This window comes from Capra hircus, assembly GCF_001704415.2.
Source record: "Capra hircus breed San Clemente chromosome X unlocalized genomic scaffold, ASM170441v1, whole genome shotgun sequence".
NCBI classification, from domain to species: domain Eukaryota; kingdom Metazoa; phylum Chordata; class Mammalia; order Artiodactyla; family Bovidae; genus Capra; species Capra hircus.
This window is the reverse complement of record NW_017189516.1, coordinates 54,434,994-54,579,172: the sequence shown is the minus strand read 5'-3', so window position 1 is coordinate 54,579,172 and position 144,179 is coordinate 54,434,994. Positions and strand designations below refer to the sequence as shown.

General features: G+C 39.9%; 3 protein-coding genes across 9 annotated transcripts; 2 read left to right on the top strand and 1 right to left on the bottom strand.

Moving 5' to 3' along the window:
• The first annotated feature begins 46,917 nt into the window (after positions 1–46,917).
• Positions 46,918–77,783, top strand: CA5B (carbonic anhydrase 5B). Its single transcript, XM_005701067.3, has 8 exons — positions 46,918–47,007; positions 55,822–56,016; positions 66,951–67,148; positions 69,802–69,920; positions 70,969–71,064; positions 71,597–71,659; positions 72,703–72,858; positions 75,473–77,783. Exons 2-8 carry the CDS (start codon positions 55,875–55,877, stop codon positions 75,650–75,652), a joined length of 954 nt encoding a protein of 317 aa, XP_005701124.1. The 5' UTR covers positions 46,918–47,007; positions 55,822–55,874; the 3' UTR covers positions 75,653–77,783.
• Positions 77,784–82,150: 4,367 nt separating this feature from the next.
• On the top strand, positions 82,151–105,202 carry ZRSR2 (zinc finger CCCH-type, RNA binding motif and serine/arginine rich 2). Its single transcript, XM_005701066.3, has 11 exons — positions 82,151–82,226; positions 82,616–82,695; positions 86,093–86,183; positions 91,254–91,362; positions 91,713–91,799; positions 94,594–94,632; positions 95,226–95,344; positions 99,918–100,131; positions 100,978–101,033; positions 101,949–102,058; positions 104,084–105,202. The coding sequence occupies exons 1-11, from the start codon at positions 82,186–82,188 to the stop codon at positions 104,554–104,556; spliced, it is 1,419 nt and encodes a 472-aa protein (XP_005701123.3). The 5' UTR covers positions 82,151–82,185; the 3' UTR covers positions 104,557–105,202.
• A 1,274-nt stretch (positions 105,203–106,476) lies between these two features.
• On the bottom strand, positions 106,477–133,607 carry AP1S2 (adaptor related protein complex 1 sigma 2 subunit). Of its 7 annotated transcripts, XR_001917571.1 has the most exons (7): positions 133,290–133,607; positions 130,979–131,157; positions 125,040–125,148; positions 124,278–124,415; positions 120,228–120,322; positions 109,426–109,434; positions 107,966–108,040 (listed from the first exon to the last, which is right to left on the bottom strand). XR_001917571.1 is itself a non-coding variant. In XM_018043900.1 (6 exons), exons 2-6 carry the CDS (start codon positions 131,155–131,157, stop codon positions 107,993–107,995), a joined length of 483 nt encoding a protein of 160 aa, XP_017899389.1. In that variant the 5' UTR covers positions 133,290–133,604; the 3' UTR covers positions 106,477–107,992. The 7 variants fall into 7 exon arrangements, 4 of the variants coding, with proteins under 4 accessions (XP_017899389.1, XP_017899390.1, XP_017899391.1 ...); XM_018043900.1 differs by lacking the exon at positions 120,228–120,322 and having other exon boundaries at positions 106,477–108,040; positions 133,290–133,604; XR_001917570.1 differs by lacking the exon at positions 109,426–109,434 and having other exon boundaries at positions 107,955–108,040.
• Between the last annotated feature and the right edge of the window lie 10,572 nt (positions 133,608–144,179).

Here is a 144,179-nt window from a genome sequence, read left to right as displayed (position 1 = left end):
AATTTTCTGTAGTTTTCAAGACCTGGTACAGATTATGTCTTTGTTGCCTAAACTTGGTCTCTGTTCAACAGTGCCGAACAGAAACACAGAGAGACTGTTGGGTGAAGTATAAAAGAGTAGCTTTTACTGCTTTGCCAGGCAAAGGGGACCACAGTGGGCTAATGCCCTTAAGATTGTGTGACCCACTCTGGAGGGGGTAGTGAGGAGTTTTATAGTTTTCAAGGAGCAGGGTATGATCACCTCGTGAACAATTCTTGGATTGGTGGCATCAAGGTGAAGTTTCAAGCATCATTAGTTTTCAATTTCAACCAGTCTAGGATCTGCGTTCTTGTGGTCAGCAGTATTCTTCAACTGGAGGGAGTTGTGCTCTTGCCAGGTCAGTCATTCAGTCATGTCTGACTCTGGGATCCCATGGACTGCAGTCCATCATGCTCCTCTGTCCATGGGATTTCCCAGGCAAGAATGCTGGAGTGGTTTGCCATTCCCTTCTGCAGGGGACCTTCCCAATGCAGTGATGGAACCTGGGTTTCCCGCATCTCCTACATTGGCAGGCAGAGTTGTTTTGTTTTGTTTTGTTTTGTTTTACCACTGAGACCCTTAGGAAGCCTTGAGGGGTGGGGGGTCAGCCTCCTAGAAAAACAATTTAGGAATGTGTTTCAGGCCTTTATCTTTGTCTTTCAGGGAACTGGGAGTCAAGTGATTCTGCTATATGGCCGAATTACAGTCTAAACTATTATCAGTTCCCTAGCCCCAAAGCTATTCTTTGTTTCTATATCTTCACATTGCCCAGTCATTATCTTTTCAGTCACTGTTTTACTTCAAAAGACAAGAATACAAAAACTTGTACACTGTTTCATTTTTGTCCCTTCAAATATAAAGCACAAAGATTTCAGGCACTCCTAGGCTGATCTGCCCAGAGCCAAGATCCAGAGCCTGCAGTGGACCCTTGGAGGAACCACTCTGCTCAGAGGGCAGGGGCAGCCGCTGAGGTCCTGCGTCCGGGAGCACAATTCTAGTGTGGGCAGGACCCCGAGCCCAGAGGACCCCGAGGTGCCAGCGCCACACACGCCAGCCTGTAGCCCGACGCCAACGGTTGCCTGAGCCTCTTGCGCTTCACGTCTGCTGACCTCGGACTCCTAGAAGCCAAAGCAGCTCGAAGATCCGACCCCGCCGCTCGGCCAGCATGGGCAGCTTCCTGAGCAGGTACCTGGGCTGGTGGCTGGGCACAGACAAGGCCACGCAGCCTGGGTTCCCAGGGCCCTCTCGCCTCCCGCTGGGCCGGGGCCCAGGCCAAGTCCTGTTGGTCCGCCGTGCGCCCCGGGGCCGCAGCAGCCGGCTCCGGGGCAACTCGCCCACCTTGTACCGTAGTCCGACTTGCAGGGCCTTGGTGTACCAGGCCTGGAGGCCCTTTCCCAGCTGGCTGCTCCTCCACCACTTCAAGGGGCTGCGCTTTTCCCGCCATCGCAAGACTTCCAGGAAGACTCGCCTGCGGAACCGCCGGAACCGCCGCCACCGCCGCAGCAGACGGAGCCTGGTGACCGTCCAGATCACCCTCCCTGAGCGCACGGGCAGCGTCTACACGTGTCTGCCCAGCCCGGTGTCTGCCCAGCCTGGAGCAACCGGACCTCTGTGCCAGTGAGACCAGACTGAGACCAATCACTCGAAAGGAGCTTTGATGAGCCTCGCTTGTTTTTGACTGTTCTGAGACCAAGAGAAGGAGGCAGAGCTTGGAGTCCAGGCTGTCGGCTGATGGAGTAGTCCCTGCCTTTGTGCCCAAGCCGGGTCCTCTGAGAAGCAGCTTCTGCTCCGGGTGCATCAGCGTCTGAGAACCAGACTTCTGGCCCTGCCTGAGCCTTCCCTGCCTGCAGCCCACCCTGCTCCAAGGCCAGCACCCCTACTCCCCTACTCCCCCCATCTGCCACCCCCAACCCCCAGGGCAGAGTCACAGAGCCTCCCTGCAGAGATGGGAGCAGACCAGCACTCTGTCCTGGGCCTCCTGCAGCCTGATGTCCCCCTCTGTCCAGACAGCCAGGGACCAGACACCACCTCCCCATGAAACTCCCACCCACAGTTCTTTTTACCCAGCTGAGCCCTGCCCTACCCCTGCCTGAGTCACATATACCACCAAGCCACCTCCCTCCACCCCAGCCAGCACACCAGCCCAACCCCCGAGCCACCCTGCCACCCTGCAGAGCCCACACTGAGGGGGCACCGCTAATTCCCAAGCCTTCACTCCTTCCTGCCTTTTCCCCCAAGAAGACCCTTCTCAGGAAGGTGAGCTTTTCCCTCTATAACCTTTATAGAGCTTAAAGGTTGTTCTTCTTTTACATAATAATAAAAAGTTTCATTATTACTATGGGGATTGTCATTGTCTTCCTTTCAAAGATTCAAATATTAGGATTTTATCCACAGTATGTTTTCTCCACCTTGGCTCTGTTGGGCCAGACAATTCTCTGTGGGGTGCAGACCTCGGCATCACAGGGTTTTAGCAGAAACCCTGGTTTCTCCCCTCTGGGTATTCCTGGTGGCTCAGTTGGTAAAGAATCTGCCTGCAATGTGGGAGACCTGGGTTCGATTCCTGAGTTCAAAAGATCCGCTGGAGAAAGGAACAGCTACCCACTCCAGTATTCTGGCCTGGAGAATTTCATGGACAGAGGAGCCTGGCAGGCTACAGTCCATGCGGTCGCGAGGAGTCGGACACGACTGAGCGACTTTCACTCACTCTCTGGTACCTCTCCTCTAGCTGACAGCACATAACCTCCTTTGAAAATCACACCTGTCTCCAGTCACTGCCAGATGTTGCCAGGGGAGGAGGGGAGGGGGGTCGGTGCAGAATGACACTGGTGGAGAATCACTGAGGGACAGTGACCTCTGCTGGCAGGAACTGTCAAGCCTGGTCTCCCAACACATGCCATTTTCAAAAACACAGAGATGAACCAAATGAAATGGCGTGTGCTGGACAATAACATATCCCCCAACTTGTAGAATACTTGGCGTGCGAATGACTCATGTATTGGGCCTTATTAACAGGAGACCCCGGTTCGTTTCCTGGGTTGGGAAGATCCCCAGGAGAAGGGAGGAGCTACCCACTCCAGTATTCCTGGTTGCTTAGAAGGTAAAGAATCCGCCTGCAATGCACGGGACCTGGGTTCAATGCCTGAATTGGGAAGATCCCCTGGAGGAAGGCATGGCAACCCACTCCAGATTTCTTGCCTGGAGATTCCCATGGACAGAGGAGGCTGGCGGGCTACAGTCCACGGGGTCCCAGAGAATTGGACATGACTGAGCGACTTTCACTTACCCTCTGGTCCCTCTCCTCTAGGTGACAGCACATAACCTACTTTGAAAGTCTCCAGTCACTGCCAGATATTGCCGGTGGGGTGGGGGGTCGGTGCAGAATGACACTGGTGGAGAATCACTGAGGGACAGTGACCTCTGCTGGCAGGAACTGTCAATCCTGGTCTCCCAACACATGCCATTTTCAAAGACACAGAGCTGAACAAAATGAAATGGTTATGTGCTGGCCAATAACATATCCCCCAATTTGTAGAATGCTTGCGATGCAAATGACTCATGTATTGGGCCTTATTAACAGGAGACCCCGGTTCGATTCCTGGGTCGGCAGGATGCTCTGGAGAAGGGATAGGCTACCCACTCCAGTATTCTTTAGCTTCTCTGGTGGCTCAGACAGTAAAGCAACCACTTGCAATGCAGGGGACCTGGGTTCAATCCCTGGATTGGGAAGATCCCCTGGAGGAAGACATGGCAACCCAGTCTAGATTTCTTGCCTGAGAATCCCCATGGACAGAGGAGCCTGGCGGGTGACAGTCCATGCAGCGGCAAAGAGTCGGACACGACTAAGCACACAGCACATAACAATCAGACAATGCAATTTTTAAAAAGGAGCTACTCATTTATCATCTTCAGGTTGGCAAACTCAAAAAGGTGACTAATATCAAATGCTGGGCAGGATGCAGAGAATTGGAATCTCAAGCAGTGCTGTGGGTATCAATGAGTCCAGCCCTTCTGAAACAGCATTTGGAAGTTTTTCCTTGAACACAGTAGGGCCACCAGAAACACTCTTCCACCCACTCACATCCCCCCCACAGACACACACAGATGGTGAGGTGGTTCTTGCCAGCCCCCTTAGTCAGCTGAGAGAACTGAAAGAACCTAAACGTCCAATAAAGAGGAAGGGATAAAGTCAATATGGTATTGCTACCAAGGGACGACTATTCCACAGATTTAAGGCAGGAAAGAGCCCAGGGTTTCCTCCACGGCTGGGTTTGGGCCAGATAATTTTGTGCTGTGCACGCCCTGTGGGTTGCAGGACGTTTAGCAGCAAAGGCCTCTATGGCCTAGGTATCAGCAGGACATCCTCCAGTAATAGCAATCAAACATGTCTCCAGACATTGCCAAACATTCCCTGAAGGACAGAAATGACCCCTAGTTGAAAACTACTGAGCTAGAGTTACATTTTTTTTTTTAAAGCAAAAGAACTCAAAAATATCCTGTCCAATGAAAAAGGTGGGAGTGGCATATTATGGGTGGCACAGCCATTCCTATCCATTAAGTAAAAACAAAGTAACAAGCTGGCATAATAGAGAAGGCCAGAACCAAGCAAGGGGTCATTTGGACACTTGGCCTGGATTGTTCCATCTGAAGCATCTTTAAATCTGTTCAAACATGAATTTCAAACTATTCCCCTTCAGAGAGTTGGAAGACAGCTATAAAGAGCAAAGTCCCTTCTCCCTCCCATTGAGTCAGACAGAAGGTAAGCACATAAATAAACGCGCACACTGGCAGGCGAGGAGGCATGCTATGAGAAGCAGCAAGGCAGGAGAAGGGGTGCACATGACTCCACCCACACCCTGGGGCCACGGACACCGCCTCTGTCCCCATCACCAGGAGACTCCACTGTCCCTTCCCGTGCATTCCAATTCTTCACTCAGAGTTTTCACCAGACGCAACTCAGGCTGTTACACAGCACCTCAACAAATACAAGGAAAAGCTGTTACCTACTTAGAGATAAAGATTTCCGGATCATTAAAATTGTTCCTATACTTGTTAAAGCCAACATTTTCAATGGTGACAGTTACTGTTACACAGCAAATGTCTTGGGCTGAAACTCAACAAATCAAGCTTTTATTTTGAAGTTTACTACCTGCCCTTTGCTAGACTTGAGACAAGGCATTTCACTCTGCATCACCTACTAGAAAGGGACTGGGCCCTTTGTGCATCAGTGAGGGTGTTGTTGACATTTTGAGGGGCAAATTCCTCCTGATGTGCGGCTCTCCTGAGCTCAGCACCGCGTTGGTTATCTCTCCTCTCTCCACCGGCTCAATGCCAGGGCACCTCCAGATCAGCACGCCCCCAGGACATACCGCATTTCCATGCACCACCTGGAGGTGCTATCTGGATGTAGTGTGTACCATGTGCAGGTGAGAGACACTAAGAAATCGCTTCTAAAGTGCCAAGGTCATGAAAAACAAAGCAAGTTGCAGATGGTGTCCTAGAATGGATCAGACTAAAAAGGGGTGCTCTCGGAACAGAAAAAAAAGGACACAGGTTTTCAAAAAGGGAAATTTAAAAATTCCATAGTTTAATAATATTGAATTCACGTTAATTTCTTAATTTTCATATATCTGTCATGGTGATTTAACCCATTAGGAAACGGGTCTAGGGCAGAGTTTCTTTCTCATCCTCAGTACTGTTAACATTTTAAGCTAAATAACTCTTGCCAGTAGCATATCAAACTGTGAAAACCAAAATGCTCCAGACATTTCCACATATCCTTGGGAGCAATGGAAGGATGAAGTCCCCCCAGGTGGAGGGCCCCTGGTACACAGGAGTTTGGTATTATTTTTCAACTCTTTTCTAAGTATATATATAGATAGAGATATCTTTGTCAAATTTACACTAACACATACACATATTCAGAGAAACAGAGGAAAAATTTACACATATTCAGAGAAACAGAGGAGCAAAGCAGTGATTTTTAAAGTTACCTGGGCATACTAAAATGATCTCTAAGCATAAAAGGCGGCAATGGAAAAGTAACAGTTCTTACTGGCTTCATTGATAACCACATAACCGATACAAATGTACTTTGAAAATAAGCTGAATTCAACTGAAAGATATTCAGTTCATCCATATGAGAGTGGCTGTAATAATTACACAAAAAATTTTAAGTAGTTTCTTTATATACTCAAATTGACCAAGTATTCATTAGGATATCTCCCATTCTACTATGTCTTTTTTTTTTAATTTTTTATTTTTTTTTAATTTTAAAATCTTTAATTCTTACATGCGTTCCCAAACATGAACCCCCCTCCCACCTCCCTCCCCACAACATCTCTCTGGGTCATCCCCATGCACCAGCCCCAAGCAAGCTGCACCCTATGTCAGACATGGACTGGCGATTCAATTCTTACATGACAGTATACATGTTAGAATTCCCATTCTCCCAAATCATCCCACCCTCTCCCTCTCCCTCTGAGTCCAAAAGTCTGGTATACACATCTGTGTCTTTTTTCCTGTCTTGCATACAGGGTCGTCATTGCCATCTTCCTAAATTCCATATATATGTGTTAGTATACTGTATTGGTGTTTTTCTTTCTGGCTTACTTCACTCTGTATAATTGGCTCCAGTTTCATCCATCTCATCAGAACTGATTCAAATGAATTCTTTTTAACGGCTGAGTAATACTCCATTGTGTATATGTACCACAGCTTTCTTATCCATTCATCTGCTGATGGACATCTAGGTTGTTTCCATGTCCTGGCTATTGTAAACAGTGCTGCGATGAACATTGGGGTACATGTGTCTCTTTCAATTCTGGTTTCCTCGGTGTGTATGCCCAGAAGTGGGATTGCTGGGTCATAAGGTAGTTCTATTTGCAATTTTTTAAGGAATCTCCACACTGTTCTCCATAGTGGCTGTACTAGTTTGCATTCCCACCAACAGTGTAGGAGGGTTCCCTTTTCTCCACACCCTCTCCAGCATTTATTGCTTGCAGATTTTTGGATCGCAGCCATTCTGACTGGTGTGAAGTGGTACCTCATTGTGGTTTTGATTTGCATTTCTCTAATAATGAGTGATGTTGAGCATCTTTTCATGTGTTTGTTAGCCATCCGTATGTCTTCTTTGGAGAAATGTCTACTTAGTTCTTTGGCCCATTTTTTGATTGGGTCGTTTATTTTTCTGGAATTGAGCTGCAGAAGTTGCTTGTATATTTTTGAGATTAGTTGTTTGTCAGTTATTTCAGTTGCTATTATTTTCTCCCATTCAGAAGGCTGTCTTTTCACCTTGCTTATATTTTCCTTTGTTGTACAGAAGCTTTTAATTTTAATTAGATCCCATTTGTTTATTTTTGCTTTTATTTCCAGAATTCTGGGAGGTGGATCATAGAGGATCCTGCTGTGATTTATGTCTGAGAGTGTTTTGCCTATGTTCTCCTCTAGGAGTTTTATAGTTTCTGATCTTACATTTAGATCTTTAATCCATTTTGAGTTTATTTTGTGTACGGTGATAGAAAGTGATCTAGTTTCATTCTTTTACAAGTGGTTGACCAGTTTTCCCAGCACCACTTGTTAAAGAGATTGTCTTTACTCCATTGTATATTCTTGCCTCCTTTGTCAAAGATAAGTTGTCCATATGTGTGTGGATTTATCTCTGGGCTTTCTATTTTGTTCCATTGATCTATATGTCTGTCTTTGTGCCAGTACCATACTGTCTTGATGACTGTGGCTTTGTAGTAGAGCCTGAAGTCAGGCAAGCTGATTCTTCCAGTTCCATTCTTCTTTCTCAAGATTGCTTTGGCTATTCGAGGTTTTTTGTATTTCCATACAAATCTTGAAATTATTTGTTCTAGTTCTGTGAAAAATGTGGCTGGTAGCTTGATAGGGATTGCATTGAATTTGTAAATTGCTTTGGGTAGTATACTCATTTTCACTATATTGATTCTTCCGATCCATGAACATGGTATATTAGCCAGACTCATCAAGAAGCAAAGAGAGAAAAATCAAATCAATAAAATTAGAAATGAAAATGGAGAGATCACAACAGACAACACAGAAATACAAAGGATCATAAGAGACTACTATCAGCAGTTGTATGCCAATAAAATGGACAGCGTGGAAGAAATGGACAAATTCTTAGAAAAGTACAATTTTCCAAAACTGAACCAGGAAGAAATAGAAAATCTTAACAGACCCATCACAAGCACAGAAATTGAAATGGTAATCAGAAATCTTCCAGCAAACAAAAGCCCAGGTCCAGACGGCTTCACAGCTGAATTCTACCAAAAATTTCGAGAAGAGCTAACACCTATCCTCCTCAAACTCTTCCAGAAAATTGCAGAGGAAGGTAAACTTCCAAACTCATTCTATGAGGCCACCATCACCCTAATACCAAAACCTGACAAAGATGTCACAAAAAAGGAAAACTACAGGCCAATATCACTGATGAACATAGATGCAAAAATCCTCAACAAAATTCTAGCAATCAGAATCCAACAACACATTAAAAAGATCATACACCATGACCAAGTGGGCTTTATCCCAGGGATGCAAGGATTCTTCAATATCCACAAATCAATCAATGTAATTCACCACATTAACAAATTGAAAAATAAAAACCATATGATTATCTCAATAGATGCAGAGAAGGCCTTTGACAAAATTCAACATCCATTTATGATAAAAGCTCTCCAGAAAGCAGGAATAGAAGGAACATACCTCAACATAATAAAAGCTATATATGACAAACCCACAGCAAACATTATCCTCAATGGTGAAAAATTGAAAGCATTTCCCCTAAAGTCAGGAACAAGACAAGGGTGTCCACTTTCACCACTACTATTCAACATAGTTCTGGAAGTTTTGGCCACAGCAATCAGAGCAGAAAAAGAAATCAAAGGAATCCAAATTGGAAAAGAAGAAGTAAAACTCTCACTGTTTGCAGATGACATGATCCTCTACATGGAAAACCCTAAAGACTCCACCAGAAAATTACTAGAGCTAATCAATGAATATAGTAAAGTTGCAGGATATAAAATCAACACACAGAAATCCCTTGCATTCCTATACACGAATAATGAGAAAGTAGAAAAAGAAATTAAGGAAACAATTCCATTCACCATTGTAACGAAAAGAATAAAATACTTAGGAATATATCTACCTAAAGAAACTAAAGACCTATATATAGAAAACTATAAAACACTGATGAAAGAAATCAAAGAGGACACTAATAGATGGAGAAATATACCATGTTCATGGATCGGAAGAATCAATATAGTGAAAATGAGTATACTACTATGTCTTAAGAAGCATCATTTCTCGAAAGTTGATATGACCAAAAAGGTGATTAGTTTAACTACTTTGGGTCTTCCTCAATAGAATAGTAAGTATCCCTCCTCCATGATGGTTTGGCCAAAAAAACTAAGCCTAAGGTTTTAAGCAAACACACCAGTAAGCTTGTGCTCTACAAATTACAACTGCAGAAATAGACAGAATTGCAGAGATGTGTTTCCATTTTCTTCTGACTGAAGCAGTTGACCTGGGATGGAGTAAGCCTACTTGTTGTGGAGAAAGGACCAGGGGAAAGCACACCCCTGCTTCTGGAGGCAGCTGCAAAGCAGAAGCTGCACGTGAAGATGGAGATGCCCCAGTGGGCTGGGGTTGCCTCCTGGTTTGGAAGATCCTTTGAGAAATTAACCACTGTCTTGGTTCCCACAGGGGTAAGACACTGAAGTCCAACACGAGCTAAACCACAGGCAGGGAGACCTCCTTCTATTGTGACCATCCCCACTACATTCCCCAGGGAGTATCCACCCAAGCAGTCAGGTGCAACGAGAGGGAGAAATGGGGGGTCAGACACCATCTTCTCATGTTCACTGTAGCCCAGGAGGCCCCTGGGTTAACAGCCAAGATGTTAAGCATGCTTCATTCACTCACAGATGCTCACTAAGAGCTAACAATGACTGGCCACTATGGTTAGCGGGGGTTGGGAGAAGACTTCAACTGCAAGGGCATTTAGTGCTATTAAGACTCTTGGAGAGGGTGAGATGTATGCAGAGAATAACATGGAAACTTATATTACCATATGTAAGATAGGTCAATTCAGTTCACTTCAGTCGCTCGGTCCTGTCTGAGTCTGTGACACCCCATGGACTGCAGCCTGCCAGGCTTCCCTGTCCATCACCAACTCCCGGAGCTTCCTCAAACTCAGTCCATTGAGTCACTGATGCCATCCAACTATCTCTCGTCCTCTGTTCTCCCCTTCTCCTCCTGCCTTCAATCATTCCAAGCATCAGGGTCTTTTCCAATGAGTCAGCTCTTCTCATCAGGTGGCCAAAGTATTGGGATTTGGCTTCAACATCAGTCCATTGGACGGACTGATTTCCTTTACAACTGACTAGCTTGATCTCCTTGCAGTCCAAGGGACTCTCAAGAGTCTTCTCCAACACCACAGTTCAAAAGCATCAATTCTTTGGCGCTCAGCTTTCTTCACAGTCCAACTCTCACATCCGTACATGACTATTGGAAAAACCATAGCTTTGACTAGATGGACTTTGTTGGCAAAGTAATGTCTCTGCTTTTTACTATTCTGTCTTGGTTGGTCATAGCTTTTCTTCCAAGGAACAAACGTCTTTTAATTTCATGGCTACGGTCACCATCTCCAGTGATTCTGGAGCCCAAGAAAATAGTCTGTCACTGTTTCCATTGTTTCTCCATCTATTTGGCATGGAGGGATGGGACTGGATGCCATGATCTTAGTTTTCTGAATACTGAGTTTTAAGCCAGTTTTAAGCCAGTAAAATAGGTAGCCAATGGGAATTTGCTGTATGATTCGGGGGAATTATGAACTCAGACAGGAGCTCAGTATCAACCTAGATGGGTGGGGTGGGGAGGAGGATGGAGGGAGGTTCCAGTGGGAGGTGGCATGTGTATACTTATGCCTGATTCACGTTGAGGTTTGACAGAAAACAACTAAGTTCTGTAAAGCAATTATCCTTCAATTTAAAAATACATAAATTAAAAAAAAAACTCTCTTGAAGATCAAGTTCACAGTGTGAGCCTAACAAAAGATTAAATCCAACATGGAAGCCAAAACTCCCAAGTTGCCAGAATCTGCCCACAAGCTCCATGCTCCATCTGAGAATTGACCCAGGATTGTGGGGAGAACAGGACTTCTGAATTCCATGTTGCTTGTTGACAGCCTTTGTCGGGAGGGGTTCTAACTGTTACCCACAGGAGAATTTCATAGACTAAGCTTTGAACACCATTTTCAATTTTATCAGCTGACATCCCCTGGGAGCCTATCAAGCACCCTGTCCATCAGCAACACAAGACTTCTCCGGGCCTGGGGCCTGAGGCCAAGTCTGTATTCCCAAAGAGCCGTCCATGTGGACACTCAGGGACTGTGAAATGAATGGATGGATGGATGAACTAACAGAATGGAGAAATGAGCTCCATCGTTTTTATTCACTGTTTCTACAATATCCCAAAAAGAGAGGAACAGAGAAACTAAGTTGGGGGTAGCATAGCAATAATAGAAAAGGAATCAAGGAAAGGAGGGAGATTTCTTTCCCAAACCTTTGTTCCCCAGTCACAAATATTCAGACAGCATAACACAGAGGACTCCCTAGTATACGAAGACTCCTGAATATCATGCAGACAGAAATAGCCAAGAGGAAGTGTACATGTAAAGAAAGTTGGTGCTAAAGTAAGTAACATGAAGACTGATTTACAGATTTCAATAGATAATTTACTTAGCGACCAAAAGATGCAAATTCCTTCCATTTATACATCATACATCCAACCAGCATGACTTCTTCCACAGCCTTTCTTCCCAAAGTGACCAGAGTGAATGTCCTCTAGGGTTTGCATGAAATGAAAAATCAGCCAACAGCACTTACTGAACTAAATACGTCTTTCAAAGCATGTTTTGATGTAATAAACTGAAATGCCTAAGTTTTTAAAAGGTCTCATCACGACAAATCTTATTACAATACATGGTGACAGATGTTATTCACACTTATTGTGGTGATCATTTCACAATACACACAAATATCAAGTCATTATGTTTTACACTTGCAGCTCACATAATGGGCTCTATTACAGTTCAATAAAAATAAACACAGAGCGAAACTGCACTAGCACAGCTACATGGAAAACACACATTTTTAAGATTTGTAAATATACATGGGTCTGATGGAATCCTTTGTATTCACTTGAATAATAATTTTGTCAAACTGTGTCAGAAACAGCAATACTTAGACATAAACAATTGCTTCTGTCAGCAAACCACTAAAAAGATAGAACTGTCCACTCCCTTTCCTAAAGCGTGGGGAGCCCTGCACTGAAGGGAACTGTCTAAGAAGTGGCTCCACTGCCACTTCTCATCAGTGGCACCAGACAGGGCCAACTGGGCTGAGAAGAATCAGGCTCTTGTTTCTTGAAATCAAAGGACTAAATAGGAGCTGGGCTGCTCTTTTACAAGCACAAGACCGTTAATCCCCTTACCATGGATACAAGAGTATGTTGTTCCTTCTTAGATCACAAGGCTTATTCCTGAATAATTAGACAGAGGGAGAAATTCATTCTGTGCCCCTACATCATTTTACTCAGAAAGAGAACACCGTGCTTGAGTTACACTTCTTCTCTGCTAAAAATGATAAATCATCTGATAAAAACAGTATTTGAGTAAAGGAGGCAGATAAATTTCTCAGTTGACCTGGAAAATGGAATAAAATTTCGTCATAATTTCCTGAGATAATACTTTCAACATTTAAAACTTCCTGTGAAAATCTTTTCAAAAATCTGGACTAAACTTTACAACAAAACCTTGAAAACACTTGTTTACTATTTTCAAAGTCCCAAGAAAACTGAATATAACCTGATCCAATAAAAGCAGAACTTTCTTCCACTTAGTCTTTTACTTGAATCATCCCCCCTACTTTTAAGAAAACTCGTGGAAGAGCAAGAAAAGCACCTGATATCAAGATCTGCCAGTAATGACTTCAAAAGAATTGGTTCTGTCGCATTCATTCATCTTCCATGTGTGCCTGGGCCAGCTTCTCACGAATGTCCTCTGTGGGACCTGGATTTACCCATCACTGAGGTCTCAGGGCTTATATGGCAGCCTACACAGCAGGCTTCCGATAGTGGCTACCCGTTTCTCTGGCTCCCACCCAGCAGTGCGGCACATGCAGCCTCAGGAGAGCCCAGTGAAGAAGTCTTCTGCTTCTCACACCATTGCCTTGGGTGCTCTGTCAGCGCTCTCTCTCCTTCACTCCTGCAGCATCTGGAGGGACTGATGGAGCTGGCGTGGCATTTCTGGCTGTTTAAGAGCTCAGGCCAGTCTCATCAAAACCTAGATCAACTGTCTTCGCGCCTCTAACACCCAGTTTCCCTCCCCACTGGGCTGGCCTGTGCAGGATGCATTCTGCCCTCCAGGCTCCACTCCTCCTGCCCATAGCCCCTGACCTCCCCCGACTCCTGCTCACTGAGGGATGGAAAAGGGACAGGGGAGGGGGCGGGGATCTGCAGGAGAGGACGAGGCCAGCTTCGGTTCCCCAGGTGGGCTCCCCCTGTGCCCCTGCCTGCTGGTGGCCTCATCATGGCGGGCCCTCCTGTCCCTCCAGGGTGTGCTTGGGGCCTTCGGAGAAGGTGTGGTGATCTCTGCACTGGCCCTTCCCCTGGCACAGACAATGGCTTCCACCTCACCCTGCCTGCCCACTCTCCGCCTTCCCTGGGCCCTGCACTTGGATCCTGGGCCCCACAGGCCCGTCCAGCTCCCTTCAGTGGCCTCCACTTGGCCCCAGCAGCCATCCGAAGGCAGACTGCTGGCAAAGCCATTCTTGCTCATGCAGGCTCGAGTTGCCTTTGCCTTCAGCTTTCTCCAGCTGAGAGGCAGGTGCCAGTCTCTATTCCACCCGCAGGATGGTCTCAGTGCCTGGACACACTCTCATGGTGTCCGGAGCTCTAGGCGCTGCTACTGTGGTGCTACTCCTCGGCACGTGTGCAAATTGGGGAACGACGTGCCCATCTCTCCTCTCACCGATGACTCCTCTCTCTACTGGCGGCTCTGTGTGACCTGGGGTGGGCAGGGGAGCAGGCAAGTTTGGCACCAGTGTGGCCTGGACACCAGCTCCTCACATGGGCTCAGCTGTCAGCTCCCTGTGGGCTGCAAGTGCAGACTGCTGCCACCCAGCCCACCAGTCCTCCGGGGAGGGTGGTGGAGGTGCCCCGCCCCCTCTCTGTAGGCCCACACCTCTGCCTTTGGGACCCCTGACCTTCTCTTCCACTGCCTGCGTGGGGTCATGCTGACTGGACGTAAGTCCCACATGGAGGCAGCCAGGACCTCACTCTAGAAGGAACACCCTCCTGCAGAGTCCAGCCAGGTTCTACTGGGTCAAGGGTAGGCCGCTCATAGGTTCCCAAATATGCAGAGGAGACACTAACCCTGTGTCATGGAGGTGATCATGCTTGATAGAAGAGATACTCTAATTAGGACTGGGTAAAAGCTGGGATGAAATTGAGAGCCTTCATTGCTCTGTTTATTACTTTACTATCTTTAGTGAATTATTCATTGCATTTTCCATCCAGCACACCTCAGCATCTCTCAATTTTCTGTGGTATCCATACAATAAGCATTGAGGCAAAAATCCACATCAATCAACAGCAAATGTCCAAGATCTGGATCCCTGAAGCTATCCTGGAAAGGAATATTGGTTACTTTTTTCTTGTTAGGGTTGCTGTAACAAATATTGGAAACTGGGTGGCTTCAATAGAATTGTATTTTCTCTCACTTCTGAAGGCTAGAAGTCCAAGATTAGCCTGTGGACAGGACTGATTTCTTAAGGCCTCCTTCTTTGACCTGTGGATGGCTATCTTCTCCTTCTGTTTTCACCTGGTCTTTCCTCTGTGCAAGTCTTTGTTCTAATCTCTTTTTATAAGGACACCATTCATATTGGTGTCCTATAGTACCTTACATTGATTACCTCTGTAAAGACCATGTCTCTAAATACAGTTACATTATGAGGTACTGGGCATTAGGAAGTTCATCATATGAATTTTGATGAGACACAATTCATCCCATAACAGCTACCCTCCAGAATTCATTCTGTTCCACATTGATACCAAAAGACCACTGAAAGGCAGAAGACTTAAAACCGAAACCACTTGCCAAACTACTGGTGTCTTCCATTCACCTACCGCATCACGTGGTCCCCTTTCCCAAAGGGGACACCTGCTCATGTAAAGATGCAGCCACTTTTAGGGCAGCGCACGTAGAATCGGGCCCAGCACCTGTACTGCATCTTAAACACAACCCCATTCATTAGGCAGCCCTCATCACTCAGCCTTCTGACAGCAGTATTGCGGGGACTCAAGATGCCTGGTAAATTGGGAAAACTCAGCAGTGGCCACAGGACTGGAAAAGTCAGTTTTCATTTCAATTCCAAAGAAAGGCAATGCCAAAGAATGCTCAAACTACTGCACAATTGCACTCATCTCACATGCTAGTAAAGTAATGCTCAAAATTCTCAAAGCCAGCCTTCAGCAATACATGAACTGTGAACTTCCTGATGTCCAAGCTGGTTTTAGAAAAGGCAGAGGAACCAGAGATCAAATTGCCAACAACCGCTGGACCATGGAAGAAGCAAGAGAGTTCCAGAAAAACATCTATTTCTGCTTTATTGACTATGCCAAAGCCTTTGACTGTGTGGATCACAATCAACTGTGGAAAATTCTGAAAGACACGGGAATACCAGACCACCTGACCTGCCTCCTGAGAAACCTGTATGCAGATCAGGAAGCAACAGTTAGAACTGGACATGGAACAACAGACTGGTTCCAAATAGGAAAAGGAGTACGTCAAGGCTGTATATTGTCACCCTGCTTATTTAACTTCTATGCAGAGTACATCATGAGAAACGCTGTACTGGAAGAAACACAAGCTGGAATCAAGATTGCCGGGAGAAATATCAATAACCTTAGATATGCAGATGACACCACCCTTATGGCAGAAAGTGAAGAGGAACTAAAAAGCCTCCTGATGAAAGTGAAAGTGGAGAGTGAAAAAGTTGGCCTAAAGCTCAACATTCAGAAAACGAAGATCATGGCATCTGGTCCCATCACTTCATGGGAAATGGATGGGGAAACAGTGTCAGACTTTATTTTTTTGGGCTCTAAAATCACTGCAGATGGTGACTGCAGCCATGAAATTAAAAGACGCTTACTCCTTGGAAGAAAAGTTATGACCAACCTAGATAGTATGTTCAAAAGCAGAGACATTGCCGACAAAGGTCCGTCTAGTCAAGGCTATGGTTTTTCCTGTGGTCATGTATGGATGTGAGAGTTGGACTGTGAAGAAGGCTGAGCGCCGAAGAATTGATGCTTTTGAACTGTGGTGTTGGAGAAGACTCTTGAGAGTCCCTTGGACTGTAAGGAGATCCAACCTGGGATTTCTTTGGAAGGAATGATGCTAAAGCTGAAACTCCAGTACTTTGGCCACCTCATGTGAAGAGTTGACTCATTGGAAAAGACTCTGATGCTGAGCGGGATTGGGGGCAGGAGGAGAAGGGGACGACAGAGGATGAGATGGCTGGATGGCATCACTGACTCAATGGACATGAGTCTGAGTGAACTCCAGGAGTTGGTGATGGACAGGGAGGCCTGGCATGCTGCAATTCATGGGGTCGCAGAGAGTTGGACACGACTGAGTGACTGAACTGAACTGAAGCTGCCTGGCGGCAAGTGCAGCCCATCTCTCCATCCAGGGTGTCCTGCCAAGGGCTATTTCCTCCTGCCTAGAACATTTTTCCGCTTGCATGTTCCTTTTTGTTAGTCCAGTCTTAGCTTAAATGGCATCTCTTCAGGGAGTCCTTCTCCTGATTACTCCTTAAATGGCATCTCTTCAGGGAGTCCTTCTCCTGATTACTCAACATAAGGAAGTCCTCACCCTGTCTGATTGTTATCAAGGTAGTCAGTTCTTTTACTTCAGAATACATGTTTAACCACCAGTCTCTCTGTTGGTCTACAGACAGCATGAAGAGCATTTCCTAAGGACGCTCAGTAGATAACCATGTTACCCAATTTGGTTTGGGCAATTTGGGATATCTTAGGCCTAGCAACAGCTTTCAGAAATGTCACTTGTGACCTGCAACTTATTGCTGTTTTTTCATGTAATTTTACACAAGTACTGATACTGAAGCTGAAACTACAATACTTTGGCCACCTAATGCGAAGAGCTGACTCATTTGAAAAGACCCTGATGCTGGGAAAGATTGAAGGCAGGAGGAGAAGGGGACGACAGAGGATGAGATGGTTGGATGGCATCACCAACTCGATGGACATGAGTTTGAGTAAACTCCAGGAGTTGGTGATGGACAGGGAAGCCTGGTATGCTGCAGTCCATGCGGTCTCAGAGAGTCAGACATGACTAAGCAACTGAACTGAACTGAAAGGTATAAGTATGTAAACAGTAGTTGCTCCAGGGAATGATCTAAGGGGACTTTAAAGTGAAAGTGAAGTCGCTCAGTTGTGTCCTACTCTTTGTGACCCCATGGACCGTAGCCTATCAGGCTCCTCTGTCCATGGAATTTTCCAGGCAACAGTGCTGGAGTGGATTGCCATTTCCTTCTCTAGGGGATCTTCCCAACCCAGGAATCAAACCCGGGTCTCCCGCATTGCATGCAGACACTTTACCATCTGAGCCACCAGGGAAGCCCAAAATTGTTTACAGATTGACTGAAAGTGAAAAGCGAAGTCGCTCAATCGTGTCTGACTCTTTGCGACCCCGGACTGTAGCCCACCAGGTTCCTCTGTCCATGGGATTTCCCAGGCAAGAATACTGGAGTGGGTTGCCATTTCCTTCTTCAGAGGATTTTCCTGACCCAGGGATCGAACCCAGGTCTCTGGCATTGTGGGCAGACGCTTTACTGTCTGAGACTTTAGCCTATGATAATTTCCATCAGTACCTCTCTCACAGCCACTCTATATAAACATAAGGTCTCAGTGCAAGGGGAGCTCACTGTCAAAATGCAATTTCAACACAAGTCCCTTATAGCCTCCCTACCCATCAGCAGACAAACTGTTAAGCCATCACTGGGTCTGAGGTATTCTTATTGACTGAAAACCAGAGGGAACACCTTGGATGTCAGTAACGGCTCTTTTGCTCAAAGTCTGGGTTTTTTAAACTAATGTACATTGCAGTTAGACAACTCTCTGAGCATGATGAAGGAAGAATTGGCTTTGGATAGGCTTCCTTGTATATCCATGATAACTTTACACAACAAAAGAATGAGGTGTTGAAATAAAAATAAAATCTAAATCTTCATGACAGAAAATTCAAGTCAAACACAGAATGAAGTCAGCAGGAAGAGATAGCATGAGGGACCAGGGAGCTTCTTCACTTGGTTTACTGATCATTCTGATGCAAATGCAGGTGAGTTAGGAGAGGTCATCAAAGATGATATTTTACCAAATCCATTACTTGATTCCTGTCATGGATGATGGGGAAGGGGAAGGAGAAGAAGAAGATGATGATGATCAAGAGGAAAAGGATTGGAAGATATTGATGAAGAAGAGTATGAGGATGAAGTGATGAAGATGATAATGAGAGGGAGGAAGGAGAAGAAGATGAAGGAAAAGATGACTAATGTAACACTGATGAATGCCAACCTTCCTTTTTTTAATTTTCTCCAGTCCCAGGGGGCAAGTTGCAGTCTTTTTTTTCCCTCTCCCCTTGTGCTCAGTTTCCCGTTTTAGAGCTCTCTTTTGTCCTTTAAGGCCTTCCCTGGTGGCTCAGACAGTAAAGAATTCACCTCCAATGCGGGAGACCTGGGTTTGATCCCTAGGTCAGGAAGATCCCCTGGAGAAGGGAATGGCAACCCACTCCAGTATGCTTGCCTTGAGAATCCCATGGACAGAAGAACCTGGCAGGCTACAGTCCCAGGGGGTCACAAAGAGTTGGACATGACTGAGTGACTAACACTTTCATTTCACTTTCTCCTTTATACCATTCAGTTCAGTTGCTCAGTCATGTCCAACTCTTTGTGACTCCATGAATTGCAGCACGCCAGGCCTCCCTGTCCATCACCAACTCCTGGAGTTCACTCAAACTCATGTCCATTGAGTCAGTGATGCCATCCAGCCATTTCATCTTCGGTTGTCCCCTTCTCCTCCTGCCTCCAATCCCTCCCAGCATCAGAGTCTTTTCCAATGAGTCAACTCTTCACATGAGCTGGCCAAAGTATTGGAGTTTCAGCTTTAGCATCAGTCCTTCCAATGAACACCCAGGACTGATCTCCTTAGGATGGACTGGTTGGATCTCCTTGCAGTCAAGGGACTCTCAAGAGTCTTCTCCAACATCACAGTTCAAAAGCATCAATTCTTCAGTGCTCAGCTTTCTTCACAGTCCTACTGGAAAACCCATAGCCTTGACTAGATGGACCTTTGTTGGAAAGTAATGTCTCCGCTTTATAATATGCTATCTAGGTTGGTCATAACTTTCCTTCCAAGGAGTAAGCATCTTTTAATTTCTTGGCTGCAATCACCATCTGCAGTGATTTTGGAGCCCAAAATAATAAAGTCTGACACTGCTTCCACTGTTTCCCCATCTACTTCCCATGAAGTGATTGGACCAGATGATATGATCTTAGTTTTCTGAATGTTGAGCTTTAAGCCAACTTTTTCACTCTTCTCTTTCACTTTCATCAAAAGGCTCTTCAGCTCTTCAGCTCTTCAGTTTCTGCCATAGGGTGGTGTCATCTGCATATCTGAGGTTATTGATATTTCTCCCGGCAATCTTGATTCCAGCTTGTGCTTCTTCCAGCCCAGTGTTTCTCATGATGTACTCTGCATATAAGTTAAATAAGCAGGGTGACAATATACAGCCTTGATGTACTCCTTTTCCTATTTGGAACCAGTCTGTTGTTCCATGTCCAATTCTAACTGTTGCTTCCTGACCTGTATATAGGTTTTTCAAGAGGCAGGTCAGGTGGTCTGGTATTCCCATCTCTTTCAGAGTTTTCCACAGTTGATTGTGATCCACACAGTCAAAGGCTTTGGCAGTCAATAAAGCAGAAATAGATGTTTTTCTGGAACTCTCTTGCTTTTTCCATGATTCAGTGGATGTTGGCAATTTGATCTCTGGTTCCTGATTTTCTAAATCCAGCTTGAACATCAGGAAGTTCACGGTTCACGTATTGCTGAAGCCTGGCTTGGAGAATTTTGAGCATTCCTTTACTAGCGTGTGAGATGAGTGAAATTGTGCGGTAGTTTGAGCATTCTTTGGCATTTCCTTTCTTTGGGATTGGAATGAAAACTGACCTTTTCCAGTCCTGTGGCCACTGCTGAGTTTTCCAAACTTGCTGGCATATTGAGTGCAGCACTTTCACAGCATCATCTTTCAAGATTTGAAATAGCTCAACTGGAATTCCATCACCTTTGTTCGTAGTGATGCTTTCTAAGGCCCACTTGACGTCACATTCCAGGATGTCTGGCTCTAAGTGAGTGATCACACCATCATGATTATCTGGGTCGTGAAGATCTTTTTTGTACAGTTCTTCTGTGTATTCTTGCCACCTCTTCTTAATATCTTCTGCTTCTGTTAGGTCCATACCATTTCTGTCCTTTATCGAGCCCATCTTTGCATGAAATGTTCCCTTGGTATCTCTAATTTTCTTGAACAGATCTCTAGTCTTTCCCATTCTGTTGTTTTCCTCTATTTCTTTGCATTGATCACTGAGGAAGGCTTTCTTATCCCTCCTTGCTATTCTTTGGAACTCTGCATTCAGATTCTTATATCTTTCCCTTTCTCCTTTGCTTTTCACTTCTCTTCTTTTCACAGCTATTTGTAAGGCCTCCTCAGACAGCCATTTTACTTTTATGCATTTTTTTTCCCATGGGGATGGTCTTGATCCCTGTCTCCTGTACAATGTCACGAACCTCTGTCCATAGTTCATCATGCACTCTGTCTATCAGATCTAGTCCCTTAAATCTATTTCTCACTTCCACTGTATAATCATAAGGGATTTGATTTAGGTCATACCTGAATGGTCTAGCGGTTTTCCCTACTTTCTTCAATTTAAGTCTGAATTTGGCAATAAGGAGTTCATGATCTGAGCCACAGTCAGCTCCTGGTCTTGTTTTTGCTGACTGTATAGAGCTTCTCCATCTTTGGCTGCAAAGAATATAATCAATCTGATTTTGGTGTTGACCATCTGGTGATGTCCATGTGTAGAGTCTTCTCTTGTGTTGTTGGAAGAGGGTGTTTGCTACGACTGGTGCTTTCTCTTGGCAAAACTCTATTAGCCTTTGCCCTGCTTCATTCCGTACTCCAAGGCCAAATTTGCCTGTTACTCCACGAATGGCTGTGATGGACCATGCAGAAGTGCACGGGCTGGGACGGACCGTGCAGAAGTGTGGCCAAGAGGAGTTCCCCCTCACCCAAGTTCAGGGGCAGCAGCTGAGAGGAGCTTCCCCACGCCCGAGGTCAGGGGCAATGGCCGAGAGGATTAACCCCACGCCTGAGGTCAGGGGTGGTGGATGAGAGGAGCAACCCCACGTTCAAGGTCAGGAGGGGCGGCTATGAGGAGATACCCCTTGTCCAAGGTAAGGAACAGTGGCTGCACTTTGCTGGAGTAGACGTGAAGAGATACCCCACATCCAAGGTAAGAGAAACTCAAATAAGATGGGAGGTGTTGTGAGAGGGCATCAGAGGACAGACACACTGAAACCATACTCACAGAAAACTAGTCAATCTGATCACATGGACCACAGCCTTGTCTAACTCAATGAAACTAAGCCATGCCCTGTGGAGCCACCCAAGACGGACAGGTCATGGTGGAGAGGTCTGACAGAATGTGGTCCACTGGAGAAGGGAATGGCAAACCACTTCAGTATTCTTGCCTTGAGAACCCCATGAACAGTATGAAAAGGCAAAAAGATACGATACTGAAAGAGGAACTCCCCAGGTCAGTAGGTGCCCAATATGCTACTGGAGATCAGTGGAGAAATAACTCCAGAAAGAATCAAGGGATGGAACCAAAGCAAAAACAACACCCAGTTGTGGATGTGACTGGTGATAGAAGCAAGGTCCGATGCTGTAAAGAGCAGTATTGCATAGGAACCTGGAATGTTAGGTCCATGAATCAAGGCAAATTGGAAGTGGTCAAACAAGAGATGGCAAGAGTGAATGTCGACATTCTAGGAATCAGCAAACTAAAATGGACTGGAATGGGTGAATTTAACTCAGATGACCACTGTATCTATTACTGTGGGCAGGAATCCCTTAGAAGAAATGGAGTAGCCATCATGGTCAACAAAAGAGTCCAAAATGCAGTACTTGGATACAATCTTAAAAATGACAGAATGATCTCTGTTTGTTTCCAAGGCAAACCATTCAATATCACGGTAATCCAAGTCTATGCCCAACCAGTAATGCTGAAGAAGCTGAAGTTGAATGGTTTTATGAAGTCCTACAAGACCTTTTAGAACTAACACCCAAAAAAAGATGTCTTTTTCATTATACGGGACTGGAATGCAAAAGTAGGAAGTCAAGAAACTCCTTTATGCCATGGTTCATAACTTATTTTGGTGGAAAGACTTTGAGCAGAACTCAGTGGGAAAGAATCTCTACTCCTTTCTGTTCCAATTCATTTTTATCCCTTCCTGTCCCAACAAAAACTTTACGGAATCAACACTACCACTCTCTTTGGGGAAAAATAGAAAACCTTCTGCTCCCTTAGCTCTGATGGAAGCTGGAGGCTGCTGGACCCCAGTGTAGTAGTATACAGTATCCCAGCTTTTTCCCTCCTTTCTCTGTATATTGGGTTCAGAGGTTGCATTGTGTCTCTACGTGAATATGAACAGTTACCATTTACCAACATGTATCTGTCTACTTTCTCTTGTTTAAAAAAAAGAAAAAGAAACTTTAAAAAAAATGGGGGTATAGCGGCTCAGCAAAGGGTGGATTCGAGATGTCCGGGTGGATTAAATGGGCATTTTGACAACATAGCTTCACCTTTGGGATGTTTAATTGGGATGTTTAATACACATCCTTGCAGTTTAAGATAAACCTCATAATGAATTAAATAAATCAATATCTTCATTTCAGTGAATAATTTTAAGATCCTCTTTCCTCAAAATGACTTTCATAAATATTAGGGAAAATGAGCTAGAGTTTCATTTTCCCTGCTTAAAGAGGTAAAGTGTAGAAAGATTTCATGCCTAGAAGTTTAAAAATCGAGAAAGACCATTATTGATCAGGGATCAACACAAACACTGTTCAGACAAGGAAGACCTGTTGACAGAATGAGATGGTGATCAGTTTGCCCAAGTTCAAATGTGGATGGTAAGCTCGGTGTAGCAGATGAAACTGAAGATGCTAGCCAGCTCTCCTCAGAGCGTGAATCTAAGTTTTTTTTCAGGTGTTGGGTATAATTTGACCTGATCTCCTATCCTTTTGCTGTTTCCTCTTAACGCAAGAGCATGAGCTGGCTGGTGATGAGTTGAGTTTTTGGTCAGAAAACAAAGCCTCAAGCTATTTAGATCTGAACAGGATTGATGTAGTTCTAGATTAAGTATCTTGCCAATGGAACTGTTGCAAGAAACAGGACCCCTTCCAGGGCCCAAAACGGGGCTCTTGTCTAACACTTGGAAATGAATTGTCCGAGGAGACACACAAGCTGACAAAGCAAGAGACTTTACTAGGAAAGGGTGTCCAGGCTGAGAGAAGTAGGTAAAGGAAACCCAGGAGGACTGCTCTGCCACATAGCTGAAAGTCTCTGCTTTTATGGTGATAGAGTCAGTTTCGGATTTTCTTTGGCCATTCTGATTCAGAGTCCTTTCTAGTGGCACACACATTGCTCATCCAACATGGATGCCAGTGAGAAGGATTCTGGGAGGCGGTATGACACGTGGTACATCCTTTTGACCTTTCCCAAACTCTTCCAGTTGGTGGTTCCTTATTAGTTTCGTGTTCCTTACCAGGACTTCCTATTGCAAAATAATTCACGCAAATGGTTACTATGGTGCCTAGCCAGGGTGGGCAGTTTCAGTGTGCTTCCAGCAACTGAACCACTTGTCTTGGGTAAGTGTTAAAGGACTGAAAGCTTGTGTGTTGGATGTAACACATTTCTACTAGGGCATTCAAAACATTTCAAAGAGATAGGCTTCATGCATAAAAGGAATCAAAATGTACAACTTAACAGAGGACAGTAAGGAAAAGGTTGCTAAAGCTAACCATAGGTATATGCTATGACCTGCAATTTCTCTCTGGGGTAAATAGTCAGGAAAAAGAAAACATATGGAAAATACATGGACAAGAATTTTCCTGGCAGTTTAGCTGCCTGTTGTGCATGTACCTGAATCAGTCCTGAATATTCACTAGAAGGACTGATGCTGAAGCTGAAACTCCAATACTTTGGCCATCTGATGTGAAGATCTGACTCATTGGAAAAGACCCTGATGCTGGGAAAGATTGAAAACATGAGGAGAAGGGGACAACAGAGGATGAGATGATTGGATGGCATCACTGACTTGATAGACATGAGTTTGAGCAAGCTCCAGGAGTTGGCAATGGACAGGGAAGCCTGGTGTGCTGCAGTCCAAGGGGTCGCAAAGAGTCAGACATGACTGAGCGACTGAACTGAACTGCCCATGTACCTGACATATAATAGGTGTTCAATAAATGGGTGAAAGTGAATTGAACCCATCTTCATCTCTCATATGTGACTTAACAGATCAAGTGACACACACTTGTTGCATGTATTTATCCATTGGTTTGAATTTTTAGCCTATATGATAAATACTACATGCAAAATGGTTTTATTAACAGTTTCCATTTGAATCCATTATTCCTTTAACAAAACAAGAGACTGAGGTCTTTGGGATAATTTACTCAAGCTTAAGGTAACTCTGCAGAAGGGCCCATTACTAAAGAAGGCACAGAGTCAGTAGAGAATAAAGTTTGAGAATGAACATGCAGATGCTCCACTGATGGCTATATCTCCCAAGCTGACCTCATACTAAAACTAATTTCATTTTAAAAGCATTTTCTTGCAAAGAGAATGGCTTTGGCCAGCCCTGAGGTCTGGTAGTTGTGTAACATTAAAGTTAATGCTCTAGAAGTGTGTTGTTGAGCACCATTCACTTTCTGCAGTGATGCAAATGTTCTGTACCTGTGCTGTCCTATAAGCAGTCACTAGATGTAAGTGGCTGCTGAGCACTTGAAAGAGCAGCATATGATGACAAAAAGTGCCAAACAGGGCCTGATAAGTCCTAATACTTAATGCCACTAGCATGACCTGAAAACAGACATACAAATATTCGACTCCAAATATTCCCAAAAGTTTAGCCTCAGTCATCATATGGCTTAATAGTTTTTTCCCAAACTCATTTAGGGATTCACCTTTCAAGCCTTGATACATCTGCAAAACCAGAAAAATACTGAGTTCTTTACATCAAAGACTTGTCAATTGGACAACAGTAAATTTTATCTATGTTTAATTTCCAAGGTAACATACCTGATTCGGAAAGGAGGCCACAACATAGTTTCAGAATGGAAAATTACAAACAAACAGAAAAAGCAGGGGAGGGAAAAAAGAAGAAAAACTCCACCTTCCACTTAAAGCTGCCTTAGCCATTCTGTGACCCGGATTAGAATATGAGACAAAGAAGCAAGTCACCACCTAAAAGGTTTAATGATTAACCCCGATCATTTGGGTTAATACTTTGATAGAAGCAGCCCATCTCCTGTCAGTTATTTATGAAATCTGTTTGGAAAACAGATTAGCTGTCCTTCCCAAACTCTACCTCCAAAGAATGTTTTCTCTGCTGACTCAGAAGTTGGAATCCTCCCCGGCCCTTTCTTCTGTTGTCTGGTTAAATGCACAGTGGAAAGAATTAGTCCTTTCTGGAGGTTTACAATGTGAACTCTCTGCCTTTTCAGGGCTGAAATATCTGGCTTACAGATAGACTATCTTAATTTAGGAAACAAACATCACTCCTTTCTATCTCTGGTGAACAAAGGACACCCTTCCAAGACTGGCTTCATCTGACTGTCACCTCCACAGGTAAACATTCAGGAGAGCTTCCAAATCAAAGAGAATGCTTTTGGTCAGCCCTAAGGTCTGGTAGTTGTGTAAAATTAATGACATAGAGCAGTGCTATCCAATGGAACATTCTGTGATGATGGAAATGTTCTATATCTGCAATAATATAGTATGTATACAGCACATATAACGTACTAGCCACTGTGGCTGTTGAGCACCTGAAATGGGGCTACTGCTGCTGAGAAACTGAATTTGTATTAATTTAATGTAAAAATATGTGGCTAGTGACTATGATGGTCAGTGCAGTTATACAACAGTAATTAGGAACTACCTACCATGAGCTAGGGCTTCCCTGATAGCTTGGTCGCTAAAGAATCAGGAAATCCTGGTTTGATCCCTGGGTTGGGGAGATCCCCTGGAGAAGGGAAAGGCTACCCACTCCAGTATTCTGGCCTGGAGAATTCCATGGACTATATAGTCCTTGGGGTTGCAAAGAGTTGGACACGACTAAGCAACTTTCACTTTCACCATGAACTAGCTTCGCTGGACTATTCCTCTAATCCTCAAAACAGCACCCCACATTGCTGTGTTATAATCAACTTACATACGAGAAAACTGAGGATTCAGTGTTTAAGGCATTGGTGGCAACAGGAGGAGTGGAATGGGTGTTGCTTTACCAGCCTGGATGACTTACACCTGAACCCTATCTCCACCATGCTGAACCAGACTGTGTTTTGGGTCATCACTGGTCAAAACGGACATTGTAACAAAATCTCAGAGATGCTCTGAGGACTATGGCAGTGAGTAGAGAAGAACCGTCCCCTCATGGGCATTCTACAGATGCCAATCAAGCCCCCAGCAGGCTTTCCTCTCTACCACGCCACCTCTGCATGAGTTCAGTCCCCAAATTCTACCTTGTTGCTTAAAAACCGTGAATAGAAAAATCAGATTGGATGACTTCACTGTTAAATATAAAATTTGGATTTTTAAAGAAACAACAAGAAAAATATCAGCAACTGTATTTCTCATTTCCCCTTCCTGGTTAGGGTCATAGTTTCTTATAGATGACACACTGCTGTCAGCTAACTCCACTTAAGGAGCTTTTCTTCATCCCCTTCACCTTGGTTGCCAGGGCACAGAGTCGGGAAAAGTTGTACCAGAGAGAGACGTGGCCAAAAGTTAACCCAGTCATTCCAGAAATTTCACTATTAGGGGATATTTCCTAGAGTGAATGGCCTGCATAACTAACCCCTGAAAACAAAGTCAGACTAGATGAGCTTATTGTGTCCGACTCTGTGCGACCCCACAGATGGCAGCCCACTAGGCTCCTCTGTCTCTGGGATTCTCCAGGCAAGAATACTAGAGTGGGTTGCCATTTTCTTCTCCAACGCATGAAAGTGAAAAGCGAAAGTGAAGTTGCTCAGTTGTGCCCAACTCTCAGCTTATCTTAGTTATGCCTTATAAAAGCATCATGGCAGGTGGGGGTGGGGGAGACAATAAATAGAGATTATAACAAAGTTAATTATTTGCATCAAGGAACAAAGCTGAGTTAAAAGATAAAGATCTGATTCAGCTTTCTTTTAGCCTTAAAACTTTATAAAAGTATCAAATGTCTCTCTTTGCTTTTACTTAGCCACTTATGTGATGAAGATTAAAGACAGTAAAATGCTGAGGTTTTGTCAGTGTTAAGACACTCATTTGAAAAGAAAAGAAAATCTCTTCTCTTTTGAATTATGATTTCCCTATCCTCATTGTATCATTTTTTTAAAGATAGAAAAAAGAGCAATACAAGTTCTCTATAGAAAATAATAGAGAAGTCAAAAGAGAAAAGTAGAAGTCACCTGTAATTCTACCAGCATCAATGACCATTGGTAATGTTTTCTAAATATTTGGAACATATCTTTCTTAGTTTGGGGTCTTACTGTGTATGGGCGTGTGTGTGTAAATATAGATTCATTTCTTCCTAGAAACAAAACTGGGAGTAGAATGGCAGTTACCAGGAGGTGGGGGAATTAAGGAGATATTGAAGGGTACAAAGCGGCAACTAGGAGATAAATAAGTTCTGGAGATCTAATGTACAGCATAGTGATTATAGTCAACAATACTGCCTTATAAAATTCAAAGCTGCTAAGATATTAGATCTTAATTATTCTCAGCACATAATGACAGAGAGGTATTAGCTAATGCTATAGTGGTAATCATATTGTAGCATAAAATTGTATCAGATCAACCTTAAATTAAACTATTTATGAGCTATGTCTCAAAAAACCTGGGATTGTACTATTATTAGGCTTTGTCACCTTGTTTCTTGAACTGAACAGTTTATTTTGAATGTACGTCCACATCATTGATGCTACGCTGATGCTAAGTCGCTTCAGTCGTGTCCGACTCTGTGCAACCCCATAGACGGCAGCCCATCAGGCTCCCCTGTCCCTGGGATTCTCCAGGCAAGAACACTGGAGTGGGTTGCCATTTCCTTCTCCAATACATGAAAGTGAAAGTGAAAGTGAAGTCGCTCAGTCGTGTCCGACTCTTAGCGACCCCATGGACTGCAGCCCACCGGGCTCCTCCGTCCATGGGATTTTCCAGGCAAGAGTACTGGAGTGGGGTGCCATTGCCTTCTCCATCCACATCATTAAGTCTTCTTTATTAACATAGTTGTTAATGATGGTTTAATATTGCATTCATTTTATAGACATGTCATATGCTTTTCAATGTAATTTCTTCTTTTCTTTTTTACTATAATATAAAACACTGTAATAAATATTCTGTAAGGTAACAATTTTTGCTCATTTGTAATAATATCTTTGGTATAAATTATTAAAATTTAAATTTTGAAGTTAAACATTATATAAAAACAAACTAATATAATACTGTAAATAAACTATACTGCAATTAAAAAATTTATAAACTAATATGTGTAAAATATATAAGCAACAAAGATATATTGTATAGTACAGGTAATTATAGCCATTATCTTATAATAACTTTAATGGAGTATAATAATGAAATACTGAATACAGTCACTATACTGTATACCTAGACTAATAAAATATTGTAAATCAACTATACTTCAATTTTTAAAAAGTTATGCAAAAATGTAATGTTTTTATACATGCTAATTTCCTTTCAAAAGTATATGTCAGTGTATATATTTTTTTGCAGTATTTACATGTTCATTTTCTAGTATCCTGAACCAGATATTACAGTGCTCAAAACTCTTGGCAAAACAAATGCTACAGCAGTACATAAATACTGCTTTGATTTGCAATTCTTTGTTTCATAGTAAAGTTTAAGTTTTATACGTTGAATGGCCATTTGTAGTTCTTTTTTTAATAAATTGCTTATTTGATCCTTTGCCGCTTTTACTGGCAGTCTTCTCTTTTCTCAAATTTTTTTGGCGTGAATTTATGTGTACACAGACACTGTCAGTTGTTAGTTCCCCCCTTTCTCTTGTATTTTCCAGGAAGCAATCCTATATTTCATGTCATCTAAACATGATTTGGAGAAGGCAGTGGCAACCCACTCCAGTACTCTTGCCTGGAAAATCCCATGGATGGAAGAGCCTGGTAGGCTGCAGTCCATGGGGTCGCATAGAGTCAGACACACTGAAGCGACTTAGCAGCAAACATGATTTAAAATTCTTCTCTTACTTTTCAATAGTAATACTTAGCTGTTGATCCTGTTTTGCCATAGAGATAAAAGTATCTTTTTTATTCCTAGTTTACTGAAAATTCCTTTTAATCATAATTGTTGAATTTTATCAACTGTCTTTTCAGCATCTATTATCGGGGTTTTACCACTTGGTGCATTATACTAGTAAATTTCTTTACATTAATCCAATCCTTAGATAAACTCAGTTGATTATATTTAACAAGGTACTGAACTTACTTTAGTAAGTAAGGAAGCATCAGTAACTAAGGGCCTTAGGAAGCATCACTACAAACAAAGCTAGTGGAGGTGATGGAATTCCAGTTGAGCTATTTCAAATCCTGAAAGATGATGCTGTGAAAGTGCTGCACTCAATATGCCAGCAAATTTGGAAAACTCAGCAGTAGCCACAGGACTGGAAAAGGTCAGTTTTCATTCCAATCCCAAAGAAGGGCAATGCCAAAGAATGTTCAAACTACCACATAATTGCACTCATCTCACACGCTAGCAAAGTAATAGTCAAAATTCTCCAAGCCAGGCTTCAACAGTACGTGAACCGTGAACTTCCAGATGTTGAAGCTGGATTTCGAAAAGGCAGAGGAACCAGAGATCAAATTGACAATATCCATTGGATCACAGAAAAAGCAAGAGAATTCCAGAAAAACATCTACTTCTGCTTTATTGATTACGCCAAAGCCTTCATGTAGATCAGAAAAAACCGTGAAAAATTTTTCAAGAGATGGGAATAACAGACCACCTGACCTGCCTCCTGAGGAATCTGTATGCAGGTCAAGAAGTGACGGTTAGAACTAGACATGGAACAACAGACTGGTTCCAAATTGGGAAAGGAGTACGTCAAGGCTGTATATTGTCACCCTGCTTATTTAACTTATATGCAGAGTATATCATGTGAAATGCCAGGCTGGAGGAAGCACAAGCTGGAATCAAGATTGCTGGGAGAAATATCAATGACCTCAGATATACAGATGACACAACCCTTATGGCAGAAAGCAAAGAGGAACTAAAGAGCCTCTTGATAAAAGTGAAAGAGAGGGAAAAAGTTGGCTTAAAGCTCAACATTCAGAAAACTAAGATCATGGCATCTGGTCCCATCACTTCATGGCAAATAGATGGGGGAACAATGGAAACAGTGACAAACTTTATTTTCTTGGGCTCCAAAATCACTGCAGATGGTGACTGCAGCCATGAAATTAAAAGACACTTGCAAGAAAAGCTATGACCAACCTAGACAACATATTAAAAAGCAGAGACATTACATTGCTGACAAAGGTCCATCTAGTCAAAGCTGTGGTTTTTCCAGTAATCATGTATGGATGTGAGAGTTGGACTATAAAGAAAGCTGAGTGCTGAAGAATTGATGCTTTTGAACTGTGGTGTTGGAGAAGACTCTTGAGAGTCTCTTGGACTGCAAGGAGATCCAATCAGTCCATTCTAAAGATAATCAGTCCTGAATATTCATTGGAAGGACTGATGCTAAAGCTGAAACTCCAATACCTTGGCCTCCTGATGTGAAGAACTGACTCATCGGAAAAGACCCTGATTCTGGGAAAGATTGAAGGCGGGAGGAGAAGGGGTCGACAGAGGATGAGATGGTTGGACGGCATCACTGACTCAATGGACATGAGTTTGAGCAAGCTCCAGGAGTTTGTGATGGACAGGGAAGCCTGGTGTCCTGCAGTCCATGGGGTCGCAAAGAGTCAGACATGACTGAGTGACTGAACTGAACTGAACTGACCTGACTTTGCTTCTTTTCTCCTTGGATTTTTAGACTTACTTTTATAAGAAGAAAAGCATGTGAGTTCCTTTTCTGGTGATCATTCTCGAAGAGTCTATTTTGGTCATTATATTGCCACCTTGAAAAACACAGAAATATTTCCAACATTTTCTATGTATAGAAATACTTTGAAAGTATAAGAAATTAAAATGTTACAGGTAAATAATCTGGACCATACATACATATTTGGCACAAGGAGTTCTCTGAAAACTTTCAATTTCTTCCATTGTTATTTAAGATTTCATACTTTTTTCTGAATCAATTTAGGTTCCTTACAATTTCTAAGAAAAGAAATTCATTCTTTCAGATTTTCTATAACTCTCTTGAGCTTTATAGAAAATTTCTCATAAAATATCTATATGTTACTATGTTTCCTACATATTTAATAGAGAATACATTAATGTTAATTTCATTCTTTCAGATTTTCTAGTAACTCTCTAGAGCTTTATAGAAAATTTCCCATAAAATATCTATATTTGTTACTATGTTTCCTACATATTTAATACAGAATACATTAATTTTCTTCTCATTTTTCCATTAGACTTATCAGAAGTTTTATTATCTTTTTCAAAGATCATGTTCTTAATTTTTGTTTGTCTTCTTCCTGTTTTCTGACTGATCCATCTTATTTACATTTATTAAGTCCTTCTTTGTTATACTTGCTTTGCTGTTCTTTTTATAACTCTTGAATTGACTAAGAAGCTCATTTTTTAATTTTTTTAGTATAAATTTATTTATTTTAATTGGATGTTAATTACTTTACAATACTGTATTGGTTTTGCCATAGATCAACATGAATCTGTCACAGGTATACACGTGTTCCCCATCCTGAACCCCCCCTCCCTCCTCCCTCCCCGTACCATCCCTCTGGGTCTTCTCAGTGCACCAGCCCCATTTTTATTCTTAGTTGACAATGAAAACATCTATGGCTATGACTTTTACTCTGAGTACTGCTCTGGCCACATGACATAAGAAGTGTAGATGTACAGTGGCCTCATTATGATTAATTCTCAAAATAGTTATAATCATGAAAAATGAAAGGGTGAAAGTGAAAGTCGCTCAGTCATGTCCGACTCTTTGCAACCCCACGTACTATACAGTCTATGGAATTCCCTAGGCCAGAATACTGGAGTGGGTAGCTTCTCCCTTCTCCAGGGGATCTTCCCAACTGAGGGATCAAACCCAGGTCTCCCACATTGCAGGTGGACTCTTTACCAGCTGAGCCACCAGGGAAGCACAAGAATACTGGAGTGGCTGCTGCTAAGTCGCTTCAGTCGTGTCCGATTCTGTGCAACTCCAGAGACAGCAGCCCACCAGGCTCCCCTGTCTCTGGGATTCTCCAGGCAAGAACACTGGAGTGGGTTGCCATTTCCTTCTCCAATGCATGAAAGTAAAAAGTGAAAGTGAAATCGCTCAGTTGTGTCCGACTCTTAGCGACCCCATGGACTGCAGCCTACCAGGCTCCTCTGTCCATGGGATTTTCCAGGCAAGCGTACTAGCCTATCCCTTCTCCAGGGGATCTTCCCAACCCAGGAATCAAAGCAGGGTCTCCTGCATTGCAGGCAGATTCTTTACCAGCTGAGCTTCCAGGGAAGTTATAATCATAGTTTCATTTATTCTATAACAGTAATTATTTTGAGAAGTGTTTTCTAAATTTCTAAGTCTTTCTCAGATTTAACTATAAGTATCTATGTATATGCTATATTTTAAATAGTATTCTTGTTAATCTTAAGTACATTAACTCTTTTTTAATCTTAGGATTTATAAAAGAAAGTCTTAAAATTGATCCATTAGTAGCCAAGGATATTTCATTAATAACTTCAAATGAGCATCTAACAATATTCTTTTTAAAGGAATTGTGAGAACACTGTGCTGAGTAAATTTCCCTTTTTACAATAAAGGTATCATAGGTAACTATTTCATATTGTTTTAAAGCAAACATATTAAAATATTAAAATGCTATGAAAAGGGAAATTTCTTAAGGTAGGAAGATTTTTATATCAGGATCAAGCAAATTCCTGACTATGAGCTGATGTGCTCATATGTTTGGATTTGTTTGATATTAGCAAAAGGAATCAGTAGATGTGTGGCCCCAAATGACATGACTAAAAATAAATGGACTTTTATAGATCCTGTCAGGTGAATTGAAAGACAAAAGCTCAAGTAACAATTATGAGACACTGTCAATAATTCCACTCCAAATCCAAAGATACCACAAGTTACATACACATCACATCAGTTCAGTTCAGTTCAGTTGCTCAGTCGTGTCTGATTGTTTGTGACCCCATGAACAGAAAGTACTAAAAATAAATTATTAAATAGTTTGATGAAGATTTCAATGAAACAGACAGAAAACAGAATTAAATACTAGAATTTTTCTTCTCAGCATACTGTCTTTACTTTCTTACACTTCTCAAAATCTTACACAAAGTTTGGGTTTGTTTTGATGTGCAAATTTTAAGTAATGAACTTCCAGAGGATTCATTTTTATGTAACTTGCTTCATACAGTGCTCATTTCAGCTCATTTCCACATATAGCAGCCTAATAACTTTATAGTAACAGTGGTAATGATGACAAAGCACTTTCAAACATTCAGAATATGGTCCTATTACTGCCAGTGTTTAGAGTTTCAAGAATGCAGATAAAAAGTTGAGACTACTATTGCCATGAGCAATACAAAAGGCACTGAGTCTCCTGAGACAGGAAAGAGAAATTGATTTCTCCGTGCTTTTTCATACTCCACACCACTACTGGAAAGCATTTTCTCGGCATGTAACTACTGATCTGGAGAATGAATTAAATATGAGATCAGACGAAAAGAAAACACATGAGTTGGTCTTTTGACTCACATAAGATGCCTTTTAAAGTTCATCAGAGCTGTAAATGCATGTGGCGGATATATGCTCCATTTACCTGCGATAAAACAAGATGTAGTAGGGGGCCAATATCCCTTTTGAATTTTGACCCTGATTATTCTGCTTCATTGTCACAAATTTACTAAACCTAGAGTACCTAAATCTACTACAGCAAACTGTAAAACCATTTAAAATACATTACTTTATACATTTTTAATGGTTTTTGCATAATGTATCTGGCTATGCCACATTTAAAAGAAACCAAATGAAACCTTTAATCATGGATTATGGAAATCTTTTGTAAGAAAAAACTTTACACTTTAACAATTAGCATCTCAAATTAAAAAAAATAAAAAATAAAAGTTAGCATCTCAATTACGTTTAGAGTCACCCACTTTCTAGAATAGAAGTTGTACATTTTTAATCAAATGTGATCCTTCATAGTTAAATTAGAGTGAAATTGATATATCTATATAATAAACAATTTCAAGAAGTTTCTAATAATTACAAAATATTTTCAGAATAATGAGAAAGGTGACAAAAAAAGCTATCATTAGGTTAAGATACATATGGAGGTAAGAGATGTTTCCCTCTGTGCAAATCTATTATCTTTTACCCAGTGGTTCTCAATCAGGGGTGATTTTTCCCCCAGAGAACATTCAGAAATATCTGGAGGCATTTTCAGGTGTTACAAATGTGGGGGGCAGGGATAGAGAGTTCTATGGCATTGAATGGGTAAGTAGAGACCAGGGATGCTGCTAAACATCTTGCAATGCACAGGACAGCCTTCTCCCTGCTCCACCCAACTCCATAACAAAGAGTTATCTGGCCCCAAATGTTAATAACGCAAGGCTGAGGAACCCTGTTTTAACCTAATGATGCCACTTTCATGTGCAGATGCTTTTGGGTAATGGACCATGCATTCCTTCCTACCGTATCAGAAACAGCCACTTTGGGCTCTAGTATATTGGAGACAATATTTGGCACTGACACCTTGGTAACTGGCATCATTGCTTTTACTGCTTACTGTACAAATAAATAAGTTATATGTCATATTCTGAGGAAAACCTCCTAGCTGTATATGTAGTTTGTTTTCTCATTATCTGCTTAGATATGCGATCGGGTTCAATGACTGGGTTCAGCCTTGACTGCTCTGTAGAAGCTGCTTCTTAGGACTGCACGGTCTACTTTAAAGAGCTCTCAACTTGGACACGTCAGTCTTATGTGGAAAAGAATGCAGAATTTGAATTAACTTTTTACATTGCTTGTGCAGATGAGCTTTTACTTAGACTTGAATCTTTCCTCTTTTAAAACTCTGTTTTCCTCTGTGGTGACTGTAGCATTTTGGTATATTCTAATGAAGCCTCCCCCCGACTTCATATTATCATTAGCCTGACTTATCAATTTTACTAACTCCCATATTTTATATTTGGGGTTATTCTATTAACATAACTAATAAGTAGGAAAAAAGAACCAGTTAAAGACCTAAATAATATTTCTCTAAAGATTATCATTTCATAAACTTATGGGATACTGGTATCTTATTTTATATAACATATAATATGTATTATAATATATAATTATATACCTCTCATTTTATATAATATATATTATATAATTTTTTCATCATATGTACTATAAGCTTATAATTTATCACTTGCTCTATATTCTGAATTTACTATTTCAATAAGCTCATTTATCTTGTTAAGATGGCTAATGAGAATGTAGAAGAGTAAAACCTATGATCTTTATTTCTAATTAAACCTGTTAATATCACTGTTACTATAACTGATTAATTTTACCTTACCTCACCTACTTTATCTGACTTGCCTAATTAAAATTTCATTTTATTTTTCTGTTTAAGGCTTATGGGGAAAAATCATGCTTCAATTTTTAGTATGTATTTTGTGGCTAGATTTTGTTCCTTTTAAATATCCCTTCCTTGAATAAACATTTAACTGTTAATATTAAGTAACAAGATTGAAAATGCTTTATAAGAAGAGACCACATGCTGGCAGCATCTTCCTCTAGAGACCAATGAGCTGATTCCAACAAATGGTGTCTGAGGAGGAAGCCACCTCGCCCCTCCTTGTGTCCCCATTGGGGTCCTGCAGGCCCTCACTTTCCTCAACATCCTCCAGTTTATTACCTTGGAACTTGGTCAAAAACACCTTTAACTAAAACTCATGATCACTGCCAGTATCACTGTGCATTTCACGTACCATCTTGTGCTCATACCTAATGCTCGGCCCATGAATTTAATAATTACTCAAAGGTTGGTTAAACTACAGATTTTTGATGGAAAGTTGGAGTCTGTGTATAGCTTTGGATGTACTGAATGGTTCTATAAGATCTAGCTGGGAAATAAGAATAATGAATAATGGAATTTTAAAACTTAGTAGTAATAAATGAGTTGAGGTCTTCCTAATCACCTTTTAAGCAAGATACAAGCAATGACAACACTTGTTAAATGTATTAAAGGCTGGGTGACATATAATTTAAATTTAAGGAATGGACTTGCCATGCAAGAGCCATCAGGATAACCTCGTGAGTTAGTGGCATCTGGGCATAGGGCTCCTCATTTTGGCCTCATCCAAGTCAGCTTATATGCAGAGTACATCATGAGAAACGCTAGGCTGGATGAACCACAAGCTGGAATCAAGACTGCCGGGAGAAATATCAATAACCTCAGATATGCAGATAACACCACCCTTACGGCAGAAAGTGAGAACTAAAGAGCCTCTTGATGAAAGTGAAAGAGTTCGCTTAAAGCTCAACATTCAGAAAACTAAGACCATGGCATCCGGTTCCATCACTTCATGGCAAATAGATGGGGAAACAGTGGAAACAGTGGCTGACTTTATTTTTGGGGGCTCCAAAATCACTGCAGATGGTGACTGCAGCCATGAAATAAAAGACACTTACTCCTTGGAAGAAAAGTTATGACCAACCTAGACAGCATATTAAAAAGCAGAGACATTACTTTGCCAACAAAGGTCGGTCTTGTCAAGGCTATGGTTTTTCCAGTGGTCATGTATGGATGTGAGAGTTGGACTATAAAGAAAGCTGAGAGCCAAAGAATTGATGCTTTCGAACTGTGGTGTTGGACAAGACTCTTGAGAGTCCCTTAGACTACAAAGTGCTCAAACCAGTCCATCCTAAAGGAAATCAATCCTGAATATTCATTGGAAAGAGTGATGTTGAAGCTGAAACTCCAATACTTTGGCCACCTGATGAGAAGAGCTTCTCATTTGAAAAGACCCTGATGCTGGGAAAGATTGAGGGCGGGAGGAGAAGGGGCCAACAGAGGATGAGATGGTTGGATGGCATCACCAACTCAATGGGCATGAGTTTGAGTAAACTCTGGGAGTTGGTGATGGACAGGGAGGCCTGGCATGCTGTAGTCCATGGGGTAGCAAAGAGTCAGACATGACTGATCAACTGAACTGAACTGAAGTGAAGTAAGCTAAGGACTAGCCCTCTTTGCAAATTTCACTTAGTTACTTAACAGTATTTATCTCATAAGCCCTTGTGAGTGTCAAATAAGATGTATATGCTTTATGCAAACAATTCCTGGCATGTAGTAGTCATCAATCAATGCTAACTATACTACTATTAATAATAAATTATATAACATGTTCATATTTTGAGGGGAAAATGGGGCAAATGTTGGTGAGGGGTAGATATAAAAGACAAACTCGGCAAGTGAATATTTCCAATTGGCATTTAAAATATGAAGGTACATGAATCTGGGCTAATGATGTGGATACACACAAGGAAACTAGTCCAGGGTATGACCCCCGAACAGCAGACTCCTGTTATACCACCACAGATATTATACTGCTGCTAGAACCCAAACAAACAGGCAGCCCTCTTTTCTGAAATAGTAATCTTGGGACCAAGATATAGGTTAGTCTTTCCCCTTCTTTCCAGCTGCTTCAATTTTGGCCTCTTCACTAAAGGCGATATTCATAATGCAAGAACTACTTTTCAACATGTGGGGAAAAATGTCCACAGTTACAAACTAAGTACAGCAAACAGAATTAGGCTTCTCCTTTCGTAAACCGTCATGATGAAGCCTGACTGATTCATCATATCCTTAAGCCTTTACTGCTTTATGATTCACTGAACTCTTGCTGAACTTCCATTATTAACTCTGACATGGTGTCTGGCACTTGCTAGGAATTTTACACAAGTGAACTGGATTTGATCTTAACCAAATATTCATTGAGCATCAGCTATATGGTCAGCAGTACTGCAGTCAGAGATGGCGAATGTCTTTGAGAAGCATAAAGTATAGAACTAACAAGTAAAGAAGGATAATACTAGTTTTTTACTTTTTAAAAATTTGTAAATGGACAAAGGAACACACAAAAATGCAGTGCTACAATGATTTTTGGAGATTTGGTGAAAGTTTCTGGAGGACACGATGTTCAGGCTAAGCCTTGTACAATAGATCAGCATCAGAGAGGAGAAAGAACCCAGAGAGAGAAGGTCCTGTGTGGAGACACAGGGCAGAATGTCTGTATGTGCATGGGATGGTGTGGATGGGTTGTGGGAAGCTGGAGGGAAGGGTTGGGACCAGGTAATAAGTGCTTTTACAGACTCTACCAAGGAGTGTGGACTTTATCTGGTGGCCACCGAAAAGCAAGTTAATGTGCTTAGGTTAGTAGAGACATGCTAAGATCTGCCTATAGGACCAGTATGGTGCATAGTGTGGGAGAGACCAGAGCCAAGATGTCAGCCATAAGCCAGCTGTAACAAGTCAGGGAGGAAGTGGTGGTGCATCAGTGATGACAGTGCCAATTGGTGTGGAGACATGGGGACAGATGCAAGAGACCTTTAGGAGGCAGAAGCTACAGGGCCTCACAGTCACTGATTATGACTGATTATGGAGAGTGCAGATGTGAAGGCAGTCAAGAACCACAGGGATGTCTAGCCTGGGAAAACTGAGTAGAAGGAAACAGTGCTCCTCTGCTCGCAGATCAGAAGGGGCCAGAAGGAAGGAGAGTGAGGTCAGTAGGAGGCGCATTAAGGTTGAGAGACCTACAACGGGGAGCAAGGAGACAGCTGATGTGCTCACCTCTTCTGCTCCTTGTGTTCTTGGAATTCACTCATCTGTTCTAAGTCAAAACTTGTTCCCAAAGTCCCCTGGATTAAGACCATGTGGATCTGATCCTCCACCAGGGCAACCACCTCCTCCTCACTTCCATCCTGAGAAAGCTTTCTTTTTCTGGGCTTTTCTGGTCACATCACTTAGCTCAGGAACTGGTTTTTCAGATTACATAGCACCTACCTCAACCCCACAGAACACTGCAGAATTAGTAAACCTGAGTGAAAACTGAAATATCCTTCAGTCCAGGGTGTCACCTTACAAGTGGAAACAATAACTTAGGTCCAGAAAGGGTGGCATAAAGTCAATGTCACCTATTATGCTCAAACTCCCCTTCTCCTGCTTCCACTTTTCATTCATTTGTTCTAATTCTTGTCCTTTTTTCCCTCCCTATAGAGCCTCACTGGCGCCCCCTGGGTGTTAGAGGGACTATGAGCTGCCACACTAAAAATTCAGTCATGAGTCCTGTTCTACCTTCCTTGCTCTCCTTGTCGTTTATGTTGAGGTCATCTGGCTTCCCTGGTGGCTCAATGGTAAAGAATCCGCCTGCCAATGCAGGAGACACGGGTTTGATCCCTGGGTAGGGAAGATCCCCTGGAGAAGGAAATGGCAACCCACTCCAGTATTCTCGCCTGGGGAATCCCATGAACAGGGGAGCCTGGTGGGTTATAGTTCATGGGGTCGTAAAGAGTCCAACATGACTGAGCGAGTAAACAACAACAACGTTTCCACATCGAAATCTTCATTAGCACCAGGGCCTGTGACAGAGAATCCGAACTCTCTGGCCTCTGAGGTCTGAACCCAGTGGTCAGATGCACCTACACTATTGCCCCCATCTGAGCCATTCTACCAGCCAGCACCAGCTACCTTTGTTCTTTGCATATTTATACTATAGTTTTATTTGAATGCTATGAAATTTTTCTTTTTTTTTTTAACCTTTAAATGTCTTAGCCATAATTCCAGGTCTACCTCTACTATCACTTTCTTTGAGAAACCTTTCTTATCCTTTTTTGGGTAAAGTTTTATAATAGTCCAATCCAACTTTTTATCCTTTCCTCCTGTATTCTCATAGTATTTTTTCACATTCATACATGCAGCTATAGCCAACATGATTTACTTTTGTATCCTACAAAATTAAAACTTCCTAGAGGGCAAGAACTATATTTGGTTCTTTTTGTTTTTTGCATTTCTCATGGTCCATGAATATTTGACTGCTGAATTGACTAATTCTTATCATAAACTGGATTTCTAAGCTTCAAACTGTTGGAAATGAAGTGTCTTGGGTGCATTATAATTTTTTTTCTCATTTCTAGATAGAAGAAAAAACTTCCTAGATGGGTAAAAAGAAAACCAACTTTATGATAGCATTTGTCATAAACTAGACTTTAAAATTATTTTTGTCTTTATCCTTATATTCTATGCTCTACTTTACGATGAGAAAATCTCATGATATTCAATCCTAGGATATTCAAAAGACTCATCAAATTTTACAGGTTAACAGTCACAACCATTATAAATTTTGACTTATTTTTCACAGTCTAACATTATTTTATTTCAGTGAAAGTTAATCACTACTGCTGGGAAATGAAAACTAAACAAACTGAGTAACTGCAATTTTGCCCAAGTTGTATTCCTAAAGTGGGGATCTAAAGAACATTTTCTTGAAAGGGGTGCATGTGTACCTGTGTGTCTATGAATTAAGACAAATAAATTATATTAAGTCCCATGCAGTAAAAGCAAGGATGGACTAAGTCTTCTGATATTTTCTCTTAGATGTTCAATTATCTACACTGTTTCTTGGATGTTATATTGAAATATTTTTCATGTTCTTGGCCTATAATGCTTGTTTTTCCAGGCCAAAATTCTTTTTTTTTTTTTTTTTTGGCCATGCCTAGTGGCATGTGGGGTTTCCTTGGTAGCTCAGCTGGTAAAGAATCCACCTGCAATGCAAGAGACCCCAGTTCGATTCCTGGGTCAGGAAGATCCCCTGGAAAAGGGATAGGCTACCTACTCCAGTGTTCTTGGGCTTCCCTGGTGGCTCAGATGGTAAAGAATCCACCTGCACTCCGGGATACCTGGGTTTGATCCCTGGGTTGGGAAGATCCCCTGGAGGAGGGCATGGCAACCCACTCCAATATTCTTGTCTGGAGAACCCCCATGGATAGAGGAGCCTGGTGGACTACAGTCCATGGGGTCACAAAGAGTCAGACATGACTGGGTGACTGAACTGACTGATACTTTACTCAGAGTCCACTGATGTTAATGTTAATATCATCCCTCCACAACTCACCTTCACAGAAGCATCCAGAATAATGTTTGAGTGACACTGAGCACTGTAGCCCAACAAAGTGACACATAAACTTAACTATTACACCTTGTCACCCCAAATTTCTTGTCTCTCCCACAGTTCTCTGTTCTTGTCCACAATCTTTCACTCCCTCCCAGAGTCCTTTCTTTCATCATTCTTTTCTATCAAATAATTATTTTTCTCCCACAATTCTTCCTTTACTTACAAAATTCCCCCATTGTCTCCCACACTTCTCCATTCTCTTCTATAATTATCCCTTTCTCTCACAATTTTCTGTTCTGTTCCACAATTCCCCATTTTCTCCTAAATTGGGCAATTCTTTCTCCTAAAAAAGTGTTCATTCTCTCTCACAAGTCTCTGTTCTCTCATACAATTGTTTATTGTAGCAAGTAACTAAAAATCTTCTAACTCTATCTTTAAATGTGTATTTCTACCTGCCTATAAATTCTCTGAAGATGGAAAATCATACATTTCATATAATAGACTACATATTTCTCTCCTCTATATCAGCACTACTCAAAATGTGTCCTACCACCAGGTGCCAATTCTGACAGTTACCAGGATGAGAAGAGGAACTTGCCCCAGAAGGGAAAACAACTCATTCATTGCTTGCTTCATCAGTAAAGTCTTGCTATGAAGAAAAGAAAATGTTATCCTAACTAAACATTGTCCTTAGTGACAGATCAGATTTACATTCTAGTTCAAGTTTCTTATCTCAGTTTGGACCAGTAACTAACAGTTCACTTACTGGTACCTGAGAAGCACTGCCTTTTTTCCACTTATAATCTAGTTCCTGGTATGTAAATAAACAGTCACTCAATAGTTGATACATGGGCACTGAAGAGATAAAGAAATCAGTGAATCTTGAATAACATCGTTCATCCAGCAACATTGAAAGAGCATCCACAGATGTGCCAGGTACTGTGTTAAGTGTTGGGGATACAAAGTTGAATCAATTTGTCAAAGTCCCTGCTCTCATGGAATTTACATTTAATAAACAATCAACAAACAATCCAATATACAAACATATATATATATATATATAATTTCAAATAGTGAGATATAACATGAAGAAAATGAAACAAATAATGTGACAGAGAGGGAGAAGTTAGGCTGCTATTTAAAGTGTCTTTTGTAAACATCTCCTGGGAGACTCCTTGAAAGGCAGAACTTCAGTGCACATCCCGGAACCACTGAGAGTCTCCACTTTAATAAGATCTCCAGGTGAATCATACACCCAGTACAGACTGAGAGGCTCTGGATATGACATCAGATATGGATGTTAAGAGAGACATCTCTAAAGAGATGGCATTTTAGCTGAACCCTGAAAGATGAGAAAAAGCCAGCCATGTAAATCTAGGCAAAGAATAGTCCAAACAATGGGAAAGGTGAAGGAAAATGTTCTGAGATAGGAGTGGACAGGGGAAGACCAGTGTGGATGGGACAGAGTTTGAGAGAGGGACCTTGAACTCTCTACTGTCAGGTATTTATCAAAAGCCCTAGAGAACTGTGGGTTTCCCTGGTGGCTCAGGCGGAAAAGAATCTGCCTGTGATGAAGGAGACCAGGGTTCAATCCCTGGTTCAGGAAGATCTCTTGAAGAAGGGAATGGCTACCCACTCCAGTATTCTTGCCTGGAGAATCCTATGGACAGAGGAGCCTGGCAGGCTACAGTCCATGGGGTTGCAAAGAGTCAGACCTGACTAAGCGACTAACACTACGTCTAGAGAACTGTAGATTTGGAGTGACTATACAAAAGCCCTGTTTCCACTGTTTCCCCATCTATTTGCCGTGAAGTGATAGGACTTTATTTTTTGGGGCTCCAAAATCACTGCAGATGGTGACTGCAGCCATGAAATTAAAAGATGCTTACTCCTTGGAAGGAAAGTTATGACCAAACTAGACAGCATATTAAAAAGCAGAGACATTACTTTACCAACAAAGGTCCATCTAGTCAAGGCAATGGTTTTTCCAGTAGTCATGTATGGATGTGAGAGTTGGACTATAAAGAAAGCTGAGAGCCAAAGAATTGATGCTTTCAAACTGTGGTGTTGGACAAGACTCTTGAGAGTCCCTTGGACAGCAAAGAGATCCAACCAGTCCATCCTAAAGGGAATCAGTCCTGGGTGTTCATTGGAAGGACTGATGTTGAAGCTGAAACTCCAATACTTTGACCATCTGATGTGAAGAGCTTCTCATTTGAAAAGACCCTGATGCTGGGAAAGATTGAGGGTGGGAGGAGAAGGGGCCGATAGAAGATGAGATGGCTGGATGGCATCACCAACTCAATGGGCATGAGTTTGGGTAAACTCCAGGAGTTGGTGATGGACAGGGAGGACTGGCATGCTGTGGTGCATGGGGTCAAAAGGAGTCAGACACGACTGAGTGACTGAACTGAACTGAACTGATACAAAAGCCCTGGATCAAGACCTCCTTTCTACAAATCAGGGACACCAGATAGGGTTTTGCATGCAGCCACTCACCCATTCTGCACCCATGATAGACATTGCTAATCAGTCACAGAACTTCTTCCTTCTGAGCCTAGACAAAGCCACAAAAGTCAACACAGTTATCAAAGCAGCCACTACAAATGACTCCAAGTTGACATATGAGTTGAAACATATTTGCCATCCTGGGGAGAAATTATCAAACTGCTATCCTGAATTAAGTCAGACCATTAAGGGTCTGTATATTTGGATGAACAGAAAAGTTTTGATGGTTCATAGGATTGATTAATGCACTGTGCTTAGTGATTGTACCAACAGTTTACATTGAGGGGACCTGTGCTTAATTCTGTATTTCCCACTTAGGTCACTACATCATCTACACAGAGAAATGGGATTTCTTCCAGGACTAAAATTCAAGAAACACTGCATTTCTAAAAGAACAAAAGGTTGATTTTTATCTTATGAACATTGGAAGACCTTTAAATGATAGCTATTTCCTTGTTTCTATTGCCATTCATAAGCCTGGGGGGCAAATCTCTGATTGATTTTAAACAGCTATTTTGGATTTGATGGCCTATTCACTTAAAAGCTAATTTTATCATCAGCTGCATTATTCTCCTTCCATTAAGTTCCACTTTCCCTGGTTCCTTCAACTATTTCATTTATCCAGTAATACCTATATTTTAGTAAACTACTTCAAATCATTTGTGGAAGGAAGTGAAGTATGACTAACTGTACAAAAATTGACTCGTTAATTTGTACAGCTTGTATTTGGACCAGTTTCTGTGAGTTCATTTTTAGGGCAAAAAATGACTGATAGTTGAAATATTTTATAAATGAGACAGAGTTTTCAGGGTCAGGGTGAGCTTAATGAAAGCGTTCAGTTGAAAAGTGTTCTTTTCTTTGTGTTCCTTCTAGCACAATACTGTGAACATTCCCACTATCTTCAAGCCAGAAATGCAGTGGAGGGTGGGAAGAGAACAAAAAGTAACCAAATATGCTATCATAAAATCTTTATTTGTTGGCATTTGAAGATATAGTGAAAGTCGCTCAGTCGTATCTGACTCTTTGTGACCCCATGGACTATACAGTCCATGGAATTCTCCAGGCCAGAATACGGGAGTGGGTAGCCTTTCCCTTCTCCAGGGGATCTTCCCAGCCCAGGGATCGAACCTAGGTCTCCCACATTGCAGGTGGATTCTTTACCAGTTGAGCCACAAGGGAAGCCCTTGCATACTTGAAGATATAGAAGTAGCAAATTTTACTGGTTAGAAGGGGAAATGTTATCTTTCTACACAAAAGGGTTTCAGTGAAGATTTACTGAGAATTTATCGTGTAAAGAAGTGTACTAAGTCCTATAAAAGTTTGCTTCTATATTTGCTCCCCCAAAATATTTCTATTAATCAAATCAGGAAGACCTGTGATTACCAAATCCTTTTCTACATATCAATTTATTGCCACATCTTTTTCTCATCATTTCTTGTCATGTCCCAATCCAAGTTGGAACTACTTCATTCTGCAACTCCTTGAGGCTTGTCAGGGGAGCATGTTCTCAATAAATATGATTTGAATGAATGAATCAAACATTTCTGTATAGGGGTGGGAAAGCTTGTTATCACCTCTACATACTTTCCTTGTGGACCCAGAGTTGTAAATGGAGAGAATGAGGCTGGCAGAACAATCTCAACGCACTCAGAGTGGCAACCTGAGTTTCAGTCTAAATGTGATAATGTTTTGACAGGCCCTAGACAGCAAGAGCTCACTGGAGCCAGAGACACCAGGAAATACATGAGTTCTGCTTACTCCATTGATCTCCTAGCCTTTAAGGTCCCATGAGGGACTAGAAGGGGCTTCCCATGTGGCGCTAGTGGTAAAGAACCTGTCTGCCAATGCAGGAGACATAAGAGATGCGGGTTCCATCCCTGGGTTAGGAAGATCTCCTGAAGAGGCCATGGCAACCCACTCCAGTATTCTTGCGTGGAGAATCACATGGACAGAGGAGCCTAGTGGGTTACGGTCCACAGGGTCACAAAGAGTCGGATACTACTGATGCGACTTAGCAAGCATGCACAAGGGACTAGAAAGAACGTGGGTGACAGTTCTGGTTTAAAGAACGTGAAAACTGACTTCCAGTCTGGAGGACATGAAAACTGGGTCAAAGAAACTGGGGTAAAGTGGAAATGCAAACTAGAGGAAAGAATCACGGTTGCAAGATCTGTCCAGTGTTTGCGTTTCCCCGAATCACCTGTTCTCAGTATATCTAGTCTTGATGTTTGGAAATGAGAGAAACTTGAGAAAAGCAATTTTTTAGACGAGGCACTTAGGCCCGCCATCTGACTTCATGCGACAAAACTTTGCCAGAACCCAAGAGGGCTTCTCTAGACTCAAGGTGAGGGCCGCCCACACGACCGCGAATTCCCGCAACAAAGTCCTGCTCCAAGGCGGGAGCTTGAGCCGCTAAGCAGGGCTTGAGGGGCGGGACCAGAGCGGAATGCAGGGGCGTTACCAAGGTGGAGGGGGTGGGCCCAGGCGGAACTCAAGGTGGGGTCCTAAAGAAAAGGGAGTGGCTTTGGAGCGAGGAACATGGCCAGGCCAACCGGCAGGGACAGGATCGGCCTGGAGGGGCGCGGCTATCCCATATGGGGCGTGACCTAGAGGGGTACGCGCTTGGTCAGGGCTGTGGGCGAGATGGAGGCGTGGCTACGATGGCCAAGCGCTCCTGCTGCGGGGACTAGAGCGAGCCGCACGGTTCGTTCTCTGGGGAAAGGCTCAGGTAAGGATGGGTAGCCACGTAGATTGGGGACTGTACTGGAGGCAGGCCGGGTCTCAGAGCCCGGACAGCTGTTGGTCCTGCGAATAGTTGCCCGGGGACTGCGGAGGCCCGTAGGGCATCGCCCCCGCCCGTTCTCCTTGCCCCGGGACCTCTTCTACTGTGGGAGTCACCAACCAGATGGCTGCACCTCTTTTAGGATTATTTGCAGTCGACGGGTAAACAGCTGTCTCAGGGAACTTGTCGGGGCATAAGGGTAGTTACTTGGGAGGGAGTTTTGCTAGGGGTGGTTGGATGTGAATAACTCAAAAAGTCCAACCTGCTGTGAAATAGCTTGAAATTGGAATAAGGACTACAAATCTGAGATTGCAGTTCCGAAAACCGAGGCGCAGCAAACTAGGAATGACTTGGGTCTTCCCTGCATTCCCCCCCGCCCCACCAATATGTCCGGGTCTGAGAACGGAGTCATAGCCACCCCCAGGGCAGGGTATCTGCCTCACAGCTGTGTCACGTGGACAAATCTGAGCGTTCTCCGTTCCACAATTCCCTTTTGCCTTTTTGTTTCGTGCCCCGCCCCAGAACTGGAGGAGAACCTCCGCAGTACAAACATTGTTGATGTCTGTTTTGAGTCTTTGTGGCATTCAGTGTTAAAATTCAGTGTTAAATGCTACTGCCCTGAGGCTGGTGCGAACTTGTTATTATAAGTGCCCTCCCCTCTGGCGTATTTTCACTGGGAAACTGAGATATTTGAGAAGTTAATGTCTACACCTTAATGTGGACAGAACTTGTTCTCACCCAGCCACTGAAAACCACATTGCTTTCTGCTTCCCCTTCTTCCCCCTTTACTACTCATCTGGCCATCTTCACTCTGCTATTAAAAACCTTGCTGGAATATGCAAGGGAATAGCTAGATTTCTCTGAGGGAAGCTGTCCCAGACCCTACCCCTCTCCTCCCTTGCACATCCTACAGAAGGATCACTGTTTTTGCACATTTGGAGGAATGGAAAACCTTTCAGCTATCTGGAGCTTTCTTCCTTTACTCAGACAATTTTTACATAGTAGCAGGACTAAAATTCACCAAAAGGTCAAGAGCAGCAGGATACCATTCTCTCTGTACACTCCTGCCTTGTTGTCCTAGGAGCAAGGCAAAAGGCTGTGACTGCTCACAGTCAGAACTCAATAAAGACTGAGGAAAGATGAGTATTTTGGAAATCTGATGGAAGGAGGGAAATGCATTTCATCTCATTGGCCACACTGGGGAAGTTAATTGCAGCACGCAAAACAGCTACTAGAAATGTATTCTGAAACCTTTGGCAATCCCAGTTTGGGATCCTGCTATCAGAGAAGTGGGTGAGAAGAAATTCAGCTTTTTCAGTCAAGACATGGCAACATAACCCCTAATTTCCATGTCAGGGAACTGCAAAAGGCTTGCTTCCTTTGGAAATGAGGAGGTGAGAAACGGAAAAGTGAATCTGATGAGAATCAGGAATTTTTTTCAATGTAATTGTAACCTTTAGTCACAGTACCTTTTTCTTGCTGTTTTGCATGTATTATAAATTGCTTAATCAGGCAGAGTTCAAATTACTGTCGTTTAATACATGATTTACGAATAATTTTTTAAAGGCTTTCAGAATCTTTTTTTTCCCTCACACATTTCCAAATCTGCAAAACAGATAAGGGATGTATCAGTAAGATCCAGGGACATACGTAAATAATTAGCAATAACAAAGGCTCTTCTGGGGCCCCTTCATCCCATGGTCCCATCTTTAAGGACACACATAAGTAAGGACAGATTTTCTGTGACACCCAGTAATGTCTGCTAGTAGTTTACTGTTACATATTATGGTTGATAATTAAACATTTGTGGTTTCACTAGCTTGGGCTTTATAAGACCCATGGGTAAATTTAAATAACCACCTCACCTCTCAATAAATTCTACCTTTTTAATGTAACAGAGGGGATTGGCCTTTGGCTTTAGCATAAATAATCTCATGTATTGTTACAGGTATTGTAACTGAGCATTAGCTAAGTTTTCTTTGTATTCGGATTTCCCTGGAACCCTCCTTGCCCCTGACCTTTCATGCTCCCTTCCTTCCTTGATTGCATTTGACTTCCCTTTCTCTAGGCCTCCCTAATCACTCCATTTTGTTAGTCTCCCTCTAGACACCTGTTAGCCCTGGGGGAGGGGATTTTGTTTCTCTTTCTAGCCTCACGTCTCCTGAGCAGCAGCACTGCATTGCCAACTCTCCCTAGACCTTTGCTCTCGCCTGCCCCCGCCCCAGCACCTCAAATCCAGTAGGGTTAGCAATAAGAGCACCATCTTTCCCTCGCCCGCTGTGCCAGGTTCTGTTTCTCTGTTCAGGGATTCATCCTCGTTCTACCATGAGTTAGACTATTCTACCATATTCTCTCAGTTGAATTACTGGAATTTCATTTCAAACTCCACATACCCAAATCTGATCTATGGATTTCCCACCCAAACCCTTTTCCACACACAGCCTTCCCATCTCAGTTCATGGCAACTCCATCCTTGCAGTTGTTTAGGCCAAGAATCTGCCAGTCTCCCTTGACTGCTTTCTTTCACATCTTACAGGCTGTGTCCCCAAGATACGGCCAGTGCCCAACCACTTCCCACCACGTTCACTGCAGCATCCTTAGTTGCAGCCCTTGGATTATCCTGAATGGGGTCCCCGCTTCTTTCTTCCATTCTGGTCATTTTCCATTTTCCTGAATGACATTTTTAAAATGTATATCAGATTAAATTCCTCCTCTACTCCAAAAACTCTATTGTGTTCCCACAGTGGGGAACCTTTACAATGGCCTAGAAATCTGCTTAGCATTCATTACCTCTGGACCTCATCTCCTACTGCCTTACCTCTGCTTTGCTGCACTCCCGTCATATTGGCCTCCTCACTGTCCCCTGAATGTGCCAGACAAGCTCCCACCTCAGGGTTTTTGCACAGGCATTTTCCTCTGCCTGGAATAACCCTCCTCCTGAAAGCCGTATAACTAATTCTTTCACCTCCTTCTCAATAAGGTCTCTCCTGAGCAATTTCACCTTCTCAATAAGGTCTTTGCTCAAATTTCACCTTCTCAATAAGGTTTCTCCTGAGCAATTTATTTAAAACCCAACACCCCCTCCCCTGTGGCACTACAAATTCACCTTAGCCTGCTCTACTTTTCACTGAACATATTTTAGTTTAATTGTCCACAACATTGCTATTTATCATATTTGATTGATGTCCTCGTGAATGACAGAATAAGAGTGATGGATTGAATGGCTTTCCTGGCTCCCCTCTTTGCCCAGTCCCATCCATCCTGTGCCGAGCTGACAGAGTCATCAGAAACCATCAGTGCTTCATCCTGTACACAGGGAATAACATCTGAAAGTCACCTTGTCTCTTGGAAATTAATATTCCCTTAAGTAATCTCAAATCTCTATCCAGCTCTACCTTCCACTGTGTTCCCTGAGTATCTGCTTAGCCAACACCTTGAAAAATATTCATAGAAGACTTGGGAGGATGGGAAGTTCTGATACACTTGGCTCTGTTACCAAAAAAAGGATTTGGGTTTTGTATTTGTCTAAAAACACAAAAGGTAATCTTCAGAGTCAGTGTTCTTCAGTGAGATCAGCAGCATTCTTAGGGGACAGAGGTTCAGCTCTCCAGACTACTACATGCATTCCCCCCCCACACCGAGTGGGCCCTGGGGAGACTACTGTGAGTGAGGGTGATGTTAGATAGTCTGGAGCTCGTTTCCCCCCAGCCCTAGACAGCCAGTCTCGAAGTGGACAGGAGACACTTCCTCTGGGCCATGTGTCATTAGCCTCAATGCTGTTCACAGAGAGCACGACTGTAGCATGCAGGGCAGTCCCCCAATGGCCATGGCCCCAGCAGTCAGCCCCAGCCTATGATGTCAGCTCACCCTGGCCTCGTGCTTTCCTGATTACTCTCTGTGGAGCTAGACCAAGGATCAGTTACCCAGACTTCTCCAGGTGCCATGCCAACAGGCCTCAGATTCCCCACCCAGCTCCACAGGCAGGGCCAAGTGTGTGCCCATTTTTCTGTACAATTCCCTCAGTCATCAGGCATGTCTGTGGCCTTGTCTTATCACGACCTTCCCTTTGAAGGACAAACCAGTATCTTACACTTGGCACTGTCTTCCTGGGCATTACCATCCAGATTGTAAGCAAGAAAGGAGTCCTTTTTCACATGTTTGCCCACCTCTTTTGACACTGAGATTGATTACTGAAGAAACCCAAAGCTTTTCCCATTTCAACTCAACCCCAGTCGTCCTCTCTGGCCTCGGCTCTTAAGCAGTCCGTTCATCGCCTAAATGTCCTTATCTTTCCTCCCCGGCCATCTCTCTGCCTTTGCCCCACCTGTTAAAACTGTCCCCTCTGACCCATGGTTCCAGATGATACCTGTTCCTGAAAGTTAAAGCCTCTACTCTCTATGTTCTCATTGAGTTAAGTCAGGGCTGTCATCAGATCTGACTCTGATTAAGAAGTATTTAATTATGCTAAGTGAAATAAGCCAGACTCAAGGAAAAAAATATTCTATGAGTCCACTGTGGAGTAGGCAAATACATAGAGACAGAAAGAATAGAGGTTCCTAGGGGCTATGACATGGGAAGGAATGGGGAGCTATTGTTTAATGGGTACAGAGCTTGTTTTTGAGGATGATGAAAAAGTTTTGGTGGTGATGGTTACACAACATTGTGAATGTATTTAATGCCACTGAACTGTATACTTTAAAAAGGTGAAAACAATAAATATGTATATTTTACTACAATGAAAAAGTAACTTAAAAAGAGAAGTTATTTGTTTAAATAGTTTTTCTTTGTAGATGGCAAGCTTGTGAGAATAAGGAGAAAACATAACTTTATTATCTTAACCCAACACAGTGCTTTGCATGAGATAATCACTCATTATTGCTTCAATACAGGAATGGAAGTCAATGGAAAGAAGCACAGAATTAAGGCAAGATTTCCCCATATCTCTTAGCAATTTTGAAAGTTTACAAATTGATTTTATCAGAGAGAATCCTATTTAGTCGGAATTACTTCATGATACTGTCTTAAAAAGAAAATAATGACATTAAAAATCATCTAAAGCTGCTTTCTAGTTTCTTTATTTTTGTACTTATATCATGGGTAGCATTTTAGCAAATTCAATTTGAGTAATAATAATTTTCATTTATGTAATACTTAACAGGATTTTCTGGGCTTTTCTCAGACCTTACACTATTTGAAGTCACAGAAACTCTACTTCTTGTGCAGCGTTACTGAATGACTGTTTTTCCTGCTCCTCTGGTTCTGGATTCTTTCTTGCATAAATTGAAGGACGTACATTAAATCTTAATCTTTTTTGTTTCTTTTCTTTTTGGCTGTGCCGTGCAGCATGCAAGATCTTAGTTACCTGATCAGGGATTGAACCCATTCCCCCTGCATTGGGAGCCTTAACCACTGGACTGCCAGGGAACTCCCTTCAGTCTTAATCTTAAACATTTCCGTTCATATACTCCTTTGACCCTGCTGACCCGTGATTATAGATTATGCTGTTTCATGCTGCTGCTGCTATTGCTGCTAAGTCGCTTCAGTCGTGTCCAACTCTGTGCGACCCCAAAGATGAGAGCTCACCACGCTCCGCCATGCCTGGGATTCTCCAGGCAAGAATACTGGAGTGGGTTGCCATTTCCTTCTCCAATGCAGGAAAGTGAAAAGTGAAAGTGAAGTTGCTCAGTCGTATCTGACTCTTAGTGACCCCATGGACTGCAGCCTACCAGGCTCCTCCGTCCATGGGATTTTCCAGGCAAGAGTACTGGAGTGGGGTGCCATTGCCTTCTCCAGCTGTTTCATGCTAGACATAGTCTTATAAATTAGAAGCATAAAGTTCTGAACCTGAGTGCTAATCCAAGATTAGAGTGGAGATATCAAGAGAGAAATGAAGTGTTTACTTTAAGGGATAGGTAGGCACTGAGAAGGTATCTGGTTACTGTGCTTTTGTGCTGTTTTTAAGTTTGAAAAGTTGACAGTTTTCATATTCTGCCAATAAACTATTGCCAAGGGCTATTTCATATAGATTATTTTCATGGAGAACAAACTATGAATTTGGAGGATATTTTCCCTGGCTTCCCTGATAGCTCAGTTGGTAAAGAATCCACCTGCAATGCAGGAAACCTGGGTTCGATCCCTGGGTTGGGAAGATCCCCTGGAGAAGGGAAAGGCTACCCACTCCAGTATTCTGGCCTGGAGAATTCCATGGACAGTCTATGGGGTCACAAGAGTTGGACACAACTGAGTGACTTTCACTTTCACTTTCATGTGGAAAATAAAATCATGGATAAGTTTCTAAGATTTCTTGGATTTGTTTCAAATAATTCAGAGAGGGGAAGTGGTGGGTTGGGCACAAATAAAACTTGCTTAGCCACCAAGAGATAATTGTTGAAATGCAGTAGCAAGTACATAGGTAGTTTTATTACAGTATTTTCACTATTTCTATAAGTTTGAAGTTTTCCAAAATAAAAAAATTTTAAAAAGCAGAAATAGATTCTGAATTGATGTGGCAAATCGTCCACTCTTTAACCTTGCTCAGTTAATTCGGTTAATGATATTTCAAATATTGAGATTTTTGAAAACAAGGTACTCGTTTGACTCAAGGCACTATCAAGATAATATCTTGAAATTTCATTATCAGTCTCTATTTGAAATCGTGTCAGACTTTGCATATCTTAAATAAGGTATATTTTTACATACCCACACCCTTAAAATGTATATATGCAAACATACACATAAAACTATGAACAAAAGTGATTTTAACTTGGTTTGAGAATATCAAATACCTTTGGCAACGCAGACACACTTTAGGTGTCACTGGCCCAAAGACCCTAGGTAGGGAGTTAGGCTTGCAGGAGAGGAGCCTCCCTGGGAGTCACGAGCTCCCTATCGGTCCCCTTTAATGTGGTGACCATGCACCTCCACTCCTTTAGTTCAGTGTGTTCACTGGCAAAGTGATGTGTACAACAGAGGGCATGGCCCCGGGCTGAAAGGCTGGCTTGTCACCATGCTGTGCTTCATGTTACAATACGGGTGTGGGCACATGGTTTGTGGGGAGCCAGTTATAGAGATCTGTCTGGAGCCCTCACTTGTGCTTTGCAGGGCAGTGACAGGAAGTTCTCTGTTCTCTGTGTCTTGCGCTCACTGGACACACCTTAGGTGTGATTTTCTCTCCTTTCCCTTGGGTGCAGCCTTGTCTCCTCCAGCTCGGAGCTAGCAGTGACAAGGGCAGCAGTACAGGCAGAAGGACTAGTTCATGGCTAATTAATTGCAGTGAAGTATACGAACAGAGGGAGGACGAAATGAGAATGTGTCCCTCCTTGCTCAGCATCGCTTGTGGTCATGTGCTTTTTCTGTATCTAACGCTCTTCTTGGGGAAACATGGTATGAATGAATAAAGTGCAGGTCAGTAAGTGACGTGTCTTCTTGTCCCCTCAGTTTCCCTTTTGGTGCCTTTGCACCCCAGTCAAGGCCAAATTGCTGAGACGCCTCCTTTGTCAGGAGAAAGCAGACTCAGGAGGTACCAATACCTGCTGAGAACTGGTTTGGTATGTGTTTTCCTTCCCATATGATGTGCATTATTTTATTGAGGCAAAATTCACATAACATAAGATTAGGTATTTTATCTTTAATATTTTGGCCACAGTGCATGGCCTGTGGGATCCCAGTTCCTGACCAGGGATTGAATCCAGGTCCCCTGCAGTGGAGTGAGGAGTCTTAATCAGTGGATCACCAGGGAATTCCCCAAATTAGCCACTTTAAAATGTACAATTCAGAGGCATTTAGTACAGTCCCAATGTTATGTAACAACTACCTCTATCTAGTTCTAAAATAATTATATCACCCAAAAGAAAACCCCATACCGATTCATCAGTTATTCCCTGTTTCCCCCTCTGCTCAACCTGTTTTCTGTCTCTGTAGATTTCCCTATTCTGAGTATTTCATACGAATGAAATCATACCATATGTGACCTTTTGTGTCTGGCTTCTTTCACTTAGCACGCTGTTTTCGAGGTTCAGCACATTATAGCATGTACAAGAACTTCATTTTTTTTATGACCTGCTTCATCTTTACTACCTCCCAGCACCCAACAGAGTGTTTAAGAGCAAAAAAATTTTGAAACAAAAATGTTTACTGGCAGAATTCCCAAGCTGTGAGGTTAGGTTAGGTTCACATATTCAGGAAGGTTTCTCTTTTAGATCAGGCAGAACTTTGGGAGTCCTTCAGGTCTTACATGTAGGGATATGAGACCTACTTCTTTAAAAGGACACACTAGCATTTAAAAGTGTTTCAAAAACTACCCATGAGTATTTTGGGGGGATATATCTTTTTTTTTTTTTAAGCAGTCCAGATGCAGATTGATTTCTTTTTTTTTTTTTTAATTCAGGCTGCCTGGGGGAAACTTTAATCTTTGGTTTCTCCTAAATATCAGTACCATGCTGGACTATTAATCTGGATTTCAAGGAGTAAAATTTTGTTTTTAATTTAAGAAGCTGTATTGTTAACACTCTTTCATTTTGTGGATTAAGAGAGTCCTTTCTCTGAACCGCTAATATTTAGTAACCATAAGGTAAAGGCAAGGCGCCTGAGTCAGTCATCTGGACCTGCCAATGAGGTGAACAATGTGTTTGAGAATAAGAGTGGATAAATGACTGACTCTCATTTGGCCTCCCCTCTTATGTACTTATAATCTGAATGATGTTTTCCACATGATCGGGACCTCTGTTGTTTATGGCTTTGCCTCTTCTGTCCTGCCTCTAGGTTATTAGGTTTCTGCAAGCTACTGGAGAGCTGATCAAGATTTTAAGCTAAAGATGGTGGTGATGAGTTACCTGAGGGTCATTCTTCAAGCCTCTCCATGCAAGACACTGTGGAGAAGGTTTCAGATTCCGAGGTCCACCCCTGCAAGGCCTTGCAGCCTCTACACCTGCACTTACAAATCCCGGAACCGAGTCTGTGAGTACACGGCTGCCTGGACAGAGCGGAAGCCTGGTTGTCTCCTAAGAGTCACGTGTGTTGAGTGTGTGCAGCTCTGATGTCAGTGGCATTCCAGACTGGGATTAGATGCCTTGAGGAGAATACCCCATTATTTCTCTGTTTGTGAAAATATGGGAAGTTTTTCCCCTAACTTTATTGAGCTACAGCTGACCTAAGTCTGAGGTACACATCATGATGATGTAGTCTGGAGCGTTCCATCTCTCATCAGAAATTGCAGAAGAGTTCCTTGTAGCTGACCACCTGGCCCATGTGTGCTTCGCTGTGACCCCGCAGATCAGGGGAGGTGGCAGATGGTCTTCCCTGACTCCACAGCACTGCTGCCGTGGGGGTGGCTCATTCCGTGCTGTCGGGGCTGGACTGTGCGCTGCAGATGTTGCATGGCATCCCTCACTGTCTCAAGACCTCCCTAAAGGTCCCCTGGAGGCAAAGGGACACTGGCACAGAACCCCTGGGATGATAGGAGAGGATAATGGGTGTGATGGTGGAGACATGAGTTTAATGCACTGGTTAAGTGTATCTGCCAAATAGTTATTTTCTATATTTTCCACCATTCACAGTGAATTCACACAGTTTTCCAATGTTGGTTTGCTTCCAGATTGTAGGTTTCTCAACTTTTCTTCCTTGGGTTTACTCTCTCTGACCTTATTTGCACATTAAAAAAGGAATTTATGAGAATGCCAGTCTAGCTAAATCCATTGCCTTGAAACTGCTTCATATATATTTTTTTATTCTAAGTTTATTTTGTTTCTTCCATCACTAACTGTGTTCTCATTAAACTGAACTGGCTTGAGTCATAATAAATTGCTGGTTGCTGGGTGTGGCTTCCTACCAGCAAGCCCACATCCTCCCCAGAATGGCTTCTTCTCAACACTGGTACTTTGCAGTCTAAGGCTAAAAATGGAAAAAAATTAGTCATATTTATCTAGTTACTAACAGAAAGGTTTTTTTTTTTTAACAGAAACTTGAAAGTTAAGGGTCTAATATTCAATATGCTCATGTCTTTAGAATACTTTGCTCCTAAGGAATTCCCTGGTAGTCAAGCAGTTAGGACTCCACACTTTCACTGATAAGGGCCCTGGTTTGATCCCTAGTTGGGGAAGCAAGATACCACAAGCCGAGTGGTGGGGCCAAAAAAAAAAAACACCCCATAAAACAGTTTGCTCCTTTTGGTAACGACAAAAACAAAAAGTGGTAATGATGTAGGGATGAGGGGCTACCCTTGATTAATTTCCCATATCACATGTTCTTGTTTGTAGCTTACTAAGACAGACTGATGACAGTCATAATTTGGTTTTGCTTTAGATGTTTATACTGTCCCTTCTTGTTTCACCCAGAATAATATTTGGTCTTTGCTGCCCTGAGCCACTGAGCATGTCCTGGTCCCTTATCTGCTTAGCTGTAAGGACAATACTCATTATTCCTAGAAACACAGTACCTCAGCATAAGGCCCAGTGACCAAGAATGATCCAAAATCGTTGAGGGTTAGAAAAGATAATGTTCAAAGTCCTTAGCAAGCGTGTCCCACACAGTGAGAACTCAGTGCTGGCAGCTACCTCCAGTACCACAGTTGTTATGTCATCACTACCATCATCATGTCATATGCTCAGCAGTCCCCTCAGATGTCTGACCATTTTTAGGATCTGGGGAGCACAGCGAGGACTGACTGAGGAGGAGGGTGATGGCAGATTGAGAAGCAGCATTTCACTGGGGCCTGTGCCCCATGCTTTACCTTCATTCCCCATCAGCCCCAGGGAATCACTGGTGTCAACTCAAACTGCTATTTGCTGTGCTCTCAAGTTACAGACAGTAAATGTTGACAGTCCTAACCCTGCGGACTGGTAATATGATAAAATAAAGATAAAAGCCTGCACCAATTACCCAAAATGAAAAAAATTAATTTCACTTCATGTATCACCTACTGAAATTGAGCCTAAATGCCTAGTCATGAGGAGCTGTCGTCACCATGAAGGCTATTAGTGCTTTTCTACATGAGGAGATACAAGAACTGGGCTCATAAAATCGGCTCCTGAAAATATCTATCTGACGACCTGTACTGCCATGTTTTCCCTGAGCACAGAGGGCCACACTTCTGCTCTCAATCCTAATCTCCTTTCAGGCGGTGTTGAAAATCAGCAGCTGTAGCAATACATAATTTAATTCTCGCAGAGATGGATGGCAAGTGCCCATGGCAAATGCCAATCTGTAGCTGACAATAGCCGCAAGTGCCTAGCACTTACCGTATCAGCCATTTTCATCATCAGAGAAAGTTCTAGTTTACAGTACTTATCTATTAATAACTGAACAGTGTTAGAATACGGTTCTATTAGTGCTCCAATTAATTTTAAAGAACACCAATAAAGCCTGGAGAACAACAGTACTCAAAAGTTTGTTTTGCAATGTCTTCACAGAAATTTCTGTATTTCCCAGATACAGAGGCTGGGATATCCAGAATGTGTTGTCTTCATTAACTTTCAAATAATCTTGAGAAACAACTAACCTATTAAGAGCCCTTTGGAATTACAGTAACAGCCTCAGGGGTCTCTGCAGCCATTGATAGTCACTAAGTCATGTCCCACTCTTTGCAACCCCATGGACTGCAGCCTGCCAGACTCCTCTGTGCTCCACTATCTCCCAGAGTTTGTTCAAAGTCATGTCCACTAACTTGGTGATGCCATCCAACAATCTCATCCTCTGTTGTCCCCTTCTCCTCCCACCTTCAATCTTTCCCAGCATCAGGGTCTTTTCCAATGAGTCAGCTCTCCGCATCAGGTGGCCAAAATATTGGAGCTTCAGTTTCAGCATCAGTCCTTCCAATGAATATTCAGGGTTGATTTCCTTTAGGATGGACTGGTCGGATCTCCTTGCAGTCCATGGGACTTTCAAGAGTCTTCTCCAGCACCACAACTCGAAAGCATCAATTGTTTGGTGCTCAGCTTTCTTTATGGTCCAACTCTCACATCCATACATGACTACTGGAAAAACCATAGCTTTGACTAGATGGACCTTTGTCAGCAAAGTGATGTCTCTCCTTTTGAATATGCTGTCTAGGTTTTTTCATAGCTTTTCTTCCAAGGAGCAAGTGTCTTTTAATTTCTTGGCAACAGTCACCGTCTGCAGTGATTATGGAGTCCAGGAAAATAAAATCTGTCACTGTTTCCACTGTTTCCCCATCTATATGCCATGAAGTGGTGGGACCAGATGCCATGATTTTAGTTTTTTGAATATTGAGTTTTAAGCCAGCTTTTTCACTCTCCTCTCTCACCCTCATCAAGAGACTCTTTAGTTTCTCTGCACTTTCTGCCATAAGAGTGGTATTAGCTGCATATCTGAGGTTGCTGTTGTTTCTCCCAGCAATCTGGATTCCAGCTTGTGATTCCTCCAGCCTGGCATATCACATAATGTACTCTGCATAGAAGTTAAATAAGCATGGTGACAATATACAGCCTTGACTTACCCTTTTCCAATTTTGAACCAGTCGATTGTTCCATGTCTGGTTCTAACTGTTGCTTCTTGATCCACATACAAGTTTCTCAGGAGACAGGTAAGATATTCTGGTACTCCCATCTGTTTAAGAATTTTTCACAGTTTGTTGTGATCCACACAGTCAAAGGCTTTAGCATAGTCAACAAAGCAGAATTATATGTTTTTTCTGGAATTCCCTTGCTTTCTCCGTGATCCAACCAATGTTGGCAATTTGATCTCTGGTTCCTCTGCCTTTTCTAAATCCAGCTTGTACATCTGGTAGTTCTTGGTTCACATGCTGCTGAAACCTAGCTTGAAGGATTTTAAGCATGACCTTGCTAGCATATGAAATGACCACAATTGTATGGTAGTTTGAACATTCTTTGGCATTGCCCTTCTTTGGGATTGGAGAAAAACTGACCTCATCCAGTCCTGTGGCCACTGCTGATTTTTCCAAATTTGCTAACATATTGAGTGCAGCACTTTAACAGTATCATCTTTTAGAATTTTAAATAGCTCAGCTGGAATTCCATCACCTCCACTAGCATTGTTTGTAGTAATGCTTCCTAAGGCCCATTTGACTTCACCTCCAGGATGTCTGGCTGTAGGTGAGTGACCACACCATCATGGTTATCCAGGTCATTATGACCTTTCTTGTATAGTTCTGTGTATTCTTGCCATCTCTTCTTAATCTCTTCTGCTTCTGTTAGGTCTGTTCCGTTTCTGTCCTTTATCATGCCCATCCTTGCATGAAATGTTCCCTTGATATCTTCAGTTTTCTTGAAGAGATCTGTAGTCTTTCCCATTCTATTGTTTTCCTCTATGTCTTTGCATTGTTCATTTAAAAAGGCATTCTTATCTGTCCTTGCTATTCCCTGGAACTCTGCATTCAGTTGGATTTATCTTTCCCTTTCTCCCTTTTTGCTTTTTGCTTCTCTTCTTTTTTCCGCTATTTGTAAAGCCTCCTCAGACAACCACTTTGCCTTTTTGAATTTCTTTTTCTTTGCAGTGTTTTTGGTCACTGCCTCCTGTACAATGTTACAAACTTCTGTCCATAGTTCTTCAGGCACGCTGTCTGTCACATCTAATCCCTTGAATCTATTTGTCACCTCCACTGCATAATCATGAGGGATTTGATTTAGGTCCTACCTGAATGGCCCAGTGGTTTTCCCCCACTTTCTTCAATTTAAGACTGAATTTTGCAATAAGGAGCTGATGATCTGAGCCACAGTTAGCTCCAGGTCTTGTTTTTGCTGACTGTATAGAGCTTCTCCATCTTCAGCTACAAAGAATATAATCAATTTGATTTTGGTATTGACTATTCAGTCATGCCCATATAGAGTCGTCTTGTGTGTTGTTGGAAAAGAGTGCTTGCTATGACCAGCATGTTCTCTTGACAAAACTCTGTTAGCCTGTGTCCTGCTTCATTTTGTACTCCAGGGCCAAACTTGCCTGTCATTCCAGGTATCTCTTGACTTCCTCCTTTTGTGTTCCAACCCCCTATGATGAAAAGGACATCTTTTTATGGTGTTAGTTCTAGAGAGTTTTGTAGGTCTTCATAGAACCAACCAACTTCAGCTTCTTTGCATTAGTGGTTGGGGCACAGACTTGGATTACTATGATGTTGAATGGTTTGCCTTGGACACGAACTGAGATGATTCTGCTGTTTTTGAGATTGCACCAAGTACTGCATTTCAGCTTCTTTTGTTGACTATAAGGGCTACTCCATTTCTTCTAAGGGATTCTTGCCTACTGTAGTAGATATAATGGTCATCTGAATTAAATTCGTGGATCCCTTTCATGGATCACAGCCTTGTCATGGCAAAGGGGCTTGCATAATTCAATGAAGCTATGAGCCATGCCATGCAAGGCCACTTAAGATGGATGGGTCATAGTGAAGAGTTCTGACAAAAGTAGTCCACTAGACGAGGAAATGGCAACCACTCCAATCTCTTGCCTAGAAAATCCCATGTACAGAATGAAAAGGCAAAAAATGTGACATTGGAGGGTGAGCTCCCCCAGGTCAGAAGGTATCCAGTATCTATTGGGGAAGAGCAGAGGGCAATTACTAATAGGTTCAGAAGGAATGAAGCAGCTGGGCCAAAGTGCAAATGATGCTCAGTTGTGAATGTGTCTTGTGGTGAAAGTCAAGACCAAAGCTGTAAAGAACAATATTGCATAGGAGCCTGGAATGTTAGGTCCATGAATCAAGGTAAATTGGAAGTGGTTAAGCAGGAGATGGCAAGAGTGAACATCGACACCTTAGGATTCAGTCAACTAAAATGGTTGGGAATGGGTGAATTTAATCTGCAGCTACAGCGCACTAACAAATAGCCCTAAACTGACCACCAGGAAGTGTGGGCCTTAGTCTGCTGTGGTGGTAATTGCGTGTGATGCTGTGGTTACCTGGACTCAGCATCAAAGTGCCTCTTACAGCCCTGATGCTCTGACAAGGCAGTTTGTGATTCTGTGACCATCCTCAACAAAGTCACATGGAGGGTCCCTATGTATCCTCTTACTGCAGTATCCCTAGGCCTGCTAGGATGGTGTTCAATTTGATGAGTAAACAGCACATCTCAAGAAAAAGGACAGTACAGGGCAAGGCACAGGAGAAAAGGTTAATGATGGTATAGAACAGTAATGTCCAGTAAATAAATGGAATATGAGCCACAAATATGAGCCATATAGACAATTCTATATTTTCCAATAACCACATTTTAAAAAGAACAAGTAGTATGTCAGTTACATCTCAATAAAACTGGGGGAAAAAAGAAAAATTTTATTCATTTGTGAAATTAATTATAATATATCAAATATATAGGTGAGATATAGTACAGAGGGGAAATTAATTTTACTAATATATTTTATTTAACCCAATATATCCAAAATATATCTTGTCTCTTTAAAATGAATATAAGAATTATAAATGAACTATTTTACATTCTTTGTTTTGTACTAAGTCTTCAAAGTCCCTAGGTGTTTTACAGCACATCTCAATTTAAACAAGTCATATGGGGTGAGTGGCTACCATATTAGACAGTGCAGGTTAAGAGAGCAACAGCAGGTGAAGGGATGCTTAATATAGTGTGGGTTTGTTAGGGAATGGGCTTTGACTGACCTTGAGAGCCTCGTAGGATTTTAAGAAATGAGAGAGAAACTGGCAGATGTGATCATCTGAACACAAGGGTTCTGGGGGTAAACCTGCTTGCTTGGTTGGAGAGACTGTGAGGTAAGGGTAGAGAGACTTGGCATAACCTTGTCTGGTTTTCTCTATTCGTAACATAAGCATTCAGTGCCTCCTTTGTGCATGGCACCAACTTTGACCCTGGGCTGTATAAAAAGTGGAGGACACAGGCCCTTTGAGCAGATAAAGCAAATACACTTTATATGTGAAATGGTTGGTGCTAAATGGTGTGAGAATGAATGCAATATGAGTTCCGAAGAAGGAAAGATTAAAGTGACTGGAGAAGATGTCAAGACCAGTTTGGGAAGATGGAGTAGAGAGGGGTGAGACAGGAGGAGAAACAACTAAGCAGTGTGGTGTGAAGTGTGGGGCTGAGAGGCCTAAACTAGGCTGGTGGCCATGTCACGGGCAAGGCAAGAAGAGACAAACCTGAAGGAAGATTAAAGAAAAAATAGTGTGATGATCAGCAGGGTAATAGGAAACAAAGATAAAAAGGGAATGAGCCCTTCCCAATGGTGGCCTTTGTCTGCAGCTTGGTCCTGGACTGCAGAACACTGAGGGGGAGAACTCATTTTCCCTCTAGCCTTCTAGGGTCCTGGCTGAGGCCTCTGTAATAAGGCAGATTAACAGGAAGAAAACAAACAAAAAGGGTTTAATAACATGCATACCTCCTCGTTAGCATGGGAGAGACCCAGGAAAGCAGGAATTCCTCCAGGTGGCCCTAGACCACCTCAATACCCGCTCTAGCTACAGACAAAAGAGGCTGCTGAGACAGGGGTGTTATTGGAGATGACCAGGAAAAGCACGTTCAACAAGGGTAAGGCTGCTCTACAGATCTAAGTCCTGCATTCTCGACTGATGAGTTTTTGGTGACTTAGTCATCCTCCTCTTCCTGATACTGAGAGGGAGACACCCTTTCAAATGGAGCTTTCTGCTGGAAATGTAAATTTCCTTTACAAATTGGTAACTTCCACTCTGTTTCCAGAGCTTCTCCTATGTCTGCTGTTTCTCAAAATAATCCTTATACCAAAGAGATACATTTGGGGGTTGCATATTCGGTTCCCTTCCACTACCCCAAAATATGCCTCTTTGACATATGGATTATTTTGAGCTGATTATTTTGAGACACTGCAGACAAAGAAGCTCTGGAAACACAGTATAAATTACCAGGCTTTTTTGCAAAATCCATTTACATTAGAAAGGGGGCCTGTACCTGGAAGACAACTATTACTGGAGATTACTTTTTCACCTTTCTATAAACTTTGTTTAGGATGTATTTCCTCTTCTCACCTTCCTGTGAAATTCATTCCTCCCCTTTGAAGTCCCAGATTGGTCCCAGCCCTTAGCTCATAATAGTATTTAAGCCACAATTTTCCAGATGCCTTTTCAGTTTTATATCCTTGTGGGGATTCCAGTAAGTAAGTAGGTAATTAATTTTTTTTTTGTCCCTATAATCTGTCTTTTTATTATGGTGGGGGTGTGGGGGTCTCAGCCAAGGACCTAAAAGGCTGAGGGAAAGTTATTTTTACTCCCCTACAGTAGCATATTGTGCTACCCTTCATATGTATATAATTATGACTATGCCTATGTAATAAACGTGAGGGAAAAAGATCAGAGTGCTGTGATTAAAAAATAAGAGGGGATCATATTATATAGGAGAGTAGTGAGAGAAGATTTTACTGAGGAAGTGACAAGCCCAATATCTAAATGTAACAGAAGCCAGCCATAAACTCAATGAGAGGAAATTAACTTCTGAGGAGCAGGAAGAGCAGGAACTGAGGGGCTAAGGCAAGAATAAGCTTCTCAAGGGCTAAAAGTGATGCCCCTCCCCCATCCCAGCCCAGGCTGGGGCCATAGGTGGTATAAGCACAAAGGAAAATCAAAGCCAGGACCAATCATATAAACAAGAACTAAAGCCAAGCCAAGCACATGAGATCTAAGGGCTTTCATTAATGACACCTAATAGTGTGGTGTAGCCCCTTAAACCACGGTTGATAGAATCACTCTTGCTATTCATTTCATTTTCCCCACACAAGAAACTGGAAACACAGGCTCCGTTGTCAGAGCATGTAATCATCTTCCTGCTTTGAGGCAAATTCTGAGCAACCATCAAGAAATCATTTTAATCTGTACTTTGTTAGAATGGAGGAAGAGGAAGAGAGAAGAGAACAAAAATGTGACTTTATCATTGGCAAAACAAGCCTGGGCAAAAGCTGGCTTCTCTAAGGGGACAGTGACCAAGGCCTCCCTAATGAGGGGTGGAGGTGGGTGGAGGGGGTTGGGTTCCAAAAGGAGGAGGTGAGTGGGGGAAAGCTTGGAAGCTAAATTGTGAATTGAAGGGCGTGAATTGATAGGAGTGTTATGACCATACCTGCATGCTTTGCGACCCCATGACTGTAGCCCGCCAGGCTCCTCCATCCATGGAATTCTCCAGGCAAGATAACTGGAGTGGGTTACCATTTCCTACGCCAGGGGATCCTCCCAACCCAGGGATCAAACTGAGTCTCTCGTGTCTCCTGCATTGGCAGGTGGATTCTTTACTACTGTGCCACCTGGGAAGCCCGTTATGACCATAAAAGAGCCACTGAAGGAACAGGCCTGGTTTCCTCAGGCTACTGTTTCTGTGGGTGAGGGAGAAGATTTTAGGCATTTCCTGAACAAAGTGGGGGCCAATTAAAGGTGAAACAGGGCATCGTCTTAGGCATCTGCTCATCATTCCTGTCTTCCCTAGTCTCCATGGGAGACAGACCCTCACCAGCTGGTTTTGAAGGGTGTGAATGCTCAAAGCCTCAGCCTCCCTCTGGGCATCTCAGGGGACATGTTGTCAGGTCTCTGCTGGCGGTCAGCTTTAAGACTGACTCAGGCCTGTTCTGGGGGTTTCTGAAAGCTTTAAAATACCAAACTAAACACTAATAAAATGTAGCTTTTTAACCTAACAATAGCATTTGGATAATCCATGCTCAGAAAAGGGCATTTATCAAATTAGGAGCTACAGGGCACAATAAAGGGGGAGGAAGACATGGCTCCTGCCTGCAAAGAATCTGCATTCCAGTCCAATAATAATATGATTATATGGTGCCAGTTCCCCCCAGTTTTCACTTTAGATTTCTGAAACAGAAAGTTCTCCTGCTCTCAAGTAAGTTCTTGTTCTTCAGAAGTTACTTTATACCGAGGGAGAAAACCCAAAACGTTGGGTTCAGACCTCTCTGGAGAAGAGATGATCTGCAGTATGTGAAAAGCTGAGCAGAAAAAAGGGAATACCCTGAGTTTGCCTATTGCTTTTGGCTCTAGACCAGGCTTTCTCAACTTTGGCATTACTGATATTTGGGGGCATGTAATTCTTGTGAAAGCCAGTCCTGCTACTATGGAGGATGTTTAGCTGCATCTCTGGCCTCTACCCACTAGATGTCATTAGCACCCTCCTCCAGTTGGACAACTGAAAAGTGTCTCCAGACATTGCCAAATGTCCCCTGGGGTCCCCATAGCTCCCTCCTGTGAGAACCACTGGTCTAGAAACTGCCTTGGCACACTCTTTGTCTATACTGTGGGCCACTTGTAGGATCCCGCTTGGGGCAGCTATCTCAGGAAGAGAATCATCTCCCGTGTAAGAGGAAACCGGAGGCAAGCTTGTTTTTTTCTGACAAGTGGAGTACCAGTGACCCTGCCATGCACAGAGGGGTTTGACTGGGCAGCAGCTGCCTTGTCACTTTCTCAAATCCTCAGGTTCGTTCTCAGCGGTCGGATGAGGTACAGAGGGGCATTGGTCATGATTTATCTCAATTCATATTTTGTCTGGTTTTCCTGTTGGTCTTGGTTCTGCCCATCCATGCTGCTTCTAAAGGGCAGAGACCTGGATAACCTGAGTTATACACATGGAGTCTGTCTATCACATGTGCATAGCTCTCTTTATTATAAGAAATTTGTTGAGATTTATCAGAGACTTGCCACAAAGACCTGGCGCTTGAGTCTGGTAGAAAAATCAGCACCGGTGATGCCGTGTGAGACAGAGTGTGCGTGTACCCCTGAACTTACAGTGTCATAGCTATGCATGTGACAGACAGAACTCCAGGGACCTTAGCAATGGTAACGTCTGGCCAGGCTTTGCAGGATGTCTGCCTAATCCTCACAGCTGGCTCCTATAAGAGGTGAACTCAGAGGACACGCCTTTGTGGGCCCATATGATCCCCACAGTGAGGATCCCAGCTAGTGGGCCTCTCGATGACAGCCCCGATGTGCTTTCTCCTAGTGCACCCCCTCTGGGAGAAAGTGGACCTGGCCCCGGCGGGTGAGCGCCAGTCGCCCATCAACATCCGGTGGAGGGACAGTGTCTACGATCCTGGCTTACAGCCGCTCACCATCTCTTATGACCCGACCACCTGCCTCCACGTCTGGAATAATGGGTACTCTTTCCTCGTGGAATTTGAAGACTCTGCAGATAAATCAGGTGAGAGCCAGACCCGTGGTCTCATCTGGAGTTAAAGGGACAACTTCATGTCAGCACAGGCCACATCACACAGCCCCGGGAAGTCTCTTGGTAGCAGTGGTATGGGACTCATTGGACTTACTTTCATAATGTATGGAAGAAGCCCCTTCTCTTTTTTATGAACATTTTCCTCTAGTATCGGTAGTGTTTTTCATTAGTGAACAAATATCTCTATAGAGAGAATTTGTAAGTGATAAAAAGATAGGCTTTGAAATAAACCCTTGCTAGAAATTTCTTTTGCATATGTGTATTGCATATGTACAAATTTTCTCTGCTTGCTGACTTTATAAGACATTTTTATTTAGATTGTAATATTATTTAAATAGATCTAACTGATGAGACTACAATACCATTGAAATGGGGCATAAAGCATATTCATGTGTGCATGAGGTTACAGTCTAAAGTAGTTAAGAGACCAATGGTATGTAAGAAAAATGGAAACTCATGTTCTGTTAATTTTGTTAAACAATATTACCTAGTGTAAATGAAGCACAATTTAAAAGAGATTTTAAAATTCAAATATTATATTGCTTTTAAATCTACTTTTTTTCAGCCTACCCAGATATAAACTAATCCAATGACTTCAAAGTTTACCTGAAACTTTTAGTGTCTATTGAAAACCATGTGATTAATTCTATGCAGGATTCTTTTTTTAAACTGAATTTGATAGTATCAAATAATCTTAATTTGTCTGAAATAATTGTTACTTGAAATAATGTATCTTAAGCAATGATTGATCCATGGCTCAGCAGGTAAAGAATCTGCCTGCAATGCAGGAGACACAGGCTTGATCCCTGGGTCAGGAAGATACCCTTGAGGAGGAAATGGCAACCCACTCCAGTCTTCCTGGCTGGAGGATCCCATGGAGAGAGGACCCTGCCAGGCTACAGTCTGTGGGGTCGCAAAGAGTCAGACATGACTGAGCAACTAAGCACATGATCCATCTTAAGGAATGGTTCTCAGCCACTGGCAATTTTGCTGCCCCTCCCTCCCCAGGGACTAGGGACGCGGCAACAGCTATAGGCATTTTGGTTGTCACATTGGGAGGAGTGTACTGTCGGCATCTCGTGGGTCGAGGCCACAATCACCAGCATTTATGAAGAGTTATCCAGCTTCAAATATCAATAGATGCACTCACTAGAGTGCATTTGTTTCTTTCTATTACCAATACTGATACAGTAATTAAATTTGATTTTTATTAGGCCTAAATCATTCTTTACTGCAAAAGAAAATCAATAGAGCTAAGATTGAGAAGCTTTGATTTTCTCTCATGAAGGTGAAATGCATCCATGAAAGTGTTAATGAATAAAGTTAAAAGTATATCTCAGAACTTCCCTGGTGGTCCAGTCATTAAGAATCTGTCTGCTAGTGCAGGGTACATGGGTTTAATCCTTGGTCTGAGAAGATTCCACATGTGGCCGGGCAGGATTTCAATTTCACCCAACAGATTAGACTGAACATTTGCCAAACTCATGCTCACAATATGGAGCTGACATAGAAAAATCAGAATTTTTTAGAAGACAATTTTATGTCTATTTCACTACACTTTAGTATCATACTCTTACTAATTTAGTGAATCATGTGGTATTATTCTCTGCACTTCCCCTAGCCCTCAAAGAAAAGTAGTCATTAGTGTCTTTGCTCACCCTTACAAAACTCCTTTTTTTAAAAACTCTTTCTTTTTCCAAAAAAGGAAATTATGTAAAACATTTATGAAAGCCAGTAAGATAAACAGTAGACCATTACATGACATAGCCAATGTATTTGGACCTCTGGATGACTGTACTCAGTCATTTGCATACATAAAATTCAACTAATGAGGCAATAAACTCTAAAATAATTAATATGGATGAGATGGAAGGTTTGGTTTTCCTGTTGTTGTATGGTTTAACCATGAACAGACATCGCCAGGGTCTGCTCAGATGCCAGAAATGAGGAACTAACAGCTTCAGCAGATTCAAGCAAAACAAACAAACAAACAAAAAAAAACTGCACAACCCAAAGCCTGAGGAAGGATGACTTTTAAAACTCATATCTGAACATTTCCCCTATAATGTACTGATTTCAGTAGTTCCAGAAAGTAAAGTATGTGGATGACTCACATTGTTCACTCTGTCCAAAGGGAGATAGGTGATAGTTTTTGATTTGCAAATTTCCTTTTCCATTTCAATGTAAGGAAAAGAAACACTGTTATCTTCAAATATTGAAAAGCAAAGTGCTGGCGCATAAAAAAGAAAGTATCTTTTGTACCCATATTTCAGTTTTATAAGACTATGTTAGATAAATATGCTGAGAGAAATCTGCATTTTATTGTGCATAAAAAACACTGGGCATAGTAAATATAGACCATAAAACTAAGGCAAGAATTAGCCTTTAATAATTGTGTGCGGCTTGGAGTATAGTTAAATCCTGGTGTCATTCCGAGTGCAGGTCTTGCCCTTATGCATATATTAACTGCATGGAAATCAAGTTTGTAAACACTGGTATATAATACAGTGTGCTCCATTTAAGACAGTTCATGAGAAGGTCCACCCACAGAGTCTAATTTTCCCCTGCATTTCTCCACGACATCAAAAACTTCAAATCCCCTGAATTGTTGGATGTGCCATTTCAGTGATCGAGGGAGGACCCCTGGAACACAACTACCGATTAAAGCAGTTCCATTTTCACTGGGGGGCCATTGATGCCTGGGGCTCTGAGCATACCGTGGACAGCAAATGTTACCCGGCAGAGGTAAGTTGAGAAGTTTGGGAACAGTGACAACAGTGGAGAAGAAGGAATAGTTCTGAGTTTCCAGTTCTAAGAAATTATCAAGAAGAATCAGGTAATTCCTATAAATGCTAACTCTCTCAGGGGCATATTTGATGATTCCCAGTTCAAACATGTAAAAATAATAACTGCCCTCATTTCAAATAATATGACAGAAATCAACCTTAAGGTCCTGAAACAGAATTCTTATAGAATTCTAAGCTAGGCTCACACGATAGCCTAAATTAATAACGCAGGCACAGTGCAGGGTCACCAGGTCAAGTTAACCCAAGTGAGAGATGCTGGGAGCCTAAATGAAAGTGGTGGCAATAGAAATAGAGAAAAAGAGGACGACTTAACAAGCACTTTTGAAATTAAAGCAAAATGACTTGGAGGCAGGGTCCTCTTCAGGAAAGGAGAGGAAAAAGTTAAACATGACCTTGAGAGTGTCACTTGGGAGGCAGGGTGAGGATTCATGAATGATGGACAAGGAATGATTTGTAGGGAAATAAAGGGGGCCAAAATACATAGAATTTCTTCTTAACAACTTTCCACCTAATTTAGTTTTAAATGGTACCTTAAAAAGAAACACATTTTAAGTGGTTATGCCTCGAACAAATTTGTCCTAAACTCCTAGTCCACATAGGGAGAATCTATTTCTCTCAACATAAACATCTCTCCTTTAGATGCAAATGGATTTTGTATATGAGTGTTTCATGCAAATCAGGATAGGAATAGACAAATGTTGCTCCCTCACTGAAATGTTATTCACTTGGAGATAGATATATACACATATGTGTATACAAAATTTTCACCCCAAATAAAGCCTATTCCAAAGTAGTATTAATTACTGCCCCTGTATATATTTCTTCCTGTTCTTTAATTCTGTCTTATTTTGCACCAGATTGTCATATGCTTTTCTCAGTGGCTTTATTTTGGGTGAGGAAGCACAGTAAATATCATATGTGAATAAGGCTGTTTTTGAGCAATCCTACATGATCATATGTGAAACCATCTTTTAATGGTGTTTCAGCTGCACTTGGTGCATTGGAATGCAGTCAAGTTTGAACACTTTGAGGATGCAGCACTGGAAGAAAATGGTTTGGCTGTGATAGGAGTATTTTTAAAGGTAAAAAAAAAATCCTACTAGCTTTAAATGATATAGTGTATCCTAGGATGAAAAGATACAACATTGCAATTTTAAGTTCTAAAAATATTGAGATAAAAATGTTTAAAAGACAAGGTTGTTATGAATATATTTCAAGTGGTATAGCAATGCACAGTCCAGTACGGTAGTCACAAGCCACCTGTGGCAACTGAGCACTGGAAATGTGACCACTTTAAAAAAAAAAGAAATGTGGCTAATTTGTGGAACAATTTTTAATTTTAATTAAAGAAATGATGCTTAAATGGAGCAGGGCACCTTCGCCTATAGGCACGTTGACCCTGTCAGCAAACAGCCTACTCAGTTTTCTGTGTCTAATTGAATTCTGTGATGTTTAAAACATTCTAAATTACCAGTTTAAATGTAGCTTAAGTAGTATGGTTGGTTTGTTTTTATATAATCACCAGGTGGTTAATTTTAATTTACATTTTGTTGCAGTTTCAAAAGTGAGATTTCTATTGTTTTTTTTTTTAGTATTTTCTCATTGTTTCTTTAGCTAGGCAAGCATCACAAAGAGCTACAGAAACTGGTGAATATTTTGCCATCAATTAAGCACAAGGTAATTTTTCCCCTCTAAATCACTTGCGATATGCTTTATGTTTCAATCTCTGAGTGGAGACAATAATAGGGCACTTTGAGTTGGGAAATGTAACTCACCTCAGTGCAACTGAGGTTCTCTTTGAAAGTCTCCCCTTCAGACAACTTGCCATTTATGACGCTTCTGTTGAGAGAGCCCCTGGCCCTGGGACACTCTGCAGGGGACAGAAGGGCTCTGCTTTGGCTGCCATGCCACTGAGCACTCAGGGACTCGGGAACAGAACGAGTCCCCTTCTCAGCCCCAACCCCTGCTCCTTCTCAGTCCTTGTGCAAACCCTCAGGGCAGCCTTCTGGAGTCTAGCTACCCTCCCACAGGCGGGGAGCAAAGTTTGATAGAAACTTGGTTTGTCCAGTCTTACAGAACAATTGCCACATCCTTCAGGGTGGATATTTCTGTGTGCCCCAAAGAGTAATTGTTCAATATTCAGAATCCCAGATGGGGCTACTCTCTGAAAGTCTGTTCTCTTTCTGTTCCCTCCCCTTCTCTGCCTCTGTCTCTCTCCCCTACCTCCTTCCCATTCCTTCCTTCTCCATCTCCCTCTTTTTCCTCTTCCTCTCTCTCTCTCACTCTTCTGCCCCCCTTCCCATGTCCCTATCCCTCCCTCTCCCCTTCCCAATCCAGGATCCTGTCTCCTCCTAATGCACTTCATTTTAGAAAGGTGAATTCTTTTAGTCTCTCTTGAAAATGAAAAGCCTCCATGTTTATGCACCAGCTACTACCTAATGCCTCTCAAAGAGTTCAGGGAAGCCAGCCTACGCTAACCTCACTAGAACTGAGGGAGAAAATGGCTTTTGCTCTGTTCCCACTGAGGACTATCAGAAATACATGGTTAATTGTAAGAACAAAGCGAGAGTGTGATTTTGTCCTAAGGTGACCAGAGGTACCTGGAGCCCATCTGGACCACTGCAGGTCCTCAGACTCCCCTAGAATCATCACCACATCATATGATTCCCGAGTTGTTTTCACCATGAAATGATGACTCAATGACTCCTTCTCTTGGCTAGGACACACTCGCAGAATTTGGGTCATTCGACCCTTCCTGTCTGATGCCTACTTGCCCAGATTACTGGACCTACTCGGGGTCCCTGACTACACCGCCACTCTCTGAGTCTGTCACTTGGATCATTAAGAAGCAGCCTGTAGAGGTTGATCATGATCAGGTATGTTCTTTCCACATTTCTATATAAAGAAATTCTAGTCTGTGCCTTTAAAACAAGGCTGAGCTCAAACATTGGCATCAGTTTTTACTATCTTATAATACTTATATATTTTTATTAAAATGTGCTAACATCTTGTGTTATTTTGGATATAAATTAGGGAATGCTTCAAATTGGCTAGAGAGAAGAGGTAAAACTTAGGAAACATAAGCTTTTTACTTCCATATTTGACAATTAAATGTGTTTTATGTATTATATATTTTATATGTAAATATGAATCTTTATGTAAACAAGACCCTTTTAAAGGGAATAAGGAAGGCTGAAAGTGGATGTGCTCAAAACTCTTCAAAAGCTTTAAGGGAATTTTGCTATGGAACCTCAGGATAAAAACAGAAGCCAACAGCATGTGTCCAGAAATTTTAAGTCAGTTGTTTTGACCCTGGAGTTTATTTTTCCCTAGAAACTAAATAGGTGTTAATTACTATGTTGACACACAAATCCTATTTAATTCATAATATAAGTGAACTGCAGTAGTATTTGCTTATGCTTGCTTTATGGGATTTTAATTCATCACAAAGCATTTTCACAAGAACAAAAGTTCCAAAACCTTTTTTATGAAGCCAGGATAACTGACACCAACATCCACCAAAGATACGACCAAAAAAAATTTTTTTTACAGACTGATCTCTCTGAAGAATATATTTTTTAAAAAGCTAAAATAGGGACTTCCTTGGTGGTTCAGTGGTTAAGACTCCACACCCTCAATGCAAGGGACTCAGGTCTGATCCCTAGTCAGGGAACTAGGATCCTGCACATCACATAGAGGTTGTGGTTAAAAAAAAAAAAACACACAAAAACTAAAATAGTATTTCAGAAACAGAATCCAGCAGTGTGCTAAAAGAAATATATATTATACTCTGTTCAAGTAGTATTTATTCTAGTAATGCAAGGATGGTTCAATACTAGGAATATTATTTATCATATCAATGAATCTAAATATAAAAATTATTATTATTTCCATAGATTCTTAAAATGTACTAGCAAAATTCAACATTCATGTTTTTCTTTTTAATTTTCAATAAAATAGGAATGTATAGAGACTTCTCTAATTTGATAAAATAGATTGATCTCAGTTCTAAAGTAAGTAGGATGCTTAATATGGGAAAGAATATTACTATATTAAATTTTAAATTAAGTTTTATTCTGGAAGTAGTATAATTAGACAAGAAAAGAAAAAATAAATTAGAGAAACAATAAAAGGAACTACTATAAAAATATGATAATTCAGTAATTAGTGGAGTACAAAATATTAATTTCTAGAAATTAGTACCTTTGACATGCAGGAATCACAGTCAGTTAAAAGATATAATGGAAGAAAGAATGCTATTTATAATGGAAAGAAAAAATACAAAATATCTTGGAATCAGCTTAACAAGAAAACTTAAAATACTCCTGAAAGACATAATAGACTTGAACTGATAAAAAATTACTTCCATGTGATTGAATAGGAAGATATCATAAAGATACCTGTAATGTCAAGTCTTAAGTTGTTATTGTCCATGAATTACATAAATTTGATGTAATCACAATAAATATACCAATAGGATTTTAAAAATAGGCTACTTCTGGCCTCACGTGGAAAAAAAAAAGTATAAACAAATAGCCAGGGAAATTGTGAAAGAGAAAATGAAAGATGATTAAATCAACCAAGTTACAAAGCCTCAATAGTTAAATAGTGTTGTGTGCTCAGTCACTCAGTCCTGTCTGATTCTTTGTGCTGGTACACAAATAAAGAGATCAATCATAGGATGAAAAATGTAGATTCAGAAATATGTCAGAAATATGTCTCATATGTAGATATGGGAATTTAGTTTATGATAAAGGTTGCAGCTCAGCTCAGTAGGGGGAAAAGATGAGATTATTCAGTAAGATCAATGGGGACAATTGAGCAGACACTTGGGGACAAAAAGTTGGATCAACCATTCAAACCTTAGACAAGAATATATTCCAGATATATTAAGTATTAAAAATACTGTCATAAAAGTACTAGGATAAGCCCAGGAAAATCTCTTCATACGTCCAAATGGAGGAAGCTTTTCTAACCATGTATCGAAACCAGAAGTCACAGAGATAGCAACTAGTAGACAACATAATTTAAAGAAAAAAAAATTTGTGTAGTGAAAACCACTATAAATAAATGACAATACAGAGTTTGCTCATAAGACTGGTCTTGGGGACCTATGCATTTAGTCTATTACTATCCTTCATATTTAAAAATTGATATAACATTGAAAAATAAATAAAATAAATCAGAGGGTCAGTGGCCCATGTGAGAACTTTTCAAATGAAATTTCAACACAGAAAATTCAGTAAGAAAAAATGTTAGCTGTCATCAATAATCCTAGTTGCCTATAATCTTACCACTATGTGTTAATCATTGTTTGGATAAATCCTTCTGGTCTTTTATTTATACAGATGCACATAATTCCTTCTGTTCTTTTAGCTATATAAATATATACAAGTTTAAAATGAAAGTAGTGAAAATGAAAGTAATTTATTCATGAAGTAAAGCTATCTTTCTATTGAAAATATTTATGCTTCCTGTTTCCGTTTCTAGCTTGAGCAATTTCGAACCCTGCTCTTCACTTCTGAGGGGGAGAAAGAGAAAAGAATGGTGGACAACTTCCGCCCCCTTCAGCCCCTAATGAACCGCACTGTCCGCTCATCCTTCCGTCATGACTATGTGCTAAACATACAGGCAAAACCCAAGCCTTCCACCAGCCAAGTGACTCCCTAAGATGCCATTATCTAGGTAGTTATCTTGCTTAAATATATACTACTTCTTTAAATATTGTTAACTAGACTCTTCTAAATGCCTGCATTTAACAATTATAAACGAGCCTTTCTTCGTATGGCAGTGTTCCTTAGTCTTTGAGGGAAGCTCTTTAGTAAACAAATTTTTACTTTTATTGCTGCTGATGTTTATCACTGAAGTACCAGTAAGAGATACAAGTTTCTCTTATAGCAACCTGTTGGTAACTGTAATATCTTTTTACACGCAACATTTTTGAGCTGTTTTTTTATGTTTATCAATTGGTGATTCTAGAGTTATAAGTAGGGATGAGAATCAAAAGATTTAACAACTGGTAAGGCACAGACACTGACCATCCGGAATGCAGGGTTTTCAGAAACAGCCACAGGACCCAGATTGGCACTTCTTGGTTGAACACTGGCTATGTTTTAGGTATATTTGATTTTAAAACATAACTGTGTATTCTTTTATAAGGCCTTCTCAGTGGGTATATGTGCCTCAACTTTTAGCTGTCATCACTAACACATGATATGATTACTTACTATCAATTAATGATATAGAAAAAATATTTTGTAATCCTAAAAACACAAGTGTATACTTATATCTGGAAATTCTTTTGTATTTCTGAAAGCCAGATGTTCTACTTAAAGGCTTGATCATATAGAAAGCATATGCATTCTGAGGAAAATATAACCACAAATATGTTCATCTCAAAAAGAAAAAAGAAAAGCATATGCAGAACATTTTAAAGAAAATGCTTTGAGTGCCTAGAAATGCTTTCATGATCTATTTTATAGAAATATTTTTCAAAAGACTAGTAATACAATAGTCTATGGTTTACAATATTATTTTGCATTGTATGTACACTGATTCATAGAATACAATCATATTTTCCACACTGAAAAAACTATCTTGACTTCCCTTTAAAACTATCTGAACTGTATTTTATTTCATTAGTTGAGGTTCTGTGCAAGGTAGGAGATAACATAAATATCCTAATTTATACCGTGGTTTAGAAGACTTTTGCTATAATAAGAAGGAAAGAAACTCATCAGATAGGTAAAACCTAGATAATTCTACATACTGTGAGGAATCCAATCCAGTCACCCTTGCTTGTAAATATGTGGAATGTTTCTAATTGCCTATAAGCCTGTATTCAAACTCAATACTGCATTTACTAGTATATTTGTTTCATTAGTATGCTAGTCATCTGATCTGTAAGATAAGGTTGGATGAATATACTTAACACTACTGAACTATACAATGAAAAAGGTTAAGATGGTAAATTTCATTTTAATGTGTATTTTACCACAAGTAAAAGTAACTAATAAATTCAGTAGGGGAAAAAATAGGGTTGGAGTTGTATGTTTAAGTTTAGGGGCATATCTCTGCTCTTAAAAAAGGAAGAGGGTGAAGGCATTGCTTCTACAGTGCATGCTTTCTCTGGAAAATGGAAGCATACATGCTCTAGGAAATGAATAAAGTTCTTTACAAGATTAATATGGGAAAAAGCTATGTTAACTTTATTCTTATCTGTTTTAAACCATGCCTGCGTGCATGCTCAGTCACTTCAGTTGTGTCCAACTCTTTGCGACCCTATGGACTGTAGCCCGCCAGGCTCCTCTGTCCATGGAATTCTCCAGGTAAGAATATTGGAGTGGGTTGCCATGCCCCCCTCCAGGGGATCTTCCCGACCCAGGGATCGAACCCACATCTCCTGTGTCTCCTGCATTGCAGGTGGATTCTTTACCCACTGAATCACCTGGGAAGCCATTGCAAACCATAGTTATCTTTAACAGGTACACACATGAGATATGTACAGGCTTCCTTCCTAGCTTTCTTGCAAATTCTTGGTGTAAAATTCTATTGCAGTGAGTCTTCTAAATTGGAGGGAGAACCAATGCACAGAATGCCTCACCTGCCCTTCCATCTTAGAGATACAGAAGATATTCATAGGGTGTGTCCAGGTTGGCCACCCCTGATTAACATACATCTAGTGTTCTGGTGTAGTTTTTAACAGTACCCTCTTTCACTCTCAACCATGTCCTTCTTTGTATTACAATTGCTGCTCATTTTCATTACATAATATAATAAAACCTTTTCTTTAAAATGTTAATATTTGTTAAATGACTTTTTGTTCCTATTAGTTTCTTTGAGTATGTAAGATGTTTGTAAAATTAGTGAGACAACATGCAGATCAAAAAATGACTGGAAAACTCATGAGGGATTTACCAGAGAAGCAGGAATGGAAAGATCCATCCAGTGCTCCAATTTCTATGGAACGAGTGCACAGTCTGCTGACATCACCAGTAGGGCAAGCTGCCAGCCCCATTCTCCTTTCCCAGGGCTACATGGGTTACGTTAAGGTTGGTTATTCTAAAACCAGGCTTCCACCTCAAAAAAGTTTAGGAAGATGCCCTTCTCTTGATTACAGGGGAGTGGAGGGTGGCAGGGTAGGGGGATGGGGCGGGGGGAACACATTCTTTTGGCACAATATTAGCAAAAACACAGTACTGTAATCACTTTAGGTGTTTTTCTATTCACTTGAAGACTCAAATTTTGATAACTATTCTACTTAATGTTGTATTGTCTTTTCAATTTAACTTTAAGTCCTTTCATATCAAATTTTACTGATCAAAATGGATACAATTCAATTAAGTGAATAAGCTCAATTTTGCAATCTAATTAGTACATATTAACAATACTGGCTACTTCACCTATAAATAGTACTGCTTTCTTGTTGTTGGGAACTGAATGTGTCCCCTCAAAATTCATATGTTGGAAACCTAACTCCCAATGTGATGCCATTAGAAGGTGGAGCCTTTGAGAAATGACTAGGTCATGAGGTTGGAGCCCTCATGATGGAGTTAGTGATCTTATAAAAGAGACCCACAGAGCTCTCTCAGCCCTTCCACCATGTGAGGACATAGAAAGAAGACGGCCATCTATGAATTAGTAAGAAAGTACTCACCAGACACTAAATATGCCATCTGCCACCACCTTGATTTTGGACTTCCCGGCCTCTAGAACTGTAAGAAATAAATCTTGTTATTTATAAGCCATCCAGTCTGGTATATTATTATGGCAGCCTGAACAGACTAAGACACTTGTCCCTATATACATTTGGATTCCTGCTTTTCAAATTCAACCTACTCTTCAAAAGTGGTACTTTGGTTTGGGTTCTAGGTGGGGATACCATCTGTCACCATTCTAACAGTTGTGTTGCTCTGAGCTTATCACTAGACAAAAGAATCAGTAAGAATGAATAAAGAATAACTTTATTCACTAATAAATGAATAAGAACTGATTGAATAAAGAACTGAATGAAGAATAACTACCACTGGATAGCTCCTTCCTCCAAAGAAAACTTTTAATCAGTTGTATATATATAGATTTGTAAGTATTTTCATATTAATATGCATTTATAAGTATCTTATCTTGTTACTTTTAGGGATAACTGTAATCTGGAAAATATATAAAGCCTTTGGCATAGCAATGAGTGTTGAAGAGGACTTGAGACTCCACTGTATCTCCTTGAGTAAATCTGGTGATTTAATAATGAAATTAATGGTAGGCAAGAAATATTCTTTCATGAGAATTCCTGCACTGACCATTCAGTGAGTCCCAGTATTACTGTCCTATGAGAGCAATAAAAAAGCCAAATTAATTGAAAGACTCCCAACCTGGTAAAGAGTAAATATTTTTTTCTTGCTCTCCCTTTATGCTTGCTATAAATGAAAAAAAATACAATTATGGATCATTCTTTTGTTATTTTATAGTAATTAAGACTCATTTAATAATAGCATATTTGTAATACCATTATCTATTACATCATTTATATATTTATAAATGTGAAATATTTTAAATATAAAGGAAAATATTTTCTTTAACTTTTTAAGAATAATCAGCTATTTCCTACTGACAATTTAAGACAAAAACTTAGGCTTTTTCCCATAAAAAAGGGATAAACATGTATACTTGAGAATAAGTAGAAGTTGTATTTCAGGCACCAATAAAAATAGAAAATACATGTTACATTGCAGAATAAATATAAATTTGTTCTATTTATCAGAATATCATAGTAGACTATATCTTTGCATTACATTTTTGCATATCTTATTTTTATTTTATGATTTATCAAATGATGGGAACTATAGTTTGGAAATGAAACTGGCTTGTAGAGTAACTTCTGTAATGAAATTAATTTAAACTTATTCATGAAAATGAATTCAGCAGTTAATTGCTGAAGATAAATATCTAACTCCTATAAATGAAGATTTAAATTCACTTCTAAATCATAATAGAATAAAATCTAAATCTGTATCCTTTTAAATTAGGTGTATCTTCCTAGAAGACATCTTTAATTATTCTGATATGAGAGTCTGGTCTGATTCATAAGAAATGTTACAGCAACCCAAACACTAATGCTTTCAGAATGGCAACAATTCTCAGCATAATTCCTGGTCACAGAAACCAGCAAAATTGGAGATCTGCACAGTTATATTTTGTGCCAGCCAAGGAATTCTCTAGTTAGAGGCTATAACTGCCAAATCTCCACCTTCAAGAAGTTTAAGATACAGTGCAAGATGAAGTCTTATGGCGGCAACAAAGTACAATATAGTGTAATAGGTGTTATAAAAGGTGAAATACTTGTGCAAGGAGCACCCATAGGACAAGTATTTAATCTACTCTTGAGGGCGTTGGGAAGTTTTCAAGCTACTGCTGCTGTTAATAACAACTAATGTTTCTGGGACACTAATTATCGCCAGACACTATGCCAACATATAGCATTTCCCTGATTTTTACAGATGAGAAAACTGAGGGCTAAACATTAGGAACTGGGAGTTCCCTGCCAGTCTACTGGTTAGGACTCAGATTAAAAAAAAAAAAAAAAAAAAGATCAAATAGTCAAAGCTGGAGTTTCCCAGTCCATCCAACTCCAAAGTCTATGTTCCTAATTACTGATGCACTGAGCTGAACAAGGCCACCTTGGAGCCTTGTTTATTATGCAAGTGTCTTTGTAAGAAAGAGTAAGGCAGAGTTTATGAAGAGTTTGGGCTTCTGCTGAATGATTTCAGGGAGGGAGTAGGGAAACAGGCAGGTTAGTAATTGGGTATCTCAGTAAATTTGATTTGGATGAGAGAGGAACAAAGACAAGCCAGGAAGGAAGTTATCCAATTATTAAAAGAAGGGGATTGTTAATCCTTTTGCAGTTGCAATGTGTCCTTGGGAGAAACGTTTTTTCTTGGTCTTGTGTGTGTAAACCACAGTCTAATTATTAGCAGGATTGATTTTGCTTTCTCAATCTCTTACTCTTGTTGTCCCAGTTTAATTCCTTGTTACCTCTCACCTAGATTGCTTTATTCTGGCTGTATCCTTTATACTGCAAACCAGTCACTTACCTAAAACACAAATACGATCACAAAAGCCTCAACTCAACTTGCAACGGTTCCCTATTCCCTACAGAGCATAATTAAAGCTTTTGGGAATGGCCCTTCGCCATAATCTAGCACCAGCCACCTCTATCTATTCTTGATACTCTCATATTGCCCTTTATACTCGATGGCCGAAGTTCTCGCGGTTATGGCAGACTCCACGTTGTTTCATCGCTCAGTGCCTTTGCTTGTGCTGATTTACCTGCAATTCCATTCCCAGCCTTCTCCACCTGAGTAATAGCCCTTCGTGCCTGTGTGCTAAGTCGCTTCAGTAGTGTTAGACTCTTTGTTACCCTATGGACTGTAGCCCACCAGAGTCCTCTGTCCATGGGATTCTCCAAGCCAGGAATACTGGAGCGGTTTGCCATTTCCTATGCGAGGGGATCTTCCCCACCCAGGTATTGAACCCACGTCTCTTTCCTGCATTGGCAGGCGGGTTAGCCCAACCGCCTTCAAAACAACTCAGGCATTAGAAAGCTCTCCTTGAATTCCCAGGTGGCCTTTGTAATGTAAACTGAGTTGCCTATAACATATAATCTTATCTGTGAATTGGTCCTTCTCTGTCTCTAGGTTGGAAATTCCTTGGGAGAAGAGGTTGCACCTCTGTAGCCTCTAGAGCCGGCAGGTGTCAGTGGAAGGGGGAGGAGTGTAGGGCTCTGTCTAAGGCGACAATAAGTGGAACCACGAATGGAGGCACAGCCTCGGACTGGAAAGAAAGGCTAGCCGCGTTGTGTACGATGAGGCTTCGTGAATGGATGACGAGAAAAAGAGAGGTGTAACTAACTTCTTGACCACAAAACACCTCACAATGAGTTGGGGAGAGGTAATGATAACGCACTGGGGAAGCGCTAGGAGAGAAGAATTACTTACAGGGCGGGGTAGGTGCCCCTTCTCCTTTTTCGGGAAGGAGACACTTAGTTGTGCAGACTTTTGGAAGACGAGCTACCTACCCCGGCCTTTAGTCTTAGGTCAGAAACGCTCCCCTCCACTCTCGCCCGAGAAGCCGCGCAGCAACTGCGTCTGCGCACGTCCTCAAGCCCGCCTTTTCCGGCCGGCTCCCGTGGGCGTGGCGGCGCTGGCAAGATGGCGGCGCCCGAGAATATGCTGTTTTCGGAGAAGCTGAGGTGAGCTGGTTTAGGAGAGATGAGCTGAGAGAAAAGGGGACGGAGCAGACCGAGGCTGGGCATGGAAGATGTGCAAGCATGAAGTAAAGGGGAGCTGGGCCAAGCACACGAGCCACCGCAGCACCTCTATCCTTTCCCTGGGCACGCCTGAATTACCAGTGGGCATCTGTGGGCTCAGGGAGGCGAGAAGGGGAGCAGAGGGGCATGGAGAAGACCTGCCGTGTGCGCATGGGATGGCGAGGCGGTGGTAAAGGCATGTTCTGTAATTAAAACACGGGAAGCAAGATTTCACTGTTGGAGTTCCTGTCACTGGGCGCGGAGGAGAAGGGAGCTCAGGCAGCGCTGCAGTTGCGGCCGCTGACGCTGGAGTGTGTGTCTTGTTTTTCCAGCCACAAAAAGTACAGGGCCGCCCTGAAGAAGGAGAAACGAAAGAAACGGCGACAGGAACTCGCTCGACTGAGAGACTCTGGTAATAGACTTACTTATCTTATTTTCTGTGTATTAAATTGCCCCCGCGACTCCCGTCCAAGTATTGTTATCTAATACATAGTTGCTTGTGGCCACGACCCCTCAAAAAGTTGTTAGACCCATATCAGAAACAGTGGTAAAAGTACTTACTCGAGGGGGAAGAAGTCATGGTGAATCAGTATTTATAAAGTATCTAATATTACAGGTGCAGGCATCATGAATTACAGCAGCTAGCACAGCCCTTGCACATAGTAAGTATTCGGCGAATATTTTTCTTTGTAAAACCAGCAGGATTCGAGGGGTTTAGACATTTTGCAAGTTTTTCTCAAACTACACTAACGTGAGAGACCCCTTGTTGATCTTATTTAAATACATACAGATGAAATTAATTATGAAACTTAACTTGGTTTTTGGTTTGGCCGCACTGCGTGGCATATGGGGTGTTAGTTCCCGCACCAGGGACGGACCTCATGTCCCCTGCAGTGGAAATGGGGAGTCTTAACCACTCGACCGCCCTCCCTATATCTACATTTATGTAATGTTAGGGATGATGGGAAACAGAGGCTCAGGACATTAATATGGTACTGAGTGGAGTTTGGAATGCTACTACTACTATTGCCATGTGGTTATTTATCACTTTTTCTTCCTATTAAAATACTGTGGGAACCTTCATCTGTACTGGCGGTGGTGTCATTTGGCCCTCACATGGCAGAATCTAATGTTTGTTTATTAAACCTACCTGTTTAATGACCTTAGTTGTAAAGTTATATAATAATAATAAATGCACATGGAAGCACTGAAATCACACAGGAGTACTGAGTTATAATGGTTGTCATATACATTAACCAAAATATGCCTAGTAAATTATCCTGGACAATTCTTGAAGTCCACAGACCATGGCCTCAAGGAACCAGGACTTTGGGGCCTTGAGAAAAATAGCCATAGAGGTTTTATTTATCATTAGAGTTGCCCAGAAACTGTTTGAGTAGCAATACTTGGGATATTTAGAATGAAAGGAACAGTGCATGGCCCTGCAGCCTGTATTACTATCTCTTTTTTAATTCAAAACTGGTCCCACTTGAGACAGGATAAAACATCAGGGATAAAAGGAGAAACAGGGTAGATTGGCATTTTTGATGCCCTTAGTAATTCCCCACCCTCCTTAAAGTTCTCGGTTTCCTTACTATGCTAACCTGTTTTCTTGTAACATGCCCCAACTTTTTAAAAGTCTTTCTCTTTTGTTTTACATACTTCAATTCCAATGTATTGCATTGATATTTTTTATTCCCTTTTAACTTTGTAAAGTGCATTTGGAGTGAGCCTCTATGAATAGGCAAGTGGATGTGTCCTTTGGCAGTTTAGTCAGTTGAAGGATGCAGCTCACTGGTCTGCTCATGATTATATATGGTTAGTGGCAGAGCCACAATGAAGCACTTGCCTCTGGATGACTGCTCCTGCTTTGGCCTACTCCAGCTCACAATTTTTTACTTAGTGGTGCTTCATGAATACTATGGTCAACCAAACACTGCAGTGGGTTGTAGCACACTTGGATGGCCAAACATTACCCAGAAGACTACAATATAGAAATATTCTGTAAGAATTGCTCTAGAGTGAATTGGCAAGTGATTGGTAGAAATTTCTGGATTATCAATCTATTACAGGTAGCTTCTTTAGCACCCAATTCTACTTGAAATAACCTGAAATAAGCTGCATTATCAGAAATTAAGGTAACACGAAGGAAAAAAGGAAGCTGGAAAACTGTAGAATGACTCCATATATACTTACATGTATAATACAGTTAGATACACACTTGCCCCTTAAACAGCGTGGGTTTTGAACTGCGCACGTTCACTTATATGTGGATTTTCTTCAGTAGTAAATACTGTTGTACTACATGGTCTGCAGTTGGGTGACTCCAAGGATGCAGAACTGCAGATATGGAAGAACTGTGAATGTGGAGGGGTGACTTTAAAGTTATACATGGATTTTCAACTGCATGTGCGGCCAGTGCCTGTAACCACTGCATCGTTCAGTGTTTCAGTACTGTAATTATCTAGGACTAGGTGAGCCTTTGGTTAGACCTGTACTTAATATGGGCTTCCCAGGTGGCTCAGACAGTAAAGAATCTGCCTGCAGTGTGGGAGACCCAGGCTCGATCCTGACTCAGGAAGATCCCTTTGAGAAGAGAATGGCTGCTCACTCCAGTATTCTTGCTTCGAGAATTCCAGGGACAGGGGAGCCTGTCGGGCTACAGTCCATGGGATCAAAAAGAGTTGGACACGACTGAGTGACTAACACTTTTCACTTTTTAAATACTTAATGTATTTAAAAGTATTTAATGTATTTAATGTATTAAAGTATTTAATGTATTTAAAAAGACAGTATCTTTTTCCTTTTAGCCTGAGATCTTCTGTTATAGTTCCTTAAGATCACTTCAGTTTTCCTCCTTTTTTTCTTCCCACAAATTTAAATTTTGACAGTAGACATCTATGATGTACAGTAGACATTATGAACCTTTTGTTTGTCAGTTGTTAACATTTTGCCTTACTTTCTCTGTATATAGATAGATAGACATATATGTACAAATTTTTTCTGAACCCTTTGCATGTCAGTTGCATATACATAGCCCTCACGCCTAAATACTTAAGCCTGCATCTCTTAAGAATAAGGCCGCAATACTAAACAAATAAAGGAATAGTAATTCAGCAATATGATATACAGACCATATGTAAACTTTCCCAGTTCAAGTTTGATTATTTTGAAAAGCTCAAGCCAGTTGTTTTGTGGAATGCCCTGCATTCTAGATTAGTACATCTTCTCCTGAGTAGCTTCAGGTACACTATGAAAAAATACTACACAACTGATGCTGTATAGCTCTCATTGCATACATCTGGGGGCCTCTCATGTCAAGTTGTCCCACTCCTAGTGATGTGAAGTGTGGTCAAAGTGTTGCCAATCAGATGGCTCCACTGTAATAGATATTCCCCCCTTTGTAATTAGTATTCATCTGTAGGCTGGTATTTTGAGATAGTGTAAATAAATATCCTCCTCCCAACAGTTAGTTCCTACAGTGGTGTACAGCAGTGAGGACTATTCTACTTAAGTCTTTCTACATGTTTCAGTTGCCATTCTTCTATAAAGATGGATATTCCCTCCCATATCTCACCATTTTAGGGGATATCAGTTTAATGTGTTAATCTACTACCATTATTGTTCTTTTCAGTGTTCACATTGTTCCAGTTTGGGTGGTTGGGGCCCTTTATTGTTAGAAAGTTTTAAAAAGAGGTTTGTACCATAATTGTAAAGATAAAAAATTGTATATAATTTTTTTTCTTGGAATTATTGACCAAGGCTTTGTAATACACGGATAGTGTCCTAAAACATTTACATTCCTTCAGGACTCTCACAGAAGGAGGAGGAAGAGGAGGCAGTGGCAGATGCTTTGACTGAAGAACAAGAAGAAGAAGAGAGGCTGTTGGAGAGAGAGAGGTCAGCACTGATTGAAGCTCTTTCTGCAAGCCCGGTTCTTTTACTTGAATATCCTAAGTCTTCACTAACTAGGACAGGTCTTCTTTACACAATCTTATATAAAATAGATCTTGTAAAATACCCTGGATAAGCTGTTTAAATCTCTACTTGATGGGCTGAAACAACATGTTGTCTTTAAAAATAGTTTTTTCACTCTTTTTGCTAATTTGTAAATGTTTTTTGAGAAAAAAATCCAGATAATTAGTAAGTGTAAACAGTAAAGAGACTTCAGTAAACTTCACATACCTAAAGATAGCCACTGTTAAGAAGGTAAGAAAGAAACTGTAGATGAAAAAAAATATATATATTTCTTTTGTGGGATGATATTTATACATATTTTTCTATAGATTGCTTTTTTCTGCTAAGTGTATAGGACATTTACTTCAGTGTTGATACAAAGATCTAATTCAACCATTTCAGTAGCAACACAGTATCCATTGTATGACTAGCATAATTTATTCCCTATTCATAATTTATAGTTCTCTACTGATGAATGTTTAGTTCTTGAAATAAATGTTGGTTACTGTTAAATCACATTCACTTACCATGGTACTATTAATTTACTCTCATTTACTATTTGTTATTTATTTACATTCAGGCTTTTTACTATTATTAAAAAAAGTTGCAGCGAGTATCCATGATTATATATCCTTGGTATTGTCCTATTATTTCCTTAGAAAAATGCCGAGAGGAAAAGTGCACATAAAATGCACTTTTATGCAGGTAGAAAGAGCATCCCGGTTTGCAGTTTCCCACCTTTCCAAGAGTGAATCAAGGTGCCCATCTCTCCATACTGTCAGTCACAATACGCATTATCAATTCTTAAAACTCCTATAGTAAAAAGTTATTTCTCATCTTTTCAAATGTACATTTTAAAAAACCTTTCATTAGAGTTCAGTTGATTTACAATGTTGCATTACTTTCTTCTGTATAGCAAAGTGAATCAGTTGTATGTATACTTACATCCACTCCTTTTTAAAATTCTTTTCCCATATATATATCATTACAGAGTATTGAGTAGAGTTCAGATATATTCTACTTAATTCGTAGGTTGAGTATCTTTTATATAATATCTATTTGTAGATTGCTTAAACCTTTCTCTTTGGGGATACATTTTTTTTGTTATGTAGGCAGTGTTATTACTTGATTAAGGATATTAATCCTATATCTGTCATGTGTGTGATATATATGTTTTCCGTTTGTCATCAGTCCTAACTTAGATTCTAGTGTTAGTTAATTAATTTGATTTCCATGTTGTCAATTTCATCATGGTATCTGGCCTTGGTGTCTGACTTTAAAAGGCCTTCCCCAGCACAAGATGACAAAAATATTCTGCTCTTTTTTTTTTTTTTTTTGGTATTTTTCAGGGAGTACTGTTTTGTTTTCTGGGCTTTTTTAAAAAGTAGTACACAGTAATAGGAATTTGCTTAATGCTACTCAACCGTACACTTAAATGGTAAGTCTTATGATATATATACTTTGCCACAACAAAAAATTTTAAAGGAAAAAAAACTTGATAGACCCTCTCCAGCTATTTAGTGTGTTCACTGGTAATGTTGCTTCTTTTCTTGTAATTAATTCCTATTACCTACCTAAGCACATAAGTAGGTGGAAGTATCAAAATGCTGGGGAAAAAAAAGGTAGTAGTGACGGGAAACATGGAGTTGAATTCAGCCAGATCTGCATTCCATTCTTGGCCCTGCTACTTACTAGCTGTGTTCAAGTTGCTGAATCTCTAAGCTTCGATTTCCTCACCCTAAATAGGAACATAAACAGGGACTTCCCTGGTGGTCCAGTAGTTAGGACTCCCTGGTTGGGGAACTGAGATCCCTCATGCTGCATGGCATAGCCAAAAAATATAATAATAATCATAGTACCTACTATGTAGAATTGAGCAGATTGAATGAGATTAATGAGGTGGTAAGTGTATAGTGCTTAACATAGTGTGAGCAGATAGGAGATGCTATAATAACTCTGGTTGTTCTTATTAGAGATTTCTGTTAAGATAAAGATAATATGTATAGTATGAAATAGGGAAGTCTTTTTTTTTTTGCTTCCCCATTAGGTGCTTCTTTTAGATCACATACATGTGTCTTTGTGTTCCATTAATATTTGTTTATTCCTGTAAGTGTTGCATAATACTTTACTGTTGAAAAGCAGGATAATTATTTGAAAATACTGCAGTTCATGAATCAGAGTTCTGCACACTGAAACATCTACATATACCCCATGACATACACAGAAACACTGGCATATGCAACATGCCAGTCTCTACCATGGCTAAAAGATAGGTTCCTGGAATCTGTAGTAGGAAATGGAATACTTTCTCCCATTGAGTATTTGAAATTGTGGTTGGGTCCCCAGACTAGACATAAAACCTTATTTAACTCCTGATGTCCCTGAAGTAATATAGTACAGTTTCTCATATTTCATTTTCCTTTAATAAATTCAGTGGGACAATATACAGTCAAGGTTTTTGAACACCAAATTGGCTAATAAACTTTTGAAATATAACCTGTCTTTAAGTTGGAAACTTGTGGTATTGGATATCTGAGATACCATTGTAATACAAGATCACTCTTTATAACTGGTCATTTCTAAGCATAAACTAGACACCAACTCATTTTTTTTTAACTCCTTGACATCTTTTATTTTAAAGACGTGATCACAATATAGTTCTCTTTTGCTTGAGGCAAACCAAGTCTTTGAACTGTAAAGAGTAGCAGTCCAAGGGTTTAGAGCAGAAGATGCCAGGTTTTTGTCATGCTACAATCCTGCATTTGGCACTTTCAAACTGCATGGAATAGGAAGGGTAATACTTTCTGAATATGAAAAGCTGGATGTTACTCACTTATTGGCACCTAAAGGTTCGTGACATTTGTATAGGAGACAGAGGTCAAGACCATCCCCAAGAAAAAGAAATGCAAAAAAGCAAAATGGCTGTCTGAGGAGGCCTTACAAATAGCTGTGAAAAGAAGAGAAGCGAAAAGCAAAGAAAAAAAGGAAAGATATACACATTTGAATGCAGAGTTCCAAAGAATAGCAAGAAGAGAAGAAAGCCTTCTTCAGCGATCAATGCAAAGAAATAGAGGAAAACAACAGAACAGGAAAGACTAGAGATCTCTTCAAGAAAATTAGAGATACCAAGGGAACATTTTATGCAAAGATGGGCTCAATAAAGGACAGAAATGGTATGGACCTAACAGAAGCAGAAGATATTAAGAAGAGGTGGCAAGAATACACAGAAGAACAATACAAAAAAAATCTTCACGACCCAGATAATCACGATAGTGTGATCACTCACCTAGAGCCAGACATCCTGGAATGTGAAGTCAAGTGGCCTTAGGAGTATCACTACGAACAAAGCTAGTGGAGGTGATGGAATTCCAGTTGAGCTATTTCAAATCCTAAAAGATGATGCTGTGAAAGTGCTATACTCAATATGTCAGCAAATTTGGAAAACTCAGCAGTGGCCACAGGACTGGAAAAGGTCAGTTTTCATTCCAATCCCAAAGAAAGGCAATGCTCAAACTACCACACAGTTGCACTCATCTCACACGTTAGTAAAGTAATGCTCAAAATTCTCCAAGCCAGGCTTCAGCAATACATGAACCGTGAACTTCCAGATGTTCAAGCTGGTTTTAGAAAAGGCAGAGGAACCAGAGATCAAATTGCCAACATTGGCTGGATCATTGAAAAAGCAAGAGAATTCCAGAAAAACATCTATTTCTGCTTTCTTGACTCTGCCAAAGCCTTTCACTGTGTGGATCACAAGAAACTGTGGAAAATTCTTCAAGAGATGGGAATACCAGACCACATGACCTGCCTCTTGAGAAACCTGTATGCAGGTCAGGAAGCAACAGTTAGAACTGGACATGGAACAACGCTGGGCTGGAAGAAGCAGAAGCTGGAATCAAGATTGCCAGGAGAAATGTCAATAACCTCAGATATGCAGATGACACCACCCTTATGGCAGAAAGTAAAGAGGAACTAAAGAGCCTCTTGATGAAAGTGAAAGAGGAGAGTGAAAAAGTTGGCTTAAAGCTCAACATTCAGAAAACGAAGATCATGGCATCCAGTCCCATCACTTCATGGCAAATAGATGGGGAAACAGTGGAAACAGTAGCTATTTTTTTGTGCTCCAAAATCACTGCAGATGGTGATTGCAGCCATGAAATTAAAAGATGCTTACTCCTTGGAAGGAAAGTTATGACCAACCTAGACAGCATATTAAAAAGCAGAGACATTACTGTGTCAACAAAGGTCCATCTAGTCAAGGCTATGGTTTTTCCCGTGGTCATGTATGGATGTGAGAGTAGGACTGTAAAGAAAGCTGAGCACTGAAGAATTGATGCTTTTGAACTGTGATGTTGGAGAAGACTCTTGAGAGTCCCTTGGACTGCAAGGAGATCCAACCAGTCCATCCTAAAGGAAATCAGTCCTGGTTGTTCATTGGAAGGACTGATGTTGAAGCTGAAACTCCAGTATTTTGGCCACCTGATGCGAAGAGCTGACTCATTTGAAAAGACCCTGATGTTTGGAAAGATCAAAGGCAGGAGGAGGAGGGGACGACAGGGGATAAGATGGTTGGATAGTATCACCGACTCAATGGACATGAGTTTGGATAAACTCCGAGAGTTGGTGATGGACAGGGAAGCCTGGTGTGCTGCGGTCATGGGGTTGCAAAGAGTCGGACAATGACTGAGCGACTGAACTGAAACATCACTGTGGCCAACCTAAAGAGAAAGCTAGAGTGTCATTGGTTTGTCTAAAGATGTTACAGTTAGGAAATGTAGAAGTAATGATTTTACACTGTTTCCCTCTAGGAGGATAGTTGCTAAAATGCAGTGCTTTTCCAGGATCACTACTCATGTATCCTGGTTCTCTTACCTCTACTTAACTGCTTTCTAGAAAATATCTTTCATGATACTTTCATCATTCACAAAATGTCATTTTACTTTCATATATGTGTGGATGTATTTGTGGATTAGCGCCCATTCCTTTTATTTGATCACATCATTACGTCAATAGGCAAAAATTACATGAGGAATGGTTGCTGCGGGAGCAGAAGGCACAAGAAGAGTTCAGAATAAAGAAGGAAAAGGAAGAGGCAGCTAGAAAACGGCAGGAAGAACAAGAGGTATGGTATTAATCAGATAACCAATTAACTAACTAGTTAACCAAAATGACTCTCAGTAAGAGTTACATACCTTGAACTTTAGAAACCAGATGTTAGGGCTTCCCTGGTGGTCCAGTGGCTAAGACTCTGTGCTCCCAATACAGGGGGCCTGGGTTTGGTCCTTGGTCAGGGAACTAGATCCTGCGTGCTGCAACTGAGAGCTGGTGCAGCCAAATAAAAAAGGGGGAGGGATGTTATACATTTTACCAATGTTAACATTTTTCATTTATTTGCCCCATATATCAAATGTTTTAAAAACGTGAGTCTGAAAAAAATTACCTTTCTTCTTTTTATTTTTCCCCTCTGTAAAGAGAAAGTTAAAGGAAGAATGGGAAGAACAGCAGAGAAAAGAGAGAGAAGAGGAGCAGCAGAAGCTACAGGAGAAGAAAGAAAGAGAGGTGATGCCTGTCACAGGAGGATAAACGCACTGCGTATCCTCTTAGTGGGTGGATGGGGTGGATGATGGGGTGGAAGAATAAGCTATAGGCATATCTGGGTTTGAGCTTGGTTTTTTCTTTAGAAAGAGTCATGTTTTTAGTTTAGATATACACTAGTATTTTCTTATGATGCTTTTCTCTGGGTGTTTGCTGTGGCAGATGCCTTAAATTAAGGGTTTTTTCCCCCAACTCTACCTATCTTATCCTGTATACTAGGGATTGGCCAGCTTTTTCTGTAAAGGGTCAGAGTAAATATTTCAGGCTTCATGGTCTGTATGGTCTCTGTTGAAAACATCCAACAGTGCCAGTGTCCCATGAAAGCAGCCATAGGTAACATGCAAATAAAGGGTTGTGGCCAAATTCCAATAAAACCTTATTGTTTTATTGATAAAAACAGGAAGCTGACCCCTGCTTTACACTTTGTACCATTCCACAGCAGACGGTGTTTTTCTGAGGTTTTGTTGTATATGGGTTGACTTAGTGAATATTATTTTTTATAGTTTCCACCTTTGTTTGATTCGTAAAAGACTTCACTACTTTGGACATGTCAGTAAGAACTAATAGATTGAAAGAAATCAGAAGCTCAAGTATTGAGAGATTAGGAAATATTTTTTGTTATTAAGTTTTGACTTCTTTTCTAACTTGTGCTCTAAAGACAGTTGTAAGTAACATCGTTGTTCACACGAAAAAAGAATCTTAAGGTATTTGTATATATCTGTATCTTCTAGGATTGTTTTTAAGGATTGCTTTGGTCTATTTTGCTGCTATTCCTTAACAGTGCATTTATTTCAAAGATATCACAGCTCATCTTTCCTTCACTGATTCATCAGGATGTATCTTTTCTGTGATATTGCTACATTTGAATAGCATAAAATTGGGTAATCACCTGCTGGTGGGAAAAATGCATTTGTTTACATCCTAGTCATAATGGGGTAGAAGCAACCTTTGTTTCTTGTGTCTCAAGCCATCAGTTAATTCCAGTGTAAATTTAAAAAACCCTTACTTGAGTACTGCTTTCCAGATGAGGCAAGATCATGCTAGGTTTTTAGGGGGCAGGAAAATCGTTTGGAGCTTGTCTTTTTTTTTTTTAGAGAGAGAGTAATAACTATTTTAACAGTGAAATGTTTTTAAATTGAGGTCTTTTCTGGCACCAGATAAAAGCTAAAGTTTTTGTTTCAAAGGAAGTCTGGTGAAACATAAGGAGAAGTGGGTAAAATGAAGTCAATTCTAAGCATATATAGAGGGATCTGCATTCTGAGTTTTCTGCTGTGAGCTAGATGCTTCTCTGGGATTGGAGATAGGGTAGCTACAAAGATCTGTATTCATTGCGTTCAGTTTCTTGATGGGGAAACTGAATGATAAGTAACCAAAAAGATCATTTTAGGTGCTTTAAGGTAATGGTATGTGGTATAAAGAAAGAAAGCAGGTCACATGATAGATTGATTGTGGTAGGAAACTACATCTTTCAATTGATTGCCTGTCAAGGAAGACTGCTCTGAGGAGGTGCCGATGTGTGAACTGACGGCTGAGTGTAGAGATCTTGGGGAGAAGGGTTCCAGGCAGAGGCAGGGAAGTCTGAGCCTGGAGCTGAAAGGAGGTTAGGGTGCCTAAATCCTAGAGACCAAAAAGAGGAGAGTGGCAGAGGTGGGCCCAAGTTCAGGAGGGTAGGCAGGGTCATTCATGTAAGGCCTCCTGGGTGGGAAGGAGGAGTTTGGATTTTACCTGAAGTGTCATGGGAAGCCATTAAAGGGTTTTGAAGCAGGGACTGACTTCATTTAGTTTATATCTTTACTTTTAACAGATCATTCTAACTTTTGTATAAAGAATAGCAGGTGGCAGTTGGGAGTGATGACTAAGGAAGCAAGAGTAGAACTGTTGTGACCAATTAGAAGGCTGTTGCTCCAAACAGGACATGATGGTGGTTTGGATGGCAGTTGATGCTTAATACAGAGAAGTACACAGATTTGTAATGAGTTGTGGCAGTTAGCGGAACTCTAGCTGGTAGGCTGAATGGGCAGGAAGGGGAAAGGAGGAGAGAATTCAAGCCATATGTTTTAAATTTGAGCATGTAGGCACATGGCAGCTCTGTTTGAGATGAGGCATTTAGATCGGTAAGGAGTAGGGAAGAGTAGAGTTCCATTTTGAGCACATTAAGTTACTAAGGACCCTTACATGGCCAGGTAGTTAATCAAATAAGCAGCTAGACATAAGTCTTTTATGTATTATTTTAAGGAGCTAGGGAAAAGTCTGTCAAACATAATTTAAAGCTTATTTAAATGCCAAGGAGGTCAACTTTTACTGGCATAGTGCAGAACTGTGATACTGCCTTATCAGAAAGTTTGAGATTTTTCATCAATCCCAGTTCCTACTGTTCATATCATAATGTAGCATCTGTTAAGTGTTTGTGATGTTTCAGCTACCATTGTCTTTTATGATATTCACTAGTACCTCACCTTAAAAACTAGAATGTGGAATATATGTTCAAATCTGCTAAATATTACTCTTACTGAAACTATTAGAAGACTATGTTTTGAAATGTTAGCTGTTTAATGTCCTAGTTGAATGAAGATTCTCAGCTGTATGTCTTTTGAAAGCTTTTCAGAAGATTGTGCTATAGAAAGCAAATTACAACCTGAAGCCTTTTGTGTGATGGGTTTTTTAAAATTGTTATACATGAGATTCTTAACCAGATAAACCAGATATGACTTACCTGACTTCGAGGTTTTCATTAGTCCTATGTTTGCACCATTTGTAGGAAGCTGTGCAGAAGATGCTGGAGCAGGCTGAAAATGAGGTATTTTCAAAACCTTTCATTAACAATTTGAGGCCAATGAACATTTCTTTAAAAACTCTACTTCCAGTAATGTTAATTTTGTGGTAAGTTACTTAGATCCCGTCTGAATGTGGGATTCACATCTGAGGCTCTGTAATTTGTACAACAGCAACAACAAAAGTGAATTGATGAACAAAAGCAAAAATCACCCCTGTGGACTGGACTTGTTTATAGTCCTTAAAGAATGTGTAATCAGCCTCACACATTTTTACACCCCAATGGATGTTTTAACTTGATTCAGAGTAAATCAAGGGATAGTTCCCTAACAAGTCCTTTGACTCTTTTCAGAATTGATGGACAGAAGGGAAACCTTGGTGAGTGCTCCTGGTAGCCGAGGCAATGCCTGATGCTAGACAGTGCCCAGGAGCCAGGAGAGACACATAGCCCCATCTCATGACAGTTGTTTGTAGAGTCTTGATTGTGTGGCACAACTTAAATGTGTATATTTTTACAGGAATCTGTTTTTATTTTTGACTGAAATATTTGAATACCTTTTAAACATTTAATTCTTTATGGATTTTTACATCAAATAAAGTCATGGTTATTTTCAACAGTTGGAAAATGGTGCCACATGGCAAAACCCAGAACCACCCATGGAATTAAGAGTAATGGAGAAAGATCGAGCTAATTGTCCATTCTACAGTAAAACAGGAGCGTGCAGATTCGGAGATCGGTAACCAATTTTGTTTTATTGTGTCAGAGTTAAGTGACTCAAAACATCAAGGTTTCCAAGTTCCCATTTGGAGAATGGCACGGGCTGGAGTTTGAAATGTTCATGTTCAGTCAGGCCTCTGCTATGTTCTTGCTGCTGCTCTAGTTCCCCAAGCTGAGTGTCCCCTGCTCCCTGACACCCTCTTCCCCACCCGCCCCGGGTAAGTTGGTCCAGTTCTTTGGCAGGGCTTCTTTTTCATTCCTCCCACAGCTGTCTGAGGACCTTTCACTTTTGTTTTCTTCCTGCGCTTGAATTGGTCCACATGGGCGAACTGGGATGAGGAAATCTATTTCAAAAGACTGGAGCCGCCTGGCTTTATTTTTTGAATGGCAAATACTGTGCATGAAGGAGGCTTTAAAAACTGGCATGCCCAAAGGGTTGTCTGTGAAAGATAGGATCTGAGTGAGTAGAGAAAAATTCTAGTGCACATTCTCAGTCTGCTCTGATCGAGGAACAGACACAGGGTTCAGCATCTGGCTTTAGTGGCTATAGCAGTGAGAAAGTTACTTAAGTCCTTAGTGCCTTAGATTCCTCATCTGTAAAGTGGATATTAAAAGTAGTACTCTCCAACCCCAAGGCAGTTGTGAGGCTGAAATGAGTGAATTCAGGGAAAGCAGGTTGACAGGTCAAATGTGGCAGGCCCGAGGCAAGCGCTGAGTGTTTGCTGATAATTTCTTTTTGTTACTGTTGCCATTATTCTCTGAGACCCTCTGGTTCCCTGCCTCTTTTGGATCAATGATTTTAAAACAGGACATTCACGTAGAAAACTAAGTGTTGATGTTTTGATTCATTTGGCAAATATTTAAATATCAACTATATGGCAGGCAATGATGATTTTTATAATTTGGCTTGTTTATGACTGAACAATTTAAAGTGGATAAATAATTCATAATGGTGAATAAATCCATCTGAGGCAAAATCTAATTATTACTTTTCATTCTGCAGAAGAAAAGATCTAATTATATCTTAGTGTCCTATTCATCATAAAAAGGGATATGAATTAGCAAATTCATATGTATTTAATGAGAAACTGTATGTTGTCTCTCGTGTTTATTTTATTCATAAAATTATACATGCTATGAGTTTTATTTCCTTCTTTGAAAATATGAACCTTCTCTAGCTTTCTCTTTCTTTTAAAATTTAAGCCATTACATCATTTTACAGTTTTTAAGAACAGTGGTTCTCAACCCTAGATTCCGACTAGAATCATCTAGAAGGCTTGAAAAAAATTACGTCTTATCTCAAATTGAGTAAATCAGAGTTTTTGAGACTTGGGCACCCTAATTTTTGAAATGTGCTCAGGTATTTGTAATATGCCCCAGGATTGAGAGTCACTGATGTAGGATTTGTGACTCCTTTTATGTTTTATAGTTGGAATGCTATATGCCCAGAATATCTGTGAAAGTATTCACAGAATCCAGTCAGTAGTGAAAGCCTCCTCTTGAGGATCTGGGCTCCTTAGGAAAAGGAAGAGAGAAAGACTTTATCCCCCTTCGTACCCTTAGAAACATTTCCCAAATGTATGTTTAATTTCATCAAAGTAGTAATGATGTGAAGGCTTGCAGTCATCGGATTCTGGATTCTTCTTCTGTTGGGCATAAGTGAGAGAAGGGAAGATGTTCTAAAGGGTTTCAGGAAATTGGTTGACAGGACTTAATTGTGAAAAGGGGAGTGGTCTGTCAGGTTCTCAAAACTCATCCCTGAGAGCCATTTCAAGGAAATATTGACAGTAGTCAGATTAGTTTGTGAAGATTTCTTAATATTTTCATAGGCATGTGACATTTCACCATCGCAACTATCAAAAAAAGTACTTTAAAAAGTATTGATTTGGATATTTTCATCACTCAGGTGATAAGTTGTGAAATAAGATTCCGTGAAACTAGCAGTTACAAAATCCAGTACCGTCCCTTCAAACAAAGATGCTGCTCCCCTTCCACAGAGAGCCCCAGTGTCTTGCTCAAGATCATACAACTGTCCTTCTCTGTTGAGGTCTGTCACATAAGCACACATTTGCATAACCGAAGCATCTCTTTGGTCGCTTTGTTTTTGTAGTTAGTATAGTATTCAATTCTAGAACCTTTCTAGAGTTGATTTTTCTTAGAGTCACAGCTTGGAGGGGAGCTCAGGTTTTTGTTTTTTGTTTTTTGGTCCTTAAAGAACATAATCACTGGTGAAAAGTAAAATTCTTTGACCAGAGTGGTTATTTAATACCTTACTTGTTTCCAAAAGTGGTTTAAAGAAGGCTCATAGTCTACTACACTGTTTAATAAAATAAATAGAAAGCAAGGAAAGGAGAAGTGCATTACTGTGAATGTACAGTACATTTAACTTTGGAGTTGTATCCATCCCACACAACAATGAGCTTTGTAGTTTTTACCAAAAAGGAAATGAGTGGGATCTCTGGAATGACAGATTTTCTAGGCATCAGAATCTAAATGTTTTCCCATAAAATACTGTATAAAGATACTGAGTAGGAAGGTGGACAGTAACTTTCATGGATATTTTATTAACAGATGCATATGTAATTTTCATGAGAATATTTCTCACAAAGACCTTCAGTAAATAATCAGAGCCTAACTTTAGTGTGTAACTTTATTCTATAAAGAACAAAGGTAGTGAGTGCCTGGAGTTCTCCCCTGAGAAGAGAAAAAGAGGCATAGTCAGTTCTACCTGAGGGGGCATTTGGAGACCCATGCCACTTATTGGCTGACCTTCCAGTTAAGGTAATGTCCAACTACCTGATTTTGTGGCAGTCTTACTTGATTCAAGGATCTGAATAATGGGTAAATAATAATAATTATTATTATTAATGGGCAAATAGCGTGGCCTAAACCAGGAGTCCCTAGACATGACTGACCTTAAGGACCACGTGTAGAGTTACTTTGAAAACATGGGTTCCCCACTCTTTGAGGTCTGAATAGATTGGTCTAGGGCAGGACCAAAGAAATCTCAGCTCTTCCCAGGTGATTCTAAGAATCACACGGGTTTGGGTACCACAGCTTTAGACTGCCTTCCCAAGTATCCCTTGTCTTAGCTGAATTTTCAGTATAAGCTGTAGAGCTAGCCTTAAATGCACTCATATTATATGGACTGTCTCCAGGCCAAGTGGGATTTTCCCCTACATGGGGACTTTGGCACTGTTCCAAAACTCACAAATGTTCATTTGACATCCTGGGTACTGGAGCCCAGTTCATTCAGATATAAGAATCCCATGAGGATTTTAACCTTGTTAAATTGGTTTCTCATTTAATTCTGTATGTGCTTCATACTTGTAAAATTCTGGTTCTGCTAACACTGCCAACCAGGTTGATTCCTTTTCTTTTTTCTGTGGGCACTTGTCCTTGGGAAGATGGATTTCATAACTAAGTCTTTGGCTGAATAATCTAGGAGAGTCCTTTGAAAACTAGAAAATTTCACATTAATGAGCACTGATTGCACATTTCTGAGTTGGGCATGTTATGTGCAAGGCATTCTTGTGCATTGTCTCAGCCAGGTGTACAGATGTATGTTACAGACAGTGGAAAGTAAACATGAGTTAAACATTCATTTCAGGGCCATTGTTTTTTTTTTCTAACACTTGGTTTGTTCTTCAACTTTTTTTTTCTTCAAGAGTTCTTGGGATTTTTTTCTAAAAATTTTGTTGTAATTTTTAAGCTAGAAATTTAATCAGGAAAATTTGATGTTTTGGAATCTTAAACTGTATTTTTTCCCCTCTTCATTTTATTTGAGGAGAAAGAATAAATAAGAAAGTAAACTCATATGAAAGATTTTTTTGTAAAAAATTACTCAGTTACAACCCGGTCTAATTTAAACTGAAAAGAAAATTGTTCTTCACAATGGTCAACCTCCTTCATAAAAGAGAAATTCCTTAACATTTAGCACATCATATAACACATAAGCAGTGGACTGTCGATTAGCTCAGATCTCTGGGATCTTCTTTCCCCAGCCAGGTAACTTGTGTGCTTTTCTAGGCCTCACTTTCCTTCTTTCAAAGTGGAGAAAATACTAGCCCTGGCTGTCTTAACAGGTTGCAAGGATCAGAGGAAATAATATAAAAATGCCATGAAAACTATGAACTGCATTCCATTTAGCTAAAACTCTTAGAATACTCTGTTCTCTAGGTGTTGGGTTTGTTGGTGACTGTATGGAATCAGGATTGCACTATTCTCACGTTGTCCTGAGTCCCACACATGGTGTCTCTGTGCCTGTCATCACTGTCTGTCATGCCCACGCAGCTCCTCTTTCCATGTGCTTCCATGTCTGTAAGGCTTTCTGAATTTCAGTAAAAGGCAGCTAAAATGACTCCTGAACTTGGAAATAATTCCCAACTATACATTTTAATGAGATCCAATACATAGGTCAGCTGTAGAACAGTTTTGTTAAGTGTTGATATTTAAAGTCTGAATGAGGTTTGTCATCTTACAGTTTAGTCAAGACAGCTAAGTTGCTCAAGTCTTTATCTCACAGTTTAATGCAGGTATCTTATGTGTAATTTCTCACCATTGGACTGCTGAAGTTTTTCCTTCATATGCAGGTGTTCACGTAAACATAATTTCCCGACATCGAGTCCCACCCTTCTTATTAAAAGCATGTTTACAACGTTTGGGATGGAGCAGTGCAGAAGGGACGACTATGACCCCGATGCAAGCCTGGAGTACAGCGAAGAGGAAACCTACCAGCAGTTCTTGGACTTTTATGATGACGTGCTCCCTGAGTTCAAGAATGTGGGAAAAGTGATCCAGTTTAAGGTGGGCACGAGCAGTGCACGTGAAGGAGGGAGTGGGAAAGCAAGGGTGCAGGCTCTGCCTCTATGTCATGTCCATGCATAAATATATATATTTTATGACACACATATATGGTGCTAATGGTAAAGAACCTACCTGTCAATGCAGGAGACATAAGAGATGTGGGTTCAATCCCTGGGTCAAGAAGATCCCCTGGAGGAGGGCATGGCAACCCACACCAGTATTCTTGCCTGGAATCCCATGGACAGGGGTGCCTGGCGGCCTACAGTCCATAGAGTCGCAGAGTCGGACAGACTGAAACGACTTAGCATGCATGCACATGTATATGTGCGCTGTGGGTATTGGGTCTATGTAGACAGGGGTGCCCATGTCTGGGTGTATTTGGAATGCGAAGGATTTGCCCAACCTCAGGAGAGTGCTGATCTATATGATGGAGGAGGGAGAACAGGATGGAAGGGCCTTAACTGGGTCTTTCATGTTTTATGTATTTAAACATGCTCAGTCAAAAATGGAAAATGTTAGTATTAAATCTGGGTGATGTATATAGGAGCTGATTACTAGTCTCTGTATTTTTTTTCTTTTTTTTAATAGTCTATTTTTATGCATGTGTGTAACATTTTATATCTTTGAACAAAAAAAGGATCAGGTAATTGCCTGCCACACTGCTATGTGCTGAAGTATGCCTTAAATAGATGTGAGCATGGGGTAGTATCTTAATTTTGAAATTTTTGATTGATAACATCTTATGGTAATGTCGGCCTGGACAGAAGTACGTATGATGACTGGAGGGCTTCTTTTCCTTACGTTTTTGTCTTTTTTTTAGTAAATCAGTTCTTCATTGCTCCTTAGGTCAGCTGCAACTTGGAACCTCATCTGAGGGGCAATGTGTATGTTCAGTATCAATCGTAAGTATTCTGAACATAAACATCTTCACATTTTGTCACAGTACAGTGTTGTGACTTACATTGACATGTGGGATTTTTTTCCCTGACTATATAGCTTTCATATGCATGGGGTTTGTTTTTTTTTTTTGGCTGCACTGAAGGGCATGCAGGATCTTAGTTCCCTAACCAGGGATCGAGCTTGTGCCCCATGCATTGGAAGCTCAGAGTCTTTAAACCACTGGAACAGGGAAGTCCCTGCATGGTATTTTTAAAAGTGTAAATATTAGGAGCTGATCTAGAAATACAGAAAAGATTAGAAAATTATATATTTGTATTTCATTCTTTGTATACTTAGAGTTTTTAATCTTTTGCAGTATAGTGAATTTTTTACTTATATAATTTTAATAATTAAAACACAAACTGAAAAGGGATAACCAGAATAGAGAACAGAAAAGGATAAATCAAAAGAGTGAGAAATTAAAGCCCCAAGTAATTTCAGTGTGCATTTTGCCTGCTAAGAGAGCAGCTAGTGTGTCATTTATGCTCGTCATGCTGTTTGCCTGCGCGGAGCCATGGCTAATGGGGTAAATTAACCATTGTAATAGGAAGGACAGCGATCTGAGCTGAGAAAGAACAGGCACTGACAGTGGAAAACACTTCTGCATTTTTAATGGTCCAGTCTTTTGGTTTAAGAAGCTTTGACTCAAGCTGGTTTCCATGTATCAGAATCTCTGAGAGGTTAGTTAGAAAAAAAAAAGGTTTCTGAATAAATTGTGAGCTTCAGGAGCTTGAATGCTATAATGAGGACTCCCTAGGTAGCACAGAAGCAGTGAGCTTGGTGGCCCTCTGGTAAACAAATAGAAGAGTTAGTTAACAATAGGATTAATCTACATATTAGAAAGTTACTCTATAAAGTTACATCCTTGTGGTTTAAAGGGAAGAAGAATGCCAAGCAGCCCTTTCTCTGTTTAATGGACGGTGGTACGCAGGACGACAGCTTCAGTGTGAATTCTGCCCAGTGACCCGATGGAAAATGGCAATTTGTGGTAAATACAACATGATATTTTTCCCCAACTGTTACACTGTCATATAAAGTGATATTCTTAGGGGGAGAGGGGAAAGCAACCTTTTAAAGGAGTGGAGATTAGCTTTTGCCTCACCTGGTAGATGAACAGAGACCACTATATAAAGTACATCACATTTTAGACCTGTAACCGACCTTGTGGGTCACTTTATGGATGCAGTGACTGGGGGCATGGTGTATAGGTGACAAGGTAAGTGCTCAAAGTCCTAGGCTCTGCAGGAAGCCTGAGAAGTTGTGTCTATGTTTTTTATTCATTGGGTCCTCACTTGAGCTGTTTTTTTTCCCCCATCTTTATCCCTAATGAACCTTGTCATCTTTGCCACCTAAAACATTACCTGTAACACTTCCTGCCTTATTGAAATACAAACTTTTGTGCCTTAGAGATTGATTATAGCTTTGGAACCTGGTCAGGGCACATTCAGTCTGACTGACTCATCAGATAGTGGCTGCCGAATCAGGAAATGAGTCAGTCTTTGAGTAGCTGGCAATTTTGAAGGGGTCATTCTGTTGTGATTTCTATCAAATAGGCTTAGCCAAACCATTTATTGTTGAAGTGCCCCGGAAGCTATGAGAGGAGCTGCCAGTGCCTTTGGGGGCCACTTCCCTTACCCTTTGCTTCACTTCGCTTTATACTCGCTTGCTTAAAACCTCCTATTTCAAAATCTGTAAATTTATAAAGTCTGAATCTTTGGCAAACCTGGTCTTAATGGATGCTGTCGCTTAAAAATCATGTGAAGCGGGAGGTGGGGCGCGGGGGAGGCATTTAGAATTCCTTTCTTTGGCAGGCCAGAAGAACCATTATACCTTAAAGACTTTGGGACTGAAAGAGATGGCTCTGTTTTCTCCATGAAGGCAGTTAACTTTGTCAGTTTCCAGGAATCCAGTGTGATTTCAGTGAGGTGCTTCTGAGTGTGACTAGTTAACTACTGAGCATTTTTTGTGTCTTTATTATTGGATTATTGGCCACTGTATATCATCTTTGGAGAGATGTCTGTTCAGATACTTTGCCCATTTTTCTTTTGTCTTTTTATTATTGAGTTGTAAGAGTTCTTTGATATGTTCTACAGACAGGTCCCTTATTGGAGATATGATTTGCAAATATTTTCTCCCATTATATAGATTGTCTTTTCACTTTGAAGGTGTCCTTTGAAGCACAAAAGTTTTTAATTTTGATGACTCCCAATTCATCTATTTTTTCTTTTTTTTTGCTTGTGCTTTGGTATCATATCTAAGAATCCATGTCAGCCCATGCCATGAAGATTTACTTGCATGTTTTCTTCCAAGAATGTATAGTTCCATAGCTTACGTTTAGGGCTCTGACCCATTTTGACTGACTTTCTGTATATAGTGTATGGTGTACAGTATTTCATGTTTAACTCTTTTACATATTTAGATCATTTACCACTTTTTCAAAAAAGTTTGAAAATCTTCAAGGGATCTCTAAACTATGCAAGTAGATTTCACTGTTGACAAAAGTCTTTCATATTAAAAGCACCTGATAAAGCATTAGGCCACTGTTTATCATCTTCTTGAGATGTAAGAAAATACAGGATCCTCTACTTACAACATGTTCTTTATTTTAGCCAGTGGTTCTGTCCTCCCACCACCGTGCCCTCAAAGCATGCTGCCACCAGGACTGCCGACCAGGGCTGCTTCTTCAGTGTTAGTTAGGGATCTGCATTGTCAGTCAGCAGAATGGTAAAACAATAGAAAAATAAATAATACGGTTGCCATTGGTTGGGTTGCACTCCACACCATATCCCAGTAGGGGAATGGGACATTCTGGTTAATTAAAAGTTCTGATGTATTACTTTTCACAGTGCCTTTTGTTAGAGCATTTAATATTTTTGAAATTCAGGGAACCCAAACTGTGAGGTCAAAGTATGTAAGGAGAAACTAGTCCTATCACAAGCGAACATCAGAAATGTACCTTGTGAAAATGATGTAGTGCCAGCAGTAAACCTGTTCCCTTGCTGTGCCATTGCAGGTTTATTTGAAATACAGCAGTGTCCCAGAGGGAAACACTGCAACTTCCTTCACGTGTTCAGAAATCCCAACAATGAGTTTTGGGAAGCGAATCGAGACATCTACCTATCTCCAGATCGGACTGGCTCCTCCTTTGGGAAGAGCTCAGAGAGGAGGGCGAGGCTGGGCCCCCACGACGACTACTACAGCAGGCCGAGGAGGAGGAGGAGGAGGAGGAGGAGGAGGAGCCCTGGGCTGGCCCACTCCTACAAGAGGAACGGGGAGGCCGACCGGAAGAGGAGGAGTAGTCACGGGGCCAAGAAATCTCACAAACACAGGTCCAGAAGCCGGGGAAGGCACAGTTCCCGAAGCAGAGGAAGAAAAAGGGACCGCAGCCGCGGACGGGGCAGCCGGAGCCATAGCCGCAGGAGCCGCAGCCAGAGCTCCTCCAGGTCCAGGAGCCGAGGCGGGAGGAGGTCAGGGAGCAGAGACTGAACTCTTCAGAGCCCCAAATCCAAATAAACTGTTTTTCAGTGATCATACACCTTATTTATTATGGCGGCTACATACTTGAATGGAGGGCTCTCAGCTCATGTGGCTTAGCAAGTCTGGCAAAACTGTATGTAGACTGGAACCCTGTTTTAAAATATTTTTATTCTCTGATAATCACAGTGTGTTTAGTATAGAGAACCTAGAAGACATAAAATGTATACAGCCCCAAAATTACTTAAAATCCTGACCCTTAAAGATAACCAGTTAACACTGCAGCGTTACTTTTAAGTCTTTTTTTCTGAGTATATGAGTGTGCACACATTTTTTTTACACAAAGATCATGGCTGTAGTTCACACCAAACATTCTTATTTCATCAAGCTCTAGTCTGCTTTACTCACTGCATAGTGTGGATCTATCTGTTTAAGTCATAATCCCTATTGTTGGATTTTTAAGTTATTTTAAATTTTGCACTATTAAAGAATACCATGCTGTAAACAGTCCTGTGGTGGATTTTCTTAAATACTTTAACCCATTTCTGATCATTGTCATAGTATAAATTATATTGAGAAAGTATTTCCAAATTGCCGTCCATAAAGACTACGAAAAATTTTATGCTGTCAACAATAAATTTTGCTGTTCCTATGCCAAGTTACTTTTCCAGTTTATTTTGCCAGTTTGGAAGGTTTTTTGGTTTACTTATCTCTGTACAGATAAGCTAAGCCAAATACTTCCTGTATTTAATGGGCATTCAGTTTGGTTGTTTGCCCCTTATTGTTGGATTTTTTACATGTTAATAGCTGAACAGCTTTTTACTTTAAAATTTACTTTCTTAAAGTACTAAAGAGTTAGTTGTTTCCCCACCCTCTCCCCCATAGTTTTCCATTAGGGCATTCATCTATTTTGTATTGTGTTACAGAGTTCATTGCTGAATATGCCAGATGCTAAAGCAATTCTGATAAAAAGTGCTCAGAGAAAACTTGTTGAAAAAAACATTAGGGAATTCCCTGGTGGTCCAGTGGTTAGGACCCCTAGCTCTCACAGCCAAGGGTTCGATTCCCTGGTTGGGAAACTAAAATCACACAAATTGTGCAGCACAGCCAAGAAAAAAAGAAAAATTGATTTGTTCCAAAATATAAATGCCTGGAAAATTATTGAAAAATTTCTGTAAGTATCTACAGGATTCACTCATACTGAACAGTTCTCACTAAATTCAAAATTTTTCAATCCTTTCCTAAATACAGATGAGATAATAATAAAATGTGGCATTCAAAGCTGAACATTCATTTTAATAGATCAAGAAGGAAAAAAGATGAACATCAGCTTGTTCTCAAGGTAACTGACTTTTCCCTCAAGTGACTGGGTCATTACTCTGTTAAATATCTATCAGTCTTTTGTGTATTCCTTTGAACTTAAACTTGTATTTTTTAAAATTTATAGTTTGATCACTATTTATGATTCAAAAATTGCAACTCTACATTGCCAGCGGCCTGTTTTCAGTGAAGAGATACCTGCATTGTTAGAGGCTCTTTAAATCTACACATACATTTTAAAAATTGCACACATCTTTTATTTTTAGCAGACTAGCTACTTCATTTGATATGGTAGTTGTTTCCTCCTTAAATATCCTTTTGATTATTTTCCTATAAAGATATTTTATTCCAGAAATCAGAGTATACTTTAAAAAAAACTCCACATTATTTTTATGTCACATTTCCTATCTGTAGTTAATAGGCAGCCCCTCAACTATCATGATAACCAAAGCTTTGCTTTGGTACTTATACTATGCAGTAATTTGCTTATACCCATCCATCTCAGCAAGTGTGCAAGTACCTCCAGTTTGTAGGGGAACTCCAGTTGAGTTAGGACACCTTTGATTACCTGGAGTGATTTGAACTCATTCAGAAAGAGAAAAATCAACTGCATCAAGGTTTTAAAAGCGGCATTTATTGATTGAAAATAAGTGTGTAGATAAGCTCTCAGTAGCATGGACTCCACATTATTTTTTAATGGGTTTGTGGTACATGAAGACTCCTTAAATCTTCCACCATTTATCTTGTGTGTGCTTTTAACCACCACCACATTCAAATGGAGGTGAATTTTCAACATCTTAACTCGAAAATTTTCTGAAAAAATTCTTCCTTTAGCAGCTCTTCATAGTTTGACAGGCTTTTGGAAAAAGATAAAAACACACTACAGTTGTGTACGTTGAACATTTATTACAACTAATTGGCAATGTGGTAAGATAGTGCTCACGTGGCCTCTATATTGGTCACAATCACAACAAAGCTTAATCCAGCCCAGCAATACAAATGAAAAGTGTAAACTGTGAAGACGTTTACATACGTAGAAGTATGTATAAAAGTGACATTGAAATGACTATATCCTTAAAAAATATAGTGCCCACTAATGCCATTCAACTCACACTTTCATGAGAGGTGGTGTCTGTTTTTATATTTAGGACTCCCAATAACTAGGCAGTGCCATGGAAGGGAAGGAAGCTGCCCTAAAGTTTACTGCACTTCTAAGTGGAGGGAAGCAATAGGGGAGTAAAATAAACTTGGCTGTAACAAGCACCCCAGAAGGAATATTCATGCTTTAAACAATGACTTATGCAACACTTTGTGAAAAGAGCAACACATTTTCCATAAGATACAGTTATTAAGAATCCCTGGTAAGTCAACATTTTCATTTTATTTGGGAGACATCAAAAACAATCCAACTAAGTGACTAAATGATTATGACCACAAAAAAATTTATGTCCGGAGTCAAATGTTGCTTGGCCTTAAAAATAGTATGTTTACTATTATGAAACAGCTTCTCTCTGTTCCTCGTCCCAGGTTTGGAATGCCTATGAAATAATTTTTAGTGTAAAACAGCATCATTCCATTAGTTTTTTGTATGTATTCCCTTTGTTTTAAGGTGTTTATTTTCTAATAAGGGTCTTTGGTATAATTTGAGTTTCAACATAGAGTGAAATTTCCATTCATTTGATATGTGACATGTCAATTCCCTTTATTCGCATATATATTGAAATGCAGTAGTCTTTGGTTTCATAAAACCAGGTTTCTTTCACATGATTTTTTTTGCCAAAGAGAATAATAAATGTATACTGCCTGATTGTGTCATACTCATAGATACACATAATCAAAAGTAATAATAACCTATTCAAGAGAAACGGACCTATAAACTTTAAAATAGCCAGAAAAACTACCTTTTTTTTTTTTTGCATTCATTCTAATTCATATTTAAGTCCCTTGTTATCACTTGATTAACCAAAGTTCCCTTAAAAAAAAATTGTGTAGGCCTGAATGAAGCAGCTTAGCAGAACAGTAATACTGACAAGACATCATCTTACACCATTAGCTAACATGGACATGAAGGCAGTGACCATCTACAGTGTGTGAAATGCCACAGGAAGTCATCAACAGGGGAGGAGAGTTATGTCAGTCCAATTTCTTCAAGAACACTACGTGGGGTTTCAGCTTCCTGTGGAGGGAAAATGTGAGACTCTGGTAAGCAGATCTGGGGAGGTTTGAGAATGTGAAGACACGGACACGGAAGCGCATGCAAGTTTCAGAGAAGCTGAACACAAGCAGTTCAGCAGTCTGGGCACTTCCATGGAGAGTCAGTGCTTATTTAGCAATTTGTGTCCCAAACACCAGAGACCACAGGAAGATTTTTTTCAGCATGCATTAAATACCTACTGATTACCTACCAATTGTGCTGTGCTCCATTGCTGTAATACAAAAAGCTGTCAAACCCACTGGCATTTAAGGAAATTATTGATAGTGACCTTTCTACAGAAAGGCTTCTCTGATGGCTCAGTTGCTAAAGAATCTGCCTGCAATGCAGGAGACCCCGGTTTGATTCCTGGGTCAGGAAGATCTGCTGGAAAAGGGATAGGCTACACACTCCAGTATTCTTGGGCTTCCTTGGTGGCTCAGCTGGTAAAGAATCCACCTGTAATGTGGGAGACCTAGGTTTGATCCCTGGGTTGGGAAGATCCCCTGGAGAAGGGAAAGGCTGCTGCTGCTGCTGCTGCGTCACTTCAGTCGTGTCTGACTCTGTGCGACCCCATAGTCAGCAGCCCATTAGGCTCCCCCGTCCCTGGGATTCTCCAGGCAAGAACACTGGAGTGGGTTGCCATTTCCTTCTTCAATCCATGTAAGTGAAAAGTGAACGTGAAGTCGTTTAGTCATGTCCGACCCTCAGCGACCCCATGGACTGCAGCCTTCCAGGCTCCTCCGTCTATGGGATTTTCCAGGCAAGAGTACTGGAGTGGGATGCCATTGCCTTCTCAAAGGAAAAGGCTACCCACTCCAGTATTCTGGCCTGGAGAATTCCATGGACTGTGTAGTCCATGGGGTCACAAAGAGTCAGACACGACTGAGCGACTCACACTTTCTACAGAAAACGTAAGTTGTCTTAGTGTAAAAATTCAAAACCTCCCCTAAATAAAGACCAGGGAAACCCCCTGAGTTCTCCCCATTCTTCACATATTTTTATTTTCCTTGCTCTTATTTTTGAGTCACACATATTTATTCCTGTCTTCAGGAACTTACCTTCCAGACCTCCCCAGAGCAACCGATGGCTTCAGTGGAAGCAACATACAGAAAGAATGCTCTGATACCTGAGACAGAAGTGCCTTTTGTTCTATGTAACAACCAATGCTCATCTGTAAATGCCAAAAACTAACCAAAGCAAGCATACTATAAAAAAATTAAAAATTTTCCAAAGTGTCAGTTTTGTACAGCACAAAATAAAAGGACCAACTAGGTCAAATTTCAGGTATTAGTAGCAACAAGTTTGTAATTAAAAGGCATACTAGATTTTAACAGAGGAAAACAATTTTTTGTACCCAAATGACTTACTTTTGCATCCTAATTGTGGTACAGCACAAAACAGGAGAAGAAAAATTAATTAAACCATAAATCCATACATTAGATTTAATTTTATGTAAAGCACTACATGGAATAATCTCAGATTAATTATTTAAACTCTCTGGTCTGTCTCCTTATTTGGAAAACAAGGATCATAGCACTTACCTTCATTTGTAGAGATTAAGAGAGATAAGGCTTAGTGCCTGATTCACAGAAAGTGCTCAAAATATGTTAGCTGATACATGACACAACTGAAATCTAAATAAAGGTATTTAGCCTTACTATAAACCAACTCTATATACAAAGTTCATATAATGACCTTTTAGTATGTTTGTGCATTAAGAAAAAATGGGTAAAAGTCAGCTTTGGTGAAAAAAGGCTATTTTTTATGAAGTATTCTTGCCCTCCTTTCCACCTCTGAATTGAACCTCAACCTAATCAGGCTACAGATCTAAATATATATGGAGGATAAGAAAACAAGTTAAACATCGCCACTATAATCTGCCAAATACAGAATGGAGGAAATTCTACCGTATAGGAGACTCAGTTTAACAAAAAAAAAAAAAAAAAAAAAAAGGCAAGGGAGGGTAAAAATTAAAGATTTACAGAATTATTAAAGATTACTTTAATTATTAAAGTACTTAGGTGGCTCAGAGGGTAAAGCGTATGCCTGCAATGAGGGAGACCTAGGTTCGATCCCTGTGTCAGGAAGATCCCCTGAAGAAGGAAAAGGCAACCCACTCCAGTACTCTTGGCTGGAAAATCCCATGGACGGGACAAGCCTAGTAGGCTACAGTCCACAGGGTGGCAAAGAGTCGGACACGACTGAGCGACTTCACTTTCACTTTCACTTTCATTAAAGATTAACAGAGACTTAAAGAGATCAGATACAGTGTGAAACTTGTTTGGAATCTGGCTCTAAGAAACTGATTATAAAAATACAATTTCCAGGCAATTAGGAAAATAACGAATCAAGAATAAGATATTAGGAATTACTGTTAATTTGGGGGACTGTCCTTACCTCTTAGGGATACATACTGAAGTATATAAGATGAAATGATAGGATGTCTAGGGCTTGCTGTAAAATACTCAGGCAAAAAAGGCATGGTAGGGTGGTGATTTATGAAACAACACTGAGTTGTTGATGGTTGTTGGAGATGAGTGATGTGTACATAAGGGTTTCTTATACTGTTCTATTTGTATGGTCTCAGAGTTTTCATGAATCACATATTAAATAAGGGGGGAAATTTAAAAATAATCATTTTCACTTAATGTTAAATAATTTTTAAAATGTCATACAACCTTTAATGTATTACAGGGTGCCTACATTGAATTTTATAGAGTTAAGATTCTTAGCTTATCCATGTAAACATGCCCCCTCATCCTACTTGTTGAAGCTGGTTAGATTTCCCCTTATGTGCTCACTGCTTGCAATCTTATATAGATAGCATTTCTTGAAGAGAACCACATTGCTTCTCAATGCATTTGAAATATCTGTCCTTTCTAAAAGGCCTAATTGCAAAGAATCATTTATATATTTTTTCCACTGAGACTTATACAAATAGTAAGTTAGTTTTTTAATCAACTGTAATATAAAATTAATTTTCACATGTTCACACTGAAATTGTAGCTCAAAACCATCTAGAAAAAACTATTATGTAAATTAGTCAAATTCATAGAAACAAAGTAGAAAGGTGGTTACCAATGGCTGAGGGGAGGGGAAATGGGGAATAGCTGTTTCTAATGGATACAGTTTCAGTTTTGCAAGATGAAAAACTAGAGATATGTTGTGCAACAATGTGAATATACTGAACCTACTAAACTGTACACTTAAAAATGGTTAAACTAGTAAATTTTGTTACATTTAAACCATCATTTTTAAAAATTACCTGAAAAATTAAAATATGAAATATATTACTTGTCAAAAGGATGGAGAAGAAAAAGTCATTCACATGAGACAAAGTACATGCAATATTTTTATTTTAGACATGCAAGGAAAGCTATTTCAGAATCTACTAGTTTAAAGCAAGCGGCTGTATACAAATAACAAAAGAAGCAACATCTTGTTACAGCTGGGCATACAGCATCCAAAGCAAACAGGCATGAGACAATGCATATTTATGCAGCATTAAAACCAGATGAATACCATGTTGCAGGGCTGGGGGAGGGAAGGAGGAAAAAAGTGGAAATGAAAGACCAATGTTTCCCAATGTTATCAATGTATAATGCTAATTTCTCATTTGATAGCCCATCCAGGTGCTTCAAATGTCATGTAGTACAGCAAGAATGGAAGAGTGGAAACAACTGATCTGCACCCCTGTCTAATACACATTTTCACAGGTCTTCTTTCAGTGGTAAACCACTCTGAGCATCTTTTGAACTTGTTTAATGATAGCTTACTTAAGTTGGGCCTTAAACTCTCTAAACAGTAACAATGAATTATTCGGTAATTTCCTCTTTATAATAATATATGTTGCATGTTTTATTAAAACACAATGATCAATATTAAAGGTTTTAATATCTGAAATATAAAACCATATTTAACAAATCATTAAGTATCTAAATGCAGACTTAACTATATAACTAGTAAAATATTATAGTATTTAAACAATATTAGAATCTTAACTATATAAAATAAACCCTATATTAATACTTTGAAAGGATTACTTACTTTTAAACAATAGATATTGCAGAAGAGACTTTTCTGACATAGCTTTCTGATAGTTCTTAGAGGGATTGTTTGATATTGTATAGCACAAATATGAGTCAATAAATGTGGCATTACAAATTTTTTAGAAATCGTTAATGTTTTACCTTAAATATTATATAATAGTATAGATTTTACTTTCTTGTATTATTGCCAAATATACTTTTATGTGATAATTAAAAATGTTTCCTCATGTATACTATAATTACCCTAAATATAGTCCCATCCTGCCAACATTTGAAGATCAAATCATGCTATATTGTGGCACTGCTAATTTTGACCAAGCATTTCAGCTCCATTTTCTTTGGTAAACATTTAATGATTGCTAGGTATTCTCTTACAAGATTAATCACAGATGGTTCACAAATGACGACATGTAGGTGTCTGAAATGAAACATTACTCAAAATGATCATAGATCATATTTTTCAAGAAGAAATTAAACCAGTTGCAAGCAGGAAAAGCTGTATCAAGATCACACACAGAATGAAAATAAAACAGAAAAGAGGATGAGAACAGGAAAATTATTACAAAGGTAACGGTTCTAAAATGTTCTATTATTACACAAGGCAATCAGTCACCAAGCTGAGGATATTTTCTTTCATAAGCATATCAGCTTTCTATTTCCTCTGTGAAATTCTGCATACACGATGAGTGGTCATTTAGTACACAGGGACATTAAAATATTCATGACGTGGCTACAAAAGAAATGCATATATTCTTACACACAGTATACAAACTGACACAGACACAATCAGATTTCTAGAATGTTCAGTGCACAGCAAAGAAAACTTAATTGAAACTTAGAATTTGTTTTTAGAATTTTGGTTCATGGCGGAATACTTAACTTCTAAACAATGCCCAGGAATTCATATTCATCTTTTATAACTTTAATGTATATAACAATAACCAAAATGATGACCTATGTCCTACAAAATCCAAAAGCACTGTATTTACTAAAAATATACTGAAAAGATTTTTCAGTATAAGTCATCTAGTCAACACTGAGCTAACTCAAAATCCAGTTAGAATAATCCCTCCCGCCAGTGTTCAAGTTCATCAGGATTTTACTACATGAAGCAAAGGAATTTAATCCCTTAATGAAAATCATTACATCCTAGAATGACCATGAACTTTTACAGATTCTAAAGGAAAATCTTTCCCAAGAAAAGAATGGAAAAGTAGTTACCCATTTAGTAGCAATAGAGGTTTTTAATCATTTGCTTAGCTTACCAAAAAAAGAGAAAATTCCAAAGACTATGCCTTTGTGACTAAGGGTATTACTTTTTAAATAATCCTGAAGACAGATTTTAAAGAATTCACCAAACAGATTTGTTAAATGTCTATGCCTCTAAATGTATCTAAAAGGATGTTTCTCACACATCAACAAGGTAACCTGAAGTGGTTTTAAACTGACGCTAGAGCGCACAGAAGAGATGAATATCTAGGGACTCCAAAACTCCCTGAAACCAGGGGCAAAATTAGATACAGATATTCCTGAAAAGGCAGCCCATGGACCATCAGACTCTCAAAGCAATTATACCCTGAGCCAAAAGGCTTGTGACTCAAAAAAGTTTAAAATTGCTTGACTGCTTTTAAGATATCCTCAATTTACTATTTATTCAACTTGGCACTTTGAACTGTTAGGCTACAAAGTCAATATAAACTGTTCCAATAAAATATGTAACAGATACCTTATATAATAACCATTAAATACAAAAGTATTTGAAGAAAAAAGCCAGTAAAATTTTAATCCTCAGATAATCCCTCAACAGTTTAAAGATATAATTGCTTTTTTTCTCCCACTGGGAACATTGTGAAATAAAGCAAAAAGCTAAAATAATATCAATAATAAATCGAACCCCCAAATGCTTCATTTTAATGAGGGAATTCTATTTCTGTATCAATGATATTAATAATAGTTTTTTGGTCAATGAACTCTGAACCTATTTCAATATTCTCTGTGTAAAACAATAAATTATAAGCCCCAATGATGAATCATTATCAGAGCAAAATTTCCTATGAAAATATCATCAGTTAAGTAAGTGGGACTATCTCTTAGGATTTAATGTAATTAAACTTTTCACGTAATAAGTAACAAACTTGACAAGACTGTTATTACAAACTGAATTTATATATCCTACTACATTTTGATGCATGTTAGTACTCCAGCACGTATTCTAGTATGCTTTTTCTTACACCCAGTCAAACTCTTGCTGTAAAACATATTCTCTGTTTTCTGGTGCGAGAACAAGAAAAATTTAAGTCTATCAAATAAACTTTCACCTAAATAATACCAATATCTGAGCCTTTATAGCTTTGCATCTTTTTTGTTTCTCAATTTTATATTACACCAAGTAAAAACCAACAATTAAAAGAAAAATTCAGTAAGGGAGGAAAAAAAAGAAAACAAAAAGGTAGTTTCCCAAACAGGGTCAAGTACACAGCAGTTCCTCACCAGAGGAGACAACCATGAAAGAAAAGAAACAATTCTATAGGAGCAATTCTCAACTCTGACTGCCTGGGGCATTTCTAACAGACCTTTTACTACCCTTTAGAAAAGAACTGTTGTCCATGGGGTTGCAAAGAGTTGGACACAACTGAGCAACTAAACTAAACCACTACCAGGAAAGAAAAGAGTTGATAAAGCCAAACTATTCTTTATAGCAATGATTCATATTACTGTACTTAAACAAGAAATTAGCATCCAGTTAATTGTGAAGAATACTCTTCAAAGGCAGAAATCCTCACCTGAAAAACATTCTTCAAGAAGAAAAACTCTAAAATCTACAAAAACAAATGTATTCTTTCAACACTTTTAAGTTGCTATAACATGTTTCAAATACTTTCCCATTTTAAACTGACAGAAGCAGAAAAGGTTATGCTATAAATAAATGCCTTAATGACCATTTAACATTTAAGGTTGATTTTTAGTTAAATGATAGATATGCCCATAATTAAGTTATTTTTTCTCTTATATACAAGGAAAACATTATAGTGGATTAAATATAACTCCAGTATTCTGGGCCTTCACACCACCAGAACATTTTATGAGTCATGGAATAATTATATTAATTAAGAATCGGGGAGGGTGAAAGTCCTCTGCAGAACTAGACCTACTATCTTCTATGACCTAGCAAACTGAGTTAAATACTCTGAAATGTCAGTGATATAGACCATGTGGGAATAAAGACCAAAAGGAAAATAGTGAGAAAAAGAATTTTAATCCAGTGTATTACACAAATAAATATAAACCACAAGTTGCCCTTAGTACACACTGGAGACCTATTTTTGGAATAAAGATTAGATATTTACTATTTTCAATCTGAAATGGGCCTTTAATCTGGGCAAATCACTGACTTCTTCCCCATTAAGTCTGTGCCAAACCTTCAACATTTCAAATTATCTGCCCCTTCTTTCTCCTCAGTCCCAGCAGCTCTCCTCTAGACACAGTTTCTCAACTCACCTAACTCATGAGGAAAAAAAAGAAATCTATGGCCCACTAAGCTCATTAAACCCATTAACCTCAAAACAGAGGAGGGAGAAGACTCATCTTACCCAAACCAATGCTTGTGATTCCATTCCTATTCACCCTCCCTCACCCTCCCAATATACTTTTTCCATTATTCTATTCCTGTTTTTCATCGCTCTCTGCATTCGCTCTTTTTCTTAGTATACATGCACACTCAACTTTCCTCCATCCTAAGAATAATCTTTTTCTCAATCCAAGGGATTGGGGGCAGGAGGAGAAAGGGACAGAGGATGAGGTGGCTGGATGGCATCACCGACTCGATGGACGTGAGTCTGAGTGAACTCCAGGAGTTGGTGATGGACAGGGAGGCCTGGCGTGCTGCAATTCATGGGGTCGCAAAGAGTCAGACACGACTGAGCGACTGAACTGAACTGTAGTGGGAAGTGTAGGACGACAAACACAGCAGAGAGGAATTAAGTTACACCTGTTCTCAAAGCCACCTATGTTTCTAAAACAAACCCCACTACCTTAAAATTCCCAGATATTCACTATACTAGGCTGATGACTCACAAGTAAAATCATCTAAAGGCTTAAGTCTTGTTGGGACGAGAAGTGCTTAAATAAACTAGTGGTATGGATCCAAAACGGAAAACCTAGTATCCTGATTTTTCTTTCTGGTATGCAAGGCAATCAAAGAGAAAATTACGTACATTTAATAATATATATATATATGCATGCAGGTTCGTGTCGACCCTTTGAGACCCTATGGACTGTGGCCCACTGGGCTCCTTTGCCCATGGGCTTCTCCAGGCAAGAATACTGGAGTGGGGTACCACTTCCTTTTCCAGGGTATTTTTCCAACCCAGGGATTGAACCTGTGTCTCCTGCATTAGCAGGTGGATTCTTTACCACTGAGTCACCAGGGAAGCCCTAAAAAAAAATATATATATATATATATATATAAATAAGTATAATTTGAAGTTACTGCTACACTCCAGTTTTTCTTAAAGGGGCTTCACTTATTCCATGCACTATAATGTAGTATCCTTAGTCCTTCATGTTCTAGAATACAGTGGTAGTTTTTATTGAATACTGTGGCAAAGTCCTTACTCTTACCTCTGGAACCCTATTCCTTGATCTAAAGACCAAAGGGCCGCTGAGTGTCCAAACTCATGAAGATCTCTTTTTAGCAATGGGTAAAAAGAGAAAAAAATGAAAGCACTTAATGTGGTATCTTTTAGATGACAGGACTCATGGTGTCTTATTTCACAAGCACTTCTGAAGCACTAGGAAAGTTGAGTGATTTTTTTTTTACATTACATGTTTTAAAACAGGAGGTGGGGGGACCTCAAATATCATCAGAGGTAATACTTTTAATGTCCTATTCCTGGATCTTTTCTTACTTGATAAACCTTGAGTATCTTTCCATATCATTACATAGAAATTGATCTCATTTCTTTTATAGCCAGGTAACAGTTTCATATATGGTATACTGTAATTTTCTTAACCTATTTCCCATTGATGGACATCTGATTAGGTTCCAATGGTTTAGTATTATACCCAGCGTGTGTCTTAGTGCATTTGTGTATTTCTGTTGGATAAAATTCCTTCAAGTATAACTAATGGGGCAAAAAGTGTACACATTTGTTAATAGATATCACTAAACTAATCCTCCAAAATAGAATACAAATTTAAGTGCTCATAAGGAGAAAACAATTCTTTGCCAATCCAAGAAACAAACCAAAAAAATAAAAATAAAGAAGCAGAATAATTAACTTAGTAAATATAACTTTAGACTGTAAAGAAATAGTTTTAAGTACATCTTAGGGTAATTGTATTGTATTTGTCTTGGTCTTCCATTTGGATCATAACTTGAAATGCCCTAAATTTAACCAAGGTTTTCAAAATATAAATGATTTCTTGGAATCACTGAATTTCAAATATTCTCTTTACTAAGTAAATTCTATAAGGCTAATAGGGCATAAAAGAAAAACAATAAAGTATGTATGTACAATATAAGTCTATATTATATATGTAATTTCTGGTCATTTAAACTATTCCTCTCATAAGGAATTATCAAATCCCTAAGGTGGATAGGGAAATTGGCAGCAAGTTCAAGTGTTCTAACTGCCTACAGGGTATGCTCAATTTTGTTTCCAGACAAAAACTAAATAACATGAATAAATGTTAACAGATTTAGTTGTTGAGGAAATTAAATTATACAGTGACATCCCGTAAGTTTTGCTGTGGGTTATCTCTGGTTATCAAAAGTTATTTTTGATCAAGTAAAAGTAATTTTGGTTAATCACAGAGGTGAGTTTTATAGCCATTTACATGTTCTTGAGCACATTTATTCCTTTCTTCACAATTTTTAGGGTTTTTTTCCCCTTATACTTTTGATTCATTTTTGGCTAGTCATTTGTTATCTGCATATTATATCGAAAAGATGTAGCAGTCCATAAATATAAATGAAATCTGTAAATGAAATCTTTATATATTACATGGTGTTAAATTAAACCAGGGTTTCTGGACCTCAGCACCATTGACACTTGAGGCTGGATAATTTCTTACTCTGAGAGGGCTGTTCTGGGCATTGTTAGATATTTAATAGCATCTTTGATCTTCACCTACTAGATGCCAGTGGCACCTCATGGCTAGTAGTGGCTAGTAGTAACAATCAAAAATGTGTCCAGCCATTGCTCAGTGTCCCCTGAGGAGGCACAACTGCCCTACTCCCAACTCCAGTTGAGAACCAGAATTAATCTAATTCTCTGGTTGGTGGGTAAGATTATATTCTAGTGTCTTTGCTTGTATTCCTATAGTGGGAATTTTTATTTTAAAAAAGACCACAGAAAAAGCAAAAAAAACCCCACCAATGTCTCAGAGGAGCGTAAAAAAAGAACTCAAACACTGAAATTTTTCAGAAAGTACTTTTTTTTTTAAAATCATGTCAACTTACTTTAATTTTAAAAAATAAATACATAAATAAACAAAACCATCACCAACACCTAGGAATATGTTCTTTGCAGGTCCCTGTGCAGGTCTCAATCCTAGGGCTCATGCAATCAACTTAGTAGATCAGGATCAGCATTAAAAAAAAAGAACAGACAACATGAGACTATAAAACAAGAAATACGAGTAAGCATATATAATTTAAGTTTATGTATATGTAACTATTGTGATATAAAAAAGTATGGTATTACTGTGGCTTCTTGTCAAATACTTCGGAAAATCAGATTTACAGTAACTGAATATTTTAAGTTATTCCGACTTTTATTACAAATAGACCAGAGTAGCAAGAGTTGGCTCAAAATGAATTAAAATGAAAGAGTAAGGAGGAAATTCTCAAAATTCTGAAAAGCAAAGGAAAATAAAAAATAAAATTGGCTTCTGAATTGCAGAAAGAACTAAAAAAAAAAAAAAAAAAGAGCTCGAAAGACATAGAGCGAATGATTACAACCTGAAAACCAGTGACCAAGGGCATTGGCCAAATTGCTTCTTATTAAATGCAAAGTGAAAGGCAAGATTTGTTCCACCTTCTGTTTTCTCTGTATCTATCCTCCTGTGTTTTCCATTTGAAGCATTAATGTAACTAAACCTCACTTATCCAGAATCTGTTCTAGTAGAACCCAATCAAGTTAACATATAAAAAATTAAAATATGCTGGTATAAAGGACTATAGCCTTGTTAATTTTTAACCCAACTGAAAAGAAGGTTTAGGCTTAAAGGTTTTAACATAAACAGTGGTAATTACAAAGGAATTATAGGAGTTTGTCTTATTAAAACCAATCTAAGAGGATTTTTATCAAAATGCTTTTTGCTGTTATATCACTGTATATTACTGTACATATTTGAAAGCATCTGATTTTTAAAACAATGTAAGATATTCTTAATAGAGTTTAACTACCCAATGCCTTAATATTCTTAATTAGCAAGATTTTAATTAAAAATCTTATTAAGAAGCATGTTATCAAATACTTTGATAAGTATGTACTTACTTAAAATACTTTTAATTTACAAAAGATCCATGTTTAAAGAAATCCCTTTGTCGCCTAAGATTCTTACCTTTCCATTTTTATGCAGTCCAACAGATTTATTAATTACTACTTCCACAAAGATGTTGTATAGTACTAAGATATATCATGCAGCCCCAGCACTAAAACAAATCAATTTTAGCAGCACTAATTTTCCATAGAGCACCACTTTCTAGATGAGGCAAATTAACAACTGTAAATCCAATAAACCTGTTTATATAGTGGACCACCGTGAAGTAGAAGCAAATTCATGAGTGTAATGCTTGCTTTTGGTACCTCACTTGTTTTTCATTTCTCAGATTACTTTAGTGAGAAACAATACCAACAGCAAACAAAGCTCAAAAGGAAAGCCTCCACAAATTTGAAAATGATGCTGTTAGTATTAAAAAAAAAGGCTGACACATCTCAAAGCGCTGATCAACACCATCATGCATCTACCGCTGAAGGTTAAAGCCCACGCCCAGTATTTAACTATTTGATCTTCACAGATCAAGCAAGGACTTGAAATCATTTCACGTGCAACAGTTTTTGCATAACACCCCATCTTATCCATGCCACAAAAATGGTAAATTTAGTAGTTACCAATAAATAAGTTGGGGGTCAAAGGGACTAAAGCCTTAGACTGCTCTTTATCATAAGATATCCTCAGACAAACCTCCCCATTCTTCATTCTGGCTCTATAAAATTAAGGAGCAGAGAAAAACTGGTAAGTGCCTGACTTCACAAAGAATATGCACTCTATTATTTCCTTGGTCATTATATGTAATGTTTATAAAATAAACCCCAACTGTACCACTCCCCCATGCCCTCCCTCCAAAAAAAATCTAATCTAGCTTAAAATAGGTATTTGGTGCTAGGGAAAATGTTCAAGTATTGCAAAAAAAAAAAAGTCAATTTAGCAATCTCAGCATGTTGCACTTTAATAATTTAAGAATAAAGTTAAGTACTAGTGGCATGTTAAGAAAATATGTTTTAAATTCCAACGGTCAAACATTAAAAATTGGATAATGGACCAATTTTTCTGGGCTTTACCCCCAAATCTAATTAAGGAGTCATACACTGGAATACCAACAGAAATAAACAGAGTTCAGTCTAGAAATATTAAAACTGAACCCTTCTTTACTAAGTAAGTAAAATAAGAAAGATATCTTTATTTTTTAATCACAATGTCTGATATTTTAGTAATTATGATTCAAATAAACATTCATTTTATGTTCTCATTACTGAGTATAAAATGCTAATACAAAATCTACTTTATCCACTGATATCCTACCCTATTTGCCTATGAAATGAAGAACTACCTAGACAAACTACATAACATTTACACAAAGTAAAAGAGACATTTCAAAGAAATATTTCTGAAAATAAAAATTCATAAAGATAGAAATGTATGATTTCACAAAATTAAAAAAGGATTAAAACCAAAATTATTTTGTGATTTGCATGTATCTTTAAGCCAGCAGATATTTTCAATATAGTTCAGTCATCTTTGGTGTTCAGAACAATTGATTCAAGTAAAAGACCTGATACCAGGAAAAAAAAAATCATGATATATGTAAACTAAATTAAAATAAATTTGGACTTCTACAAATTTAAGACTGCATTTAGATAAGTGTCTTTACAGCTATATGTACAATTCTGGAAGCAAAATCATTTCATGACACAAACTAAGTGACTATTATACCCTAAATTATAAGACCAAAAAAGCTACTATAGATTTAGACATTCTGATAAACCCAACAAGAGATGACTTGAAAAATACTAATGTATATCTATATATCTGATTAATGAATTCCAACTACTGATAAACTGGACAATATTTCCAGGAGAATAAGGAATTTCTTTACTATATTACTGAGACAAACAGAACTTGGTATCTAAAACAGAATGTTTAAAATATACACACCAAGAAAATACCTGAATGGGAGTTGGGGCAGACAGAACACAGTGGTTAAGATTTCATACAGTTCTGAAGTCTAGCAGATCTGGGTTTAGAATCCTGGTTTTGCCAACTGCTACCTAGGATCAGTCACTGGAACTTCACTGAGCCTCCACTTCATTGGTTAAAAAGCTCTCAGGACCCTTTTTCAGGAAATCCTGATGATTAGCATAGGATGCCCCACATCTAGGTGCTCAGTAAGGATTAGCTATCATCGAAGTTCTTTTTTATTATCACAGTGTCCAGACAAATCATTTTAGCAGTTTGTGGAATGTTTTTTCTCATCATATTCTATCATCTATTTGGTGAACATAAGATTCAAATACTCGCCCAGAGATGTAAACTTGTATCATGTATCAACATATAAATGACTCTGTTTTAGGAAACATCTTATCATCCTGGATTTCCTGTGACAATATGTTGTTGGTGAATAATATGAATAAACAAGTTAAACTGTTAAACTGAACAGAATAATCTGAAGCTTAACTGCCTTATACAGACTTTAGCTTGGTTTCATAAAGGCCTTAACATCATTGTAAATTCAGAATGGACCAGCCACTTTCTGTCTCCTTAAGACTTGCTTGCATGGGGAAATTAAGAAAAATGGTTCACTTGGTCCATTGAATAGAAAATGTCCTTAGTAGTTATCAATTCGGTTTATGTACCAAAAAAACAAATGTAAAGGTAGTCACAGAAGAGAAATAGGGCCTTGTCTCTTCTAAAGACAAGGAACTATAATTAACAGTAGTAAACTTTTTTTTCTTAAACTAGGTGAAGATGGGGTAAGGAGAATTTTGCATGGAACTATGGACATCCCATGCTTCTCTCTCCATTCCTACTTTTCCCACTTAGAGATATAAAATACAACTTCAAAAAAGGAGCCTTCTTATTAAAATACTTTCATAGGGGAGACACACACACACATTCACAAACATGTACATGTAATAACTTTCTGATCCTCTAGTACATTATTCAATACAGGCTATAAAGTAAATTCAGCATATTTGTCATATTGTAAAGTATATAGTGATTTCCCAGTAAAGTTTAAAAAACAACCCAAACACAAGAAGGTATCAATGCACTAAACATTATTCTCCAGAAAAAACATATTAAAAATAAAAGCTTAACTTCAACGACTATAGAAATGTTTTAAGGCAAATGTAGTTAATTAGGAAATGATAAACAAACTAAAGGAAATACCAGGATCTGATACAACAGAATATAGTTCCATAATAATGAAATATAAAAGTGATCAAATAAAGGAACAAATATGAAAAATTTCCAAGTTATGACCCTTGTTTTGACCTAATTTTCAGAAAAGTCTGGTCAGCAAACAGCAAAATAAGGAGGTGCTACCTTTAACCCAATTTTATAACAGTAGAATAGGAGTGTGTAGTCAGCACACCTGACACTTAAAGAAAAAAAACTCCCAAAGACAAGTATGCAGTCAATTAATAAAAAACTATAGTAAACCATACACACACAGAAAAGGGGCTGTGTTCATTTCACTAGTGAGCAGCAGATGGTATTAGGGCTGTCAACAAAATACTTCATTCTGCAGGCACCTTAACCCCTGTTTTGGTAACTCAGTATCATTAAATGTAAAAAATCACTGTCTAATGTTTAATTTATGTATGTTATAGATGTTGTCATCCCAACTTCAAACAATCCCCACAACTGACCTAAATCAGTGACTGATGCAGAGGGATTACTGAGAGATCCTGAATGAGAAGCCCGAATGAGGCTAACAGTTAATAAACTATAATGAAGAAAAAAGATTTACTCTGATTTAAAACCTCCTTCAATAATAATATAAAAGATAATTACAGTAATGAAAACAAGTAACATTTTTTAATATTGACTAATTCCTCCTCTTGCTACAAATTTTCTATTTGATTAAACTTCAATTATGACTAAAGCATAATTCAACTAGGTACTTGAATTAATGTATCATTAAGTTTTTCAGGAAAGGTAGCCTTATCTATGAATTTTTAGCTTCAGAAATTGAAGGTACAGAAGCATCAAATATACATTTAACCCAAGACAACTGGAAATTAGAAAGTGAAGGGGGTTTTATCAATGGTTCTTGTGATATCAAGGCAAGACAAGAATGTAGCTGCTTGACAAAACGTGGGTTTGTATTCAAGAAAAGCAAAGAGAAGTAGAAATACTTTTCAGTTAGTTTTGCTAACAAGAAACTAGAGGACTCTACAAAAAATATAATAAAACACTATCATTTGCTTGGCTACATTTGCACTTAATGGACATGGGATGAAAATATGAACCAACTTGGAATGAAAATGCCATAATCTCACAGTCAACTCCTCATTGCAGACACTAATGAGATAAGGGGTTATCTTAAGTAATTCAGAACAACAGACACAGAGTTCTCAAATTACTCCTACTTTTCCCATCTTAAAGTAGTCTGTCCCTCTAAATGTTTGGACTTTGGTGTTTTGGGGTCCAAAAATGGGCCATCTCCAGACCATCTCCAAAGTAAACAATACATCCACAGATAACTGAGTTGACGTGACTGACAAATATGCCAATCAATAAACTGCACATGGACACTACATGCCAAGCATGCTTCAGAGTAATTTCTGAAACTGTAAGAATGAGGGAAGATGACTGAGACTTCCCTAGCAAGAGCAAAACATGCCAGTGTCTAGTTAAGAGAACTCTGAGTAGCTTACCTCCTGCAGTAGATCAGCCTGCTCAATTGCTTTAAGGACATTCTTCTTGGATGTCTCCTGAACTTCTCCTCCCAAAAGAAACTCATCCAAAATAAAATAAGCCTTCTCAAAATTAAAAATGATATCAAGTTCACACACCTGAAAAGCAAAAATAAATAAATAAAACCTGAAGAAAGCAGAAGATATTTATCTACAATCAGGTAGTCAATAAAATCTGACCAGAGTGAATTAATCTAATTATATCTAAAAATGGCAATCCTGCTAACTAAGCATCATTGATTTAGTCAGCTTAACTTCAAGTCTCAAGTACTTGAAACACACAATGCCTTCAAGCTAAGAAAGACCAGGTTCTGCAAGCTCCTAACATGGGCAACTTAAGAATGATTTTCTGCTCATAAAGACTGGTCTTTTGAAATATTTACATATTTCTGGGTAATATGATTACAAGTGCTAACCAAATCTAAATTCTATACTAAGCACTTCCAGTATATTAATCTTTACAGCTGGACTCCTTTCTATTTCACTATTTTAAACTTCATTCTCACCAGCATAATTAAATGAGTAGGTCTGTGGGGTCAAGCAATTCTGGCAGTTAACTGACTAGGCAATTCTGACATGCAATGACAAGAAATAGAGTCATTCCTTCCCTCTCTTGAGGTTACTGTCAAATAGAATTCTCAAGACAAATAATAAACTTGTTACAGAAAAGGTTAAAAAATATATATTATGGCATTCAATTTCCTAAAACAAAATACTACTCACACTGCCAAAATACTTGTCAAGTAATTCCACGTAACGATGAATTATTTCCAGGGTAATTAGTTCGTTGTCCTGGTCCTCAATAGCACAGCAAAAATACAGACTGGCATATCTGTAACAAAAAACAGATGCAGAAAAACATTTACCCTATAATCATGTATTTTCTAAAATATACTTTCATATCCTATCGTGAAAGACCTTGTGCCTATACAATTTATTTCCTCTTTACAACAGCAAATTGTTTTTCTCCTAGACTATAAAATAATAAATGTACAAAAAAGAAATTCTGAAAAGTACAGGAAAGCAAAAAAAAAAATCACACACTATCTAGAAAGAGTTATTTATTTGCTCTTCCTTCATTCAGGCTCCTTTTGTAGGAATATTTTAAAACATAGTTGACATACGTTGTTCTGAATTTTACTTAAAACAAAATGCACTGTGTGACTATTTCAAACCACAAGTAAACAGGGAAGAAAATAAACTTTCCAACTGAAGGATTTATTGAAGATACTGTCAACATGAAGTCAATGTTCTGGAATGTTTTACTAAAACGTAATATACACACAGAGAAGACCTCAAGTCATAAATGTACAGCTTGATGAGTTTTCACTGTGAACGTACCTGTGGTACCAGCACTTGGACCACAAAACAGAATTATTACTGAACCTCTGAAGCCCCTCTTCTAACCTCTCCAGGTCACAGCCTCCTATCCCCAAAGGTAACTACTATCTTGACTCCTAACAGCATAGAATTATTTTTAAAGGAGGTATATAGGATTGTGGAAAATAAGCCTTGAGGAAAAAAAAACAAGTTGCAAGTATCACAGAAGTTGCAGAAAGAGAACAGGGAAAACTAAGGCATGTCCTCAAATTTTCTAAGTTTTCCTTGTTGAAGTTCAGGCTATTTACCCTTGAAGAAGGTATAAGGTTGGAAAACTCATATTCTCCAAATAAGAATTCTAGTACATGGGACTAGGTTATACTTGACCCAAGGAAGCCAAAACTTATTAACACAAAACCTTGAGGCACAACAAAGGATGACCTAACCAAGTCCTTTGAGGAGGATTAAAAGTATTTTCAAATGGTTTAAATGTGTTTGAAGCTTTTGAAAAGGAACAAAATGAAAAACTAAGACATTCCAAATAAGTCTCAGGTGCCGTTATAATTTCCACTGAGGAGCATTTAAGCAATTTTTAGGAAAAACAATGGGTAATCACTGCTCATAGCATTAATGTAAAATAATACACAAACACACACACATACAACCTCAGTTTTGAAATCCAATGAATTTCTGCTCTTCAGTCTGAGAATAACTAGTATTTTCATAACACTATTAATTTCAATATTACCAAAAAACATTTCCTCTTATTTGAGCTTTTCAACAGTAAACACCATCATCCTTGATTACAGAAGAAAAAAGAGGCCCAAAAGTACAAGGCCTGCCAAGTGGTTGAACTGGGACAAGAAATCTGATCTTGAGACCTTAACTCCAGGCCTTTTTCCACCTACCATAGTGACTCCCTTGTCATACACGTACACTAGTTGCCATGTCCATTCTATCTGATTTCTACATTCACGACGTTATTTTAAATGGTTGGTCTCCTGCAGTCTTTGAGAAGGCATTCAAGCACATTCATTTATTATCATAAAGGGCACAACATGCACCACCTCCAACTTTACTAACAAAGCACTCCCTCTCCCAGCACTATTCTGTTTATTGCTTTAAAGGCAATGAGATATTCCAGCCCAACCTTCCATCCTCCTTAACCCATGCTGCTCAAATAGAGTTGTAAATCTGGAAAACTGATACAAATGACACATAAGATTCTCCGAATTAATAAAACTAAAGATTAAAGGGAAAGATATTAAAAATGGTAAATAAAAAACTGACACGACTAGCTGATATGAACACAGTGCTAAATAAATTCTACTAGAAAGAATTTACTAATAGGCAATGTTGGATAAAATTCCTTTTACTTTTAATTTCAAGATTTCTCCAATGCTACTGTTAAGCAATCTAATGCTTACATCACTCTTGCTCCTTAAACACAGAACTGCCTTTTACTTATAAATAAATAGCATTTAAACAGTAGTCAAAGGTCCTAGATTGTATGAATCATTCAGAAATATTATTTTAATATCAAATTAAATGAATTCTTCACTGTAGGTGAACATCTAATTATTAGGACCATAAGAAGGCACCTCGTTCCAAAAAGTTTAAGGAAGAAACAAAAGCATAATAACAGGTAACATTCATTGAATCCTCACTGTGACTAAGGCACTAAATGTTACCTAAGGCCTTGGCATAATTTACCATTTTAATCCTCACAAAAAAACTTTCAGAGAGATACCATTATTATTTACATTTATAGGAGATTCGGGCTTAACTGAGTAACCTTCTCAGGAACAGTAATCTGACTCCAGAGCCCAAGTTTTATATTAAAAACTACAGTCCAAAACTGTATTAAATAAAGTAATCCTGCAACTGGTAAAAATTAAAACATATTCAAAGCAATATTTCACATGCTCTGAGGGAAAGAAAAATTGTTATACTGATTTAGTAAAAGATTACCAAGAGAACCTGAAGAGTATTCCTTATTTTTAGAACCAAGTGATTTAAAAAAAAAATTCAATAATGAATTCATTTTGTTCTCTCAGTGCATATTTGTAAGTCTAAATCTGAAGTAAAATTAATAGACTAGTAAGAAAGAAGGTATGTTTGGTTATTTTTAGCAGAGTAGATTAAGGCTTACTCTAATTACTGGCACTCAGAGAACATCTGAAAGTGCCTATTCTTATATTCATAACACATTACTTCTCCCCAGTCAGCTAAATATCAGCTGACTGTGGATGAATGTAACCAAACTGTTCTCAATATTCTACTGGTATGTCATTAAAAATTCTTTTGTTAGTGAAGAAAATCAATACAGTACTCTTAAACAAATTCTGAAGCTCGTAATTGGTAGGTGTATATTTTTTAAAGACTTTAATCCTGTAACATGCTGCACAAAATAGGAATCAAAAAAGCATACTGTTTTCTGTCTTCGCAGGATCTTCAAGAGTATTTATTTTAGAGATGAGGAAACAAAGGCAAAATGACCTGTTCAAAGTCACAAAACTAATGGCACAAAGGAATTGAACTCAAGTCCCCAGATTTTCAGTCTATTTTTTCAGCTTACTCCACTCTCTCACCTCTCCCTCCCCAAGAGGGGCAACTGTAAGAAAGGCTCAGGAATAAAGAATGTGGATGAGGCAACTTGAAGAAGGCAAACAGAAAGATCACTTGGTGATATGAACAGCAAAAAATGCTAGTTCAGAATTTCTCAGGAGCTAAGTGGTAATTCTTTTACTTAAAAGGTCTTCTCTTCCAGCTGGACTAGGGAAATAATCACCTGTTCATATCTACCAAAAAAATGTCCTTAAGGTGCTAGGAAAGTTTCTAGTATAAAATGGGATCTAACTTTTGTATGTGAATTTCATCTTAGCAAAGCTGGTATTTTTAAATGCATCTTTATTTATAGGAATTTGATGTAAATATCAGAGTCAGGTGAGACTACATTTTACAGGTTTTTACAACAGAAAAAGCAGTATCCCAACATGGATGGGCTGAATGCTATGCAGAGTACCAACTAGCGCTTCTTTCCTCTTGATGGACAGGCCATCTCCTTCAGCTCCAAGAATCTTGATTCCCGGGACTGATTCCCTTGCTAGTATTTTCCTCCTCCACATGGGGGACTCCTTTCCCCATCTAGAAATAAGCTTAAGTTTCTCATGCCATTTTTTAACCCTGTCTCCCCACTCCTGTCTATGGGTGGTTATCACCTCTTCTGTCCTTCATAGCAAAGCTTCCCCTGCCCCCCCAACCCCCCTCAACAGTCTACACCTGCTGTTTTATTGTCTCTACCTCTTCACACTTTGTCCTATTTTTTCAAGAGTTCTGTCTCTACTATTTCACTGAAAAGGACATTTTGTGAAATGCTCACTGTAAAATCTAATAGATTCTTCACTTTAGTTGACCTTCATGCAACATTTGGCACTGGTGACCTTAGTTTTGAACTCTCTCCCCTTTCCTAAGGTGACTGACCCTATAACTTACCCTCTGTCTGCCGCTTAAATGCTGGTGATCTAACACTTTACGCCTCATTTCCCCCCAGACGTCCATGCCTATGCCCATCCTGAGAAACCTAGGCATCTCCAAATCGAAGTCACACAGGCTCCTCAAAGTCAACCTTCTACCTCACCATTTACCTCATCAGCTGAACCAGAAGTGTGGAATCACCCCAGTCCTCCCCCTCTTTCACTGCCCTCCCTGCTTCTAGCAATGACCAAGTCTTACCAAACTTACCTCAGCAACAACTCTTCCACCTGCTGAGCCCACAGCAGAAATCTTCCTTCAGGACCGCCATAACCTAATAGATCCCTCAGGTGCCAGTCTCAGCCCTCCCCCTACCCATTTTCCAACTACAGGATCCTTAAAGAAATGCAAATTTTCTTCTCATTCCAGCTTAAAACCCTTGCCTCCAGGTTTAAGATTTGAGTTCTGGCCCCTATGGCAGTCATGAGCAACTGACCTTGGACAAGTCACTTCTCCCAAATTCTCATTTTTTTAAAATAAAACTCAGTTTTGACCAACAGTAGTGGTTTTCAAACTGAGGAGCCCTACACAGAGGGTGGAAGCCAAGTGAGTAGAGATACAGTCACACAAGCACCTCCACTTCCACTTGTTTCATTTAAGGTTTCATCTCTGGGACAAAAAGTTTCTTTAAAAAAAAAAAAAAAACACTTGACTAGATTACTCTAAAACATCTTCCACCTCTAAAATGGTATTTTTATGAGTTTTCTCAACAAATACTACAGCAAACACTGGATACAAAATCACCCAAAGATGACTAAATTCATTCGATTGTAAAGAGGAGTCTATGGTATTTTAAAAATTGTAGAGTCATCCATGGTATTTTAAAAATTCTACATGTTCTATAATCTTCATGTCTTTCTTTGCCATCTTGCCCACAACCCCATCCATAGTAGAGTGGAATAAATGAAAACTGAGATAACACCCAGACTTCTCTTTGACCCTCCTTGCAATCCATAGTTAGTTCTCTGCACATCCCCCACAGAAGAGAATTTTTATATGCATGAACATTCTTATCTTAAATTCAGAAAGTTAATTGTAAGGGAACAGAAACAGTGAAGAAACAAAGTGATTATATTTCTTTTAACCCTATTAGAACAATCTTGAGAAGTTTAAGGTATCAAAAGGTTTCAGCTATTAATAAAGATGTATAACATCATTTAAAAGCTTAGTGTTCAAAGCCAATCTATGAGTCATTTTGCAACATCAAAATTTTTAAAATCTGTTCTGGGCAAAATTATCTATCTACCAGATCTAATCACACCACCACCACAGCAACAAGTGTACTTCAAACTAATAAGCAGTAACGAACAAATCGTGTATATATCCGATTTTTAAACATCTATGACTAAAACAGTGTACATATCCAAGGAGTTTATACATGAATAAGAGATTCTGAAAGTCAGATTAAAAGGCATATCAAATACCAGTCATTACGGATTTGCGGGGAGAAGGGAGGGGGAGGTAAATGCTTATCTAAATTCAGAAAATTACTCACACAATTTAAAATACTGATTTTATTTTCCCCTGCAAAGAAATGAATTCTTTCAGTTTTCCTAAAAAGATGATTAAGCATGAAGTATCATTTATGCCTTTAGTTACATAATTTCGTTTAAAAAGTCCCATGATTTTATCATTTCACCAAAACAGTAGTTATCTTAAAAGTACAAAGCTTTACCTTAAGACTATTTCATTTATATCTTTAGTAATCTTTATTTATAAATGTAATCTCTTGAAAGTCTGCAATTTCCACATTATAAATGATCTAATATCTGATTCTATTTCACCCTTCTAATAAATAAAAATTATACCTTTTGTAAACAATCTTCAGATCTCGCCATTCAAGAAAGCTGCACATTTTAGGTTTCCGTGCTAAAACGGTTTGAACAAGTTCTCTTGTGATCTTTTTCTTCTCTTTGTCTGATAATGGGACATACCATTTCTGCAGTCGAAGCTTTCCCTGACGACTAAAAAGCAACATAAACTGCATCTGTTAAGATAAACAGAACCAAGATTACAGGCAATACTTTGATTCAATAAAGTTAAGATTAAGATGACACGTGGCAAAGAGAAGCTTTGAGGGACAGGGCGTTTAGCCAACAAATGATGAGTAGCCATCAATATTTCTATGCTAGTTAAAATAGCAGGAAATTCTTGTAGAAAGATCTTTCCACCAGATGCAAATCCTCCCACCTCACCCTGTTCCATTTAAGTTTGGAGGAGAGGGGGAGGACAAAAACAGGTGAGGTGAAAATTCTGATGAAAAAGAAAGATAATTCTTGCAATTTAAGAAACTATTGTGTATGTGTGCTATAGGAATGTATATGGATCAAAAGAGAACTGTTGACATCAACTGGTTTAGATGCATTTGAAATAAACAGACCTACTATTTTCCACCCTACACAGAACAAGCTGTTCTAGAGCCAAACTGAATTACTTGTAGACAGACTGCTATAACTTGAAATGCTGTCTTCAGTTTATGTTTACATATTTTAAGCAAAACAAAAGAACTAAAATATAAACCAAAAAAATCCCATAAACACATTTTTCTTAATAAAAGCCTGATTTAAAAAATTCACATCTCATTTAAAAAATTCCAACATAAATATATACACAATAAAGTGAGTTAATATAGTTTTACCAAAGAGAATATAAACCTTTAAAAAGCCAAACTAAGAGCTACACACATTCAGACATTATACGAAATACTTCATTTAAAACGATTTAAAAACATAGCATCTACAGATGGAGTGGATGCTGAATTCTAGTGTATTTCACACAAACTATTTTGTATACATTTATTTAGAATCTGCAAATGATGATTAGTCTACATGTTTTAATTTTTAAGGAAACCTTCTTGTAATTCAGTCTCCCCAACTGCAAACAGAAAGCATTGTTTCTACAAAGGTAATTTAAAGGTAGAAATCAGATATTTTCTTTTCTTTTAATTATTCTAAGTTTCAGTACTAGTTTCTGCAAGTAGGATTCAGCCTGACTCTTGGTATTAACCACACCATACTGAATTTGAACATGGGGTGGGGGAATTTACACCATCCATCTGAATAAAATGGGCGCTAAATTTCGCCAAGAAATCATTGCCGCTTTTTGTAATAATCCAAACGGGCATCAACAATAAGGTATTTAGAAATTTACGATGCGACAATTTAACTTAAATAAAGTTGAAACTGGCTGTTAACATCACACTTAAAACGCATCACTGGCACGAAATAAACGAACAATACTGGTGATGTCAAAGTGCCTCATACAGAAGTCCTGTTAAGACAGCGACATTAGAAGGGGACAGCAAGTAACGCATCAACTGGACAATGTTTCACGCAAACCCGTTAGCAGAACTTGGAAAAGAACAGACCCGTATTCCAGGATCTTGGAGACCAGGAGGACTGGGGGTTTGCTTTTGAAACTCTAGGACTCAAGGGAGTCTATAGCAAGGTCCTCCATCTCTCCCCACCATCACTTTATATGACGAATAAATAATTTATGCTCTTTAAAATAAATTATATGTTAACATAGGATGATGCCTGGTCGCAAGGCACAAGTATTCCTTCCCTCTAGTTAAAAACCAACGCTCCGATTTTGCTACAAATCACAAGGCGCCTCAATTCCTGGAGATTGGTATTAAAAACAATGGGCTCGGCCGCGGAGCGGGCTCGGGGCCAGTGGCCGTTGCCTGCCCGCCGCCCCACGGGGCCGCACTCCATCACTGACCGATCGAGCCCGGGCGAGGTGACAGGCAAGGAGCGGGGAAGACAATGGCAACCGCCGCCGCGCAGGGGGCGCCAAGAGTCCTCCGTCTCCGCCGCCCCCGGCCGCCGACCCCGCCCGCAAATGCCCCGCAAAACTTGAGGCGATTCCCAAACCACAGGTGCCGCGGACCCGCTGCAGCGTCCGAAACTGGCCCCCGCAGCCCGGGACGCGGCGCCGAGTGGAGAGGGGCGCGGACGCAAAGAGAAGTGAGTTTTGGGGCGCGGTGCCCCAGTAGCGGGCCGGGCGGGCGGGCGCGGGGTGGGGTCGTCCAGGCGCTCGTTGGGCGGCGGGGGGCTCGCCCGTCCCTCCCTCCCTACTCCCCGACCCCGGTGTCCCCGCTCGCCTCCCGGGACTTACGGCGGCCGCGGGCCGCGGCTGCGGCGGGGCTCGGCCGGCGGCGGCGGCGGCAGCGTCGGCGGCGGCGACTAAGGGGAAGCCCCTGTCGCTGAGCTGAGGAAGAGAAGCCGTTTTGCTGTGGGGAGGGGACCCGGTTCGCGGAGGGAAGGCTTAGGCTGAGAGGGGAGGGCGAGCCGACAGACCCCGCCCCGGGGGCCGGACGAGGGAGGAGCCGGGGCTGCGGCGAGCAGAGGGGCGGGCTGGGCGGTGCGCTGGATGCAGCTCGGCTGTTGCCAACGGCTCCGAAGGCAGCTCAGGTGACCGCGAAGTCCGAGGAATCTGATTGGCCGCGTCTCTACCGAGAGGGAGGTCCGGACCGGAAGCCAGGCCACGTGACCCGGAAGCGGCTGTTGCCATGGCTGGCGCGCCTGCGCTCTCCTAAGTGCGCTTCTCTGACGCGCGCGGCGGTCGGGTCTATTTTGTGGAGAGAAGTTAGTGTTTCACTGTGCCGTTTATTGACCGTACTAAGCTGGGCAGGGAAGGTCCGTACTTCCAAGAACCACATTCGAGCTCCGACAACTCTCGGTGCCCCGAGAGGGTGGGACGGGGCCGTTTAATGGCCGGTACTGTTGGTGAGGGGAGAGAGGGAGTGCTGCAACTCGGAAGAAAACAAAGCTCTTTCGTGGAGCTCGTGCACGCGTTTAGAGGGCTTTTTTGCAATTACTTTGCCTCAAACCCATCCGGAATCCGGCCCTTCCCATCGCAGTGCTGCAGTCCTAGACACCTTTTCGCCCCAAACTGTGCAGCTGTCTCTTGGCGGGGCTTGCCTCGCCCATCCTCAGTGCTGCGAACCTGAGGAGTTACTGTCCGTTCCCTGCTGAAAAGCCCGACCGGCACCTCTTCTAGATTCCGCTTCTTTCACCCTCACCTCCCCCACAGCCGCTTGGGTTCCAGTTTAGTCTTGCCGACGACTTTCTCTGCCTGGCATGCCCTTGCTCTCAAATGTCACAGCTCCTATGAAGCCTCACTCACCCATATACCCATTAGCACATCTTGAGTTTTATTCATTTTACATCCCAGCCTAGTTCTCTGCCTGGTATGTAACACCACTAATAAATGTGAGTTGACTGATAAGGACTCTAAAACGGTAGATTTGTTTGTTAAGAGCCATGGTGCTGAGCATTGTGTCTGGCACATAATGGATGTCCATTTTTTTCGATTGAGAGAGTGGTTGAATCATCCAGTCCGACTCATCTTTTACAGATGAGGAAAGGGGAGCCCCACGGGATTAAGTGACCTTGCTTGAGCAGCCACGGGTTTCTTATGTCGAACGCTATTCATTATCCCAGTCACCGGTTCTTACAAAGGAAATTTAGAATTTTGCTTTTGTTAAGCTATGGCCTTTTTGCAGAGGCACCCAAACATCGTCGCCAGAATTTTTTAATGGCCCAAAGGGAAAGTTTTCTAGGAAGCGAAGTTTAATCAATCTAAAGGAATCCTTTATTAGGGATTGTGTTCTTTTCACATGTGTTAAAATGTCTGTAAAACTAAGTACATAATAGGGATTTGGGGGCATTTTTAAATGCCCTTCTTTGGCAAGATAAAAATGTATATTACCTCCCCTTTCAGACACTGCTATGCTGCTTGGAAATTTTGCTACTAATGTGTATGATAAACATTTACTGTAATATTTTAAAAGTGGTCAACATAAACCACAGAGTTGACTTCCTGTAGGTCTTTAGGCCCCCTGTCCAAATTTCTCTCAGCAACCTGACCAATCCTGTCCCAGAGGCACATGTTAATGTCCCATTTCTCCCTTACTACACAAAACTTGCCACTAGCCAAAGACAGATCTAATAGTATGTAATGAAAACTCGCCCCCTGAATCCAAATCTAGAAAAGCTGCTTTTCTGTATAAAACTCATGTCCTCAAATTTCCTGAGATAACTACCTCCAAGTTTAAAGTCATTGGCTGTGTTCCTCATCTTGGTCTGTGGTTCTGAAAACAAGGACGGGAGACTTGCTGATGACATGCTGGCAGTCTCTGATGTTCCTAGCCAAGAAAAGGTGGGGGTTAAGGGGAGGGAGGGAGAGGAATTATGGGAAAAATAATTAGCAGCTGAAAGCAGTTATTATATAATCTTGGCTGCTTATTAATTTAGCAGAAGGAATGGCTTATTAAATTCTAATAGCAACAGCACAACTGCAAACAACCTAGCAATTAACAGTGCAGGGCCCATTATTTTGTTAATATGTTCTCTTCTTTTGGCAAGTGTATAAGAACAAAATTTATAGAAGCAGATGGTCTTTTTCAGTAGATTATAGATGGCTTATTCCCAGTCTTAGATTAAGTGTTAATTGTGCATTCACTGTGAAAGACAAAAGGAGCACTGTTATTGTCTTTGTTGGTAATTAACTGCTTGACTTTGATTCCCACAATTTGGAAATTGTGGGCTTTGTTTGTTATATAGAGGGTTCTTCTCACCTAGTATCTTCTTCATCTGTCATGTTAATAGGGTATCTTGTTTTTAGTCCTCTGCTATTATTATCTGGGTGGTCCTGATTTCTTGATTGTTATTGATTGATGGTACAAGAATTATTTTTTATGAAAAACTAAAAATAAGATTTTATTCTTTTTTTCTGATACAGGAGATATTTATTACACTACTGTTTCTCATGGAAAAAGAGCATGTGGTTTCATGATGCACGGCTGCCAGATGTTTCCCAGGTTTCAGTGGTCCTGGTAGATAAAAGAAAATTAGCAAGGTCAGAAGAGAGAAGAGATTTATCATGGAATAGAAATAACTGTATTCCAAGTGTACAGAAGGGGAAGAGTTGAAGTATTTCTGGTAACCTACCTTTTATTTATGTTTTTATTGAGATATAATGGACATATCACATTATATTAATTTCAGATGTATAACGTAATGATTCAATAGTTATATATATTGCAAAATGATTGCAGTAAGTCTAGTTAACATCACTTGTTTTCTTAAAAAAAAAAGTGCCTAGCTTTTATTTGTACTAAATCCAAGTGGTGAGGGTGAAATAGAGATTTCTACCTTCTAACAGTAAAATTTTGAGATTTTTATAATTTTTCAAAAATAGTTTTAATTTCCTGTTAAATATGTGATGGCCATATGTTTTTATCTCCTCTCCCTCTCAAAATGCCATTAAATGAAAAAAAAAATAAAAGAAGAGGAATATTTAAAGTATAGACCCACATAGACGGTAAGGGAGGGGACGTTAAGGGGACATTAATGTGAGGGTGTCAACAAGGGTGTCATTAAGCACTGACAAGGTGCATTATTAAGCACTGACAATTTAAGTAAAAATAGTACTGTATTTATATTGAGAATATGGAGGACAGAAGTGAAGGAATGTTGAAACAGTGCTAAGCCCTCATGCAGTAACAGAAAATAAATCTAGAAATAGAGGGTGCAACTAAAAAGATCCCACATGCCCCAACTAAGACCTGGTGCAGCCAAATAAATAAATAAAAATGAATATTAAAAAATAACATAAGACTAAAAAGAAGAGAGAATTAGCATTATTAGCATATTTCAATACCAGGAAGTAAATTCCAGAAGCAGTGATGTCTTTCCAGGGATAGAATCTTGAGGTAGGATGTAATAAAAGTTATTATTACATTTTATTTTAGTGTAGGTTTTACTTAGTTTTTTGAAATACTGTAATTAGGTAGATAAAAGCTCTTCTGTTAATGCTAGCACTGTATTATGGATTTGTGCAGTGTTCCTTTAGCCAGTCTATATGTTATTTATTATTTATTAAATAAAAATGTCTTCTAATGGAATTCAGTGCTGAATCAGTATAGAAAATTACAGCAAGTGTCAAAAAGATACTTAGAGTTTGTGAATTTGCGTCTCCTAAGATAAAATTGTTTTAAGGAGAAAACTGGCCTAAAATAATGAGGATTTATGAGCCAAATCATTTCAAGTAGAAAGGGCTGTCCCTGTCACAAAGTCTTCCACAATGAACTAAAGAGAAATGTAGAACATATGTTCTTTCTTGAAGCCTGTTTCCATAGCTTTGAAGAAAATGCAGGAAAATGACTCTTCTCCTTTTAGTATTACATTAAAGCAAGAATTCTCAGCCTGGGCAATTTTATCCCCCACCAGCGGACACTTGGCAGTATCTGGAGACATTTGGGTTGTCACAGCAGGATAAGGGAGCTCAGGAACAGTTGTTGATGCTGCTGTAATGCACAGAACATCTTCTATGACAAAGAATTATCCAGCCCAAAATGTCAATAGTGCCGAGGTTGAGAAACCTGAGTTAGTCAATGAAGAGGTTAACATGCAGCAATGGAGATATCATATAGATATTTAAAGAAATGAAATAAGTGCTTACCTTCATATGTTTGTTTTCTCTTGGAATAGTTGGGGGCATTCTTAATATTTGATAGGTAAAATCCATAACTGCTAAAAAGGCTGGCCACATATGTGAGGCAGTTAGTATTCTTTAACCTAACAAGAATAAGCTATCCAAATGGGATTTTTTTTCAAAGTGATCCTGGAATATTAGTGGAAGTTACTTACAACCAAGATCCATGAGGTGACTATTCCATACATTCATTCATTAACATATATGTTTATTATGTTTGCTCTCTGCTTGGCACTATGGAAGGTAATGTAGATACAAAGACAAGTAAGATGTTGACTCTATCCTAAAGATCCAAAATGATCTCCTGACACAGAATTCCATGTCTTTTGGCAACAAACTCTGGATGGTCAGGGGAGCAATCACCAGTCAAACATGTGAATACATTTTCTTTTAGGAAACCCCTAGAGATGCTTCTGGAGAAGGCAATGGCACCCCACTCCAGTACTCTTGCCTGGAAAATCCCATGGATGGAGGAGCCTGGTAGGCTGCAGTCCATGGGGTCGCTAAGAGTCGGACACGACTGAATGACTTCACTTTCACTTTTCACTTTTATGCATTGGAGAAGGAAATGGCAACCCACTCCAGCGTTCTTGCCTGGAGAATCCCAGGGACGGGGGAGCCTGGTGGGCTGCCGTCTATGGGGTCGCACAGAGTCAGACACGACTGAAGTGACTTAGCAGAATAAGGATATATTCATTTTTAGATTCTTCCATTGTAGGTGTTTACCTGTGTTATGTGTAGTAGTTCCTATCTGTTAATCCTGAGCTCCTAATCCATCTTCCCCCTACTTTTCCCTTTTGGTATCTGTAAGTTTGTCTTTTATATCTGTGAGTCTGTTTCTGTTTTATAAATAAGTTTGTGTCGTTTTTTTAGATTCCACATATATGTGATGTCATACGATCTTTTCTCTTTGTGTCTGACTTACTTCACTTAGTATGATAATCTCTAGGTCCATCCATGTTGCTGCAGATGGCACTATTTCATTCTTCGCTGAGTAATATTCCATACTGTGTGTGTAATATTTACACACACACACACACACCCCTCACATCTTCTTTGGGCTTCCTTGGTGTCTCAGCCTGTAAAGAATCCACCTGCAGTGTAGGATACCCGGGTTCAGTCCCTGGGTCGGGAAGATCCCCTGGAGAAGAAAATGACAACCCACTTCAGTATTCTTGCCTGGGAAATCCTATGGACAGAGGAGACTGGCTGGCTACAGTCCATGGGGTCACAAGGGTCAGACATGAACCACCACCACATCTTTATCCAATCATCTGTCAAAGGACACAGGTTATTTTCATGTCTTGGCTATTGTGAATAATGCTTCTATGAACATAGTGGTGCATGATTCTTTTCAAATTAGAGTTTTTGTCTTTTCTGGATATGTGCCCAGGAGTAGGATTGCTGGATAATATGGTAACACTATTTTTAGTTTTTTAAGGAACCTCCATACTATTCTCCATAGTGACTGTATCAATTTATATTCCTATCAGCAGTGCAGGACGGTTCCCTTTCCTCCACATCCTCTCCAGCATTTATTGTATGTGGATTTTTTGATGCTGTCCATGTTGACCCATATGAGATGTTATCTCACTGTAGTTTTGATTTGTATTTCTCTTACAATTAGCGATGTTGAACATCTTTCATGTGTCTGTTGGCCATCTGTATGTCTTCTTTGGACAAATGTTGATTTAGTCTTCTGCCTGTTTTTTGAATAGGTTTTTAAAGTATATATATATTGAGCTGTATGAGGTGGTTGTATATTTTGGAAATTTATCTCTTGTTGGTCATATCTTTTGCAAATATTTTCTCCCTTTCCATAGATTGTCTTTTCGTATTATTGGTGGTTTTCTTTACTGTGCAAAAGCTTATAAATTTGATTAGGTCCCATTTGTTTATTTTTGCTTTCATTTCTTTTTCCTCAGGAGACTGAACTAAGAAAACATTGCTATAGTTTATGTCAGATAATCTTTTGCCTGTATTCTCTTTTAGAAGTTTTATGGTAAGAGTTGTATTTCTAACGTTCCCAGGTGGTGCTGATGCTCCTGGTCTTAGAATCACACTTGGAGAAACACTGTGTGTTAGTCGCTTAGTTGTATCTGACTCTTTGCAACCTCATGGACTGTAGCCTGCCAGGTTCCTCTGTCCATGGAATTCTCCAGGCAAGAATACTGGAGTGGGTTGCCATTTCCACTACCCTATAGAAAAAAAAGCTATGATAGCTAGTAGAAAATTTCTCAAAGCCAGTGATTGCGATATAATTTTCCCAGACAAATGATCTAAAAGAAACTTGAGATCTGAATATTTTTTATTGCTGATCTCATTAAGTCTTATAACATTGGGAAAGCAATATTCCCAGTTATATGAACCTGAAACTCAATCTATATACACAACCCACAGTTGCCTATGATCATGATGTGCCTTTTACAAACTAATGTACTGTAATAGTCCAAGTTAGAAATTAGGGCACGTAGAGAAACTTGAAGGTTGTACCATAAAAATCAGATTCTTACTTGATGAATATCACTACTGATACAAATTTTTTTCCAACTACTTCCTCCAAGTGGGGATTACCTCTAAATACTTTGTCAGCAATTACAGACATGAGGTGGAAGGGAGAGAGTTGAGAGGGACCAGCTAGACAGAATCTGTATCCCTGGATAAGGCAGAAACCACTAAGTAGTATTTTAATCAAAATCTGCCTTCTCTTCCTTGGCATCCAGCTACCCTGTTCCTCCACCTCCCTTGCAGTTAGATAGGCCCGTGGGGCTGAGATCAGGCTATGAAATGTGGACGGAAGAGCTGTCAGGCTGGGCCCAGAAAACCTTCCACAAGAAGGTCTCTTCCTTCCCTCCCGCCTCAACCCTGCTTTTGCCCCCTGGAGGTGGCCACCCAGGGTGACCTTGGAAATCAGGCTTTGGGGATGGCTGAGTTGCTATCAGCCTGGGTTCTTGAATGACTGCATGGAGCAGACACACGGACTACTACCAGCATCATCATTCCTTCCACCAGTTGTACTTTAAGTGAATGAGAAATAACTATATCAAGCCAGTGATTTTTTTCCAGGTTAATCTGTTACAACTGTTAGTGTTACTCGCCATCCTTGCAAACTGTTACATACTTTATTACAAAGAGAAGAAGCCATAACGATGGGAAGAGTGGTACATTTTCAAGTGGCTAGCTTTTTGTCTAAATTCTGAACCTTTTTGTGCTCCTACATGTGTCTCCCTTTGATTGAAATATGAAGAGAAACCTATATATAAAAATCTTAGTTCAGAATTTAAAACTACTCATCTATCAAAGGGGCAGGAAAGACTGATTTGAGATTTTTCATTAACTTTACATTCCTCTGGCAAAACATAGCATTTGTACCAGGCAGTAGATGATGCAATATTTTAAAAATCAGATGACTCAAAGAGCCAAGAAAATGGCATGGGGGAGCATATTCTGGTGAACTATCCCTAGTTGTCAAAAGTGGATGATGTCAGTTTCTTAGAACCAAGACACCAAGAACCAAGACACCAAGAACCAAGACAGTTTATTTATGATCAGATTATATCTTTGTCTTCTAAATACTATAGGACAAAGGTAAAACATTATCCTGAAACACTATTTAGAATAAACAGACATTTCAATTAAATGGTTTGAAAAAATTTTAGAAAAAATACATACATTTAAAATGTAACAAATAAGTGAAATAATGGATTTTTAAAGGCCGCTTCACTTAAAAACTTCATTTTACAAATAAGGAAATTTAGCCCCCCAAAAGTAAACAAATTGCTCAAGATCATGAGGAGCTCAGAGCCCTGTGTTCTATATCCAGCCAGTGGTTTCCCACCATAGTCCATTGTTTCCTGCCCATAAATTACTAACCCACTATCTTTTTTTTTTTTTCATTTTCTGAATGTTGAGCTTTAAGCCAACTTTATTTATTTATTTTAACTTTTTTACTTTCCAATACTGTATTGGTTTTGCCCACTATCTTTAGACAAAAATAAACAGATAAACTGGAAAACCACACACCCACAACACCTCAAAATACAAACTCTTCTTTATCTTGCCTTTCTGCTTGGCACTAAAGTATTTCTGTCTGCACAAACAAACTGAAACCTTTGCGATCTCCAGGATTGGGATAGTAATTTACTAATCTTTCTATCGCAGAACCTAATCTAATACTTTGCATAGAGTTCAGTTCAGTTCAGTTGCTCAGTTCTGTCTGACTTTTTGTGACCCCCATGGACTGCAGCACGCCAGGCCTCCCTGTCCATCACCAACTCCTGGAGCTTACTCAAACTCATGTCCATCAAGTTGGTGATGCCATCCAACCATGTCATCCTCTGTCATCCCCTTTTCCTCCCACTTTCAATCTTTCCCAGCATCAGGGTCTTTTCCAAGGAGTCAGTTCTTCACATCAGGTGGCCAAAGTATTGGAGTTTCAGCTTCAGTATCTGTCCTTCCAGTGAATATTCAGGACTGATTTCCTTTAGGATTGATTAGTCTGATCTCCTTGTGGTCCAAGTGATTCTCAAAAAGAGTCTTCTCCAACACCACAGTTAAAAAGCATCAATTCTTTGGCACTCAGCTTTCTTTATAGTCCAACTCTCACATCCATACATGACTACTGGAAAAACCATAGATTTGACTAGATGGACCTTTGTTGGCAAAGTAATGTCTCTGCTTTTTAATATGTTGTCGAGGTTGGTAATAGCTTTTCTTCCAAGGAGCAAGCGTCTTTTAATTTCATGGCTATAGTCACCATCTGCAGTGATTTTGGAGCCCAAGAAAATAAAGTTTGTCACTGTTTCCATTGTTTCCCCATCTAATTGCCATGAACTGATGAGACTGGATGCCATGATCTTAATGTTGAGTTTTAAGCCAGCTTTTTCACTCTCCTCTTTCACTTTCATCAAGAGGCTCTTTAGTTCCTCTTTGCTTTCTACCATAAGGGTGGTGTCATCTGCAAATTTGAAGTTATAGATATTACTCCCAGCAATCTTGATTCCAGCTTGTGCTTTGTCCAGCCCGGCATTTCACATAATGTACTCTGCATATAAGTTAAATAAGCAGGGTGACAATATACAGCGTTGACGCACTCCTTTCCCGATTTGGAACCAGTTCATTGTTCCACGTCCTGTTCTAACTGTTGTTCTTAACCTGCATACAGATTTCTCAGGAGGCAGGTAAGGTGGTCTGGTATTCCCATCTCTTTAAGAATTTTCCATAGTTTGTTGTGATCCACACAGTCAAAGGCATTGGTGTAGTCAATAGAGCAGAAGTAGATGTTTTTTGGTTGGCAATTTGCCCTCTGATTCCTCTGCCTTTTCTAAATCCAGCATAAACATCTGGAAATTCATGGTTCATGTACTGTTGAAGCTTCACTTGGAGAATTTTGAGCATTACTTTGCTAGTGTGTGAGATGAGTGCAAGTGTGCAATAATTTTAACATTCTTTGACATTGCCTTTCTTTGGGGTTGGAATGAAAACTGACCTTTTCCAGTCTTGTGGCCACTGCTGAGTTTTCCAAATTTGCTGGCATATTGAATGCAGCATTTTAACAGCATCATCTTTAAGGACTTGAAATAGCTCAGCTGGAATTCCATCACCTCCACTAGCTTTGTTCGTAGTGATGCTTTCTAAGGCCCACTTAACTTCGCATTCCAGGATGTCTAGCTCTAGGTGAGTGATCACACCATCACGGTTATCTGGATCATTAGAATCTTTTTTGTATAGTTCTTCTGTGTATTCTTGCCACCCCTTCTTAATATCATCTGCTTCTCTTAGGTCCATACTGTTTCTGTCCTTTATTGAGCCCATCTTTTCATGAAATGTTCCCTTGGTATCTCTAATTTTCTTGACGAGATCTCTAGTCTTTTCCATTCTATTGTTTGCCTTGATTTCTTTGTGTTGATTACTGAGGAAGGCTTTCTTATCTCTCCTTGCTATTCTTTGGAACCCTTCATTCAAATGGGTATATCTTTCCTTTTCTCCTCATTTTGCTTCTCTTCTTTTCTCAGCTATTTGTAAGGCCTCTTCAGACAATGATTCTGCCTTTTAGCATTTCTTTTTCTTGAGGTTGGTCTTGATCCCTGCATCCTGTACAATGTCACGAACCTCCGTCCATAGTTCTTTTTTTTTTTTTGTTAGTAGTGCTTCTTTTTTTTTTTAATTTTTATTTTTACTTTATTTTACTTTACAATACTGTATTGGTTTTGCCATACATTGACATGAGTTTAAGCCACTCTGTCTATCAGATCTAATCCCTTGAGTCTGTTTGTCACTTCCACTGTATAATCGTAAGGGATTAGATTTAGGTCATACCTGAATGGTCTAGTGGTTTTCTCTACTTCAATTTAAATCTGAATTTGGCAATAAGGATTTCATGATCTGAGCCACGTCAGCTCCTGATCTTGTTTTTGCTGACTGTGTAGAGCTTCTCCATCTTTGGCTGCAAAGAATATAATCAATCTGATTTCAGTGTTGACCATCTGGTGATGTCCATGTATAGAG

Bases quoted from the DNA above. Each gene is read 5' to 3' on its own strand.
- ZRSR2 (XM_005701066.3), top strand. From the start codon at position 82,186: ATGGCGGCGCCCGAGAATATGCTGTTTTCGGAGAAGCTGAG. The intron at 95,345-99,917 runs GTAACCAATTTT...CTTCATATGCAG, and splicing joins GCGTGCAGATTCGGAGATCG to GTGTTCACGTAAACATAATT. The intron at 101,034-101,948 runs GTAAGTATTCTG...TGTGGTTTAAAG, and splicing joins GTGTATGTTCAGTATCAATC to GGAAGAAGAATGCCAAGCAG.
- CA5B (XM_005701067.3), top strand. From the start codon at position 55,875: ATGGTGGTGATGAGTTACCTGAGGGTCATTCTTCAAGCCTCTCCATGC. The intron at 56,017-66,950 runs GTGAGTACACGG...GCTTTCTCCTAG, and splicing joins CAAATCCCGGAACCGAGTCT to TGCACCCCCTCTGGGAGAAA. The intron at 69,921-70,968 runs GTAAGTTGAGAA...ATGGTGTTTCAG, and splicing joins GCAAATGTTACCCGGCAGAG to CTGCACTTGGTGCATTGGAA.
- AP1S2 (XM_018043900.1), bottom strand. From the start codon at position 131,157: ATGCAGTTTATGTTGCTTTTTAGTCGTCAGGGAAAGCTTCGACTGCAG. The intron at 125,149-130,978 runs GTATAATTTTTA...TTTTTGTTACAG, and splicing joins CTGAAGATTGTTTACAAAAG to ATATGCCAGTCTGTATTTTT. The intron at 124,416-125,039 runs GTGAGTAGTATT...TTTGCTTTTCAG, and splicing joins TTGACAAGTATTTTGGCAGT to GTGTGTGAACTTGATATCAT.